This window comes from Lissotriton vulgaris, chromosome 10 (assembly GCF_964263255.1).
Source record: "Lissotriton vulgaris chromosome 10, aLisVul1.2, whole genome shotgun sequence".
NCBI lineage: Eukaryota > Metazoa > Chordata > Amphibia > Caudata > Salamandridae > Lissotriton > Lissotriton vulgaris.
Window position 1 is genome coordinate 29,788,501 of NC_141698.1, and position 144,179 is coordinate 29,932,679.

A 144,179-nucleotide genomic window follows, 5' to 3' on the forward strand; every position below is an offset into this window, starting at 1 on the left:
TTTCACTCTGCCGCTCACGGTAGCCTTTCCAGGATCGATTACGTCCTTACTTTGGCGGCTCACGCACTGGCGATCTCCGAGGCCCGTTTTTTGGCGAGGGGCATCTCAGACCATTCCCCGCTGTGGGTCTCCTTTGACTTTAATATTGTCATATCGGAGCGACCTGTGGTGGTCAATCCGTGGTACTTTCGGAACCCTAAGACTCGTGGTCTCCTGGCTAAGGCTATCGACCTTTACTTCACGGAGAATGTGGGGTCGGTTGCATCGGCTGTTACTTTGTGGGAGGCCTATAAAACTGTCTTGCGGGGTGAGGCCTTTACTATTATAGCGGAAGCCCGTAGAATCAGAGATGCCGACATGGTACGTATCGAGGCTGAGATCATGGAGCTAGACTCCCGATTAGAGGCGGGTCCCGAGCCAGTCCTGCTACACAGCCTCTCCCTTAAACAATCCGAGTACCGTGACCTTGCTGCTCTCGTCCTGGGCAGGGAACAGCAGGGTCGGATTTACGACGTTGGCGACAAGGCCGGGAAGTTGCTGGCCTGGCTTGATAAGAAAGAGAGGGCCAGCCGCGTCGTCCCTGAGATACTGGGAGAAGATGGAGTGTTAGTCACTGACCCGAGCGCCATTGCTGAGTCCTTTTCAGATTACTTTCAGGGCGTTTATGCCTCTGTCTCGGACCGGTCCGAGGCCGATTTGGTTGGTTTCCTTTCTGACATCGATCTCCCGTGTTTATCTGACGCGGATCGGGACGACCTGGACAGGGACATATCCGTGGATGAGGTGGCACTTGCATTCCGCTCATTGAGGTCTGGCAAGGCACCGGGTCCCAACGGCATTCCGGTAGAACTGTATAATATTAAACCGGATGTGGTTTCCCCACATTTGCGCAATATGTTCCTGGAGGCGCGGGAGAAGGGCCTACTTCCCCTTGACCAGAGGTTGGCCACCATTGTGGTCATCCACAAGGAAGGGAAGCCGAGAGACTTGTGCCGATCATATCGTCCTATCTCTCTTTTGAACGCGGAGCCTAAGATTCTTGCCAAAATGCTCGCCAACCGTTTGATTGGCGTCATCGGCGACTTAGTGCACCCGGACCAGTCGGGCTTTATTCCACACCGCAACACTGCTCTTAACTTGCGTCGACTTCACGGTGCCCTGGCTAGGGCCCATACGCTTGAGGAGCCGGCTGTCCTGGCATCTTTGGATGCCACAATGGCTTTCGATTCCCTCGAGTGTAGTTACCTGTGGGCAGTGTTGGCGAAGCTCAGTTTTGGCCCGGAATTTGTGGGGTGGGTCAAACTCTTATATGCCGAGCCGCTGGCTAACGTGGCTGTCAATGGCCGAGTTTCTGCGACTTTTGCTCTTCAGAGGGGCACCAGGCAAGGCTGCCCTTTGTCGCCCCTCCTGTTTGCACTCGCGCTTGAACCACTTGCGGCCCTGTTGCGGACCCATCCCGACCTACATGGTATTAGATGGGCCCCTGATTTCGAGGACAGAGTCTCACTATACGCGGACGATATTCTTCTGTACCTCACCTCCCCCTGCAAATCCCTTATTGTGGCCTGTGACGTGCTGCGACTTTTCGGTCGGTACTCCGGCCTAGTCATTAACTGGACCAAGTCGCTCTTATACGTCCTGAAAGGGGGAACGCCACGCCTTCCAAGGGGTTGCGGCATACAGGTGGCGAGCCAGGGCTTCAAGTACTGGGGATTTATATCTCCACTAATTCAAAAGCGCGCTATGAGCACAATTTGCTTCCCCCTCTATTCCGCCTCCGGCGTGACGTGGAGGGATGGCGCAAACTCCCGCTTTCCCTGCTTGGGCGCGCGGCGTTGTTTAAAATGATGTCCTTGCCCAGGTTCCTCTACGCCCTGCAAAACACACAGGATCCAGTCCCAGCCCGATACTTCGGCGAGATCGAGAGCCTGCAACGCGCCCTACTCTGGGATGGCAGCCCTCGCATCGCTATCACGAAACTTATGTTACCGTGGTACGATGGGGGGATAGCGCTACCCGATGTCCGAAGGTATTACTGGGCCTCCCAGTTGGCGGCTATCAACCCCGGCCTATATGGCCCGGAGAACAACCCAGGTTACGCCATGGATCGGTGGCTACTGGGCGGCGGGAACTATTACAGGGCGCTCTACTCGAGGTCTCTCGATAGGCGGATGTCTGGTCCAACGAAAACCGCGGTCCATATTTGGAGGGCAATCACCAAGGCTCAGGGGTGGAAGGATAGACTGACTAAGTCGACCCCATTGTACGACTAGGACATCCTGGGCAAACTATGGCATACCAAGGGCTTTGATAAGTGGGATCTGATTGGCATTTCCAGGGTGGAAGATATGTTGCTGCGTGGCGAGGTTAAGACTTTTGCCCAGTTACAAGCAGAATTCCAGCTGGGTGAGGCGGAGTTCTTCCGGTAGGCTCAGTTAAGACATGCATTGATGTCCGCCAAACCGGAGGAAGGGGCGATTCCTGACAGCTCCCCTTTGGAAGACAGGGTGCTGGACGGCCATATGCCGGACAGCGCCATTTCACTGTCTTATAAAAAACTCATCAATGTCCGTACCGACCTCCTCCTGGGTGTGAGGGACCAATGGACACGGGATGGGATTGAAATTGATGATGAAGATTGGCAGAGTGCAGTGTCCTCCCCTAAGGAGGTTGCTATCTCTTCCCGTCTCCGATTGGTGCAGCTTAAAATCCTGCACAGAGTTTATGTTACCGGTCCCAGACTCGTGCACATGGGATACTCTGTCGATGGACTTTGTAGGCGTGACTTTCATGCACATCCTGTGGGAATGTCCTGCAGTAGCCTCCTACTGGCAACGCGTGCACTCGATCATGAGTGAGGTGACCGGGGTAGAGATGCATGCGGAAGCCAGGAGATGCCTCCTCAACATCTGGGGCCCGACAGATCACAACGTGGCCCAGACCCAATGGGTGACCCTTGGCAACATGGTAGCTAAACGAGACATTGCGCAGAAGTGGGGAGCTATAGCGGCTCCGAAGGTTGTACAGTGGAAGGCCAATATGGATTGGTGTATGTTCCGGGAAAAGACCGTGTATGTTGCCAGGGGTAAGCCTAAAAAGTGGCAGAAACTGTGGGGGGCTTGGAATGCATATAGAGGGGATATCTGCGTACCCCCAGACCCCGCCCCGCGGGAGGAACATCTGTTGCCGTAGCTTGAGACACCGACTGTAAAACCTTACGTTGTTATCCTGGGGTTTCCTCCCTTCCCATTCATAGTACTTTCTTTCGTTAGTCTTCACTGTGCTCACTATGCCCTCCTGACCCCCTCACAATGCCTCACTGTTTCTCACATTCCATTGCCTCTGTCTATGTGCTAGGTTTGGCGCTCTTCTTCTCGTTTCTTTATCTTCTCTATGTTACTCTTATAAAATTTAAAATCAACCTCGTTCTGCTGTACCAATTCTTGCACTTTTGTTTCCCTGATTTGAAATGCTGCCTTGCCTCCGGGATGTCAGGCTGAATAAGCTGTGTGCACTGTTTCTGAATAAAGGTTTTTAAAAAAAAAAAAAGAGTGATATTTCAGAAACTCGTCTCTGGCCTAACACGATCAGAGCCACATTTCAGAATCTCTTCCTCTGCAGCTTCCTCTGCAGCTCATTAGAGCAAATGACACAGCAGAAGCCACTATCTAAGATTCCTAGATTACACTCCGAGTTCTTCAACAAGATAAAAACTCAGCAACCTGGGAAAGCCCCGCTTGCTATGTTTTGATTAGTAATAGAACTCTAATGAGCACTGAGAGACGATCACTTCCTAGTGACATCTTTATTGACGTCTTATGTCCAAAAACTTACGTCAAACAAGGCACCTTTCAGGTATAAATATTACCAACGTTGCCTTAAGCAAACGCTGCCTCAATGACATCGATGATAGCGATGGTGTGGTGAACATAGGAGCAGAACAGCTGTCCCCTGCAGAGCCCAGCAGATACAAGCTGCCCACGGACGCTGCCCCTCCTCCTCCTCGACGCGCTGAGAGAGACGCTGTCTTTTCCCCTGCCGAGAAAATCCAGCTCCGGCGTTTCCAGCCCACTCTTGCGAGTGACTGGGATATCGAGTCCTGGAAGGAGATACAAGACCTCCACCATTCTATTCCAGAGGTATGGTGTTGTCTAAACCCTTAGAGAGAATTCTTGAAGCAAACCTTGGCAAAACCAACTTAACTAAAACTGCTACTTACTTACTCCCTCCCAAGTATTAGGCTTAGGTCAGGTACACTGGGGTAGGCGTAGTTAGAAGCACCAGTTGAGTACGTTAGCTAAATGTATATATGAATGTATATATTTTATTCATTTTAAACCATTGTATGGCTAAGAAACCATATCAATGCTTTTACAGTATTATTTCGCTATCCTCATTTTACTGTACGCACTTTTTATAATAACAAGTCTTGCAATTGTGGCAATTCATTTCTCTTGTATGAGAAGAAAGACTGTTCAATAAATAATACCTTTTTATTGAAAACGCCCGTCTCTCTATTCTCTGCATATTGGTGAAAGTAATCTGCACGAAACTGACTGAGTAAAATAACTGTCTATTGTTTCACACGACTCTAGAGATTGACTCTTATTCTAAGGAGCAAAGTTGTCATGTTTATGCGGTTGTTGGAAAACTGAATCCCTTCTTGTCTGTACCAGGGAAGCTGATCACTTCCTATTCAGTCAAGAAAGTTTCCAGTGACCTCTGAGCTAGTTGGGAACAAACCCAATTCAGTTTAGCATAGTCAGTGGAGACCTGGAAGATCCGCACTTCTACGTCCATACTACTGTTTATGTTATTCCAATGTGCAGGGCCTATTGGGAAAATAGGAACTACACTACAAACTTGAGGGGCATTGACTGCAGGACTCCTCGGAGCAGAACTTAAAGATACGGCTACCGAGGGGGCGCTAGAGGGCGCACACACGGAATGGCTGCCTAAGCGTGCAGCTCCCGTTCCTTGGAGCACTATCCTGAATAAATCCTTTGCCACTGGGGACGGAATTCACATTACTGCTCGGCATCTGCTGCAGTGAGTGACCCCCTACACTCGACCAGAAGGTTGGACCCCTGGCGCCTACTGGGACGGAGCAATCACCGTCCTAACCTTTACCGCCGCGACCCTCGGAGACTGCCGAGCGCGGAGGCCAGCTGGCGGGAGCTACGTGAGGCCGCTGCTCGCCAAGAGGCTGCGGGACCCGCTTGCGCCCGCTGTCTATCTGGCGCCTGGGCAGGTTCCGATCCTGCATTCCCTGTTGCCGGCGGGAGCTATTGCGGACTGTGGGGGCGGGCCGCCCCCTGGAAGTGCCTGCCTGCAGTGCTTATCCCGCTACTGACGCATCCGTCCCTGGGGGCCTGCACCTTCCACCTCGGTGCGGTTCGGACATCTGCGGCGGAGAGGATTGCCTGAGACCCTGCTGCCCCTGTCGGAGGATTAACTGACCGCTCTGCCCCATGCCTCTGTACTCACGGTGCCTCCTGCTAGCCTGTCCCTTTCAGGGATACACACTGCTGGCCTTCCTATCATTGGCTTCTTGACTGGGCGGTGGAGTGTACCCCGCATGGCGTTTCCCTGATCTGTGGTTACTATGGAGTTCCATGTACCTACCCCTACCGCACATTTGATCCGTCTCTGCTAGCCTGCCAACTGACCGCGTTTCCTGCTCGCCGCTTTACTTTCCTCAACATGAGGGCCACTGTGTGGATTGAGGAGGCGCTAACTGTGGTGGGTGGCTGTTGCTGACGGCGCTATTCCTCCTCGCGACTGGTGCCTTGCGGAGCTACGAGAGCGGGGAGTGGACTATTGGGCGGAGGGTGACCGGAGGGCGAGATGGTACGCCCGAGAACCGCCAGACTAAAATCAGCTTCGATGGCGTGAGGAAGGATAATTAGCACGAACAGCACCGTGCATCACGACAGAGGACGCTGCTGCTTTCTGCCAGCTCGAGTAGACACCCTACTCGAGCCGCAGCTTCCTCAACGCAGATGGCAGATTTCTTAATGCGAGCAGTCGCGACTTGCAGCAACCGCCACTGATGAGAAATCGCCACGGGAAGAAGTCTAGAGCGTGATTTTTTCTCATTAGCACTGGCTAACTTACCGATGGCAAGCCGTTCTGGGAAAAAACTGTGCTCCGCGTCACTAAGCAGAGTTTTCTGAAACTCCACACTCGGAATGGAATGGGCGAAACCTCTGCGGCTTCCACCGGCGGAGAGTAATTCTTCACCCACCCCTACAAAATAGCACTCTCGAGGTCATAATTTAACAGGAGGGAGTACAATATCCTTATTCAAAATGTAAGAGAGCACAGAGTTGAGGAGCTTTAAAGCAACACTAAAGGTTCAACATCACCTTTGGTCCTCTGCTAAGCCATCAGCTTCAAACAATGCCTGCCATCTCTCACATCAATCCCACCCACCTTTTAAACATCTCACTCAGCATGAGAGTTGTGTCCAGCCGACTCAAGCATGCCGACATAGTTGTTATCCGATACAGACATCTTTTCAAACTATTCTCCAAACTCCAATCTCCCAATTCCAGCAGAATGTGCTATGGAGTACTGGCTACTTGACTAACAGCCTGGATTTAGACCCGTTAGTGGCCATGAATTAGCATTAGCCAACCTAAAAGAGCACCCTTGCCCTATGTGAAAAGAGAAGAAGTCAGCTGTTAAACTCTTCAGCCTCTCAGCAGCCTTCAGTGCTGTCAATGTTGCAGTACTTGTGAAAATGGCTGTACTACTGAATATTGACACCAATAATATTGTGCATGAATTTCAAATACAAAATGTTGACGGACAAAATATCAAAAGGTAAGTGCATATTGGGAAGTATACATTTACTATTCCTAACTCTACACATACATACCTTGAAAATATATGTACCATCATCATCATCAATGAGACTTTATTTCGATTATAAAACCATAAAAGACGTTACAATCAATAAAAATAAAATAGTTAAAAACACATCGTTATAAATAGTTAAGACAAGGCATTAATAAAACGGACACAAGATACAGTTAAGATAAGTATTAAAACACAATTCAAAGACTCTGATGTTGAAAAGTAATTATAATGCAGGGAATGATTAACATTTGGATAAGGTAAACATACAGCATCTACCACTTTATACAAACAAAAGGAGGTATAAAAAATCATGTTGCCCCAGCATTAATCAATTTGGACAGAACAAATCAATGTACCCTGAGTTTGTTGGCCCAAATCATCCACATCCAACTTAGGAATTTGGCAGTAGCAGTAACAATGGATTCCTGTTTACTTGTCTGTAGAATCCTCAAAGCTTCAATGGCAACTCTGGTGCCAAGCTTATTACAGATGGGTTTAAGCCATTTCCTCCTCGGTTGGCTGTAGGCCGGGCAAACAAAAAGCATGTGGGGAATAGATTCTTGGTGTGCCAAACACACGGGACATAGGTCTGTCGTGGGCTTATGCCATCTACTAGTGAAAGCTCTGGTCGGCAGAAAGCTTACCCTAAACTGATGATAGAGCATCCTATCCAGTGGTTTTGAAGTGAGGTCCCAGTAGGGATCAAGCAGAGGCTCATGCTTTATCGATAGGAAGTCTCTGGTTAGTGTAGGCCCAATTATGGAAGAAAAACGCTTCATTTTCACAAAATCCATATAGATAGCCTTAAGCTCCATTTTTTGTGGGAAAAGGAGTCGATTCAGGGTTAACCAACGAATTGCCCATCCCCATTGGTACTGAAGCCATCTGATCTTACTTGGGGTTCCAACCCCCCTAAAATCCAAGAGGGCTCTGGCATAAAGTAGAAGCTCAGGGGAGGCCCATAGCCTTCTCCGAAGGGCTATAGGCCTAAATCTAACTAGGTCCTCAATGTGGTGACATCCCAGATCCAGAAATAAGGGCACCAATGGGGTGGATTGCGTCAATCCTGTTAACGCCCTCATAAATTTATTTTGGGCGGTAACCATGGGTGTTATGTCCTCTTGGCTCCTGTAGTTCTGCGCCACTTAAAACAGCGCTTACCTCTTTGGTGTTATATATTTTAAGGGCAGTGGCAATAGGTTTAGTGTGTGAAAGCCTATTTTCTTTAAGGAGGGCCCCAGCAAGCTGCGCGTGCTTCAAATCAAGCATGTCAATTTGCGGCTTCCATTTCAGCTTCCTGTTTAAGGTTATCCCCAGTTAGGTAAACACATCAGTCTGCTCTAGGACAACATTGTTCATGTAGACTTTGGCCCTTATGGCTTTTGATTTGTGAAGAACCATAAATTTTGTCTTGCCCACATTTACCGCCAACTCATGATCGTGGCAAAACTCCTCAAAACGGGACAGAGTCACCTGTACCCCAGATTGGGTATTAGATAAAATCAGAGTGTCATCCGCAAACATGAGTAGGGGAAATTTCAATCCCCCCAGGGTTTGAGCATCTGTGGGGCATGTGGAATAATATTGCACTACCCTGTTTATAAATAAGGAAAACAAGGTATGTGCGAGAACGCATCCTTGGCGCAAGCCCTTTGTCACAGGAAATTTGTCTGTAATCTCTCCGTGTGTACCCCATCTAACCTGGGCGTGGTTGGAGTCATGACTAACATCCCCACTTGTAAGAAGACTCTCCACATTTTATTTCGTGGGACCAAGTCGAAAGCAGACTTTAAATCAATGAATGCCGCATATAGCGTTCCCCCACCTACGATAACAACCCTCCAATGGATCATCACAAACCTCAGCACCTGATCAATTGTACTGGTGTGGGGGTGGAAACCTGCCTGCAGGGGAGATACAATCTTGGCATCCTCTATCCATAATTGGATCCGGATTAAAACTAACCTTGCCACGATTTTCTGTATAGAATCTATCAGGCTAATAGGCCTGTAATTGCATGGCAGGGCTCAATCCCCCTTTTTGTAATCCGGTATAATGACCGCACCGGACCACTTGTCAATATCCGCCTGTGTGGTGCATCTTTGGAGACAAGAAATTGAATGGACAACCAGATCCTTCATTGCAACTAGGTCCCCTTCATTATCAACAAGCCTAGACCATCTTACTCTCCTCATGTCATTTGATAATGATACTACGGGGGGGGAGTTCATCTACCAACTTTTTGGAGGGGTCCTGTGGAGTCAGAGCCTTTATTGTCAGGATCAATGGGTCATGGTCACTTTCCAAACATTCCTGGACTCTCATATCAATTAGAGAATGCCATGATTCAACATTTAAAAGAATAAAATTGATGCAGCTACTCCTGGTGCCATTTTTAAAGGTGTGCGCACCCTTCGTATTAGAATGAGACCTCCCATTTACGGCTCGCACAGGCCTTTCCAGACACAGCCCCTTAAGTTGCAGGGCTGCTTCTGTCCATTTTTTAACAGGGCACAAGTCTAGGGTCAGAATGTTCCACTGCATATCCTCTTCTGCACTTAACTTACCATCCTCTGAATCCAACGGTTCAAAGGTGCAGTTAAAGTCTCCCATAATAATCAAGTTGCACCCTTCCCTCCGATTATCTAAAAAACTATCAAGGTGGTCAACAGTCTTGGATCGCCTCCCTCCCGGTTGGCCTCTGGTATACACAATAATTACCATAGTATCAGGGGCGTAGTTCGACCGAAGCCGGATTACCAAGATGTCTGGGCTGTCAATGGTGACCTCATCAACCTTTATTTCAATTTGCAGTTTCACCCAACAAGTAAGACCGCCAGAGGGTCAACCTTTCCGCCCCCCTACCGTGGGCTTAGAGAAGTTTAAAAACCCAAGGTGGTGGACCTGATCCAAAGACCAGGTCTCCTGGAATGCCAGGAGATCAAACTGTTCAACAAACCCAGCCCATTCCCCTGGTACGGTTTTAGATAAAAGTCCTGTAATGTTCCAGGAACATACTGTCATAACGGACTTATGATCACCTTGCAAAATACTACCTGAGGGACAGGGGAGCATGGGTGGCTCTTCCACCTGCGTGCCACAACTCTGTGGGCACTGATTTGAGATATGACCCAGTGGGTGTAAAATTACCATCCCCCGCCCTCGCCAGAATTTGCTGGATCATACCAGGTGAGCCAAAACTTAAGACCACACAATCACCCCTGAGAGACTTGTGTGTCTTCCCTATCCATGATACTCTACGTACCATTTTAAATTCTTTGAACAGTTGGTTTTTAAACCCCGTCCTTAAACTCAATAGGTGTAAAGCCTTATTTCTAAATGCTGGCCAGTCCTCAGTTACCAGCGACGCCAACCTTGGGACATTGCCCAGAACTATAGTATAAGCATCTAGTAGACACGATTGATTGGAAGGACATGTTCGAGATGCCCTCAGAGCAGGCTGCAACCCCAGTGAAAAAGGGCCCCCCTGTGACATAAAAGTCGGAAAGTCGGATTACTAGATTCGGGAGCTGGATCAATATGGTTTCGTACTTCGGGGGCAACCCCTCTTACTACCTGAACTCCACCACCCCCCTGTGGGACACCACATCCAACAACCGTCTGGGCTGGAGCCAGAGTCGAGGTAGGATGTAATATACCTGTTCAAGTTTGCTTAATCTACCCTCTATCTGGCTCAATTTGTGGGAGAGAGGTTCAAGAACATTGGCGATTCCCTGAATCATGTGCGTGTAGAGGGAATCCTCAATTGAAATGGAGGGGCTAATGTCTGCCACATTAGATGGAATAGGCTGACTACATCCTTCGTGCCCCCTCTGTGCTGCTTTTCGTTTAACTCCAACTGTGGGTTGAGAAATAGCCTTAGGTGGACCCCGACTTTTCCTTTTCTTCAAGGGGGTTCTCCTTTACCAGCCTGCATTGCCTTCTTACCCCTTATAGTAACCATTTGTGGGTATAAGTTGGTGACGGGGGAGGATATGGATTCAGATAGAATCTCAGAGCCCAGACTATGCTGACTTAGGACCATCGGGGAGGGTGCAGGTGGTGGACCTACGTGTGGTGTCACAGACTGGGGGCTCACCCTCATATTTGGAAGTAGTAATAAGGGTTCTAAAGGTAGCCTACATTCGGTTAATTGGATCTCGTGGATCAAAGTGGATTCCGCCCTGGTCAAAAATGCATTGAGCGTTCCTACAACTCCCCCTCCCACCCCTGACTTACGCTTGCAAGGGGGCCTTTTCCCCACAGAAGGCATAACCCTGGTTCAAATAAGGTTACAAAGACCCCTTGCTACAGAGAAGTATAAAGAAAGCAAGTGAACATAAGGTGGCCCAGCCCAGCCTCTACCAGTCTCAGACGGGCCCGCCCTTGGTCCGGACTGCGTCCCGCGCCGCAGGGGGAGAGGCTGCGCTTTAAGCGTGTTGGCCACGCCTCTCCCTCACTCGCGGCAGCTGGCAAAGGTGTCGGTGCACTCTGGGATGTAAAGTCCCCCACAGAGTGTGCGTGTCAGGGTGAGGAGCGTGACAATACTCCTGGAACCCTCGTCCCACCAGGAGTCCCCTTTTGTGTATAGGCGCTGCCCCTGGGACCCTCGTTTCACCAGGGGTTCCCCTTAAGCTGAAGAATACGGCTAAAGTGGCGGCAGGTACGTGACAGCAGCAGTTGCAAAGAAAGACAGTTCCCGCGGGGGAGAGGCTGCGCTTTAAGCGCGTTGGCAACGCCTCTCCCTCACTCGCGGCAGCTGGCAAAGGTGTTGGTGCACTCTGGGATGTAAAGTCCCCCACAGAGTGTGTGAGTCAGGTTGAGGAGCGCGACAATACTCCTGGGACCCTCGTCCCACCAGGAGTCCCCTTCGGTATATAGGCGCTGCCCCTGGGACCCACGTCCCGCCAGGGGTTCACCTTAAGTTGAAGAATACGGCTAATGTGGCGGCAGCTACGTGACAGCAGCAGTTGCAAAGAAAAACAGTTCCCATACAGGTAACTATATTTGGACTTAAATTTTGAAAATCCAGAGTGCACACTGTGAAAATGTTCATACAATGGACAGCAATATCAGGTTTTCTCCTTCCTGAATTTTATTTGGGGGGGGGGGGGTTTATATAGCACAAACATGGCCTGGAAGCATCAGAGCACTTTACAATAAAACCAGATAAAAAAATACACATGTTCATTCAAGTTAACATGATCGCCCGGTTGCCTGTCCCAGGAGGTAGAGGGCTTCAAACATATTCACCGCAAAAACATAGTAATGAAAAGCATGTGGTAGAGCATCACACGAGGATCAGCAATAGTTTGTGTAGATTGAGGCTGGTGTGCGATTCATGAAAGCGTGAGGGGGGAGGAGCAGGTTTAGGCTAGATGCCATTCGAAAAGGGGGAACCTTGAGGTCTTTATTGGAGGTGACATGACGTGGTCAGGCAGAGGCTCTGCAGGAGAAATTGTGGATTCTTGTGGGGCTTTTGAAGGATTGTTCCATGAATCACTAATACTTGATGTAGCGCAAAATCTGTTGTTCATTTGTTGTGGTGCATCATAATCACGAGTAGTCCACATCCACATATATTCTTTTGTGGTATTAACATGAGACATTAGAATGTGAATTCTAATAATGTGAATTGTGATGTATTTTAGGGTATTTCAATGTAAACGTGAAGAAATCAATGTAGAGCTCAAATGTAACCAGCTGAAATCATTAACGTGCAGGATTCCCGTATACTGCTGACAATTATGTATTCAATATGCTTATGTAACATGTTAACTTAGATGTACACAGTAACACTGAGAAAGAAAGTTTATTTTATATGCTATCTTTCTTATGTTAGCTGAATCATATAGGCTTGAAATGCATTTCCCTTGGAAGCTCTCGCATTAGAATTATTAGGTGAATTTCATGTGCACGTTGGATTCTGTTCTTTCTCATGTTTCTGTTGCAGGTGGAAGAATCGTCCTTGTTAGTTAGAATACTGTCTTTTTTAGGAGTTAGGCAAGGAAAGAAGGGGATACTTTGAGTGTTAATGCTGATAATGAAGAACTTTCTCACCGGAGAGACCCTGGAAAGCAAGGTTATCTCACCAAGCTCGGGAGCATCATTGCCCAATGGAAAAGTACCTATAAGGAGGCGGCCTGACCAGATGGCGTGATTTGTGAAGGATCCTGGAACGCCACCTGCCCTATTGATGTATCGTAACTAGGGAAAGAGCCCTGGATCTTCTTCCTTGCCTCAAGAGAGAGAGCATCTTCGAACGAGCTCTGTCTTAGTAGCTGTATGCTGCTTGACCCAACTAATGAGGGGAGGCTTCTAAGGAAGACTCCCATGCTGACACCTTAAGTGATCCTGACCCGAGAGTGCTTAATTAGGGATGTCACATTAGTGCTAGTGTAGGGACAGATTAATGCTTTATTCCCACGATTCCTCGATGCAGGGAAACTTGGAAGTTTGTTCACTAATCTTTTGCATCCTGATCCTTGAACTAATTATCTTGTGCATGTTGCACCGCCTTAATTTCATTCGTAGATTTGGCTTTGTATTAGTTCCAATGTATTCCTAAACCCTCATCTTGATGTGCCTGTACGTTCAGTTATTTTTGGCTTTGTAATAAACCAACTAACTTCATTTGGTATTCTGTGATTCTTAAGAGTTGTAGTGAATTGAAATTAAAAATATTAACGAGCTAACGAATCCTCTCCCCTCAATGCTTTCATGCGGAGAAAATATACAATCTACTCGAGGTTCTAGAGCCGATTTAGAATGTGGAAAACCCGACTCCTTCATGCTTGAAGGTGGGAGGTTCGAGGAAGAGCAATGGAGCATTTCATGAATCTCTGTCAGTGCCTGAAATTTTCAGTTTCTTAAGTAAGGTGGGGTGAAGAACTTTATAAGTGGTAAAGGCAGCTTTAAATTGAGCCCTCCCTCTATGGCAAACCACTGAATGGAACGAAAAATGGGTGGGATCTGTCCTGACATGAAGCATAGTGCTGCATGTAGGACTGCTCTGAGTGGACCTAAGTGGCCTTTAGGAATGCCAGAAAGGAGTGCAATCCAGAAGTTAAGTCTGGAGAGCATCAGTGCCTGGACAACAGATTTAAGGTCTTGTGCTGGGAAGAGGTTCCTGATTCCCCAAAGCAGCTTTAGCTGGAACCGGGCATTTTGAAGCATGGAGGAGAAGACTCTTTCAAGGTTAAGATACTTGTTGAGGGTGAATCCAAAAGATTTGGCATTCTATACGATGAAAGGGTGGCAGTTAATGTCCAAAAAGAGTTCCATCCAGTCTTGGATTTGAGTAGTACCTTTCTACTGTCATTTAAACCTGTGTAGGATACCCTAAGTTACAAGGACCAGCTAATCTCTTATAATGGACCTCAGGTTTTCTTGGAATTTCTCCCTGTCCCAGCAGAGAAGACACTGACAGAACTTATGAAATGTAAATCGGTCTCTCTAGAAGACCCTGGCCCAGAGAAATGGTTCAGTTCTCAGGCCTTACAGCTTAATCTTGTACTTAACGAAATTTGGTGGAATGTGTCTTTCGAGACAGGAATTTTTCAGCCGCATGGAAGGAAGCCTATTTGCTACCTTTGTTAAAAAAGCCCAATGCTGATCCCGAAGTTCTTAATAACTTTAGACTAATCTCTCTACTGGCAGCTCCGGACAAAATACTGGAGAAAGCATAAAAGCGAATGGACTTCTACATTACTCCTACTCTGGCTTCCGGTTTCGCTATAGAACAGAGAGAGTGCTGGTAGAAGTAGCTGATTCAGTGAGAATATCCGTGGACAGCTGCTCGGCTGCCATGTTAGTGCTGCTGGATCTTTCAGCTGCTTTCGATATGGTGTCCCACTCAATCCTGCTGGAAAGATTGGAACAGATGGGCATTAAGGGAGTGGCACATGGCTGGATCCGGTCTTTTCTTGAAGACCACATTCAAAGGGTTTTTCTGCACCCTTTCTCTTCTACTGTCAAACAACTCACCTGCGGAGTGCCCCAAGGCTCAGCTTTAAGCCTACTGCTTTTTAATATTTATCTTGCTCCGTTGGCGGCCTTCATCTCTTCGAGAGGGGTGAAAGTAGTCTCTTATGCAGATGACAGCTGGTGTTCTCTTTTAAGGAACATTCCGCTGCAGCCTTTGATAAATTTAAGGACTGCCTGAAGGACATTGCTGGCTGGATGAACAAAGATTGTTTGAAGTTAAATGCAGATAAAACCAAGGTCTTGTTTTTTAACCGTATATCTCCTCCGCCGCCGTGCCTCTGGTGGCCAGAGGGGTTGGGTCCCCTGCCCACCCCCATGGATTCGGTTAAAACCTCGGAATTAGATTGGAGACAGAGCTTACCTTTGCGGCACATTTCCGCTGTGTGCTTTGGAAAAATGAGAACTATTAGGACATTCCTACGCTTCCTGTCATAGGATCACAGTCCATGCTCTGGTTCCTTTCCAACTAGATTATGTCAACTGTCTCTAACCTGGGTTGCCAGTTTATTTGATCCACAGGTTACAGACAGTGCAGAATGCATCCAAGGCTAATCCGTAGGGTCCATTTTCTCCAGGACATTTCACCACATCTGAGACTACTACACTGGCTCCCTGTGACCAGGAGGATTGAGTTTAAGGCACTCACCCTGGCTTTACGAGCCTACCAAGCCAAAGGACCTGGCTATCTATGTCAAAGCTCATTCCATATTGTTAGGAGCGGACTTTGAGATCCAATCAGCAGCGCCTTCTCACTGTCCCCCGTTTCGCAATAATGCAACAAGGAGGTAGGTCCTTGAGAGTTAGGACTTCCAAACTGTGAAATTACAAATTCCTTGCCCAGCCACCTGCGTTGATTGGATACAGAACAGGATTTCAGAAAGGCTTTAAAAACCTGGCATTTCAGGAAGGGGCAGTAGTATCTGGAACCTCCCAGTTTGACCTGTCTGCTATCGCCGGGACACCTCTTCTGAGGTAGCTGTGCATAGGTGGCCATTCATTCATTCTGTTTGCTCTAGGTGTAGTTTGAGGTGATTGTTTGCCATCAAAGTTTCAATTCTGTTCAGGGGATGGGATAAGCAGGTGAGTCTTTCAGGCTCGATACCTTGAGGTAAATTTGGGTGTCGTCAGTGCAGAGGGATTCGAAGTAGAGGTTGAAAACGTTGGGGAGAGAATAGAAAATTGGGGTACCCCTTGTTTATAGGCTGACTGGATCTGAGACGGAGTTCCCAATTTTTACTAGTGGAGAGTTGTTTGTTAGGTATGAGGTGAACCCTTTAAGACCAACACCATCAATACCCATTTGATGCTTCATGGTGTCTAACTAAGCCTAGTGGTTGAGTGTGTCAATCTCAGCAGAGAGGTCGAAGGAGCACAATCAGACTTTCTTTCTGCCCATAACCAAAAAGTCATTATGTCATTTGAATCTTTCACTTGTCTTGTGCCCTACAGGATTCCAATGGTCATCCTTTTCCTCTTTGCTGAATAACATTTACATGTGTCCTTTTGCTATCCAGTGAATTTCCAAATGTATACAGCTAAACAGAAGTAACAATCACTCCTACACTTTTAAGTAACTTTACTACTTTGGGCTTTTCACAAAACCAAGTGTAATGCTGGTCAAAAGTGTAGACTTAAACGTTGTCACTCGCTGAAAATGGGGGTTTAGCCACATTTAAAAAGTGAAAGTTACTACTGCCAAAAAAGAAATAGTAGTAAATCAAGCACCACACATGGACAAATACTGGTACTGCTCTACCCTCCCATAAAAATGTATGAAGAAAGGGACTTAAAATAAAAACCGGTATGAAATAATTTTCAATTAATTTATTTAAAATTGTTTACATTAATATCATACATGCAAATAATGTAATATTTTAAAAATATATATATACTTATTAGTTGATTATTAACTATTTTAACCGTGTTTGAATTTATAAATGAAAGATAATTTTTTTTAAACTAATTAAATTATTTTGATTTAATTCTATGCATCCCTTTTAATATATGTGAATGCATAAAAAACATGTTTTCTTTTACTTTATGTGGGAATTGATTTTTGTTAGACTTCAGGAAAATTATGTTAATTTAATATATTTAAATTATTGTCAGTGAAGTTAATTGTGTTGAAGCATTTTGTCTTTTATTCTATATCTGCAATACATATATAAAATTAATAAACCTTATTCTTTAACTTAAACATATTTTCACTAATTTTTTTAAATGTTTAATAATTGTTTTAACTTTCCCTTGTACAGGGGGATCTCCATTCTGACTGTGGAGTCTCCCTACTGGAAAATAAAAAGTTTACTTGACTCAAAAACAATTAGTATAAAGTGTTCTTGTTAAACATGAATGTAAATTAAGTGTATGTATTTATTTCAAATTTAGAACAAAAAATGCTTCTGCACCATTAAATTACCTATTAATTAAATCGTTAATCAATTTAAATATATTAGGTTAAATAAAAATGTTTTTCTGAAGTTTAAATGTAAAAATAATTTCTCACCGAAAGTGAAAAACTAATATTTTAATTGTTATTTCGCGTTAATAATTATTAACAATGTTTGATAGAATTAACTAAGAATAATTAAATTTTATTTTAATAAACATGAATCTGATATTAAGTTATGAATTTAAAGACGTTTTTTAAAATATTTGATAATTAAGTAGGAAATATGTTTTATCATTGGATTTTTTTAAACATTAAATTATATTTATTTCTATTTTAAAATATTTGTAATTGTTTAATTTATTTTAACATTATTCATATGGGGTATTATTTTAACTCCCTGTCTCAACTCGTGTCTATGGGAGTGCGTTGCAGTACCAGTGGCGGCCCATGTGTGGTGCTAGACTTGCGAAAAGCTCTGAGCTGGAAAAATGTACTAATTTATTTTGGCTCCCTTTTTCATAGTACTGTTAGACTTGCCAATTTTAGGGTGTTCTCCCCTCCAACTTTTTGCCGCCTTCCATTTTTTCTGAGCTTGTTTTTGCTGGCATTAGAACTCTGTGCTTGTTACCATACATAGCCAGTACTAAAGTGCATGTGCTGTCTCCTTAAAACATGGTAATATATATGCTTGTCCCCAATTGGCATATTAATTGTAACAAATTGGGTTTCTGTTTGGCAAAGGGACGCACTCTGTCCGAACAGGATCTACAATCCTAGTCAGGGTAAGTGAGATACACACCACAAATTAACCTGTGCTCACCCTTTGGTCACTGGGCCCAGAGCAGTCAGGCTTAACTTTTTTTTTTTTTTAACTTTATTTAGCATTTTGGTAAAGACAAAGTAAAGCACTGGGTTCATATAAATAAAATGTGGGGTTCAGTCGCAATCTATTACTGAGAGCATTATTTGCAAAATGCAGCAGGTAGAACAGACGTAGAAGGTCACAGAAATTATACACACAAGATTTATCCCACAATTCCTCTCTGTTTACCAGGCCAAGCATACCTCTGCATCATCTCCCCCACTGTATATATAGCGGGCAGATTGATTCTCCCTAGCCCACCCCAGTTGGCTACAAACCCTGTTCTTGTTGAGTGGGAGAGTCTTGCTGCTGCGCCAAACGGAAAGCTCTCAGCGAACCCCAGATGTCTTTGGGTCTGGAGGACGGAGGGATAGTGCTGGCATATAAGTCACTTCTCGTGGAACAGGAAGCTAAGCTCTGGAGCCAGCCATGTATTGTCGGAGCCTTCCTGCCACCCCAGTGTATTGCAACTTCTCTTTTAGCCAGGAGTAGTGCAACAGAGACAAATCTGCGAGTCTTAGGGGGAACTGGACCACGTATCCCAAAAGGGGAATCTCGGGCAAGGGCTCTATCGGCATCTGTATCATTTTACTTAATGTTTTGTGTACTGCTACCCAGAACGTGTGTATGCGTGGACATGTCCAGGCAAGGTGTGCAATGTCAGCTTGGGGGGACTGGCACCGCTGGCATTGGTGTGACCTAGTAGAATCTATTTTGTGTGCTCGGGCAGGTGTAACATAAATTCTGCGTAAAAACTTGAAATGTATCAGTTTATGTCAGCTATTGAGGGACACCGTTTTTGTAACCCTGCAGCATGCCGTCCACTGCTCGTCCGTGATTGGGTTGCCCAAGTCTGCCTCCCAAGCACCAAGGGACCCTGTCGTCTTTGATTGGGACTAGGTCAGCACACGTCTTGTACAGTTGAGATATAAGATGTACTCCCTTGCTGCTGTCGATTACCAATGTGAGGGAAAGAACGATTGAGGTTCTAACGGATATTCTGGGAACTGAGCCCGCAGGGCTGAACGCAGTCTAGCTAACACAAATCTGTCCATAAATGTGATGTCTGGAAACGTGGCTACGTAGTCTTGATCGAATATGTGGCCCCCCGGAAACAGATACCCCATCGTGACAATATTAAATTTAACACAAGTCCTTTGCACCAATTGTTCGCCTGTTATTGGCAACCATTTGGCGTTAGGGAGTGGAAGGGCAGAGGAGTACAACGTCTGAGCGGTTAAGATACGACCCAACTTTGCCCATGCCCAGATTGTGGTGGAGACAGGCTGTATGTCTTTCGGATCCTTAGGGATGCCAGTGGGTAAAACGGAGGCCAGAGCGTTCGGCAAAACGAAGTCTGACTCTGGTCGCAAAAATGTAATCCTAGCATCTGGGTGGTACCATGTTTGTGCGAAACTACATTGTGCTGCCAGATAGTACAAATGCAGATCTGGAACCCCAAACCCTCCTCTATCGCAAGGGAGTGTCATTATCTGCCATCTCACCCTGGGTGCCCTGTTGCCCCACACTAGTCTGAGCAGGTGTGAACGGAGAGTGTAAAAGAATTTGTTTGTGAGTGGGATTGGAATTTTATTGAAGAGGTACAGAAACCTCAGGAGTACAACCATTTTGATAAGAGCTACTCGCCCCGCCATGGAGAGTTGGAGTTTAAGCCAATAGTCTATCTGTGCCTCAAGTTTAGAGATCACTACTCCGTAATTGCGACGTATAAACTGGTCCGGTTCCAGATGGATGTGTACCCCAAGATACTTAACCCCTTCGCTGCTGGCCCGTTTCCGCCGCTGTGCGGTAAACAAATGAACAGGGGCGGGCCATGACGAACCCCAGCCGTCATCAGCACACGAGCACCGTAGTGCATGGCGGCTGGGGTTCGTCACCAGCATACAAGGGGTTAACTGAATCCGTACCCCATTCCAGCGGACATTCCGGATCCCATTGAGTCATGCCCACCTTGAGGGGGAAGATAACTGATTTATTCCAGTTCATCCCCAGACCAGAGAAGGTGCAAAAACTGAGGATCTCTTGGATAAGTGGATCCAGGTTTGTTTGGGGATCACAAACATAGAGTATTGTGTCGTCTGCATACAAAGAAACCAGTAATGGACCCGTGTTGAACTGTAAGCCTCTGTGTAGGTGTTTTTCCTGGAAATGTCGTATCAAGGGGTCCATTGCTAATATAAATACTAACGGTGACAGTGGGCAGCCTTGCCTTGTGCCTTGCGATAAGGGAAAGGGAGCTGACAGGGTACCATAAAGCTGGAGCCTAGCCGTGAGTTGACTGTATAACAGAGCTGTGGTGTCAATGAATCCCGAGGCATTCCCATACGTTGTATTATGGACAGGAAAAAGGGCCATTCCAGAGATTCAAAGGCTTTCTCGGTGGCTAGAAGAATTGCTGCAGCAGGAGTTTCAGGGTTTATTCTGTGTAAAGTGTTAAATAAGGTGCGTAGATTGAAGGCAGTGGACTGATGTGGGATGAAACCTGATTGCGCTGGTGAAATGATGGACTCCATAAGCAGGGATAGACGACATGCCAATGCCTTAGCAAGAATTTTGTAATCTAAATTTGGGGAGACTGGATTCTTTTTTAAGCCTGGTAGGCAGAGAGTTCCACAGGCTAGCAGTTGTAGCCAAGAAACTCTTGCCTCCCCATCTAACCTTGTTGACTGCTAGGAACAATTAAAGTTCCCAGTTCGGCAGATCTAAGGGCTCTGGCTGGAGTGTATGGTTTTAGAAGTTTCTTCAGCTGTGTAGGACCCATGTTGTTAAGAGATTTAAAAGTAATACTTAGTGATTTAAAATGAATTCTCTTGGCCACAGGTAGCCAGTGGAGTTGGACAAAAGGCTGTGGAGACTGAATCAAATTTAGAAATGCCCAACAGTATTCTTACTGCTGCATTATGAGCCGTTTGACGTTTGTTAATGCTACGCCTTGGAGCACTGGAGAAGAGGACGTTGCAGTAGTCCAGTCTTGAGAATATCAGCACTGACGCCACAGGTATTGCAGGAAGAATTTTCCTCAACATTTTCATGATAGAGAAAGAAGTAGTAGTGACCAAGTTGATTTGTACCTCAGAGGACAGCTTGGTGTCAAAGATGACTCCTAGGTTTTTGGCTTTGTACACTGGATTGGGTAGGGAGCCAAGTTAGACCGGCCACCAGTTGTCTGTCCAAAAAGATGAAATGTTCCCCAGCAGCAAGTCCTAAGTCTTGGAAGAGTTCAATTTCAGACAGTTGTCTACCATCCATTTTGATATATGACTTATACAAGCGTGGAACCTGGATGCTGTCTGGCTGGCAGAACTGCTCACCGAGACGACAATCTGAGTGTCGTCCACTTACGACACTATGGCGAAGCCATAGCTTCTTACAAGGATGGCAAGAGGGGTGGCATAGAGGTTAAAAAGCGTTGGACTCAAAGAAGAGCCCTGGGGAACCCCGCAGGGCAGCATGAAGGGGGATGACACTATGTTCCCCAAGAACAATTCCCAACAGGTATCATGCAAAGGCAATTTTAACAATGTATGCAGTTTGCATTACAAGAATAAGGAACAAGGAGTCACTGAAAAAAGGCGGTATTATTCACCAATAGAAACAGGAATAGGTCTGTTCACTTTATCACTTGCACCTTCACAATCACCAACTGTATATATCACCACGCACCAAGTGCCACTGGGTTGTCACATGATCTGTTTTGTACAGTGCTGTTTAACTGTATTGCCATGTGAAAGACCTCTTCCTGTTTCCATTGGTGAATAATACCGCCTTTTTTCAAAAAACCCTAGTGACTCCTTGTTCCTTATTCTTGTAATGCAAACTGCATACATTGTTAAAATTGCCTTTGCATGATACCTGTTGGGAATTGTTCTTGTTTACACTACATACCCATCCCAACGTGGTCTATGGGTTCCCTCCTGTTGTTTTTATACACTATGTTCCCCAAAGCAACTTCCTGAGATCGCTCAGACAGAAAAGATTTTAGTAGGGATAGCTCCTTGCCCCTGATCCCGATGGAACTTAGCCGGTCCTGCAGCAGCCCATGATTAACAGTATCAAAGTCCGCTGACAGCTCCTGGAGGTTCAGAGCTGCATTCCCGCCACTGTCTAAGATCTGACTGAGCTCCGCCATGGCGGTTAAAAGAGCCAGCTCTGTGCTATGCTGAGCGGGGAATCCAAACTGGGGGGAATCCAAGATGGCGTTGTTATTAATAAAAACTGATCGTTCAGTATTTATCACCCTTTCAATTACTTTTGCAGTAAAAGGAAGTCTTGATATCGGTCTATAGTTGAGGGGCTCCCTAGCATCCAAGTTAGGTTTTCTTTCGCAAAGGAAGTATAGAGGCCTTCTTCCAGTCCGTTGGAAAATGCCCTGTCGTGAACATGGAGTTAAAAATCACTGTTAATGGAATGGTTATCATTTCTGATGCGATGTGCAAAATCTTAGGAGGACATGGGTCTGAAGGAGAGACAGATTTAGTAGCAGCAATAAGTTTGGCAGTTTGTTCGACGGTTAAAGTAGTGAAGGAAGAAAAGGTCTTGGGGGCTGATGCCGAAGGATCCTGACAGGGGAGGTTGACAGAAACCTTTTGAGTTCTGTTCTGTTGGAGTAATTAGGTTATGTTCAAGTAGCCACCTCCTCTCTAATTTGCAAAACAGTTGTTTCTGGGCTCTCAGGGTGCCATTGAACCATGGTTCTAATCGTGTTCTTCTGGATCGATGACACTGTTTAGGGGGGAGCTAATTGTATCATAGCTGAGTCAAGCCAAGAGTAGTATTGAGCAGCCGCTTGGTTGGAATCAGTGGACAGATTAAGAAGTGTTTTAGAAGATTTGAGTTTGAAGAACTAGTCTCAACTTTCTTCCAAGGGCTACTGAAACAGAGTTCTCAGGGTGCTTTAGGTTTTTATGCGGCAATTGAATATCGAATAGAACAGCCTTATGATTGGACCAGACAATAGGCAGAGCTCCGGTCCAGCTTAAAAGGGGATTGTCTGTAAAAATACCTTCTAAACAGTGTCTCGCAATGTGGGTTGAATCCAACACAAGTTGTCTCATGTCTGCGCTATCCATTTGATCTAAAAGTGCTTTTGTGTCTGGATCGGAAAATTTTTCCAGATGGAAATTAAAATCCGCCAGCATCATGAAATTGGGGTGATCGACTATGAGCTAAAAAGGTACCTAGATTATAAAAAAAAGTGACCTTGGATTTAGGTGGGTAATAGATTAAAATTCCATTAAAAGAGTGTTGGCCATACAGTTCGATTTTACAATCAAAGGCTTCACAGTCCTTATTGTCTGTATTCTCTTTAATATAGGACTTGAAGTTGGATTTGAGAATAAAGGCAATGGCCCCGCCTTTCTTCCCCGCCCGGTCTATTTTATGAATTTTGTACCCTATAGGTAAGGCCAACAATAGATTCGGGTCCGAGGAGGTGTCTGCCCAAGTCTCTGTAAGAAAGGCTATTTCTATCTGGTTACCCTCCATGAATTTTCAAAACGCAATATGGTTTTTGATTAGCGATCTCACATTAATAAGAGCGCAAAATATTCCTCTGGCGTGTGCCTTAATAGTGGTGTAGGTTTGTGTAGTTATTGAGGAATGCTGGATACTTAGGTTGCAGTTTATGCACCGAAATCCGCCTTGAGCTACGTTGGGGTCAATGCGTCGTCCAGAATATGTTTTACCTGCCTGTTGTAGTTGGATAAGAGCGTCTTGGCTGTATTGTATTCTAGGTTTCGGACTGGAGATAACTGGCCCAAAACCAGCAGCATGGCCGGCGCCGGTTGTATTAGCTTGTATTAGCTCCATTTGTTACGAATGAAATACATGATTTTACACAACTTATTTACATACACAGCTGAGACAACTAGATCTCACTTTTCTTCTTCCTTGAAGCTTTCCTGTTGTATCATTGTATATATGTTAAAATTAGTTGGTAATTATTCAACCTTATCTAAGGCTGTAATTCAGTCTACCTCTTCAAACATCCCATCTGTTCATTGAGCCTGTTCATTGACATTTTAGATGTTGGGCTTCATTCTGGCACCCACCTAGTCTGTAACCAGCCAGATCATTGTAACTGTGGGGCTCATTAGGATGGCGGTCGAACACCCTATCGGAGGTGGGATCCCCCGGCAGGATGTCAACCGACTCACCAATAAAATTACAACACAACTGCCTCCAAGGCAGTCACTATGTCTATGTTTTGTACTGCGGCAGGTGCTGCCTGCTGCAGCACACGCCGCAGTGCAAAACATAGACATAAATCATATCACTGCACTATGCAGCAGGTATCATGCAGTGCCTGCCACATGGTGCAGGGCTATGTAGGGGGAACCTCAATGTCCCTTTCTGCCAGCCTTTGCATGTTGTGTAAACCGCCATAAAACGGCTGGCAGGGAGGGACATCATAATCCCTACGGCGGTGCCTGACAGGCACTGCCACCATTGTTGGTATTATGGCTGCCTCTTACTCATCAGCAGTCTCAAGGAGCCTGCCGGATGCATGGCAGTTGGTCTTTCCGACCGCCCGTTGAGATCAGTGATTGTGGCGGAGACGGCGGTCTTCCCCCTGACCGCTGTGGGTTGTAATTCAGCAGTCTGACCTATGGGCTGTCAGCAGTTGGACCGCCTGTTGGTGTGCGGTCCGACCTTCATCAAAATCAGGCCCTATATTTTTTTAAATAGACGTTTAGATAAAAATACCTCATACACATTAGTACACAAATACATAAACAGTTTTCTTTTGAAAATGTAGTAAACTGCAAATATCTATTGTAATTAAACACAAACACTAGATTCTTAGAGATAGACATCTAATCGTTGAGCCAAGATGACACATGCAACTTACCCTTTTGCCCAATTGGCTACTGAGGACTAACAGTGGGCTGCTTTATTAATTGATTAATTGAATAGTCCTTGGACATTCAACGTTCCAAAACAAATGCCTTCAGATGTAATACAAATATCACTCAGACACACACACACACTCACTCACTCTCTTAAATTTGAATGTATATCCTTTATATGTGTATTCCTTTTGAAGAACGCTAAAGCAACAACCTCACCTTGTGCTGCTGGTGGGATTGTCTCCTCGTTGCCACTGTTTGCCGCTGCGACTTGCCGGACCCGCTTCGCGGGTCCCGCTGCGCGGCCGACAGCCTTGCCACTGCTATTCTCACCTTCCAGGGGATTTGGGCGTTGTTACTGACCGGCAGGGCTGCGAGCTGTTAGCGGGAGACTCCGAGGTCCAGGAGTCCCCGCGCGCCCGTCACCACCTGGGCTGCTCTCCCTGCCGGCTCCACCCCCATCCTGCCTTGAAAATCGGCGGCTCAACCACGGACAAGCGGATTCCTTTTGAAGAACGCTAAAGCAACAACCTCACCTTGTGCTGCTGGTGGGATTGTCTCCTCGTTGCCACTGTTTGCCGCTGCGACTTGCCGGACCCGCTTCGCGGGTCCCGCTGCGCGGCCGACAGCCTTGCCACTGCTATTCTCACCTTCCAGGGGATTTGGGCGTTGTTACTGACCGGCAGGGCTGCGAGCTGTTAGCGGGAGACTCCGAGGTCCAGGAGTCCCCGCGCGCCCGTCACCACCTGGGCTGCTCTCCCTGCCGGCTCCACCCCCATCCTGCCTTGAAAATCGGCGGCTCAACCACGGACAAGCGGATTCCTTTTGAAGAACGCTAAAGCAACAACCTCACCTTGTGCTGCTGGTGGGATTGTCTCCTCGTTGCCACTGTTTGCCGCTGCGACTTGCCGGACCCGCTTCGCGGGTCCCGCTGCGCGGCCGACAGCCTTGCCACTGCTATTCTCACCTTCCAGGGGATTTGGGCGTTGTTACTGACCGGCAGGGCTGCGAGCTGTTAGCGGGAGACTCCGAGGTCCAGGAGTCCCCGCGCGCCCGTCACCACCTGGGCTGCTCTCCCTGCCGGCTCCACCCCCATCCTGCCTTGAAAATCGGCGGCTCAACCACGGACAAGCGGATTCCTTTTGAAGAACGCTAAAGCAACAACCTCACCTTGTGCTGCTGGTGGGATTGTCTCCTCGTTGCCACTGTTTGCCGCTGCGACTTGCCGGACCCGCTTCGCGGGTCCCGCTGCGCGGCCGACAGCCTTGCCACTGCTATTCTCACCTTCCAGGGGATTTGGGCGTTGTTACTGACCGGCAGGGCTGCGAGCTGTTAGCGGGAGACTCCGAGGTCCAGGAGTCCCCGCGCGCCCGTCACCACCTGGGCTGCTCTCCCTGCCGGCTCCACCCCCATCCTGCCTTGAAAATCGGCGGCTCAACCACGGACAAGCGGATTCCTTTTGAAGAACGCTAAAGCAACAACCTCACCTTGTGCTGCTGGTGGGATTGTCTCCTCGTTGCCACTGTTTGCCGCTGCGACTTGCCGGACCCGCTTCGCGGGTCCCGCTGCGCGGCCGACAGCCTTGCCACTGCTATTCTCACCTTCCAGGGGATTTGGGCGTTGTTACTGACCGGCAGGGCTGCGAGCTGTTAGCGGGAGACTCCGAGGTCCAGGAGTCCCCGCGCGCCCGTCACCACCTGGGCTGCTCTCCCTGCCGGCTCCACCCCCATCCTGCCTTGAAAATCGGCGGCTCAACCACGGACAAGCGGATTCCTTTTGAAGAACGCTAAAGCAACAACCTCACCTTGTGCTGCTGGTGGGATTGTCTCCTCGTTGCCACTGTTTGCCGCTGCGACTTGCCGGACCCGCTTCGCGGGTCCCGCTGCGCGGCCGACAGCCTTGCCACTGCTATTCTCACCTTCCAGGGGATTTGGGCGTTGTTACTGACCGGCAGGGCTGCGAGCTGTTAGCGGGAGACTCCGAGGTCCAGGAGTCCCCGCGCGCCCGTCACCACCTGGGCTGCTCTCCCTGCCGGCTCCACCCCCATCCTGCCTTGAAAATCGGCGGCTCAACCACGGACAAGCGGATTCCTTTTGAAGAACGCTAAAGCAACAACCTCACCTTGTGCTGCTGGTGGGATTGTCTCCTCGTTGCCACTGTTTGCCGCTGCGACTTGCCGGACCCGCTTCGCGGGTCCCGCTGCGCGGCCGACAGCCTTGCCACTGCTATTCTCACCTTCCAGGGGATTTGGGCGTTGTTACTGACCGGCAGGGCTGCGAGCTGTTAGCGGGAGACTCCGAGGTCCAGGAGTCCCCGCGCGCCCGTCACCACCTGGGCTGCTCTCCCTGCCGGCTCCACCCCCATCCTGCCTTGAAAATCGGCGGCTCAACCACGGACAAGCGGATTCCTTTTGAAGAACGCTAAAGCAACAACCTCACCTTGTGCTGCTGGTGGGATTGTCTCCTCGTTGCCACTGTTTGCCGCTGCGACTTGCCGGACCCGCTTCGCGGGTCCCGCTGCGCGGCCGACAGCCTTGCCACTGCTATTCTCACCTTCCAGGGGATTTGGGCGTTGTTACTGACCGGCAGGGCTGCGAGCTGTTAGCGGGAGACTCCGAGGTCCAGGAGTCCCCGCGCGCCCGTCACCACCTGGGCTGCTCTCCCTGCCGGCTCCACCCCCATCCTGCCTTGAAAATCGGCGGCTCAACCACGGACAAGCGGATTCCTTTTGAAGAACGCTAAAGCAACAACCTCACCTTGTGCTGCTGGTGGGATTGTCTCCTCGTTGCCACTGTTTGCCGCTGCGACTTGCCGGACCCGCTTCGCGGGTCCCGCTGCGCGGCCGACAGCCTTGCCACTGCTATTCTCACCTTCCAGGGGATTTGGGCGTTGTTACTGACCGGCAGGGCTGCGAGCTGTTAGCGGGAGACTCCGAGGTCCAGGAGTCCCCGCGCGCCCGTCACCACCTGGGCTGCTCTCCCTGCCGGCTCCACCCCCATCCTGCCTTGAAAATCGGCGGCTCAACCACGGACAAGCGGATTCCTTTTGAAGAACGCTAAAGCAACAACCTCACCTTGTGCTGCTGGTGGGATTGTCTCCTCGTTGCCACTGTTTGCCGCTGCGACTTGCCGGACCCGCTTCGCGGGTCCCGCTGCGCGGCCGACAGCCTTGCCACTGCTATTCTCACCTTCCAGGGGATTTGGGCGTTGTTACTGACCGGCAGGGCTGCGAGCTGTTAGCGGGAGACTCCGAGGTCCAGGAGTCCCCGCGCGCCCGTCACCACCTGGGCTGCTCTCCCTGCCGGCTCCACCCCCATCCTGCCTTGAAAATCGGCGGCTCAACCACGGACAAGCGGATTCCTTTTGAAGAACGCTAAAGCAACAACCTCACCTTGTGCTGCTGGTGGGATTGTCTCCTCGTTGCCACTGTTTGCCGCTGCGACTTGCCGGACCCGCTTCGCGGGTCCCGCTGCGCGGCCGACAGCCTTGCCACTGCTATTCTCACCTTCCAGGGGATTTGGGCGTTGTTACTGACCGGCAGGGCTGCGAGCTGTTAGCGGGAGACTCCGAGGTCCAGGAGTCCCCGCGCGCCCGTCACCACCTGGGCTGCTCTCCCTGCCGGCTCCACCCCCTTATCCACCAGTCTTACAGGCATAAAAGCACAGTATCGCCCCCGCACCGCGGGAGCGCGCGGGAGGGCGCCGGGAGAAGCCCGGGACAAGGGCGGGACCGTTTGAGGCCGTTCGAGGTCTGAGAGGACTGGACTGGGCCAGCCCTCTAAGCCCCCATAAACGGTCTCTTCCCTGCAATCACAAGGAACTATGTCATCTCGTGAGTATAAGGAAAGGGCGGCCAAATCCAAATTAAAAAACGGAACCCTAGATGACTTCATTACTAAAACACACTCTGCAATAGACAATGAGATCGCCAAAATGCAGCGTCGAGTTTCATCCGAACTGGACGCTGCAAGGAGGCTGTCACAGGAGATAGCTGCGGCAAAAAAATCCTCCCTAGGTGCTTTTGCCTTTGCCAAAACCCCTGACCGTTCTATTGCCCAACCTTTAAAATTAATTGAAACAACTGTAGACATCCATCATCAAACGGTGCCTATCACACACACCTCAAAAGAAACTTTACAATCACCCTCATTATTATCCGATGACCCTTTACAAACACCTAAACTTGGGGTAATGGAGGAGATAAATGAGTGTAACAGAGATGTGCCAGTATTGGGCTTAAAATCAATTTCTGTAAATCAGGTTGTGGGAGTTCCTAAAAATAAACAGCAGGGGACATACACCAAAAGGAAACGTGCTAATCAAACATCATACGCTAGGAAAAAAGTAAAGGTTGCAAAGTCACAACTATCTACCAAGTTGCCATCCCCGTCTCCAGCAATTAATACTCAACCTGCTGACCCCACAGCAGAGGCAGTTGTGGATTCGCTAGAGATAATCCAAGATAGGGATAGATTGACAATAGTGAAGGAGAATAATGAAGTACCACTATGTGTTATAAATGGGGGAGATGTTGAATTTCTTACCGTAGTTTGGGAAACTCTTAAAAAGCTTTTAAACCCCTTTGAGGACAGATTATTGCAGATAGTATCCCAACTCTCTAATATTGATAAAAAGTTTTCACATTCAGGGAAACACCCCGGTAAGGAAGACAAAAATTTATTGGTCGGTGTTGAGAAACTTATAAAAAATTTACTGAACCCCTTGATGGAGAAAACTCAAATAATAAATTCAAAATTAGATCAATTGGAGTTTTTAACATCTAAGAACACCACTTTACTGGAAAGTCTGGTAGGAAGTAAAAAACAACCCCCCACTACTGTTGGTAAGACTAGTGATAACACCAGTTCAGGGAAAAAGGGCTTTAAGCCTAACTTGATATCGCAACCTCTATCTAGCGGTACCACTTCCAGCACTACCCCCTCCTTAGTACCAATACCATTAATAAAAATCAAACAGGTGAATACAGCGGGCCAAAAGCCAAATAATCCCCTGGTGGTAACTACACCAGTCAATACATCTGCACCGGCCCAAATTAATAAGGAAGTGAAAGAAACACCGTCAAGTAAACCTCAGGCACCCAGTAAAACCCCATTACAGGGTAGGGAGATCTACATAAATATACCCCCAGAGTCCGCGCCTTACATGGCCATCCTGACAGGCGTTCAACCCATCCGAGAGAATAAATATGAGAAAAATGAGGACCTCCTAAATAAAACAAAATTTTGGCTAAACACAAATAGGCCATTGACCGAGGACACTGTCACAAAAATCCTCAGTGTTCGTAGGGTTCCCTGGGTTGGACCAAGCAAAAAAGACCTGGAGGGTGATTGCATTCTGATAAACTTTAGAGATAGTTGGGTTAAGGATATCATCTGTAGTAAGGCCAGGTTTGGGAGGATGGGGGATATCCAGTGTATTGGTCTCGAATACTTTTATCCCAAACTCTGTCAGTCTAACCCTGAGCAAAACCCTTTTCATCAAGGACAGTGTACAAAGGGTGGATACCAAACGGGTTGGACACGCAATTTAAATATGAATCAAGACCCGTTCCACCATTATACTCCTTGGCAAGAGACAGTTCCCTTTATGGGGCCGCCTATCATGGGTGATTTTACACAAGTTCCTTACAACCCACGACGATCTAGGTTTAGGGGCCCAGAATACCCTGGCTGGTTTCCAAATATTAACAACTATAACAACAACATCCCATTGAGGAATCGCTTTGACCCTTTTATGAACTTGGATGAGGTTGATTGACCACCACTTAGGATTAAAGGGACAATATCTACAATACCAGGTGGGGGAACGAAAGAAGATCAAGGTATATGCACTAATGATGTTGAGCCTGTGAAAGTAACATGTGAGGGTAATAACATGAGCGTTGGATACCTACAGATGGGCTCCGCTGCTATGCCAATGGTCACCTTAGATAATGGCCACGAACAGAATATGTCACCACTGCTCAACCCCAATACCACTGTCGTAACAGATGCTTTGGGAAATAGTCACGGACTGCAAGGGTCCTCATCATCATCATCATCAGCACTAATATCTCTATTATCCTGGAATATCTCTGGAATAGTGAACAAATTAGATGATGAGATATGGTTAGATTTTGTGGAAACCCATGGAATCTTGTGTCTTCAAGAGACTTGGTCTAGGACTACCTGCAATATAGAGGGCTTTCAATCATTTGCTGTCTCGGCTGTCCCATCTACATCGGGGAGGGCAAAAGGTGGTATATTGACAGCATTGTCAACAACACTACAGAACCTGCGTACTACGACACTGGTAGAGACAAATTGGTACCAAGTATTGTTATTGGAACACCTATTCCCTGAAGCAGTGTTACTCATTAATTGGTACTACAATATCTTCAATGTATATGACACTTCGGTAATTGAAGACTTGGAGTATGCTCTAGGTAAAATCCGCTGCAGGCATCCTTCCTCGCCGATTATATGGGTTGGAGATTTCAATTGTACACTCTGCAGTCATGGGGGTTCAAATGTATGCGGTTTGGAGGATTTGAATGCCCAGCCCCTAAACCACTTTAGGCACACTCCGCAGGGGGATGCCTTGAATAATATCATCGTAACCAATGATCTATGTGTGGTAGACCCCTGGTCCCCCCCAGATACCCCGCATATACCAAGTTTCCAGGGCTTGAGGGGAGAAATGAGTACAATTGATTTTGTTCTGGTATCAAGTACCTTTCTTAAGTATGTGGAAAAGCTGGAGGTGGTGGCAAATCCCACTAGTGACCACAACCCTTTATTATTATCTATATGGGTTCCTACACAAGAACCACCAAGGAAAAGGGAACAACCCATTGAGTACAACAAAAATAAGGGTGTAACCCTGAAATGGGGGAAGATAAATGTGCACAAGCTGGAAGAGGATATTGTTGTAAACTGTAAAAATGATATAGAATTGTGTTTAGCAGGTTCCGATTCACAAAATGTTATTGAAAGTTTTGAGAAGTTGTGCTCCTATATAGGACAGTGCCTAAAAAAGCCTACAAGAAAGGGAGGCCAAAAGGCCTTTAGATGGTTTGATTCTGTATGTTCTGCCACACACCGATCACTGAAATTAGCATTGTGTGAAAAGCCTAGAAATAAAGAGCTTGTCAGGACCAGTAGGAAGGCGTATAGAGACGCCATTACAAAAAGAAAACAGGATTTGAAAACCAGGGCTTGGGATGACCTCGAAAAGGCAGCAGAACTGAAAGATAATAGGCTATTTTGGGAGGTAATTAATCGTCCCCTTTTTAAGAGCAATAATAATGAAGCTATAGCCATCCAGGTTACCGCTGAACAATGGGTCCAACATTTTAGTAAGATTTTTAATCCTAATTCGTATTCATTAATGTTAGACAATGAGGGGACAGGGGATGTGGTGTCTTCATCTCCCTCGGCCCTGACCCTCAGCTCTTCATTCACTTTGACTGAGATTGAGGAGGCCCTAGGGAAAGGAGCACCATTAAAAGCTCCAGGCCCAGATGCTGTCCCTCTGGATCTTTTTAAATCCAAGGTTAGTTTGTGGGCACCTATTCTATTGAATGTTTTTAATGCTGTAGTGGTTGGCCGTATCCCTGGCACATGGAAAGAGGCAACGGTAGTGCCAATTTTTAAGAAAGGCAACAGATCCGATCCTTGTTGTTACCGCCCGATTTCTTTAATAGATGCCGCATGTAAAATCCTAGGTAGAGTAATCTTGGCGAGATTGGAAAGTTGGGCAGATTCTGTTGGATTGATAGTTGACTCTCAATATGGATTCAGACACGGAAAGGGGACAAATGAGCAGTGTCTTAATTTGGCACTAATCATGGGAAAGTACGTGAAGGCCAAAAAATCTTCTATTCATCTGGCCTTCATGGACTTGACAAGCGCTTTCGATACTGTATGCAGGAACAAGTTGTGGAGGATGATGATTGACATGGGCTTTGAAGAACCTCTAGTGTCCTTGCTTCGCAGGTTGCATGAAGCAACCAATGTGTCCATCAGGTTTGGCACTGGGGGGGAAATAACGGAACCAATTCCTTCTACTGAAGGAGTGCGTCAAGGATGCATCTTGGCGCCTTTCCTCTTCTTAGTTTATACAAACGGACTTGAACAGTACCTACTAAATCAGGGCTGCGATTTCCCAAAAATTAATGGTAAAAGCGTCCCTATGCTTTCATATGCGGACGATACTGTCCTAATGACATTAACAGGAAACGGCATGCAAGTGTGTTTAGACGCATTTAATAAATTCATGCTTGATCTAGATCTAAAGATAAACTCTGGAAAATCCTTTATAATGTCCTGTGGCCCCAAGGGGTCGTCTGTTAGGAAGTTCGTGGTAAACAACCGCACAATTGGGAAAGTGGATAATTTCAACTATCTTGGTAATCTGTTTGATAGTAAACTAAGATGGTCACCGGTAATAAAGGTTCGAGCCCAGAGTATGACAAGGGCGATAGAGGGCATTTTCCGCTTCTGTAGCAAATTGGGGCAGAAACACATAACGCATCTTAGAACTCTCTACACTTCAAAATGCCTATCTGTAGCTACCTACGGGGCAGGGGTGTGGGGGACTGAAATGCCTGCCGCAATACAGGTGGTGGAAAACAACTTTATAAAAAGAGTCTTGTCAGTCCCAAAAAGTACCTCAAACATTTTCTGTCATAATGAACTTGGTATGGTTAGTGTCTCTGATACAATCTGCTTGTCACCTTTACTGTTATGGGGCAAAATCTGGCAGTCAGAAGACCTGCAATTAACCAAAGAAATTATTACTGACTGCATGGCTTTAGATAACTCAAAGCAGATACCCTGGTTGTCCTATGTTTGTAACATGTTGAACAAAATCGATCTTGGTTCCTATTTTTATAGTCCCGGGAAAATCGAGGGAAATTACAAAATGGACATAAAGGCAAAGTATTTGATGTCTGTGAACCAGCTTTGCAGGGACAACATAATTGATAATGATACTATCCGTATCTGTAAACCCCAACCCCAGTATTATTTAATATTTACCCATAATGTGCAATGGCGATTCCTTTTAACAAGGTTTAGACTGGAGACCCTACACTACCAATTTGCCTTTCCTAAACAAGGGGGTTGGGGTGAGAGACTGCCCCCTTGTCCCTGTAATAACAGGGACAGACAAAGTACCTTACATTTGGTTCTTTTTTGTTCATTGTATAAAGAGCCAAGACTCCGGTTTATTAAACCAATTCTGAAGGGCAGGCAACCTTGCACCTATAGGGAAGGCTATGAATTTTTGTTATCACTAACTTCTGTGGAAATCTGTTGTGCAATGTTAAACTTCATCAGAATCTCACTAAAGATTAGGAAGATCTATGGGTAGCACAATCTGTATTGAAATTTTACAAAATTTGAGAATGTAGATGTTCTTGTTATTACTATTGTCATTTTTTAGGTCTTTTCCTAAATTCTTGTGTAAGTCTTTGTTTTAATTTAGCTTTTTAAGGAAAGATGAATTACATGTATGTTAGTTCAATACTTTTATGATTCATTTTATGTTTCGAATAAAGTTTTTGAATACGAATACGTGTATTTTTTAGATCCTTTGTGTATTTCCTTGGGAACGTCAGAGGTGTTTGTTGACCAAATTTAATTGCTGCTAAATTATCAAAAGACTCTCAAAAGAAGTGCTCACGAGATTATAACGTGGAAAATGGTGATGCAGAGATAAATCAGCCAGACAGCTTGGTAATGCTTTTTATTGTGAAAGAGGTAGACATAAAGAAACAAAAAATACATAGAAACATTCAAAGAACTGAGGAATTTACATTTTGCAAATTTCAGTTTCTTTGCTTGTTGAGGGAAGCATGATCACTCTTCACTCTCTGTTTTCTAGGGGAAAATAAATGTAGTTTATTAAAAGAGTTATGTGAAAGTCACATAGAAAGAGTATTGCAATCTGCAGGATACATGATTACATTATTAAACCTATTGATACTAGGAAACAAGTCAAACACCTCAAGTAGGAATACATTGAGAAGCTTCAAACAATATGGTGGTGCTGATTTATCTTCATTTTAATGAATAAAACTCACTGTATTCAGTTTGATGCTCTTTTATGATTCAAATGTTTTTTATCAGAAATGATCAAAGATAGATATTATCATGTTCTCAGTCGCTAATGCACCAACATCTCACATGTATAGCAAGGAAAACCGACACTTTGGGCACATGGGTTCCTATATTTTAATTAAGGTTTGCTTTTTTGCTGTAGTGGAATTTGATTGTTGATGGTATAACCCTTTCGTGTAACTTTTTGACTACTCCTTGTATAACCCTTTTATGAACCCCCACCCCTTTATTACTGAAGGCTTTCAGTGTTACATTTGATGTCAGAAAAAAGTGTTGCTAATTCTGGAGCTTTGCAGTTAGGGATTGGCAACATTTAAGTTTAGGTAAAATGATAGAGTAACCCTTGCAATGAAGACAGATTTGAGATCAGAACAACATGCCTTATGCTTCATATATATTACCTTGCTCCCAGCATCACGACTCTTGGTCCTGAGTTTATTGACTTGGGATTCTGCAATGTCAGCCCTTTCCTCAGCTTCTTCAAGCTCGTGCTGTACCTTTCGGAATCTGCTTAGATGGGCATTGGCTTGTTCCTCCTAATTGAAAAAAATCAACAATTTACTTGCATATAGTATGGAATATTTCATAGAAATTACAAAGTTAAATATTTAATGGAGCCACACAACAGCCACATGTTTAAATTTGTTAAAATGGAGATAATGGACATTGGCACATACCTAATCCTTCACAGTTCTGCGTTTGGTTTGGGTAAGAAAGAACTTCTGTACATTTGCTATGGTTTCAACATTCGATTAGGACTCTCTCTATGCAGCTTTTCTCCTTTTCTCAATACTATAAATATAGGTGGCTTATGTTCGACATTCTTCATTACAAAGAGGCAAATTTTATTTTATTTTTATTTAAGAAGCTTATAAAGCGCACAGCTACCCCCAGGAGGGGGTGTCCCGGCGCTGCAGATTACACGCAGGAAGAGAAGAGATAGCTGCTTTATGAGGTGGTAAACAGCCAAGTTTTGAGTTTGCGTCGGAACACAAGCTCCGACTCAATGAACCTAAGATCCAGTGGGAGGCTGTTCCAAAGTTTAGCAGTAACTACTCCGAACGCTCTGCCCCTGCTCCTGGCACGGCGAAATCTGGGTACCACCAGGAGACGTAGGCTGTTCGATCTCAACGATCTGACAGATAGAGATAGTTTGAGTCTCTTGCTCAAGTAAACCGGGCCTAACCCGTTGAGAGCACGGAAGGCCAGAATCAAAGCTTTGAACTGGATGCGGCGGGAGATGGGAAGCCAGTGTAATTTTTTCCGGTAGGATGCTACCGAATGGCGGAAAGGAATATTTCCAATCAGTCTCGCAGCTGCGTTTTGCACAACCTGTAACCGTTCAATAAGGTAAAGGGGAGCGCCGGCATAGAGACTGTTGGCATAATCTAAATGCGACGTGATCAGGGCATGGACAATGTCAAAAGGGAGGTAGGGAAAGATCTTCCTGATCATGCGTAGTTTGCCGAAGCAAGCTGAAGTGACCTTATTGATCTGGGCTTTACAAGACAGGGCATTATCAAATTGGAAGCCCAGGTTGCGAGCTGTCTGGACTGGAATCGGAGGGGGATTCAATACTGTTGGCCACCACAGAGTAGCGGGAAGTGCCATTTTTTGGTTAAAAAACAAAACCTCAGTTTTGTCAGTGTTCAATACTAGGTGGTTAGAGGCCATCCAGGAATAAATGTTACTAAGGCAGTTGCGGAAATTGGTAAAATTGGTGTCAGAGTGATCTCTAAATGAAAACACAAGCTGCGTATCATCCTCATAAGAGATCACTCTGACCCCCCAAGACTCAACCACCCTAGCCAGCGGGCCTAAGTAGATGTTAAAAAAAAGAGGGCTCAGGGCAGAGCCCTGAGGCACTCCACATAAAAGAGGTTTACCCTCTGATTCAAAGGGCCGAAGAAATACCTTCTGCGTCCGCCCTGTAAGGAACGATCTGATCCAGGTCAGTACAGTGCCTCCAATTCCCAACTGCCGTAAGCGGTCCAGTAGTATTTCGTGGGACACTGTATCGAAAGCGGCGGACAGGTCGAGGAGGACCAACATGGCCTCCTCGCCCCTGTCCACACACTCACGAATAGTCTCTGATACCTCTAAAAGAGCGGTCTCAGTGCTATAGCCGGTTCTAAATCCCGACTGGGAATCATGTAGCAACTGGTTGGCTTCTAAATAGTGAGCCAGTTGCAACTGAGCCGCCTTTTCCAGGATCTTAGCTGGCTTGGGAAGAAGGGAAATCGGGCAGTAATTACAAAATTGTGAAGGATCCGCATCCGATTTTTTCAGGATAGGGACCAGCATAGCCTGTTTCCAAGCCAAGGGAAATTGACCCGAGCTTAGCGAGGAGTTCCAGATGGAGAGAAGTGGGCTAATTAAAACCGGGGCAAGATTGTCCATCACCTTGGCGGGAACTGGATCCAGCTGTGACCCTGATTTACCTTGAATAAGTAAATTAGTCTCAGGAGTAAGCTCTTTAAAGGAATTCAGCAAACATTTCTGAGAGTCAATATCAGTGGACAGAGAGGGGGCCAGAACTGGTTCAAATGAGGAGGATAACTTAATACCAGGTCAGTGTGCAGCATTTATCACGAATAAAATGTTGTTTAATCATCTGAATAGACTTTTAAATCAGCCTTCTTGGACTTAAAGGATGTAGTAGGATGGCTCAGTATATACTGTCCACCTATGGTTTGGCACTGTGCACTGAGTTCAGGCAACCCTTAGTGAAAGTGTTTAGGTCCCTGAAAACCAAAGCTCTCAAGGTGTAGCTGTGGAGAGCAGCTGAGGCTTATCCTGGAGGGTGTAAAGCAGTTGCATGTACCACTATAGTCGGCGAGCAAGCATTTCACACAAGTAATAACCACACCAGGTGAGTAGAAAAATTCTTTATATTCATTACTACACACTATACATTAACTTGATATATCTCATTCTCGTATATATCAATTCCAGATAAGGAATACTTAGAAAAGAGGTAAGTAGCATAGAAAATCGCATTGGGCCTAACCGGGGGTACCCAAACCATATAATAAAACAGTTGGATACGATGTGAGTACCAAAATGGGACTAATACTCAAGGTTTGAGGACCCCAGGGGAAGCAGAGAACCGCCCAAGATCTGTAGCCAGGGACCCCAAGAACCCAGGTACAGAGTGGTTGCACCAGGTCAGCTGTCCATAGGACATCACAGGATAAGTCAGGGTTTGAAAATTAGAGTTCTAGAACCCTTCCCAAAGCACCCCAAAGGCACCACTTGGATCAAGAAAGGTTGGAGAGTCACCCCACCTCGAGATACCCAAAATATATGAATATCTGCACCAGGGAGCACAGGTGCATGGGGTAAAGTGGTGTTGGAAACCACCAAATGAGCCAGTGGAGAATTGTGTAAGTACAGACGCTACATCGTGTTGTGGACCAGGCTGGTGGAACCAGGACAAAGAATCCAGATGAGAAGAACCACAAAGTAGAGAGGACAGAGATGAAACCACCCGAAGGCACAGCAGCACAATACCAGCCCTGATAGAAGACTTTTGGTGTAGCATGAAATAGAAGAAACAGCAACTGTGGGGACCAGGCGACATTGCAGTAGCTGTCCCACTTCAGTTGACAAGTGCAGAAAGGTCAGTGGCCGGTAGGACCAACAAGAGGCCTTGGCAAACGCAAACAACGGTTCATGGAAGGAGATGCTTGGTTGCAGACCAGCAAGGTCTGAGGGACTAACCCAGCAAGGGTAAGTCAGGACTGCCCCTCGGCACGATGAAGAGCCAGCAGGAGTTGGTGGATCCCTCTTGAGGACCCTCTGGCAGCAGGCACAGGAGGTTGCAAGGAAGCCTCACCAGTACACAGGCGATGAAGACCCACGATGCAGAGAATGCAGGCAGGATGACGTGCTTAGAGCTGTGCAGTGCTGGAGGCAGGGGCTACTTGGAGCTTGAAGATCTTCAATGAAGAGGGCCAACAGGCCTTGGTAACTCCAAACAGACACGGTGCACCAGTGATGGTCCACGTAGGCTAAGAAGGGATTACAGTCTCCCAACTTGCAGGGAAGACTGCTCAGGGCTCTAGAGAACCAACACACCACCACCTGTGTTGCAGAGCCGGACGATGTCCATGGGACAACAGGATCCGCAAACCAGTTGTCGATGTTGAGGTGCTTGCAGATGCAGGGAAATTACTCCTTCACATCAAGGGAGATTCCTTCAGGCTTGGATGCAGGCTGAGTCCTTGGTGATTCAGAAGATGCACTGCCACGGAATTGCAGAGATTCAGAAAAGCACATGGATGAACATGCAGCAGAATTCTTCCTACCAGGAGCAGTATTGGCTTGAAGAGAAGCAGAGTTCCAGTGTCCACCAGCAGAAGTCTTTAAAAGATCTTAAGCGACAGGCAGTCGGTTCCAGAAGTTGTTGTCGGGACGAATCTCAGGACTCGCCCTCAGGGTGGCCCTTAAGTAACCCTAAAAAGGTGAAGGACCTCTTCTCTCGTGACCCACCCATTAGAGGGGGTCAGGGACGATATTCAGCTGTCCTAGCCAGTGAGATTCCCTTAGGGGCCAAGATTGAACATGGCAGAATCAAGAGGCCACATAAAGAAGCTCTGCGGCACCTCCCTTGGAAGGAGCTCGGTAGGTTGGTGGACACTCCCTTGTTTTTTGTGTAGTTTCACACCAGAGCAGGAGCCATAGGCTCCTGAACTGGGCAAAACTGGTTTATTCAAGGAGGGCACCAAATATGCCCTTCAATGCAGTCTGGTGGCACTAGGAAGCACCCCACCCTAACTAACTCTAAAGGAGAGGTGGTCACATCCTTTGTTCAGCTTCCCCTGCATGTGTGAACTCACCTCCTGTAGGGGTACCCACACACTTAGAACCAAGCACCCTGCCCTTGGACTGAAAGGCCTACCTTAGGGCTGACTTATAGGTTACAAGTGCAGTGACCAGGATTTAAGGGAAACCTTATTTCCAAAGTGAAAAGGTGCAAACCCCATTTCACACAGACTGCAATGACAGCTCTGCAGGCACAGTTTGTATGGGCTTCCATGGGTGGCATAATACATGCTGCAGCCCATGGGAGATCCCTGGTGTACCAATGCCCTGGGTACATCAGTATCATATACTAAGGGCTTACAATTGTACCCTAGTTGGCCAATTGTGGGGTGTACAAGGTGCTTACCAAAGACTTTAGAGGTGCTGGCAGAACACTGTGGTACTGGTTAGCAGGATCCCAGTGAACTGCAGTCAAAACACAGTGACACCAAGCAAAAAGTGAGGGTATCTAGCCAGAAAGATGCTACTTTCCTTCAAATGGGAACTACATTTCTGAATAGACATACTATAGCAGACGCCAATCAATTGATTTAGACTTTGACTGGCAGGTTACTTCATCGCAAATGCAATGAAGTACCTTACCTGGCAAACACTCGGGCTGCCAACCTCATTCGGAAACAGGGGGATCTTTGAATTTTGTTGACCGATCCTCCATTAGCTCTGTCTACGGAATACTTCCTCCAACAGCCCAGGAATAGGGGTCATCGGAGGAAAGATGTTACACTGCCTCACCTATTTAGGGTGGGCGGTGTCATATCTTTTCTTCCTGTCTGTCACCCCAGGAAAAAACCTTACAGGGATGCGACAGGAAAAGTCTATAGTAACCCTCTCACTGAGAGAAAACACCCAGGGTGTGGGGTCATTAATGTTTTGATTTTATAAAAGAAACTCTCACTTTGGGAGTACGTTTTTGAAAACTAAAAAAGGTTTGGTGGACGACTCTCAAGGCCCCCTGACGAATTTTACTACATTGAAAGCAACTGCTTTGATGGCAGTTCTCTGCATGTACAGAGATGACCCATGGACCTGCTTTGGCACGCAGAGTACCACCAAAATGGAGAAGGTAATGTCCTCTTCTATCCCAATGAACAATACTGTCTGCCATGAGGCTCTTATTCCAAGTGGCTTGTGTTAAGTGTGATATTTATCGTACCCGCTAAATAACAACACTACAAGGCGTAATCTTTATGGGGTGCAAAGAGTAGCACCAGTTACTAGCTTTCCCCCTGAAATAGAGCATCACATGCAGATTGTGTTGGTTACCTCAGCAATCTCTGCAGGTTCCAGATTTACAAGGGGGCTTTTGCCCTTTCAAATTCTGTCAGGTTTAGCCTGCCAAAATATAACAGAGCATGCATATTTTATCACACCCCTTATAAGAAATGCACAACTCATAATTCCAGTAGATGCGGTGACAGGAGCTACCAAACATGTCGGAAATGTCATGTCAGCTCATAATGAGAGCCTTAATTGAGTTATGTGTATGCACTTTAGTTACCAAGATTATCGCTTAATTTTCTGCTGGTAATTTCTGTGTCTCAGCTTTATTTGATTCACTTATGAATTCATAAACATGACCCTGGGTGACCATTTGTGATTCAAACAGTTTAGACAGATGGCAGCAGCTCCAATTTCACTGAGGGAAACCTAGAGATTTACCTGCTGTAAGCATAGACGTTGTTTAAAGGCCACCAGGGGTCACCGCTGCGACCCCTGGCTTGCCCTCTGCTACCCCTAGGGCTGCCTTTGCACCCCGGGCCTCAGAGGTGGCAAATTCAGTACCGGGAACCCTTGGCCAGCTGGGGCTCCACTCTCTTTATTTTCTGTCAATTATTTATTAGTCTAATCGTGAATTAAATAACATGAATTATTGACTAATGTATTAAAAAATGGGGTACAATAAGCTGGAATATCCCCTTCCATGGCAGCTGAGATAAGTAAAAAATGCTTTTAAAATTGTGTGTGTGCTTGCGGGTGAGAATGTGTTTATATGTGAGAGAGTGTATATGTGTGAATTTGTGTGCATGTGTAGGCATGTGTGTTTGACTGAAAGTGGAGGTGAAAGAGCGTGGGATGCCACTTCCGCTAACCCTGGCATTTCGGTGGGTTCACGTCCTTGACTGTAAAGTGATTTTTAGCCACTAGTCTGCCAAAATCATATCTAAAACGTGGGCCTTCTGTAGGCTACCAACAAAGCATCAAAGAGTTCACCAGTGTGTCCGTTAGTGGCCCTTCCAACTTCTGGTTTGTCCTATCATTCAAGAGACTGCACCAATATCCCCACCGAGACCAGGAAGACGGTCACCCAGGCACTCGTCACCAGCCGACTGGACTACGGCAACTCCCTCTACGCCGGAACCACCGCCAAACTCCAGAAGAGACTCCAGCGGATCCAGAACACCTCAGCACGACTCATCCTGGACATCCCCCGCCGCAGCCACATCTCCGAACACCTGAGAGACCTGCACTGGCTCCCGGTCAACAAGCGAATCACCTTATGTCTCCTCACCCACGCACACAAAGTGCTGCACAACCAAGGCCCAGGATACCTCAACAGCCGCCTCAACTTCTACGCTCCCAAACGCCAGCTTCGATCGACCTGCCACGCCCTCGCCGCCGTCCCACGCATCCAAAGAGCCACCACAGGGGGAAGGTCCTTCTCCTTCCTCGCCGCCAAGACCTGGAACTCCCTCCCGACCCACATCCGCCTGACCCAGGACCACCTCGCCTTCAGGAAGCAGCTCAAGACCTGGCTATTCGAGCAGTAGCGGACCCCCCCCTCCCCTAGCGCCTTGAGACCCCCCGGGTGAGTAGTGCGCTATACAAATGCTATGATTGACTGATTGAGCAGTGGGGTCAATCTTTCAATGCTAACATGTTGTCATTGGAAACCAGTGACACTCGTATCTCCTGTTCATGGCTTGTCAGGTGCATTAGATTGTCATCACAATGAGTGATGTGTAGAATAATAAAAGCCGAGTACATTTCTGGCTATGGCACCATTCTCCAAAGAATTGAAATGTATGATTGGAAATATCTGTATAAAAGAGTAAGAGACAAATACTGCAAACCCTTACCGTTTCCTCAGCCTGTCTCTTGTAGGCTTTAACCTTTAACTGCAGCTTGTCTGCCAGGTCCTGCAGTCTCAGGACATTCTTCTTATCTTCCTCAGACTATAAACACAAAATGTGTTGGATTCATTAGTAGGATCCATTCTTATCATCGTCTGCATTGGTGAAATGGAAAACACTTTACATTTGTAAGTCATTTTATTTTTCATAATAAAAGGATGCTGATTCTGTTTTGATCACAGAGAAATACATTGTTCGGAGTTCTATTTATACATGAATAAGGTTTAACTCCATCGTGATTAATTATACATACCTGGTATGTCAGTTCCTTAACTCGCCTCTCGTACTTGCGGACACCTTTGATGGCTTCCACTCCACGTTTCTGTTCAGCTTCCAGCTCGTTCTCCAATTCATGGACCTGAAAAGGGATTTGATATGATTATAGTGTTCTGTCACTGATCTCCACATTCAATGTTTAATCTCTGCTGTGCAACTCACTCTGCTCTCCAGTTTCTGGAGCTGCTTCTTTCCTCCTTTCATTGCGAGCTGCTCGGCCTCGTCCAGGCGATGCTGCAGGTCCTTCACGGTCTGCTCCAGATTCTTCTTCATCCTCTCAAGATGGGAGCTTGTGTCCTGCTCCTTCTTGAGCTCCTCCGCCATCAAAGCAGCCTACATAGAAGCATAAGGTTGTGCTTAGTGTTAAAGTGGACATGTTTTTCTTCCAAGCACATTTTGTTTTTTAGTTAAAACACTTTTTAGTCCATTAACACCCACACTATTGTGGCAGGATTATGCATTTATCAAATTACTGAAGATAAAACCAGGTCTTGGGAGCTTTGCTGATTGAATTGTAAGTGTGTTCTTTCACTCCAAAAGATCTTGGTATAGATTTCATCAATGGTGTCACAAGAGGCAGCCAGTTGCACCAATACTAGAAACTTCCATAATGACTTGTCTACTTGAGTCGTTCATCTGCTACCTACACCACCATTACTTTCATATTCCTGCCTGGATCCAAACACACCTATAATGGATATTACAGGAATCTGCTTAAAGCTGTATCTCATGTGACAGAATGCTAAGAAGACTTAAACAGAAATGGCAACTGGAAAGCTGGACTGAATTTAGAAAGTTGGATAAAGAAAGGCCTTTTTCAGCAATAGTGTTAATCCTATAAGTTTCCTTTCCTTGTGATCTCGCTTGATAACTAGAACACAGCAGATTCATAAAAATAACATTTGGTAGATGTTAAAGTCTGAAAAAGGGGAATGATAAGAAATGGTCTCTGAGATTCTGGCTATAAGATGAATGAGGGGCAACCTCTACTTCCTTATTGCTGTGGAGTTTTGTACACTGAAGCAAAACAAGTTGAGTTACTCGACACACAAGACATCAGAAAAAGTGTCATTACTCCTACACAAGGCAGGATACAAAAAATTCCAATATACTTTTTGGGCCATAAGTAGTCCATAGTCTGGTGTGCTTTCAAGTTTATCATTCCAACTAAACTCAAGTATAAGGGTTTAGATTCTCTATGGTGAATGATGAATCATGCCAGCTACATTGGATTGTGAAATATAATAAAGGTGCTGTGGTAATAAAGCTTGATTGTACTGTCACACTAATGCTAGTATTTGTGTTTTAAAAACCAACATATTAGACATCTATGCCCTGATTGTGAGTGGATCAGTGTATTCCGGCCCGTAGATAAACCCATATTTAAGCAGGGGCTGGAATTGAGAGTTGGCATTTATTTCACACACCAAATACCTCAACCTTCATTAATTTTCAGCAGGTCAAGTCTGCTGAAATTTATTTGAGAAAAAGCATGTGGAATTTGCTGTATCATGCACATTATGCTGTGTTAACCACCAGAATCCACGTTATTCCCCACCAACCCGTAATAGGTGGTATTTATTGAAATCAAAAAATAATATGCCTTGTGGTATCGTTAATTATCATATACGATAAATGCCACCTACGCTCGTAATCAGAACCCTGTTGTTTTTAGGTTATTTGAAACCAATAATAAAACATACTCAAAGCTTTATTTATCAAGAACTTTAAGAAGAAACCTACATCAGTGATGGCCTTCTTGGCTTTTTCCTCAGCATTCCTGGCCTCCTGGATGGCTTCCTCTACTTCACTTTGGAGCTGAGAACTGTCACTCTCAAGCTTTTTCTTGCTGTTGATGAGACTTGTGTTCTAAAAATAGATTCAGCCATTAACTTTACAAGCAACACCTTACGTTGGTATATCATGTAGCTAATGTAAAAAATAGGTTGTACCTGAGAATGGAGGAGCTGCAAACGTTCACTTGCATCAAGAAGTTCTTGTTCAGCGACTTTGCGAGATCTTTCTGTCTGTTCCAGAGCAGCCCTCATCTCTTCAATTTCCGCCTGCTGCAGGTTGTTTCTGCGTTCAATGACAGCCACCTGTTCCTTGAGGTCCTCCTGTCCTCTAACAGCATCATCAAGATGAAGTTGGGCATCCTACCAGAAAATAAACACACTTCAAATAAATTACAATTATTCTTGAGTGAAAGATTGATATGGCAAATAATAATTTGAAGTATAAGGAACTCAAAGCAATGGTAGCAATTAATATATTGGCTTCGTGAGGTGAACAACTGTGTGGTAATAGAAAGGATTTTACACTGAAGCACATCCCAAATGTAACTTCAATAGTGTGGGAAATACTGGATTGACCTCTGTGGCATGAACGATCTAATAACCTATAGAACAATCTACATAACATTTACATAATTTTCCAATTACTCCAGTTCTGACATCACTGACCACATCTAGTAAAATAAATGGCATATCTTTTTCGAATTAACATATAACAGTTAAGTTTTAATTTCACAATACCTTTTGCTAGACCACCACCCAGAAACCTCTCCTGAAAGCCTTCTTTTTAATATTCGTTATTATAAAAAGTCTGTCTCTAAGTCCACACCCATTAGCAGATACCAAAACATGTATGGTCCTTTGTTGATTAAAGTGTATTGTTGGAAGTCAGTGCAGAAGAGAATACATTTATCAACCAGTGACTATAAATGTTAACTCAGAAAAATAGCCTTCTTTGTAAGTGTCATGCGTGAAACCATGATGTTTTTTAAACATTTGTCACAAATTGGACTGTGTGATTGTTAATATAATTTCTACAGAATGGATTTCAATATTCCTTCTATCTGCCTACTGGCAAAACTATTCTTGTATCAATGTTAACAATAAATGTTGAATGAGTGAATGAATTTATGAAGTGTCTTGTTCCTTGTCCGAGGTTCACTCTTTCTTATAAGAAATATAATATACTCTAAAATACCTACAAAGAATATTGCAAGACATCTTGGACTTCAATTGAATTTTCCCTGAGGTCGTGCATCTATATATGGGGAAATAACTTTTGAGTGAGTAGCATTATCTTATCATTATAATATGGGGATATTATTATCCTGCGCATGTTACAAATGTACACTTCTAAGTGATGCAATAGCAAGTTCCTGCGTAATGAACATTCCCAGGCTGTATTCATGCCTCTGCCTGCATGGTATGTATTCCTTATGTTTGATGTATAGTTCTTGGCTGACTGCAGCAAACATGCACACAGAGTTCCTATGAAATAGTAAATTAAATAACAGCAGGAGTAAAATGTTAGTAGAAACATATGGCCCTGCTCAAACAACCATTTTTTATCAGGATGTTTAACTTAACAGAAATTAGGGAGTAAGTGACATATGTAAGGAGTAAACCACATCTATTTACAGAAGTACTTGGCAAGTCGAGCCCCCCCTTTAATAAAATATAATGTGATTAATATTGAAGACCACTCTGTAGTTGAAAGTCTGATTAGTAATACATGTATTTTGCTGAAAATGTGTATAGTACAATAATGAAAAGCTAAAGATGCCGAAATACAACGTGAGCGAGTTTACCTTAAGTTGTCCCTGTACATTCCTCAGCTGCTTCTGCGATTCAGCGGCTTGGCGGTTGGCATGGCTGAGCTGAATCTCTATTTCATTCAGATCTCCTTCCATTTTCTTCTTCAGCCTCAGGGCATCATTCCTGCTTCTGATCTCAGAGTCCAATGTACCCTGCAGAGAATCTACAGCCCTCTGGTTGTTCCTCTTCAGCTGTTCAATCTCCTCATCTTTCTCTGCCACCTTCCTGTCGACCTCACCCTTAATCTGATTCAGCTCAAGCTGAATTCGCAGAATCTTGGCCTCTTCGTGCTCCAATGATCCCTTTTAGAACATGAAAATAAAAATTAGTGAAGTAAAGAACATTAACATTTTTATATTTGTATTGAACAATAGGTCCCTAGAGTTGTTTGGTTACTGCCAAAATGATAGCCTTCACTCACTTCCGCTTCTTCTAGGGCAGCCTGGAATTCACTCTTTTCTTGTTCAACTTGCTTCTTGGATTTTTCCAATTCATGGATGCACTTTCCGGTTTCCCCAATTTGTTCAGTAAGATCTGAGATCTCCTCTATAAGAGAAATAGATTTAGCAAGCATAGAGTGCTGATGCTTTAGTGTGTGCATTGTGCTTCATTGGCGAGAACGTTTTTTATGCAACCTATAAATGACAGCATTCTATGTACAACATGAGAAATCATTACTGGTTGGAAAGGTTAATGGTTTCTGTCTTAATGCCTGAAAGACATAGAAACATTTATTGATATAATGGGCCTGATTAACAGCTCCTTATTTTCAGTATGATTTCATTGTATTGTCTAATCTTTATAATCATCAGAATTAGAATAATTTAAACTGCCTTATACAGAATGAAGAATCTTACGTTGCAGGTTCTTGTTTTCACGTTTCAGGGTTTCAAGGTGATCCAGAGACTCTTCATAGGCGTTCTTCATTTTAAACACCTCAGTGCTCAAGGATCGGGTATCCTTTAGCGCTGCTTCTAATTCAGCCTGACCTTCCTCATACTTCTGTTTCCAGTCTGCTAGAACCTGGTAAAAGAAGTTTTATAGTGTATATTACAAATCTGAATTGCAAGGGAACCTTAAGGCTTTCTCTGAAGGTTTGTGTCAGATGTTACCTTATCAAAGTTCCTCTGTTTCTTGTCGAGAGCGGCGGCAGCACCGTTGGCTCTCTCAACATCCACCATGAGGTCCTCCACTTCAGCCTGCAGTCTCTGCTTGGTCTTTTCCAGAGAGGCGCACTTGGAGTTCACAGCTTCAACCTGCTCCTCTGCGTCCTGTAGTCTCTGAGCCAGCTTCTTTCTGCAGTTTTGGAGGAAAACAAGAATATTGTGGATCATAAAAAAAACAGTCAATCACATTCTTGCACCTTGTTACTGAATTGAACATACTTGGCCTCTTCCAGTTCTTCTGTGCGCTGAATGGCATCGGTTTCATACTTGGTCCTCCATTGGGCAACTTCCCCATTGGCTTTGGACAGAGCGCGCTGGAGCTCAGCCTTGGCTTCCTGCTCCTCCTCATATTGTTCACGGAGCAGATCACAGTCATGTCGAGCAGATTGCAAGGCGTGTGCCAGGGCATTCTTTGCCTTTAATCAAATAAAAAAGGTAAACACACATTCACACCCACCCCGGTTCAGTCAACATTGTCGAAAAGCCTCCCAATTTAATCTAGTGGTCTTCAAGAAGGTAACATGAATGCTTTGAGGATGGTTCTTGCCTGCAAATCTGCCTTTGCAAACCACAGGGTTTGCACACATAAACCTCTTCAGTACACCCCCAGATCTAGCCTCCAAAGCCAGACTGAGAAAGCAATGTGTCCAGATTCTATTTCTTCTTAGTGGGTATATTATGCTGGTTCTATTTAGAAATCAAGTCATTTTGAGATTCTTTAAGTTATCCTCAACACAAAAATACTACCCTTTATTTTGTAATAGGGAGTCTGGATAAGTAAGATACTAAGCAAAGATATGTTCCCTAGATATCATTTTTAAATGGTTGTCAGGGGCATTTGTCCCATTAGTACAGCCTAGCGGTAGTTTACGCTCCACTAGAGGAGGACCTCTCACATGATTTAAATATCCCTTCCGGAGAAGCACCGATCTTGTTATTCAGGGAAGCCACTAGAGTTGCAGCTCTACTGAAGCCACTGAACTTTGCCAAAAACAAATTGTGTTGGGGTCATTATTTGATTTAACGGCCCTGTCATGCACGGCTGTCGTAGACAGGGAAGTCTAAAGATGATTGCCCCACCCTAAATTGAGCAGGGTAACTGTCACTATGACCTGGCGGTCCGGGTTTAGATGTGCTGCCAAGTTAGAGGTTCATGCTAATTGAAACCGCTGGGGCTCTGCCGGTGTAAGCCTGCAGCTTCTCAAACCTCTAAATGAGGTTGGGAAACTACATGTTTTGCAATGCAGGAGATCTGCTGATTTACGGCGGGCCTCCTACACTTGTGATTGTGCAGAACCTCAAATAGTAATCCACAGTGAGGTGTTTCAAGAAAATTCCTAGGGAACCCTTGTTTGTGTATCAATGGTCGCTATCCTGTTTCCATGTACAAGGATATCAGAAAGCTTACCCACACTGAACTGCAAATGAGCCTCAACACCACGCTTAGCTCTGTTGTGATCCTGGACTTAAGCATCGATTCTGTGGAACAAATGTGATTTTGTAATCTATGGCATCCTCTAAGACTTACAGGGTAACGCTGCTCTCTTTCTGACAAGACCACAGACACCCAGATATGCAAACCTACTCCACAAGTAGTAGTTGTCCATCCCTAGCGTTCAATTTGGGCTGCTCTTCTTCTGGCACATCTGAAGGAAAGGGATTTCACTATTCGAACATTAAATATTCTTCCTGGATTGTTATTGTGAAAATGACCGGTTACAATTGTGTGCTGCATATGTTTTCAGCTGTTTTGAATGACGCACCAGTCAATCTGGGAGCTTGGAAATTGATGAACCAACTCTAACCTGGAACTCAGGTTTGAGGATGAAGGGAGAGTGATGCACCGTTTTTAAATATTAGCATATTGTACGTATATCCTATCTCAGACCTATAGACAGCAGTTCAAGATCAAATATTTGCTTTTACACTTGTGGAATGCTCCAAAGGTTGTAGGTTTAAGATTAATCTAAGAGTGTCTGCTGCTCTCTGTTTTTAGGTTTCCTATAGAAGCACCCTGCCAGAATGGAAGATTTGTAAGGATGTGCTGTGCTGTTTTTGACAGTTATGCCCAATTGTGCCTAAGTGGATGTTTTTGTGATGTGTAAGATGTTAACTATAGCAGTAATATTTCCATGGAACACAGTTAATGATAAAGTCGGAAAGAAAGATACCTTTGTCTCTTCTTCCAGCTGTCTCTTCAGTTCTTCTGTCTGCTGAGTAAAGGCTTGCTTGCCTCTTGTGAGCTGAGAGACCAAAGATTCTTTTTCTTCCACTTGGCGAGAGAGTTCACCTTTTATCAAAATGAGTTAACCATGTAAGTAACTTTATGGTGCATTTGAATATTTGACAGATTTTTGCGCAATTCTTTATTTTTTTAATCACTTCAGAGTATAAACTGTAAATTAATGTATATCTGTATATACATGTTTGTATATATATGTTTGAGAGACCTTTAGATAGGAAATATGTAGTGTGACAGAATATCAACGTTTGCCCAATTAGCTTCAGTACTGTTACACATACCTGAATTTCACGCCTTAGCCCATTACATTCTCTCATTCTTGAAATAGAACAATGATACCTTGTAGGTCATACTACTAAAAGCAAAAATATTGTCTGGCTTATAAAAAACATTTTTAAAAGTATTGCTCTGTTGAGTTACTATTATTACCTCCAGTGTGGTGCTATTTTTGCAGATAATATGTAGAATGCACTACTTTTCTAAGACAATAGTTATGCCTTGATATTCTGGTACTATACCCATTAATATGTATGAATTACTCATGTGTAAATCTGTAGTAGGTGCATGCCACTTAACTGGTGATTAATTAATTAAGGTATTATTTACACTGTGCATTATGCGGACCAAATCATCTCCTGGCATTGTGAGGTACTTGGGGGGTGTCAACCTTGCATGTCTTGTGCAAAGAATATTAGAAACCTATTGGGACTCTTCAGGATTTTAGATTAATTTCAGTATTAATTCAAAAACTGCACCTTAAGAGTGTACATGCTCTTGTGGCCATTTTCTGATGAGACTAATGTTGATTGCTAGTAGAGTGGCACATTTTGGTTTATATATGGAACCTCATACAAAGGTCGGGCATGTGTCCCTTATTTGATGCTAGTAAGACAATTCTTTACTTGACTGTGATCCAGTGGCTAGTCTTTAGTGTCACTTGTGGTTACAGACAGGGTTTTTACTCTAAACAAAGTGACTCTGCACAGCTCTGAATTGTTCTTAGTAAGTACAATCTTGGTGTAAATATGAACATGTGTGTGCTGTACTTGAACAAACTGGAATCTCCTACGCAAGTTATAACTGAAAATCCTACCGTTTTCTGTCTGAAAGCGTGCCTTCTGTGTACTCAGGTCATTAATAAGACGCTGATGCTCATCATTTTTGGCCTTAATCTCGCTGAGCTGATCCTCAAGTACACGGCTCACCTTCTCCAGGTTTGCCTTGAGAATAAGAGGAATTGAATTAGAAGTCTTTAGAGAACAGTATTTACTGATTAGAAGATTGCTTGTCATTGGCTTACCTTGGATTTGGAAACATTCTCCATGTTGCTGGCAAGGTCATCTATTTCCATTTTGTATTCACTCTTTTCTTTCTCCAGCTTTTGCTTGACCCGCTGCAGATTGTCGATCTGTTCCCCAAGTTCTGCAACACTGTCTGCATGCTTCTTACGAAGGGCAGCAGCAGTAGCTTCATGCTGTAGAGTGGACTCTTCCAGGTCTCGTCTCAGTTTCTGGAACTCTGCTTCACGTTTCTTGTTCATTTCAATCTGGGCTGAAGTTGCTCCACCAGCTTCTTCCAGTCTTTCACTGATTTCTTCAAGTTCCCTGGAGAGATCAGCCCTTTGTTTCTCAACCTTTGCTCGAGCTGCACGCTCAGCTTCAATTTCCTCCTCCAGCTCTTCAATGCGCGCCTGATGAATGAAATATCACATTCTGAGAATGACATTCTAATGATAACATTCCCCACTTCTGCTATACTAACTTCACTAACTAAGCTGATAATTGATACATTAAAGTCAGTACCTGGAGTTCTTTGATTTTTTTCTGCAGCTGGGCTGCCAGAGATTGTTCATCTTCAATCTTGCTCTGAACTTGGCTTAATTCAAAGTCTTTCCTGAATTTCACAAAAAAATGCATGTTAGTATATTTAAGGTTCTTATCTGCATGTTATGCTGACCTGCTTCAGAGTTGCTAGTTTATCCGTATTAAAACTTTAATACGAATCACACAATAAAAAGTTACAATAGACAAATTCATACATAAATCAAATGTGCCTGATTTTCTTTATAAATAACAAATTCTAATAAAAAATAATTTTATGCGAGAAAAGGTTGAAGACAGAGAAAAGGAAAAACAGAAATCGTTGTCAATATCAATCTTCACAATGTTACTACCCTTTGACAGTGGTGTCTATCTTTGAAATAAGCATTTTGCAGTAAAGGAATTTACCACAAATGTTATTTAGAAGCTATGGAAATTATGTAGTTCATTCTTGTTCTAATCCCCAGCCTTGCAAATTTCCTGCATTTGAATTGAAACATTGTAACTATATAGCTTTATATCCCCCTTACATGTACTTACTTCTTCAGTTTTTCATCGCTTTGCTGTTTATCATTCTCAAGATCCATCACAGTTTCCTGGGACAGCTTCAGATCACCTTCAAGCTTCCTCTTGGCCCTCTCAAGGTCCATGCGAAGTTTCTTCTCTTGTTCCAAAGATCCTTCAAGCTGAGTATTTAATTTAATATCTTAAATGCCATGATGATGAACAGGGTTCAGTTTTTTATGAACATCAATACGGTCATTATTGACAAAGTGATGGCATACTGCTATATTACCAAAAGTACATTGTGTACTATTTTGGCAGACGTGCTTTTGAAAAATTTACTTGTTTTCATCTTCATCGGTGCTTACAGAAAGAGTTTGCTTAATCCAATGTTTTGCGCTCCAGTTTTTAACATCTGCTTATAAATATCTGTGGTATCAGACTTATCTGGAATGAAGTAATCCCAGGTACACTGATTGAGCAGGCGTATTATTGTGTGAATGTGATAAGTTTAGCTCTTTTATGTGATGGCAGGATCCATAATGATACGAACCATGTCAGAAATAGACTATTATTGGTTAAAATGTTTCACCCAGGAGATTTTAAGGCATTGCTAAATCACATAAAATGAAAGAAACTATTTGTTAGATTTGTGGAAAGTGGTAGAGGTTTGTTTCTATGTGGGCGAGTGTGTGCATGTGTGTAAGTATGAACACAAATGATTTAGCTAAAACGCTGTAAACATGTTCGTTTTTGTCTCAAATATTCATTGTTGAGGTTTTGAGCATAGCGTAGGCCAAAATTAGACTGCATCATATGTAATGGTAAATTGAAATAATGGCTTCAGGTTACCCTGGTGTCAGACTTACTCTGCCTGTCATGGATTCAATAATACTTTGCTCATATGGAGTTATTTCATACTGGAGCATGACATTAGGTGGTAATAAGTTACCCAGAGGTATTGTACAACTGAAAGATATTTTTACCTAACTACAGAGAAAGGTGTTTTATTTTCATTATATATCAATAATTAATGCAAAGTCTGTTTAATACATACTTTATTTATTAGGCTTGTAAAGGATTACTTTTGATTCATTCTCATGACCAAATAAATAATTGAATACTTCTCACTGAATCTGTTTGACAACACAGCAGAACCTTCTTGTGTACAGAGTTGTATGGGTCCTGCTATATACCATACTAACAGACAATTGTTTCTTATCAGTTAGTACTAAGTCAGATGCTCTTTCAACCTCGAAAGAGGAGCCCACTCTGGGAGAAATCTGTCTTTTAGTACCTTACAGTTTTTTTAACCAATTCAACCTTGTGTGAGCACATGGTCTTCTGTTCACCACATTTTCAGCAATATGTACAGGTTTCACACACTATTTGATCCTCTATGCCATCAAGGATTTACCCACTTTTCAATACAATGCTCCTCAGCGCCTCCATTGAGTAGGTGTGGAAAGATCACAGAATTGAAGTCTCATAGAGCCTTCTTTGCCTTCATTTCATGCTGCTCCTTTCATGGCCAGTGAGACTAGGAGTAGCAAGGACAGTAGCAGGAGTACCAAAGGACAACACGGAAAAACTACAGCTGCTTCTTTTGGCTGCCTATAATTGGAATCCATATGTAAGAGTTTTAACTATATTTTACTCTAACACACAATGTCATAAAATCAGTTGTTTTGCGCTTAGCTATTTCTCCCTGAAATAATATGTGGGCTGCTGCACAAATAGACTCTCTCAATGTTGCTCAAGTGGTATAAAAGCATTTGTAGAATGATGTGTCTTTTATGTAACTTAAGGTAGTACATGTAACAATGTGACAGAATTGTATTGCAAATAGTGGTAAATAGTATTAGAGAAAGTCTTTGGAAAGGACTGTTTGCCATAAAATAATGTGAAACGTCAACCTAAGGTCTCCTTTCATGCTCTTTGAAACACTTTCCTTTTAAATGTATACTTACATCATCCACTTGCTGTTCAAGCTTGGTTTTGGCTTTGGTCAGAGTGCTGACTTTATCTTCCTCTGCCTGTAGGTCATCCAGGGTTTGCTGATGGGCCTCCTGGAGAGATTTCTTCTCTTTTGAAACTTTTGCAATGTTTTCATCAAGTACAGCCATTTCCTCTGTGAGGTTCTTCACCTAAAATATTCAGATGAATACAAATAATTTAGGATGCAGTTACTTTCTATATTTTTGTTAATCTAAACAATCTGTCTACATTTACCTTATTTTCTGTGGCATGCTTTTCCTTCTCTACTTTGGCAAGAGTTAGCTCAAGGTCATCAATATCTTTCTTGAGCTCAGAGCATTCATCCTCCAGTTTCCTCTTTTTTGCTGTCAACTCTGCATTACTTTCCTCCTCATCTTCAAGTCTTTCTGTCAGCTCTTTCACTTTAGCTTCCATTTGGATCTTATTTTTAATGAGACCTTCGCATCTTTCTTCTGCATCTGCCATGTTTTCACTTTCCTAATAGAATATTGAATACAGAATGTGTTTAATATTTGTTTTGTAAAAGTATAGTTAGTTGTCTTTGACTTATGAACTGTCACCTACCGCTTGAACCTGTAATGCAAGATCATTCTTCTCCTGAAGAAGGACTACCATTTTCTCCTCCAGTTCCTTCTTTCTTGCTTCAGATTTGACAAGAGCTTCCTTTGTCTTTTCAAACTCTTCTTTCATGTTTGCCATTTCCTTTTCTGTCTCAGCGCTCTGCAGAAGTGGCTTTATCTTAAAGTAAAGCTTCATCCATGGCCAGGTTTTAACATTCATGAATGATCTGATATTGTACTGGATGGTCATAATGGATTCTCTGTTCGGGGTAAAAACAACAAATATATTATGAAAGGTTCAGTTTGAGTCATTGTTATAGATTTTAGTGAACTGTGCATTTTAATAAATACCTTCTTTCCATCATCTTCCTGAATTCTACTCTCATGAGGAATCCCCTGCAGGCAGCCTGGGTTCGGGTGATAAGCTCTGCTAGCTTTTCATCTCTCATCTCTTCTAGGGTACCAAGGAGGCCGGCTTTGAAAAACACCTTCAATGAAGAAGTGGACGATAAACACTTACTGGCGTTCTTAATGTTCCTTATTTTAATAATTAAATATATATATAATTTCCTACCTTTGTGTGGCCAAACTTGTACTGAGTATGGTCAACATCAATGGAACCTAAAAGTTTCTCACTAGCCTTCTTGCTGTCAATGAAGGCACCATCAGGGATAGCACTTGCATTTAGCACTTTGTACCTTAAATAAATTATGATTAAACTTAGCTTTACGGTCAGTTCACAAATGAAAAATGTGTTGCTACATTGTTTTACTTAACATAGTTCTGGGATTAATGCTATTGTGTTATACTACAATTTTATATAACTGATGTATAGGGATAACGTTAATACATGATTTACAATCTAAAGAATATTATGAAAGTTAAAAAATTCACAACCAGTGAAACCTTGCTTTTTTTGCAGCTTTAGTGTAAAATCATGTTTTATCTATAAGACAGGGTATATTCAACTATATTTCACACAGGTGTTACTTGCAATCTTTTTACCTCTGCTTAAAGTCACCATAGAGGATCCTGCTTGGAAATCCCTTTCTACAAATTCTGATGCCTTCTAACACACCATTACATCTCAACTGATGGATCAGCAGATGATTGTCCATTACACCTACAGACAGAGAGTCGAGACCATATCAGTTCACGCAACACAGTGATACTCCAATACTGTATGAATGGGTAATCATCAAAATGACACTCTACCTGGAGTCTTTGTCTCATTGGGAATCAGGCAACGCACAAAGTGGGGATGAGTGCTCCTCAGGTTAGTCATCAGCTTGCCCAAGTTTTCCTGTAACAGGGGAAATACAAGTGTTTAATACACTAAACGCATAGAAGCCCACTTGTGAAATATCGGGTAAAACAAACACCTCTTGAGCAGTATTGTCTGATATATTGTGTCACAGGACTAATTGTACCACAGTGGCCTACAGTTATCTGTTACACTTACCCTGAACAAAGCAGACACTGTCTGGAAGGACCCGCCCTTCTTCTTCTTTCCTCCTTTTCCACCAGCAGCAGCTGCAGCTTCTAATATTTGAAAGTAACAAAATATTACATGCATCAGGAATTCTGTCAAGATGACTTTGTTTTATTCTTGTTGCATTTTGTACTATTTGCATACAATATAGCATGACATTTACCGATTTCTGCTGCAGTAGCGCTGTAAAGCATGGACAGAACTTTAAGGGATGACTTTTGGTACAGCTGGATGACAGATTCATTCAATGGATCCTTGTTCTTCTCCAGCCAGCCAGTGATGTTGTAATCCACAGTACCAGCATAATGCACCAGAGAGAAGTGAGCTTCAGCCTTTCCTTTGCCTGGCTTGGGTTTCTCAAAGTTCTTGCACTTGCCCAGATGCTGGTCGTACAGCTTGTTCTTAAAGGAAGTGTCTGTAGACTTGGGGAACATGCACTCCTCTTCAAGGATGGAGAAAATTCCCATGGGCTGAAAAGAATAGATGTTATGGGTGAGCACTTACATATTTGTAACCTTACTAAAACATTATTCACAATAAGCAAATTCACTAAGCAAATCTGAAGAACAATAGTACCCTTACTACCTTCTTAAGGGTCCATCTAATCTTCCTAGGCACGTTATCCTGCCCTGGACTTTAATCAATCGAGATACTCATGTTATGCTCTCTACGACTGTTCCTGTGCTTTTTTGTACTGTTATCCCATGCTTCTGTACTCCACGACTTTTACTGTGCATTCGTACTATTATTCCATGCTTGTTCTATCCTTCATATTATTACCTGTATAATGTGTCATGCTATTCTTTATGTATAATTCAACTCTGATCACTGGAAAGCGCTCTGATATCCGCAAGGATCTTGTTCGCGCTTTATAAAACCTTCAAAATAAATAAATAAATATGACCCACCTTCTCAATAAGTTCTATGCAGGCAGCGAGATCCATACCAAAGTCAATGAACTCCCAGTCAATGCCTTCCTTCTTGTATTCCTCTTGTTCCAAGACAAACATGTGGTGGTTGAAGAACTGTTGCAGTTTTTCATTGGTGAAGTTGATACAGAGCTGTTCCAAGGTGTTGAACTAAACCAGAACAGTCATTCAGTGAGTAGATATTCATTATGATTATAGTATCAAAATGCTTCTACAGCTAAATATGTTAAACTCACATCAAAAATCTCAAAGCCTGCAATATCCAGGACTCCAATGAAGTACTGCCTGGCTTGCTTGGTGTCTAGCTGCTGGTTGATACGGATCACCATCCACAAGAAGAGCTTCTCATAGACAGACTTAGAGAGTGCGCCAATGGAGTTATAGACCTGATGGAGGAAAGATTACCTATTAGACCTTGAAACAATGTACTCAATAACATTTTTGCTGATATTTTTCCTCATAAAAAGCAATCGTTTTTCTTGATAAACACATGCAAAAAAAACATATTTACCTGATTAACCGTCTGCCCCTTGGTGACAAATTCATTGCCGACCTTGACTCTTGGGTAGCACAGTGCTTTGAGCAAATCCGCTGAATTCAAACCCATCAGGTAAGCAATTTTGTCAGCAACTAAAGGTAGAACAGATGAGTATTATATTTCTGCTCTGTATATTTCAAATTTTCTATGTCACTTCTGCTACTTTTTTATGTTGACCTTTTAAACCGTTTCACATAATAATTTATATGATTTTCAGCTACACATGTTATCGCCCATTCCACTTAAATTTTTTTTTTTATTTGGTTCTTCACTTTCGGTACATTCCTGCTCGCTTATAGTCAATAGGATTCTGTGGGCCCGATTCACAGAATGAACTTAAGACTCAATCCTAAACGTACTACTATTTTGGTATTCACAGTATGCACCTACTACTTTTGGCATTCACAGAATAAACTTGCTACTTTTGGTATTCACAGAAGTTAGGATTTTGTCTTAAGTTTGTCTTAAGAAAAACTTAAAACAGACTTAAGACTGACTTAAGACAAAATCCTAACTTCTGTGAATACCAAAAGTGGTAAATTCATTCTGTGAATGCCAAAAGTAGCAAGTGCATTTTGTGAATACCAAAATGGTAGTAAGATTAGGATTGAGTCTTAAATTCATTCTGTGAATCGGGCCCAGTGACATTAATGTGTCTGTGGCCCTGTCTGTATAGTAACTGCATCGGTATTATTAGACTGGTTAAGTGTATATTTTCTTAATTAAATCATCTATAGGAGCCTTTTCGCACTTTTAATATGACATTTTCATTGGGTGGGTATGTTTAGTGAGTCAGGCAATCAAACTTTATTTGCATGTTAAACACACACATAGAAGTAAATATATAGTTAAAAGTCAATTCATTTGAATTTCAGAGAATGAAATTAATTAAAGATTAAAAATATAAAAACTATACAATTACCATAGCATACTTTTCCCCCAAAAAACTGCAGATTTAATATAAATATTATCTCTAAAACAAATCTCTGCATTACTTAATAATTGGACAAGGTGACAGGTTGCTCTGCATTGTACATAATTAAATTGTTTTAAATATAAAAACTTTTTAATAAAGACTACATAGAATTGTGAAACAAATTAAACGTAGGAGGAATTTAGTGCCTACCACATCACATTGACAAATTTGAGACGAGAGAGAATGTTGATAGCCAAAAGGAAAACAAAGTAGATAAACAATCGTCCCTGACCGGAATATAAACAGTAATGACCTATCCCATCTACCAAGCACCAAACACTGTTAAAAGCCATTTCCATGTCCACTGTCAGGGAAATTCATTCTTTCAAAGCTGGTTTCATGATTTCAGCCTTTTTCCTCCTGAGGTTATTACTCACTATATACCATGCTTTCACTGCCTTATTATCTTGTGCAAGTATTAAAGACGGATTTTCAAATAGATGGGAAAAGCCTATTCTACTCAAATGTTCTGATACATCAACCAATCAAAGAATACCAGAAGCTTTTTCTAGGCTTAGGCAGTTTTTTTGGATGATTTGATTAAGGGTTTTCTCTGGATTACTCTATACTGAAACCACAAAGCCAAAGGTGCCAATTTAATGTGATCTTCCATGTAGCTGAGACCTAATTCCCCATGGCCAATATCTGAAGAGGATATATAACACTTTCTTACAAAAATGGTTCTCCTCTATCAATAAATTGGTACAGTTTGCAAATCTCCACACCCCAGTGCCATGGGCTACCGTTGGAACTCACTGTCATTTATAGAACTCACAATTTGGGATTAGGCCCGTATGCCCAGAAAGGCGTGGTATACTTAGTGCCGAATTACGAGTTTGGCGGTCCATCGGACTGCTGAACCCGTGGTGGCCATCCCTGGACTGCCAGATTGGCGTTCCAACCGTCATATTACAACTACGGCTTTGGGACCACCACAGGACCGCTGCAACCGTCGGGGAATCCTAATCCCGCTGGGGTGGTGTGGTGAGAAATCTATTGGGGCCCTACAGGGCCCCCTGTTTTCTCTGTGCACTCGGGGTGCATGCAGGCGGGAACATGTTGTGTCCTCATGTATTTTTTCACCCCCTGTTCGTGCAAGGAGAGAAATGCACAACATTATGCATTTATACTGTGCAGGAACGGGCTGTGGCGCTCCTATGGCGGTGCCTTTCTAAGGCTCTCCTATGAGCCATAGAAAGGCATCGCTGCAGGACCGCCTGCCATGATAACAACTCTTAATCCGGCGGGTGGACTGACTAGTGGTTTGGAGTCTTGGAGCGGGGCGCTGGCGTGTCGGCCCACTCCAAGACTTCCAAACTCGTAATCAGGCCCTTAATTACTTGCATATGTGTCTGGTGGACTTTAGCCAGGTGATGGTGACGTGAGTAGCCCATGACTCTGATGAATCAGAACAAATGCCTAAATATGAAAAATTATTAACAAAAATTGATTGGCTGGAACCATGAATGATGGCTGAAATACTTTTTCGTTTGTAGCCACAGACCAAAATCTGTGACTTTCCAAAATTCATCAAGAGATCTAAACTTGACATGAATTCCACAGATTCGTCGACCAACGAATGTAAAGCATTAGGTGTTAATGCTTTGAACACAGCCTCTTCTGCATACAGCAGAGGCGGTGGTGGTATGTTCATCAATCTATGTACTAATAGGCCCACTTGTTACATTCCAAATCAGAGTGGGTTGGATGTTTTAATAAGGTAGGCTTATGTTTCAAATACTTTTCGCATAGGAAACTTTGAACAGCATTTAAAAAGAGTAGGGAATTATGGGCCAGATGAACCACCGGGGCATTTAGCAACTCGCAAATTGCGCTCAATTGTGAGTCGCTAAATGCCATGTACAATAGAGTCAGAGGCACTGTTTGCGATTCCCAATGGGGTCGCAAATTAAATGCCTCATCAATATTCATGAGGCACTCTCAATTTGCGACCCCATTAGGAATGGCTGGCCCTCCCATATATGGTGGCCTGCTGGGCTCAGCAGACACCCGTGCCTGGGACTGCTTTTCAATAAACTAGGAATTTTTTTTAAATGCTGCCCGTTTTCCTTAAGGGAAAACGGGATGCTTTTTTTTTTTCAAATGAAATGTTTTTGTTTCATTTTTTTAAGGATAGCTAGTGGTCCCTGGGACATCTGCCTGCTCCTAAAAAATATTTTGCCCTGCATTTGCGAAGGGGAAGGGGTCTCCTGGGGACCCCTTCCCATTTGCAAGTGCATTACCACCCTCTTGGACGGTAAATTGTGATTGTTTTGCGAAGGGAATTGTAATCACAAAACATTCTTACATAGGGTATTGAGTCGCAAATAGGAAGGGACACCCTTGGAACGCCCCTTCCTAATTGCAAGTTGCAATTCCTATGTAGCAAATACATTGTGACTCTGTAAATAGGGTTTATTCATGGCCCTATTAATTTTTGCATGCGCAAAGGAGTCACTAACCAGTTTGCACATGCAAAAATGGGTCGTATATCTGGCCCCCTGAGAATGTGAAGGGAAACGCTTGTCAAGGCCGAATTTACTATCCACAAGAGTCAGCCATTTTCTCATCTGCAGTGGCCCTGGGAGCAGATTTAGGGGCCTCCAGGAGATGTGTCCTGCTAAGTACACCTTCTGCTTCAGACACCGGCTGACTGGGTGCTAGAAAAAGCCTGTCCTTCAGTGCTTTCATGCAATATGTAGAATGCAGGAGACTAAATAAAAAGACTCCTTAAAGTCTGCTATTCAGCTATACCCCAGCAAAAATATTCTTCTTTTTGTGCTTTTACAATCTGGGCGGGGTGAGGAGAATCACAGTGCAAGAGGTTGGGAGGAATGAAGCAACACAAGAGGGAGAGATCTAGTAAATACATGCACTTTCATGGGGTGTTGAAAGAAAAAGGAAAAGGTAGCTCGTTATATGTGAGAAGTTGCAGGATACACGTCATCCAGTCCAAAGGATCACAAAGAGGCCATGCTCCACAGGGAGGAAAATACAAGAAGAAAAAGGAAAGCCATTGAGGAAGAAACAAGCAGATGAGAGTGACACTGAACAATGTTGTAGCAGGATACCCTTTCAGCCTAGGGTAAAATGTGTGTATTTCTGCAGCTCACACTGATCTTAAGGTATGCAGTTGTTTCTCCTTAACCCTCTAATATTGACCTTTCTTCAGTAAGGCCAGTTTCACTTTGAATATTGAGATTAATCCTCTTAAAATTAATGCATTTTAAAGTCTGATGCTATTATCTAAGATGAGGGTTATAGCATGCCCTACCTTCTGTGCCATCGGGCTCGGCCTGCTCCTCACGCTGTTTCTGCTTGAACTTCATGTTTCCGTGGTGCATGACTGCTCCTGTCAGCTTGTAGATGGCGATCTTCTCATCTTGGTTGAACCCCAGGATATCGATGGCACTCTGTCATGAAATAAGGGGGATCCTTTTATGAATGAGAGACTCTGCCTAATGGAATGACCATGTATGGTAACGTTTACACCCCTTTCTTGTAGCAGGTTTGGGTGAGTAGGCGAGGAAGCCTCAGTTCATTGTCACTTACATCTGTAGCCAGAAGTTCTTCTTCGTCATCAATGCTCTTCACGGCAATCTCACCCTGGCTGACGGTTGGGTAGTCATATGGGTTCGTGGTGATGAGCAGCATTTCTGTTGTAGACAAAAAAATAGAATGCATTAAATAATGCAGTAAGACACTAGGCAACCGCCTACATATTTATGAATTCCGTTTGTTTGCTGTACTTTTATAAAAAAAACTCTTGCAGGTAATCAATGTGTGCTGCATTTCCATTAAAAAAATGGAAAATATATCAATGATGACTGCAAGTGCTAAATGATCCGTTTACACTTTGATCTTGTTAGTGAAATCCACCAATGCAGAATTTAGATTTCTGGCCACATGTTTTATTTACTACAATTTAATATCAATTCTGCAATACTTTGCCTCCTAGACAATTTGATTGAATCATATTAATCATTCACTAAGTTACACATTTTTCTCTCTGAGACTGTTATTCTAGCAAACAGGACTCAGTGAGCCACAATGTTTTGGTTTTTTTTACGCTACAAAAATATAATCTTTTAACACATACTTCTATAGAGTGCATATAAAGGGAGATTTGAACCATGTTAGATACTAACCAACCAGCTCTGGCTTCTTATTGGTCATGATCTGGTAGAAGATGTGGTAGCTTCTTTCTGCTGACAGCTGGAATGTGACTCGGGACTTTTCCAGCAGGTCTGTAATGCAAACATAATTGATGACAAATTGCTAAATATATATCTTTTTCGTTTGGGATATGTGTCTGCGTGTATATATAAACGTAGATATATGTATGTCTTACATGTTTCAATATCTGCAGAAGCCAGCTTTCCTGTGGTTCCAAAGTGAATTCTGATAAATTTACCCTAAAAAGTAAATAGAGGGGAAATTAAATCAGGTGTTTATTAAGAGACAGCAAATAGTTTTTCAAACCTGTGAATTGGAAGAAATTGGAAGTCTTACAAAACGGGATGAGTTGTCGTTCCTCACGGTCTTGGCGTTACCAAAGGCTTCCAGCAGAGGGTTAGCCTGGATGATTTGATCTTCCAGCGTTCCCTATTAGAGAACCAAGGTTTCACCATCAATTAAGTTTTCTGACATACATATAGTGTGTGGTGTTAAAATGAGTTGAACAGAGGAACAAACCTGCATCTTGTTGCCTGTGCCGGCGGCTTCTTTTTTCTTGTCACCACCACCAACAGCAATTGTTGCAAAGTACTGGATGACACGCTTGGTGTTCACAGTCTTTCCTGCACCAGATTCTCCGCTGTAGAGAAATAGGAAATTCAGAACAATTCTTTTAAGTGCTTCAGCCCCATAAAGCTGGTGATGTAAATTAAGCACATCAACTTTCTACTAATGATGTATTACTTACGTGATCAGGACAGACTGATTTTCACGATCTGTTCAAGAAATGTCAGAAACGATTGTGTTAAGAAATGCTACATTTGAGTAACAATTATAACTGTTAAATCAAGTAAACCATCACCTGTCAACATGAACTGATAGGCGTTATCAGAGATGGAGAAGATGTGAGGCGGGGCTTCCTGGCGCTTCTTGCCTCTGTAAGCAGCCACTACCTCGGGATTGTACACTGGCAACCACTTGTAGGGGTTCACAGTGGCACAGAAAAGACCAGAGTACGTCTGAAATTAAAGAAAGGGATTTTAATTAAATGTAAAAATATATGACTGGCCAAAGCAAAATAATGAAATTAAAGAAAGGAATTTTAATCAAATGTAAAAATATATGACTGGCCAAAGCAAAATAATTTAAGGCATACATCTATTTTCAAATTTGTCAGTGAATTGTAAGTTTTTTTTTTAATAACACACTTTACAAACACCGGCTCCCACTGTGCATGGTCTTTAATAGTGTACAGCGGGCTTGGCCCACGGCCAGGCTCTCCACCTCACCAGTCCTGTGTGCCCTATCCCTCCTCTTTCCTTGTTCTCTCCCTCTCTGTCTCTCTTCGTCTCCCCGAGCCACCCGTTTTCTGTATTTTTTTAAAGTCTTAACAATTATTAACTGAATCCAGTTCGCAATTTATTCCCAAAATGAAAATCAAATTCACTTCTTAAAATTGCGACTTACTCTGTTCGCATCTTATTCTACTGCCTTCTGGTACTTGAGTTTTTCCACATCACTGGGTGCCCCTTAGCACACAACTGGGGTCTGCCCATTACTGTGTATTCCCCCCCCCCCCCCCCCCCCCCCCGAGCTCAAAAGTCCTGAATCAAACTTGACTTATGTATTCAAAATGGCAAAAAAAATATCTCCAGAGACCTTCACCAGCTAATGTGAAAAAATACCAAACGTGATTGACAAGGGGCTCAAATCACTGAATCATGACTTAAAAGAGTATAGAAATAAAATAGTGTTAAACTTTCGAGACTGCTCTGCACCATTTTTACAGGCTTATACCTCCAAAATACGAAAGGGAATGATACTACATCAAAGGAAGCACTTTCTGAGTAGGGTTGTAGGTTCAGGTGAAGTTTGACGTAAATCTGTTAAGCACTATTGACTATGCGCAAGCAGAATTTTCCCCCTGCAAGGATCTGCATGAAAATTGTCATGCAGGGACTCACCAGACTACGCATGCAATGGCCAAATTCGATGCACATATGTCTATGGGGTTAAAAGCTATCAGCTTTTCAAAAAATGCCTTTTCAATGGAAAACTGTCCTGAATCATAACTACAAAGTGATGACTGCCACGCTGTTATAACCACTGGTTTTAATCTACGTAAATTATTTTGGGTGCTTCTCTGCGTTGTGGAAATAGGTTATCTTTTGTATTGTGATAGACCCTAAGCGTGGCATCCATCACTGCCCAGATATGAGGATCTTTCCATTGTGGGCTGAGTTTGCTGGTGTGCTTTGGGAGCACAGGTTTACTCTCTAGAATTGGTGGAACAGAGTGGTGATGCACAAAGGGATGTCTGGCAGTGGTGGCTGATACAAGTAAAAAGTGGCGAGCGGGTGGAGGGAGCCCAGTTGGAGCACAGGAGGGGAACGCAGGGGTGGTGGTTAACATAAATAAATAAAAGACTTCCCTGATGCTGCCGGCCCCCTTGCATCTCTGCTCTCCTGCTCCCAGTAGTCCCTGGGAAACATCACAGGCTCCTCACCCACTCCACACACTGCTCTGATGCTACACCTAGCATGAGAGCAGCATGAGGATTGGCCTGAGCGGGCTGGTTTGATGCTCGCTCAGGCACAGGGAGTCTGTGCTCTTTCTCCACCCGGCTGCGGAATACAGCTGGGTTGGGGAAACCTAAGTGCGCATGTCTGTTTGGCCAGCCTAAGACCGCCGGCCAAACAGACAAGCGCACTTGTAGCAGTGCGCACCACTCCTCCTCCCAATCTCCCAGTGTCAATCAGGATGGCCCAGCCCTGCCCTTGAATCGGCATACCGAGCATAGCAAGGAAAACTTGAATGATAATAACATGCTTTATTATCATTTTATTATTCCTTAATTCACTGCTCAGAAAGCAGTGGGGTGGCGCTCCTCTGCCTTAACGGAGGAGACGCCGCTGTGTCTGGCCTTCTTAAGCTTCCACTGACCTGCTTGCCCTCTCAGTGCTTTCTCTCCTCCTACCATGTTTGCTGCATTCTCGTAGGGTTGTTAAACTGTAGCTTTGCACAAGCTATTGTATAGTGTCAATCAGTATATCATTCCCAGATAATCAATATTTGTATGTGTGTTGGTTAGTGTAAAGTAGGGCACTGATTTACTCATTGGGTGTGGACTAGGGACAGCTTTGTCTGTTTCTGCAGTGTATTATACACTCACCGATAAACGCATCATAGCCTTAGTGATACGAACTATAGAAAGTGGCTTTTTGGCATGTCTGTTACAGCCATTTGTTTATCCGAGTGTCATTCTCACTTTGCTTCAGTCCAAAAGACAGTATGTGTAGAGTTGGAGACTGGTCCTGAACCCTTCATCTACTAGGCAATGCCAGTCACATTTTGTATGAGTGCAACGAATAGCCATTCTGTGTTTGGCTTGTGAGACAGTGTCAGTTAAGGTATAATGTCTGTTTATATTTTCTGCACATAGGCAGGGGTAAGTATCAGTAGGGGAAGACGTACCTTCTCTGAAGACATCTCATCTCCCCATCCCCAGCACAAACACGCCCAGACAAAGAATAGGGCATTTCACGACATCGCCACACCCCTGGCCCAGCCTTCGTGAAGCGGTGAGATAGCGTTGATGAATAAATATCACAAACTACAGGAGCAGAATTTCCAGCACCTACTAGGTCATCCAATGCATTCCAAGTCCTTCATTTATCTCTGTGATGCGATGCACAAGTTGGAGACTAGTGATTGCAGCTGCTCTACTGATGGTGGCCCTGTTAAAGTCAGGCATCAATGAAAATCTGTTATTAGGCCAATCTCTTCCTCACAGCCCATGCCCAGGTCTGCTCTGACATTTCTAATGGCGCATTGTTAAAACAGTGCTTAAATAAATACTTGATAGTATACCTGCACGAGTGCTGACATGTAGACATGTGTGTCTTTATTTGTGTAGTTATAAATATATGTGTGCCTATATGAATGCACACTGTCTTGGGATTTGTGGATACCTGCATGTCTTTGCTATGCATCTGCACTTTAACTGGATGTGTGTGTGTGTGTGTGTATGTGTTTGTGTGTGCATGTGTATGTGTTTGTATGTGTGTGCATGTGTGACTGTGTGTACTCGTACCTGTGTGTGTTTTTGCATGAGTGCATTAACCGATGACTGCATAGTATAACTTTGTGTGTATGCACTAGACCAGTGCCAGGTCTGTTGATGTTATCAATGCTTATTTTTGCAATTATGCTGCTCTTTTATCATTACCAGACCATTATTTTGCACAGGCTCCTGTTTCAGGCAGGCATCATGCCTACAGGGAATCAGTGGTTGGTGGTTGGGATTGGTCAGAGGTCCACTCTCTGTATTTAGCTTCTGCTTGGGGCAGACATCATACCCCTGGGACTCAGTGGTTGGTGGTTGGGATTGGTCAGAGGTCCCCTCTCTGTATTAAGCTCCTGCTTGGGGCAGACATCATACCTACTGGGACTCAGTGGTTGGGGTTGGGATTGGTCAGAGGTCCACTCTCTGTATGTAGCTCCTGCTTGGGGCAGACATCATACCTACTGGGACTCAGTGGTTGGTGGTTGGGATTGGTCAGAGGTCCCCTCTCTGTATTTAGATCCTGCTTGGGGCAGACATCATACCTCTGGCACTCGGTGGTTGGTGGTTGGGATTGGTCAGAGGTCCACTCTGTGTTTAGCTTCTGCTTGGGGCAGGCATCATACCTCTGGGACTCGGTGGTTGGGATTGGTCAGAGGTCCACTCTCTGGGGCGGATTTACAAGCCCCTTGACCCACTTTTGCGTCACTTTTAACATGGGAAAAGTGACGCAAAAGTGGCGCAAGGGGCTTGTAAAACTGCCCCTCTGTATTTAGCCTCTGCTTCGTGCAGGCATCATGCCTATTGGGACTTAGTGGTTGGTGGTTGGGATTGGTTAGAGGTCCACTCTCTGAATTTAGTTTTTGCTACTGGTACTAATGGTGGGTACGTTCCCTCCAGTGAAGTCATGTACATGAGTAAGAGTGTGATATTCTGTGCTTGGTTCATGGAATGTATGATACATACTCTTTTACATAAAGCTTCCTTTGCCTATATGTCTTCTGTAAATACTAACAACGTGCTCTGCAATTGAATGCTATGTTGGGTGTTGCTACTGTTCAATAGGCTAATGTATGTAAACTGTTTAATGGGTGTAAACCCCCTTTGGTTAAACTCAACCTTAACCTATGACGAGCAAATGGCTGCTTCATTTAGTTTGTGGAGCTAAATGGACTGAATCAAGAAGGCCCCTCGGCACTCCTCAAGTCAGAATGTGAAAGTATTAAAGGTGTACATTTCAGACACAGTCGCTGCTCATAGGTTTGCTTTTCGGGTGGTAAAGCACAGGCTGCGCTCATTGGCTGGAAATTCTTTGGGGGTGTTCTGGGATATGTCTATTGACCTCTCAAACTTCTCTATTCTTACTTACATAGATCATCCAGGCTGCATACCGCTCAGCGAGGTTAAACAGCACGGAGGCTTCGTTCAGATGGGTCATTATGACCATGTCTTCAATCTTGTCATACTTGGGAGGATTCTGAGGGTAGACTTGGGTGTCTTTGACTGTTACAGTCTAGGAAGAAAGAAAGACAGGCAAAGATAAAGTTGGAGTTGAGCAGAGATGTCTGGCTGTATGATGATGCTAGGCTTGTGTACGCCGTTGTTGGTATAAGATTATTTTTACCCTTCCATCATCGGTCTTCACGGTGACTTTGCCACCCTCTCGGGCCGTGATGGTTCCTTTGACGAAGAGCTCTTTTTCGTCATCTACGAAGCAGGTGTTCTTGGCATCAAATGGCCTGTTTTGGGCTTCCAACCTTTCCTTTTCAGACTTACGCAAGTACTGCGCAGCCTCCCCAAACACCGCCATTTCTGAGTCCGACGACATGACTGCCGACAGTTACTAGGGTAAAAAAAACAAGTTGGTTATAAAGAATACATTTTACTCCTGCAAACATACCCCTGCGTATCTTTAAATTTGGTGAATGGGAAAAATGAATGGCCAGGGCTTTAAGTAGGATGAAATAACTGGGGTGTCACTCAAAGGGGCGTGGCTTAAAACACATAAGCTAAAAACCTGTGCTTAGCATAATGTGCCGCCCGACTGGTATTTTTCTGTTTCTGTCATAGCATCCAGATATATGATACAACAAGTCATCATCAATTAAGCTTTATTCAACAGTTTGTCATAAAAGCATAAACCATAACATCAGCTCCCAATAAAACAGATAAAATCAGGTAAAACGAGTAGCATCTCTCAGTTAAAAAACATCTATACTTTTTTTTTTTATAAAACAGTGCAACTAGAGCAATAAACACACATGGAAACCCAGCTCATAGTTAACAATAGAAAAGGAGCAGTACAATGTTGCTAGTTTGGGAGCCATGATCATCTATAAGTTCATATATGTACAAGTTTCTATAACAATTAAAGACATATACACTAAGCACATTAATCATGATGCCACAGTAGCTTTGGCTCTTATAGTCCATGCCCAGCCTAAATATTTGCCTGCAGCGATATTAAGTGGCAGCCATGTTTCCGAGCGAAGCAATCTTAGCACCTCATCGCATTTCCTTGTCCCCAGGACTCGAGAAATAGGGGCCAGCCATATTCGTCTTGGGCGAATATAGGTGGGGCAGGCAAATAGCAAATGAGCCAAAGACTCAGAGGTATCCTTGCAACTAGGACAAAGAGTGTCCATTAAGGCCTCCCACCTTGCGGTAAACAGTTTGACTGGGAGCGCACCTACTCTCAATTGAAACAGGAGCTTTCTATCTTGTTACTTTGTGATAGCATCCTAGTAAGGTTTTAAGTTTTGGACTGTTTTAACCATGAGGAATTGGCCCGTCAGAGTCAAGGGGTGACTTTTCCTATATGTATTGGTATCCACCCATCCCCAGTATATTTCCTTCATTTGTTCTCTGGACGGGAACCGGGCGTTCTCAGGGTTTTCCCACAGGGCCACCAAACCAATGTTTGGCATAAGTGATCTAACCTGCTGTAACCATGAGATCTTTTTTAAACGGTCACAGCGTATCAGATCTTTAAAGCCCTTAGCATAGTGAGCCAGTTCCGGGGTTGTCCAGATTCTCCACCAGTACATCAAGGGGCGTAGTCTAGCGCTATCCGTGAGTGCATTCCTTCCTAGATCGTAGAGCATGGGCTTTACCAGGGTGCTTTGCGGAAGATTCGCTAATTTTCGAAAGAAGCTATTCTCCGCTACAGCCAATTTAGACAGGTTATTAAAGCCCCAAAGTTCTGCCCCATAGAGGACTGCGCTAACGACTTTCATATTGTAAATAGTCAAAGGAGGACTTACTGGCTTGGTAAGGTATGCGTTAAATTCGGACAATATGGTACCCCCTAACTGGCAATGTTTTAATGTGACCATGTCCAGATGCTTATCCCACTTCATATTATCCTGGATAATAACTCCTAGGTATGTGAAGTCATTCACCTTCTCCAAGGGATGCTTATTCAATAGCATTACTCCCCCTGAGGATCTTTGAGGGTTGTATGTCATGTATTTAGTGTTTGAGACGTTTATCTCAAGACCCCGTATGTGACAAAATTCCTTAAAGAGAACTAATGCTCGCTGTAAACCACTTGGAGATTTTGCTATTAAGAGGGTGTCATTGGCGAATATAAGAATCGGAATTCTTACTCCCGCCAATTTAGGTGCGTCCTTTGGAGTGTCCTCCAAGAATTTTGCAACCCTGTTTATAAAGATGGAAAACAAAGTGGGGGCCATAACGCAACCTTGTCTCACCCCCCTGCCCACTCTAAATGCGGGAGTAACCTGGCCCTGACTTCCCCACCTAATCTTCGCATAGGTGTCCTCTTGGAGTCTAGCTACAAGAGATAATAGATCTTGGGGCATCTTTAAATCAGACAAAACTCTCCACAGTGTATTTCGAGGCACTAGGTCAAAAGCTGCCCTTAGGTCTACAAAGGCAGCAAACAGGCTGCATTTTTCCAGGACCACTGTTTTCCAACAAAGGAAAGTGAAGCGAAATGTCTGATCAATAGTGCTTACGCCTGAACGGAAGCCTGCTTGAAGGGGGGATAGGATGTCCTGCTCAATAAGCCACTCCTGGATTTTATCTAAAACAAGGCGACCCCTGGTCTTTTGGGATTAGTCAATTAGACTTATGAGTCTATAATTTCCCGGATTAGATTTATCACCATTTTTAAATATTGGGATGATCACAGCACCTTTCCAAGACTCAGGTATCGGTGCACCCATTGCAATTTCATTCATTGGAAGTAAGATGTAACGGCTCCATATAGTTTTATCATGGAGAAAAATATCGGCTGGAATGCCGTCAGGGCCTGGCGCTTTACCTCCCTGCAGGGTACCTAGTGCAATGTCGACATCCATTTTTAAGAAGGCAGGGTCGTCATAATAAACCCATGGGGGGCAGACTGTTCCTCGTCAACATCACTAGACTCATATTGTGATTCAAAGTGCTTGACCTATTGATCTTGGCTCACATAATTGACTGGTTCTGCATGGGTCCCACCTCTGCCCCATTTTACTTCATCCCAGAAGAGTTTCTGATTTTTATTTTCACAGGCTCTTTTAAGTTCCTGCCACCTTTTTTCATCCCAAGATTTTTTTGCCATCTCCTGGGCTTTCTTATATTTATGCCTAGAATATTCAACTGAGGGCATATTACCATCCTTAATTGCTTTCCCCAGGGAGCTACGGGCTTCTTTTCATTCCTTATTAAACCAGGCACTTCCCTTTTTCCGGATGGTACCATTATTTTTACCAGTCTTAAGAAAATAGGTGCAAAGCGTTCTAAAGAACTCCCTGTGGAATCTAATAACCTCCTCAGACGAGGCCTTATTAAACAAAAGTTCCTCCATGACTGAAGTTGCATTAACTGCATCTACTGCCAACATCTCTTGGACTTTCGGTTTTACTAGGAGAATCGCCCATTTCAAGCGCCTCATATTATTTGATGGAATTGGAACAAGGGTTAACAAATCCCCTTCAGAGGGAGATATAACTATGTCTGCTCTAATTTCAAAGACCACAACTAGCGGGTTATGATCGCTTTCTTTGCGAACAACAAAACTCATATCTCTTAGTTTGTGCCATAACTGAAAATGTATTAAAACATAATCAATTCGGCTTTGACTGGTGCCATTGTTAAATGTGGCAGCACCGTCTTTGTCTGACTGAGTTCTGCCATTTGTGGCCCTCAGGCCTTTCTCCATACAGAGTGAATTCATCTGAATTATGGCTTCTGTCCATTTTTTTACGGGAATTAGTTCTAATTTCGGGATATTCCACAATTCATCTTCGAGATCATAAAAATTAGAAGTCCTGTTTAAAATGGGTTCAAATGTCAGGTTAAAATCTCCTGCTAATATTACATCTCTGCCCCTAGAATGCTGGTCAAGCAGAGAGTCTAGGGAGGCCAGTACATCCGAGTTCTTTCCCTTAGTGCCCCTCGCAGAGATGTTATACACATAAAGCCTTTTGCCGTCACCCCATGTGAATCTAAATATTAATATGTCCTTACTGTGAGATTCTAAAAGCTTCACCACAAAGCCAACATCTTGGCCAACCCAGACTGATAGACCGCCCGATGGCCCGCCTTTACCACCTGCAATTGCTGAAACATAAAAATTCAAATAGCCTACACAATAGATCGTTTCCATTGCCCAAGTTTCCTGAAACAGGCACAAACCATGCCCAGAGATAAAAGATTGCCATTCAGGGGAGCTGGTTTTGGAACCCAAGCCCGCTATATTTCATGACAGGACAGACAAAGAGGTCATTGATGTCCTCCCTGAGGGAAATACAGACAGGGCATTAGGCGGGCCATTAAATGTATCACTTCCTCCCTTATCCAGTATTATCCTTGCCTCAAGGGGAGTGGGACTCGAGAAGATGACAGAATCAATTAACCCAAGGACTTCCGTTGTTGGCAATAAGCTGTTTGATGCCGGCATACAACAAGTAACATCATACCTACAGGTCTATTGGCTATGTCAATGGTTGTTAGTTGCATGAGATAAATAAGCAGCAACTATGGCTTGTATATAATATTGAAAAAGCTTCCACTTAAAGCCCTGGGGACACCACGACAATGTTGCTGCTCCTGACTTTCACAGAGAGAAGGGAAATCAGAGGAAAATGACTCTCTATAAAGGATTTCCCTTCAACTTTCACCTGGCATGACGTCATGCCGTAGCATCTCCACTAGCGAGAAGTGAGCAGTGTGCGCATGCACACATCCATGTGCCTGCTGTCACTGCAGTCTGGAAAAAAACGGCCGCCAGTGTCTGAGCACAAAACAGAGCCCGATAGAGACCCGTTTCGAGGCCTCCTTTAAAAAGCTGCCTGTACTCAGCACCGGTGGGACCCAGCCCACTTAAAGCCATGTGAATGGCCTTTCATCCTTTGCAAATTATGTATATTGGATGAAGCTCAAAATATCACCAATAACCTATCCCAGATCAATTGGTCAGCTTATTGCAGAGTGGTACTTCTGGGTTGGTGTTTGAGTCGGACTCTGATCAGGTAAAGATAAACGCTTGGTATCATTTCCAGTCTGTTCAGAGGCCTGTGTGGGATGAGCTCGTGGTTTCTGTCCACTTCTCTGTGGATAGAAGTCCAATTCACCAAAGCCACCCACAATTCCCTCTGATTGGACCCCTGTGGTAGTCACTGCAGAGAGGCCAGCATTGATGTAGCTGGAGCCTGGATGGGCCTCTGCAGAGCAATCATCACCTTTGCTGTGCTGCAGCATGCGTGAAGCCTGCTGCGCTTGAAATACCTGGTGCGTTTTCAGCGCTCTCCCCCCTGCACCTTGCAGCACACTGAGGGGCAGATTTACTACTTCTGGCGCATCTCTGCTTATCAGCAGGGAAGCGCCAGAAGAGTTGCGATGCATCTGCCCACCCGTGACCCACCACTGTTGCGCCGCATTTACAATGAGGCGCACCATGGCGCACGGATGGGCAGATGCGTGTTGCATCCCCGTCGGAAAGACGGCGCATTACTGGAGTTGCGTTGCAAGCGCAAGGCAGCTCCAGCAAGGCTCGGGGGTGCCCTATCCCTAACATGCTGCGTCAATCCTTACGCCTTGTTGATTTCACTCAGCCACTTTTAGGAGGCGTTCCTGTGCCAGAACGCCCCCCCTGCGCCGGAACGCCTCCATGTAGCGCAGGGCTTTCCAACGTGCCCCACGTTGGAAATACCTCGCAGCATGGCGCTGGTTTTGCGCCGCCGCTGCGTCACAAAACTGACGCAATGGTGGAGTAAAAGAGGCGCAAGGGGCTTGTCAATCTGCCCCTTAAAGCTCACACTGTCCCTGAAAGGGTTCAATCCTTACTGTGTGTTGACTCAGTGGCGGCTGGTGGACTTTGGGAAAGGTTGGCCTTATTGTAACTATCCAGAACACTAAGCAAACTAATCTTCCAAGGAAATCAGACTAAGATGTGCATTAGGTGCAAGAATCTTTAAATAAATGGACTAAAAACTATAGATTGTAGAGGGAGTTTAATTAATTTGGATATATGCTCTCAAAGTAACTTTTGTAAGTTTCTGAAACGTAAATACCATCTTCAGTCTTGTCAGCAACCTATATCTAACAAATTTCCTTTTCTCACCCTGCTTCTACCAGATGGAGTATCAAACGTGATTCTATACATTGAAAGGGGCTAAATTAGAAAAAAACACAAGTGTCAGAATCTCAGCTTTAGAAAGCAGACCTATCCCTCAGTTGAATGTTGCACAGTAAACATAAGTTCACGTAATTCCTTAATTTACGCATGCATTTTGAAGGGTAATGTACTGTGTCTGGTCTTTGACTGTAAAGTGCTGTCCTGCAACAAGGTGGAGTGTGCCATATCTTTTATGGTAAGTGCTTCTAGGCAGAGAAGTGCTGCTGGCGACCCTGCAGACACCATGTGATCTTGTAGACTATACATAAAATGCACCTGTCTACAATTTCCATCCCCTTTATTGATAACCTTCACAGTATCAAGTCAAATGCAGCTTTGCAGAATGGCACATTGAAGCTGGGTCTATGCCCCAGGAGGTGCCCGTCCCCCCATGGACTACAGAGGCTGATGCCCACCGTGCTGAGAAGTTCCATGAAGGGCTTGATTCGGTGTCCTTGGCAGCCCCTCCCAGAAGGTGTTCATCATCTGGGACCAGATGGTTCTAGAGGATCACGCGTCATGGACTGATAGATATTGCATTTTGATCTCCCAGGTAATGGAGCAGGGCCGCGCGTGCTGTTGGTGACAGTCACTCCCCATGCCTGGGTCCAGGCTGGAGTACTGAGTGCCTGGCGTATGAGCTCCAACTACAGGCGAGTGTCGGTGCAGCCTCCGCCCGGAGTACTGAGTGCCTGGGGAATGATCTCCCACTACAAGCGAGTGTCAGTGCCGCCTCCGCCCAGAGTACTGAGTGCCAGGGGAATGAGCTCCCACTACAGGCGAGTGTCAGGGCAGCTTCCGCCCGGAGCACTGAGTGCCTGGGGAATGATCTCCCACTACAAGCGAGTGTCAGTGCCGCCTCCGCCCAGAGTACTGAGTGCCAGGGGAATGAGCTCCCACTACAGGTGAGTGTCGGTGCAGCCTCCGCCCGGAGTACTGAGTGCCTGGGGAATGAGCTCCCACTACAGGCGAGTGTCAGTGCACCCTCCGCCCGGAGTACTGAGTGCCTGGGGAATGAGCTCCCACTACAGGTGAGTGTCGGTGCAGCCTCCGCCCGGAGTACTGAGTGCCTGGGGAATGATCTCCCACTACAAGCGAGTGTCAGTGCATCCTCCGCCCGGAGTACTGAGTGCCTGGGGAATGAGCTCCCACTACAGGCGAGTGTAAGTGCAGCCTCTGCCCAGAGTACTGAGTGCCTGGGGAATGAGCTCCCACTACAAGCGAGTGTCAATGCAGCCTCCGCCCAGAGTACTGAGTGCCTGGGGAATGAGCTCCCACTACAGGCGAGTGTCAGTGCAGCCTCCGCCCGGAGTACTGAGTGCCTGGGGAATGAGCTCCCACTACGGGCGAGTGTCAGTGCAGCCTCCGCCCGGAGTACTGAGAGCCTGAGGCATGAGCTCCCACTAGAGGCGAGTGTCAGTGCAGCCTCCGCCCGGAGTACTGAGTGCCTGGGGAATGAGCTCCCACTACAGACGAGTGTCAGTGCAGCTTCCCCCCGGAGCACTGAGTGCCTGGGGAATGAGCTCCCACTACAGGCGAGTGTCAGGGCAGCTTCCGCCCGGAGCACTGAGTGCCTGGGGAATGAGCTCCCACTACAGGCGAGTGTCAGTGCAGCCTCCGCCCAGAGTACTGAGTGCCTGGGGAATGAGCTCCCACTACAGGCGAGTGTAAGTGCAGCCTCCGCCCGGAGTACTGAGTGCCTGGGGAATGAGCTCCCACTACAGGCGAGTGTCAGTGCACCCTCCGCCCGGAGTACTGAGTGCCTGGGGAATGAGCTCCCACTACAGGTGAGTGTCGGTGCAGCCTCCGCCCGGAGTACTGAGTGCCTGGGGAATGATCTCCCACTACAAGCGAGTGTCAGTGCATCCTCCGCCCGGAGTACTGAGTGCCTGGGGAATGAGCTCCCACTACAGGCGAGTGTAAGTGCAGCCTCTGCCCAGAGTACTGAGTGCCTGGGGAATGAGCTCCCACTACAGGCGAGTGTAAGTGCAGCCTCCGCCCAGAGTACTGAGTGCCTGGGGAATGAGCTCCCACTACAGGCGAGTGTCAGTGCAGCCTCCGCCCGGAGTACTGAGTGCCTGGGGAATGAGCTCCCACTACAGGCGAGTGTAAGTGCAGCCTCCGCCCAGAGTACTGAGTGCCTGAGGAATGAGTTCCCACTACAGGTGAGTGTCAGTGCAGCCTCCGCCCGGAGTACTGAATGCCTGGGGAATGAGCTCCCACTACAGACGAGTGTAAGTGCAGCCTCCGCTCGGAGTACTGAGTGCCTGGGGAATGAGCTCCCACTACAGGCGAGTGTCAGTGCAGCCTCCGCCTGGATGGGGCTGAAGCCCCAGTGCAGAGCTACAATTCTAGGGGGTCCCCTCAGAGACGTTTTAAGGCATGGCCAAAGTGGGCCCTGGCCCACAGCCCAGTCTTCCACGGGCCCCCCTGGTAGAGCTAGCGCCAGTGTCTTGCCCTGATGACCGTGAATAATTCTTAAACATATTGTTTTAAGTACGATTTTCCTTTAATTTAGTTTTAATGTGGGTGATGTATGGGAGGCTATTACAGACATTTTGCAGAGAAAGATTTACATTTTTCCACACCATGCAACATCTGATTCTTTTCTTTTATATCATAAGAGGACCTCACATGTGAGAAATTGAAGGGGGGTCACAGAGATTATTTGCAATAGTATTATAATCTGATTATGTATTATAAAATTGAAAACACACGCCACTACCCATGAATATTAGATGTTAAACACAATTATAATTTGGACCAGTGTCCCACAGGGGCATAAAAGAGCTGAAATGGGATCATAAATTCACAGCTGATCCGAGCAAGGCCCCCAAAATACTTTGGCCCAGTGCTCCAAAATTCTGAAGATGTCCCTGCTTCCCCTCGATGTGTTTCACTGCTTGGGGAGGGGGGGGGGGTCTGAAAGCTGCAGAGAAGGCTCTTGAAGGAAGAGTTTCTTTAGCGCATTCCGTTAAATATGGGACAGCGGCACCGCAAAGACTGACCACCGCACAAGAGTTACACCAATCTACCTCACGATGTAGAGAATCCCAACTGAGCCCATTAAAGTCTCAAAGTTACGGCCCCATGAAAGTCAGCCAGGTCCCATAAATAAATAGTTAACGACCCCGAAGCAGCTATTTAACTAGCAGTGGCATCTAAGCGCTGTAATAAAACCCTCTTAATAAGGCGAGAGTCGCCTTCAGCCCCCTGGAGGGATGACTGCTGATCCAGCCTCAGAGACCTAACTGGGAAGCAAATGACAATTTATCTCACACTGGACAGGTGCCAGGGAGGGGGGAGGGGGTAACCTCAGCCCAGGCTCCTGGAAGGTGCACTACAGTAGCTTGTTAGATGGGACTGTGTGCCCCTCCCTGGTTTCACCGTATGATTCATACTTCATCTAAAGCTCTTGGGAAATGTGACATTCCAGTGGGAGGAAACAAGGAATAACCTTCAATTAAAATAAACACGGATTTTCTGATTCGTATCATACAGAGTTGTTGAATTTTTGAGATTCTGAGGTGTTCCAGATCGGTCTTAGAAGTTGGCCTCTTAATATGTGCTATTTGCGTTTCCTGGATATGGATTTGGTACATGCATAGCAGTTTAGTGACACCATTACTCTAAAGTAATGGTAGAGTATATTCTTCACTTTGTAGCTCTCCCACAAGTTCAAAAAGCCAAGAAAAGGTATCCACAGATCTCACAACTAGTCGTGGGGGTGTTCTGTTTTGTCCAAGAGTGCATTTTAAGGGGGACAGTGTGCTGCCCGGTTTTTCTCGATTAAACTTCTTTCCCAGCCCCATTTACCTTCTGCTGTTAAAGTCTAAACGTCAGAGGTTTGGAAATAGTGGAGTTCTGTGGGAGTGACTGCATCCCAGACCCATGGGAATGGCCTCTTGGCCCGAAGCGCAGCAAGTCTGGACTCGGAGTGCAAACGGTGTCCGAAACATTGGGGGTGCTTCTTTCAAATGAAGGAAGGCGAAGCTACGAAGATCTTTTCTTGGTGGGAACATTGGCAAGTTATCTGACGCTCCTCCTCGCACCATGGATGGGAGGCCTCACCTGAGTCTGAAGGCTCTGTGGGTGCTACCCTGTGCACCCGCACACAGGCTCTAGAGAGGCTTCTCTGCCCTCCAGCCTCGCTCACTTCTACGCGCTTTTGTTGGGTTAGGACGTATGCAGCTCAGCACTGAATACCCCGTGCACGGACTACAAGGGGAGTGTAAACCTGTTGATTCATGCGTTAACGTCCACCTCAGTGGACTCGAGACTTACCTCTCAATGCCTTTAGCTTCAGAAACCAAATCCTTCCCGGAGCCCCTGCAAAAAAGCAAGCACGGTACAGTAAGTCCTTCCGATCAAACTTCACATCACAGTTTGCTTTCGAGCAACTTGAGCTACGTGCATGCATTTCCACTTTAAGTTAGGAATGCTTCATTTTTGCCACAATGCTTAGTTTTGCTCGGACTCGGTGTGAGGGGAAAGGGTGCCTGGGGGTATGAAGGGAGCCTGGAGTGAGGGAGTTCTTGCGAGGTACCTTTGCTGCACCCCCTCAAACGAGCTGTAAAACGACTTAAATCAGCGCCCAGAGCTGCTGCACTTACCGTAAAGTCTGAAGCTGCAGCAGTGGGCCGCCATCCCTTCTTATATACAGGCCCATCTGCTGATTCAGCACGGGTGACCTTCTACTGGTGGAAATCAGAAACCGAATGCGACAAAATCAAATGTACACTTAACTCTATAAATAACAGCTGCAATTAAACATGATCGTGGATGCCAAGTGGCGGCGGCTATAATATAGATAGCAAAAAATCAAGAAAGACTAGCTAGGTTTATACAGGTTAGACTCAGTGGAGTACGTATGTCCAGGGAAACCAGTGGGTTTCTTTAAAAAGCCCTCACCCACCAACCTAGTTGGTGGCATGCTTCATCATCGGGCCCACCACAGTGGCACCTAGCGTGCCCCGGGTGTGCTTCGACGCCAGATTACTGCGGAGCTGGTATAATTGCTGAGAGTGCAATGTGGTGAGTGTGAAGGTGAAAGTTAAAAGACCATACAGAAATCCCAGCACCCGAGGGTAAAAATATTTTAATTAAACTGGGTATCTGTTGGTGCGTTAAAAAGGCAAATAGACACGTTGGAGTATGGATTATGACCTCCAGTGTCCTGTGTGGTCTACATGTTTCAGCCTGGCCTTTCTTAATTTAAAACAGGCTTTCCTCAGGACCAAGTGAGTATGTGTGGGGTTATTAAAACTAATTTATAGTGAGTGTGAAAGGATTTTATGTGTAGCACGCGATAAGGTGCTATATGGGGGAGAAGGGGGTTCCCTCTCGCTTTGCTACATATAACATAAAAGGGGGGACATACAGACGTACAGGGAAGAGTCATATTAGCATATTGTTGCAAAACCAATCGTCATTCCACCGTCTTGTAAGGTGAGTGAGCGAACTATATATGGCTAAAGTGTGGTCTTGTCAGTGGCAAGACTCATGTGATCGTTATCTAGACGCCGGTTGTAGTGGTGGGCTAGAAAACGGAAATGCCAATGTGAGGATCAGGTAAGTGAAAGAAAATTATTCTTGTTGTTATCCTCACACAGTGTTTTTCTGTTCAAAGCCTCCTTGGGTCGCCTGGCAGAGAAACAGACCCTAAAGGAAGGCAGTATGGTTTTTAGAAATATATCCGACCTGTAAGGGAAAAACCTCAACACCTTACCCCATTGTAGCTGTAGCGCGCAGCCTCTTTACTCACGCAACTGTCGATCTGGCTCCTCCTTGGACCTCTAATCCTTCTGCCGCGCCCGGTTTGTGAAAGCCAGGTTGGCCGAGCCTCTTATTTAAACCCTCCGTAATTATCTGCACCTGGATCGGAGTAGAAATAGAGGGAGGGGGGCCGCGCTGAAAGCGCCATGTCATGTGCGCTGTGCGCGTGCGGCCGCTAATGCGCATGCGTGCCGGAATAGCGGTCCTTCCTCGGCGCGCTGGTAGGCGCGTGCGTGCTGGAATAGTGGTTCTCCCTCTGGGCGCTGGTTAGCGCATGCGCGGAAGGAACTACCGCGCATGCGTGTAATGGGTTTATAGAAATGAGCATTATATCTCAGGGATGCATGTTAAATTATGAGCACAAGGCCAAATGCCCTTGTGAGAGGTGCTAAATCAAAGATTAGAAGATTAGAATAAAGTGAGACCGAATAGGCTATACACAGACTGAAGAAGAGAAGGAAAATCCATACATTAATTGTTAAGAGAATTCCATGGTATGGAATCATTTAGCCCATCAATGTGGGTTGACAGACGATAGATCCAGCGTTGCTCTTTTTGGAGCAGGAATCTTTCATTATTTTCAGTGATGGGAAATTGTTCAATCACAGTCCAGGAAAAATCATTTGGGGTGTGATTGTGGGATAGAAAGTGGTCTGTAAGTCTGCTTATGTTTTTGCCACATCGGATGGTGCTGCGATGTTCCGTCATTCTTGTCCTTACTTTCCGGGTGGTCATACCACCCGGAAAGTAAGGACAAGAATGACGGAACATCGCAGCACCATCCGATGTGGCAAAAACATAAGCAGACTTACAGACCACTTTCTATCCCACAATCACACCCCAAATGATTTTTCCTGGACTGTGATTGAACAATTTCCCATCACTGAAAATAATGAAAGATTCCTGCTCCAAAAAGAGCAACGCTGGATCTATCGTCTGTCAACCCACATTGATGGGCTAAATGATTCCATACCATGGAATTCTCTTAACAATTAATGTATGGATTTTCCTTCTCTTCTTCAGTCTGTGTATAGCCTATTCGGTCTCACTTTATTCTAATCTTCTAATCTTTGATTTAGCACCTCTCACAAGGGCATTTGGCCTTGTGCTCATAATTTAACATGCATCCCTGAGATATAATGCTCATTTCTATAAACCCATTACACGCATGCGCGGTAGTTCCTTCCGCGCATGCGCTAACCAGCGCCCAGAGGGAGAACCACTATTCCAGCACGCACGCGCCTACCAGCGCGCCGAGGAAGGACCGCTATTCCGGCACGCATGCGCATTAGCGGCCGCACGCGCACAGCGCACATGACATGGCGCTTTCAGCGCGGCCCCCCTCCCTCTATTTCTACTCCGATCCAGGTGCAGATAATTACGGAGGGTTTAAATAAGAGGCTCGGCCAACCTGGCTTTCACAAACCGGGCGCGGCAGAAGGATTAGAGGTCCAAGGAGGAGCCAGATCGACAGTTGCGTGAGTAAAGAGGCTGCGCGCTACAGCTACAATGGGGTAAGGTGTTGAGGTTTTTCCCTTACAGGTCGGATATATTTCTAAAAACCATACTGCCTTCCTTTAGGGTCTGTTTCTCTGCCAGGCGACCCAAGGAGGCTTTGAACAGAAAAACACTGTGTGAGGATAACAACAAGAATAATTTTCTTTCACTTACCTGATCCTCACATTGGCATTTCCGTTTTCTAGCCCACCACTACAACCGGCGTCTAGATAACGATCACATGAGTCTTGCCACTGACAAGACCACACTTTAGCCATATATAGTTCGCTCACTCACCTTACAAGACGGTGGAATGACGATTGGTTTTGCAACAATATGCTAATATGACTCTTCCCTGTACGTCTGTATGTCCCCCCTTTTATGTTATATGTAGCAAAGCGAGAGGGAACCCCCTTCTCCCCCATATAGCACCTTATCGCGTGCTACACATAAAATCCTTTCACACTCACTATAAATTAGTTTTAATAACCCCACACATACTCACTTGGTCCTGAGGAAAGCCTGTTTTAAATTAAGAAAGGCCAGGCTGAAACATGTAGACCACACAGGACACTGGAGGTCATAATCCATACTCCAACGTGTCTATTTGCCTTTTTAACGCACCAACAGATACCCAGTTTAATTAAAATATTTTTACCCTCGGGTGCTGGGATTTCTGTATGGTCTTTTAACTTTCACCTTCACACTCACCACATTGCACTCTCAGCAATTATACCAGCTCCGCAGTAATCTGGCGTCGAAGCACACCCGGGGCACGCTAGGTGCCACTGTGGTGGGCCCGATGATGAAGCATGCCACCAACTAGGTTGGTGGGTGAGGGCTTTTTAAAGAAACCCACTGGTTTCCCTGGACATACGTACTCCACTGAGTCTAACCTGTATAAACCTAGCTAGTCTTTCTTGATTTCTTGACATATAAAAGCGGGGATTCAGACTAGCTTACCTAGTCCTCCCTCTCTCTTTTGATTTAGTGATATAATATAGATAGAACATTAGTGATGCCGGAGCTATGTGTGCACGTATGGGGCTCAGGAGCCTGCCTATGCCAGGAATCTGAGGCGTTTACAGCATCCCTCCTAATGCAGCTGATGGAGGAGGCGAGCCACCCAGGACCGCTGGGACAAATCCACCCTGGCAATATTTAATGACCTCTTTTATAACGTGTTGATTCCTTCCTACCGAAAGCCAAACGCCTTAACCAGAAGCACAGGCTTCCGCTGTTTGAGTCTTCGGTCAGGGTGACTGTGGGGGAGCTGGGAAGCATTTCTCTAGGACCCCTCGTATGTTCTCATCCCAGACTTCCCTATCACCTCTCCTCGATCGTTGCAACATGCCTTTTAACAGTTCTTTTTCCCCTGTCCCAGGAAAAGAACCAAAGTAGCTGACTGCTTTTTGCTCCCGGTTAACTGCACTTTGCTCATAGCTAGCTGCACTTTGCTCATAGCTGGCTTCACTTTACTCCCAGCTAACTACACTTTGATCATAGCTAGCTGCACTTTGCTCCCAGCTGACTGCACTTTGCTCATATCTGTCTGTACGTTGCTCCCAGCTACCTGCACTTTGCTCATAGCTAGCTACACTTTGCTCATAGCTGGCTGCACTGTGCTCCCAGCTGACTGCACTTTGCTCATATCTGTCTGTACGTTGCTCCCAGCTACCTGCACTTTGCTCATAGCTAGCTACACTTTGCTCATAGCTGGCTGCACTGTGCTCCCAGCTGACTGCACTTTGCTCATATCTGTCTGTACGTTGCTCCCAGCTACCTGCACTTTGCTCATAGCTAGCTACACTTTGCTCATAGCTGGCTGCACTGTGCTCCCAGCTGACTGCACTTTGCTCATATCTGTCTGTACGTTGCTCCCAGCTACCTGCACTTTGCTCATAGCTAGCTACACTTTGCTCATAGCTAGCTGCACTGTGCTCCCAGCTGACTGCACTTTGCTCATAGCTAGCTGTACTTTGCTCCCAGCTGACTGCATTTTGCTCATAGCAAGCTGCACTTTTCTCATAACTGGCTGCACTTTGCTCCCAGCTAGCTGCACTTTGCTCACAGCTACCTGAGGTTTGTTCATAGCTGGCTGCACTTTGCTCCCAGCTAACTGAACTTTGCTCATATCTGTCTGTACGTTGCTCCCAGCTATCTGCACTTTGCTCATAGCTAGCTACACTTTGCTCATAGCTAGCTGCACGTTGCTCATAGCTGGCTGCACTGTGCTCCCAGCTGACTGCACTTTGCTCATAGCTAGCTGTACTTTGCTCCCAGCTGACTGCATTTTGCTCATAGCAAGCTGCACTTTTCTCATAACTGGCTGCACTTTGCTCCCAGCTAGCTGCACTTTGCTCACAGCTACCTGAGGTTTGTTCATAGCTGGCTGCACTTTGCTCCCAGCTAACTGAACTTTGCTCATAGCTAGCTGAACTTTGCTCATAGCTAGCTGCACTTTCCTCAAAGCCAACTGCACTTTTCTCATAGCATTTTGCTCATAGCTAGCTGCACTTTGCTCCTATTTAGCTGCACTTTGCTCCCAGCTGTTTCCACTTTGCTTATTGCTAGCTGCACTTTGCTCATAGCTAGCTGGGATCACTGACAGAATTTCGACCTCAGAAATATCGACCTACAAGAATATCGAGTCAACAATATCGAGGTCAAAAATATCGACATCCTATCTACAACATGGTAAGTACAAAAATATCGAAAAAATAATATCGATGTAAAAAATATCGATGTTAAAAATATCGTTTTTTTTTATATATATAAATGTAAAAGTAAGTATATAACACTAATAAATAAAATATACATATTTAAAAGTATCTAATAATGTTTAAAATTAATAAATAATACATATACATTAATAATACATTAATTAAATATATACATTAAATATATAATATATATGTACTGAACAATAAGTATTAATAATTAATTTACTAATTTATAAATTAATGAAATATATTCTAATTTACTAATACATTTACAAACATAAAACAATAACATAAATAAAATGTAAGTAATATAAAAAATAAAATAAACATGTGATATTTTAACAATTAATTATATAAAACGTTGGATAGCGTAAGGGTAAAAATTACTATTCCTACTGCAGAGAGTGGAACAGTAGGGAAAGCGTTTGATAGCGTAGGGATAAAATTACTATTCCCACTCCAGAGAGTGCAACAGTCGAGAAAAATGACCCTGAACCCAAAAAACACCCCTTTACCCACGAACTGAAAACTGACCCTGAACACTAAAAATATCCCTTTACCCAAAAACTGAAAACTGACCCTGAACCCTAAAAATACCCCTTTACCCAACAACTGAAAACTGACCCTGAACCCTAAAAATACCCCTATACCCAAAAACTGAAAACTAACCCTGAACCCTAAAAATACCCCTTTACCCAAAAACTGAAAACTGACCCTGAACCCTAAAAATACCCTTTACCCAAGAACTGAAAACTGACCCTGAACCCTAAAAATACCCCTTTACCCAAGAACTAAAAACTGACCCTGAACTCTAAAAATACCCCTTTAGCCATGAACTGAAAACTGACCCTTAACCCTAAAAATACCCCTTTACCCAAGAACTGAAAACTGACCCTGAACCCTAAAAATACCCCTTTACCCATGACCTGAAAACTGACCCTGAACCCTAAAAATACCCCTTTACCCATGAACTGAAAACTGACCCTGAACCCTAAAAATACTCCTTAACCCAAAGTTAAATAATATTATTTAATTAGCAATTAATAATTAATTAACAATAACAATAAAGTAAATATATTAGCACATAAGCTGTAATTAATATAATTTAATAATTAATATCATTTTTCCCCAAATAATTAATTAACAGTAACTAAAAATTATATATATAAATAAATTACTCTAATTAATGTAATTAACTAATTAATATGATTTAATTACCAATAAATTAATAATTTAAAATATGTTCAAAATTATATTAATTAATTAACTAATTAATATTAATTATTTGCCAATTAATTAGTTATAAATATTTAAAAACATATATTAATTAATTAATTAATATTAAATTACTCCCCACCCTATTCCCCTATAAACCCACATCCCGCTACAGAAAATATATATCAATTAATCAATTAATTATTTCCCAATTAATCAATATTAATTAGCAAATAATTATAATTAATTAATTAATCCTACTAACTATTAATCAACTTACCATAATTAAATTACTTCCCACCCTATTCCCCTATAAACCCACAACCCGCTCCGGTACTAAAACATCAAATTTCCTTATAAATTTATATATTATTATAGAAAATGTATACACATATAATAGTAATTATTTTAAATACTTAAATTAAACATATAACACATACATAATAAAAAACTATAAAATAATACAAATATCGATATTAGTGTCATCGAAATTATTAACATCGATATATATGCTATCGATATTACTAACTTCGATATTACTTACATCGATATTAAGTATATCGATATTACTTACCTTGGGTCGATATTCTGTGCTACGATATTCTTGCCTTCGATATTATGCTCCTTCGATATTTCAGACTCGATATTATGGTAGGTCGATATTTCCAACTCAATATTTTGACAGCTAGCTGCACTTTGCTCCTATTTAGCTGCACTTTGCTCCCAGCTATTTCCACTTTGCTTATTGCTAACTGCAGTTTGCTCATAGCTTGCTGCACTTTGCTCCCAGCTAATGGCACTTTGCTCATAGCTTGCTTCACTTTGCTCCCAGCTGTCTGCACTTTGCTCATAGCTAGCTGCACTTTGCTCATAGCTAGCTGTACTTTGCTCCAAAGTGACTGCATTTTGCTCATAGCTGGCTTCACTTTGCTCACAGCTGGCTGCACTTTGCTCACAGCTAACTGCGCTGTGCTCATAGCTATCTGCACCTTTCTTATAGCTAGCTGCACTTTGCTCACAAGTATTTCACTTGAAAATACCTTTGCCCTTTGACCTACTTTCTGGATCAATTAGAGCTTTTAGTGCTGGTATGCTCGTCAGTTAGGAAATGGGTTTTCCTAGATGGTTTTTTCATATGAAAGTATCACTGTGTGAACCTGGTAGAACGAAATATTTGTAGTTTTGTACATTTTGTTTATCAGGATTTGAACACACAAGTTAGCATTACAAAATATTAATTATGATAAAGTGGGAATAAGTCTCATGTATGTGCATTGTGCAGGGTTAGAGTATTGTACTATGTTGTAATAAAGCATTTATATAGGGCTTAATAACCCATTGGGGGTGGCTGAAGCATATTTTAGGCTGCACTACACCACACTGTGGTGTAGTGCGTGTTAGGTAAACTATTGTTACTCATTATGAATTTATGTGGTAAGCATTTTGGTGTTGTGTGTAAGTGACGAAAGAGGTTAGCTTATCTTGTGTTGGTATCCAGCACCTACGAGTGTGATAGGGAGAAGGTGTGGGAAACAGGCACTCAAAATACATATGATGGAAATATGTGGAGGCTATAATTCACTCTGCAGGTCCGGGCTTATGTTTCATGGTTTCTTGTGCTAGAATCAACAGGAAGATGCAAAGATTAAAGCAGATGGTCTGTGTTATAGGCAGCCCAGTTCCTATATGCAACAACACAGCACCATCCCACTCAGAGAGGTGTATTGTGTGCATGTAAACCAAAAAGGTGGGGGCTTGTAATCAGAGAAGGCCCAGTAATCCTTATTAAAAAGTCACATTAGTGAAATCATGCCGAATGTCCAAGTTTGGGAGTTGGTGACATGCGCAGTAGCAGAGCCACTTTAAAGCCAGGATACCTTCTGCTACAACTACACCTCATGAGTGAAGAAAGACATGAAAGTGAGGCCAAGCATGGCAGCTAGAGCAGAAACTGCATCATCTATTAAAAGGCCCAGCTTCCAGCTACTCCTCCTAGACCAAAGGAACGCAACATTTTGAGCAGGTGTTCGCCCAAACCCCCTCATTCTCATAAAAACTTCCAAAGGCAAGCGAGCACCAGCTGTATGAGCCCAATTCAGGTCATGGATCATACAGATAGCGGAAGACAAAGTGATTGTTACGTTGCTGCTCTGAAAACACAACAAATCCGCCTCCACTTATTAATATTTTTTTCTCATTCCTCCATACAAGCCCAACACTTTTCCTAAATTCCAGACACCTTTGCTATTTCTAATTTACATGAGGAGACAGCCTCCTTTCCTCCTAGAATTTCTCCCATGACAACTTCCATCGTCATTATTAGTAGTGAATGAGACTTCAGAGTAAAAAAGTCAATGCAGCCGAAGGAGACTCACGCTGCTTCCATTGGTTGACTAGGACAGCAGCATGGCATAGACTTAGTAGTTCTGTTCACTTAGTCCAGCTTTTCTCTGACCCGTGAGCCTTGCAAACAAACTGTGTAGATTGCACATGTAAAAAGGCAGGAGGCCTCTTTGTGTTCCTTAAGTCATCCTGGCCCCGAACCCTACATAAGCAAGTAACACTCTTACTTCTGTTTCATCCAGGCAGAACATGGACTTAATTGATTAATTCTCAGGTCAACAAAAATTAGCAGTGGGTCACGGGACTAACTAAATTATGTATCCTACAAATATAAACAAATGTGTTATGAAACAAATGTGAAGTCTTGTCAGAGGGAACCACTCAACGTGAAAGAGTTCCCATCAGTCCACCATCGAGACCGCCCTTCATCATCTGGGTACTCTCAAACATCCAGAGTACTGATACCCACAACAGACCGGCAGATGAATAAACCTAATCTGGGGTGTATCAGTAAGACAAGGCTCAGAAGTGAAGAAACTGTGTCTATGAGGGAACTGAATAGCAGTGCTGACTAAAGGTTTTCCCCCATAATTATCCAATTTTAGAGCATTTCTTTTCTTTCACTTAATCACTTACACTTTAGTCAGCACTGCTATTCAGAATCCCTGCCACACAATAGGTAAGGTCCATTTTCTTCTAGAAGATTCAATGATACCCATAGAGAGTATTATCTCACTTTCTTTTTTTCAGATTTTTGCTGAGCGTCTGGAAATAGGTAAAACGTTTCTTTGATTCAAGTCCATGCTGCAGTTCTATCTTATGTTCAACCATGGAAGTGCATCCAGGCAAGGTGGAAGACACATCACAAAACCATTTTATCATCCTGTATATGATTTTTCTTTCTGTCTCAGGCGCCTGCTTCTTTATCATATTCTAGATGCTGGAACTTCATACTCGGAACATGTCATTGTTAGTGTATGGCTATTGTACCACTATACCCATGATCTGTGCTGGGTTCGGAAGCTTTTGTTAAAAGATTGACATGCTATTATTGGAAGGCTGTTTTTTGGATTGTGCTAGTCTATAGGTCACATCCTTTGCTTTCTCAATGATTTGATGAAGTTCATGTCATTTAACAAGCAGTTTATTCTCACAGATTGGTAAAAGGACTAGTCTTTATCCCCCACATTCAGTTGATGAAGGTGGGTTCCTTTGTTTTAGAGCTCCTCTTGTATTTTCTTTTTTTTTATTCAGAGTTTGTGCAAATTACAAAACTACATAACCGTCAAGTAATATGCATCTTACAGAATGATCAGAGTACTTTAGAATACATTATTTCATACACAGATAAATACCTTATAAAGTGCCATGTGCTTTATAAGTGCCATTTTTATTTCATTTCATTTCATTTCAGAGTGCTAACCATTTGAGAAATGAACATATCTCCTTCAACTATCTCATCACTCTATTTCAAGAGATAATTGCTATCTAAAAAGTGCAAAGTGCTAGATGGGTAATAATCATAAGGGGACTTTGCTTTAGGCCCGGGGTTCACCAGCTGACATCCTGGACACTGTTTACAATTTTTTACCAGTTGCTTCATACTCTCCCAGCCAAGGGAACTATGTGTGTTTCCCAGCCTTCGTGTGACCTTTCTGTCTCTCACCCTCAGAAGGCAATGAGACAAATTCAGAAGTGCTTCTCCCTGTGTTTTTTTTTAACCAATGTCTGTTGCGTTACGGGCCCTGTCCTCTGGGGAACTATCCTATACACCAACCACTTTTCCCACTGGAAATATGTATATTTTGGAGAATGGTAATGTACTACTCTTTTCTGGACCTTTCAAAAACATTTGCCAAGGTTGAGACCTGATGTTTTTCTTGTCTGAAGCGGCCACTATCAGACCTCTAGGTATTGTGTTATTCGTGTGTGAGCTCAGGCACCAAGAGACTTCACCTCAGGCACTGCCATTCCAATTTGGATGGGGACTGCTGGTCACTCTCCCTCAGAGTCACAGTGAAGCCTCTACCACCTTGAGGTAGATGGTTTCTCCATAACCCTTCTCAAGGAAAATGGTGATTCTTTCTCCTCTCAGGAGAAAGGGCGAGATTAAGAATCTCCAATTTTTGCGACTGTATGGCAAATTTCCCCTCTTACTGAATGGTTAATAGCCAGGATTTAAGGTTATGACAGCAGTATGCACAAGAGGTAGACACAAGGAGAGTGAAGGATATTTAGCAGCAATTCCCATATAATTCAAAATAGGATGCTCATTTCCTTGTGCTGTGGACTACAAAGTTGGGAGGTGTATGCTTTATATCTTATATTAACCAAAGTGGGGAAAAAAGCTCATGTGCCTAAACGGTACTTTTCAAATACTGCTTACACAAGAACCGTTTTCTTGACTTTTAATGTGAGGCAAGAAGAAAGGTATTTCTACTGCGTGCAATCTTCTACCATCTGCAAGGGGATAGATCAGAAAAGCTGGGAGGAAGAGTGAAGATAAGGCAGTGCAAGGCAACATTGCAAGGAGTAACCTTCCTGCGGTGGGGGAGTGGTGAAAGTGAGGAGTGAAGAAGGTGCTTTGCCCTTTTTGACACAAACGAGGCCCAGCACAGCATGACTAGTGGTGGGATAGTCTGTTGAACCATGTTCCAGAGCTGATGGAAGGGGGAAGAGTGAGCAGTTTCCACAACAAGACAGAAGCTAAAGATCGAGACAATTTTAGTTCAATGTGTACATTTCAGAAATGTAAAACATACAGTGATATATAATACAGTCGTGTTTGAAATATGATATAAAATATGATATCAAATCATTATAAAGCACAAGAAAAAACTAAAGTCTCATGCTCAACTCAGTCTTCCTTTGAGATGTATTGGAGACAAAAATGAACGTGTACTTATCGTTTTTCTTTGAGACTTCCCTCTTTTCTTCTTGGAGTTCACTGTTTCTACCTCATAAATGAAGAATGGAGGTTCTGGTCAGGGTAGGGTGACAAGAATATATCTGTTCCCAATACCAGTGACTTGAGAAGGTTTTGCAGAAGTGTTTCAGTGAGAAAGATGATGTGTTCTTCTTTTATTAATGCCACATATGCAGTTGGATATGTTCTGGTGTTACCAGAAATACATTTGATAGGGGCAGTTCCAGTAACGGTACCAAATGTTAACTCTGGGCTTAATGGTTTGCAAACACTTGTTATTTACTATCCTCTACTGTTTGTCTGTTATAGTCACATCTCTAATAAAGGACTGACTTTAAGGAATGGTATTCCCATAATTGACTCCAGCTAGACTGATTTCCATAGGCTTTGAATAGGTCATAGTGGGACACATCCTGACAATGTGGCCCTCTTCGACATTAAAGAAGCATGCCAAGTTCTAGTAAACTATAAATCCATAACCAAGGGAATTGTTTGCGAGTTTGCACCCTTAGTTGTTAGACTGATCCCAGATGGGAAAAATACACCCTTGTTCCCATTATTCGGGCTTCCTGAGGAACCAGAATGAAGAGATTGGGTCTGATTGACCGTATCGAGAAGAAAAGCCCTACTGACTCACGACGTCTTGACCCTTCTGGCTCCTTCCAGTATGTTCTGCCTTTTCTGGAATGTTCTGTCTGTTCCGGAATGTCCTGGATGTTACCAACTTGATCCAGAAGTACTGATCTGTGTTGCTGTGACTCCACCTTCCTTCGCCTTCCGAGCCACCACTGGGCCATCTGCCACAGTCTTCAAGGCTGGCCCATAGCAAGTTTGTATTATGGAGTCTGAGTAATGTGACCTCATCCCTGTGACACTGTCCAGAGTCCCTAGAGAGCACCATGCATCACGCACATCGTCCATCTCATGTTGTGTCTTCATAGGGACATTATACAAAAAAACAAGCCTTGGCAAGCAGGCAAGCATGGAAAGCAGACTTTGTCTGGAGAGCCGAGGTTGTATTCTGAATAACATTGGTATGGATAAGCAGCCTATATTTTCATGATGAGAGGAGTTTAACAAGGTGGCATGGATAGTCTGCATTTCTTTCAGCAGATCATGAGGCAGTTATTTAATTAAGTTGAACATACAATGTGTGTCATTTTTTTGTAGTGTTCTTTCTTTTAGCATTTTCCCTTGTCAATGCCCTAATAATTCTCAGAATGGCTCTCTGTTTTCTTATCCTATGTATCCACAAGTCAGTCAAATTCTTTTATTCGGTTAGACAATTAGTTAACCATAAAAAGTACATCATAATTTAAAAATACATGTTTACATAAAACCAGAACAAGTAATGTTATTACAATATTACAGTACAATTTTTTTTTTTTTTTTTTTTTTTAAAAAGCCTATAACGTTACAGAAAAAATAACAGAAAGGAAAAATACACTTTCAGTCAACTACAAGCACAATGTTTCAAGGTGTTAGATCCTCGTTCCTTATTGTTTTACGTATTATTATACATGATTTCAAATACATTGCCAGGCTTTTAGCCTCGTGTTGTGAATTTGGCTGTTGCAATGCAAGAAGCGCTGGTCGACAGGTTCTCAACCCCATCTGACGCAACACGGGCAAAACCCAGCGTTTGCGGGGTATGGCATAGTAGTAACAGAAAAAAGCTACATGCATGGTGGATTGGGGTGAGACCTTATCGCAAGGGCATTTCTCTAAGTTGTGAGACCAATTTGATGGGTTTGGGAAGGTTATCAATCGGAAAAACAAATTAAAACGAAACCTGGTTATAAGGTATTTTTCGTAGTTAGTCAAATAATAAGTGAGGTAAGGCTGTAAGCCTGGAGAAACTTGTACCATCATAACATGGGCATTTGATTGCTTGGGTAATTCGCCGCTCAAACGAAGTTCCCTAAGATGGTTAAGACAATGGCACTTAAAGGTTTTCCTACTTAGCTCACTGATTAATGACGGCTCTGTTACGTATTGATTAAGATCCAGATCTTCCAAGAAGTTGACAACGTAAGCCAACCATGGGATCTTTTTCCAAGAGGACAGCCCCAGGCAATCCGAGATCAGGGCCCGAGTAAGGTGACATTCAGGCTTAGACCAGATACGATGCCATAGGAGCATTGGTTGACATTTGATGTAATCAGCTAGGTAGTCAATCCCAAGCTCGGTATGGCATCCGTATGTGGGGGCACTCTGGGGAAGGGCCAACAGGTATTTTGCAAAGCCATTATGAATTTTTTGGAGTTCGGCCGTGTTTACATAACCCCATACGCCAGCCCCATATGTAGCAATGCTCTGGCACTTAGCTTGATGGATTTTAAGTAGTGCGGGGGGAGATGGCTTACCCAGTTTTCTAGAAAATGAAATTAGGGCAGATGTAGCACGCTGGTATAGCAGTTTTCTAGTTACCAGTGCCCTTTTCCACGTTAGCTGGTCATCTATTAATATACCCAAATAAGGGTATTCCCTGACTCGTTCTAATTTTGAATGCTCGATAGTGAGATACTTCGAGCTTGTCACCTTGGGCCCCGTTTTCATAACAAAGGTCTTGGTCTTATTTACCTTTAACCCCAGGGAAAGCATATAGTTGCAGTATTTGTCTAGTTGCTTCTGTAATTGAACCAGGGATCTAGCAAAGATAACTGAATCATCAGCGTAGAGCAATGCTGGGATAGGGCGTTGGTTAATGGTAGGTAGGTCCTGGCTCCCTTCAAGCATGGCTGCTTCCAAACCATTCGTATATAAGTTAAACAAGAAGGGAGCCAGGACGCAACCCTGCCTAACTCCACGTGTTATTTGAAAGGAAGATGTTAATTCTCCACCTGTTCCAAACCTTACGCGAGCCGAAGCTTCAGAATAAAGCTCGCGCAAGAATTTGATTAGCGGCGGGTCAACCCCCAATTTCTCCAGGATGGGCCATAGCTTGGCATGAATTACACAGTCAAACGCCGCGCTAAGGTCGACGTAAACCATGTATAGGTTTCCCCGTTTGGCTCCCACATACTTTCCTATTAGAAGTGCTAAATTTAAAGCCTGTTCAACAGTGCCCAGTCCCTCCCGGAATCCATACTGGAGGTCGGTAATGATGTTATTCTCCGCCGCCCAATCCTGCAATCGATCAAGGATTAGGCGACCCGCGACTTTTCCCAATGAATCCAGGAGGGAGATGGGCCTGTAGCAGGCAGGGTCATTTCTATCCCCTTTTTTAAAAATAGGAAGAAGTATGGAGGAAGACCAAGAGTCCAGAAGGCCAGTGCTAAGGACTGCTGTCATTAGCTGGGTGATAATTGGAGACCATAGGTCGATGTTAGAGACAAATATATCTAGAGGGACGCCGTCCGGGCCAGGAGCCTTTCCAGTTTTTGAGGAGGATAGTGCGCTTATAACCTCCCCCAGGGTAAAGGATAGATCAATTGGGTACACTCCTTTTCTTGGGGATCTAGGTTCTTGATTGAATTGCGCCGCACTGTCCGGGGGGAGATCACTAAAGATCTTAGAAAAGTGAGTCACCCACTCGTCCGCGGACACTACTACGTCTAGGTATTGATGGGATTTGGCCTCAAGCAAGAAAGGAGATTTTACAACTTGCCAGAACTGAGAGCTGTCCTTTGTTTGGCAGCTCTCATGTAGCTGCGCCCATAGTTTTTCCTTCATCTCTTTTTTACAGCTGATTTGGGCCTGCTTATATTCAGATCTTAGCTTAGCTATTTTGGCGTTGTCTCTCACTGTATTATGGAGTTCTTTCTTTAGGGCATTTAGTGCTTTTCGACATGCCGTGTTGAACCATTTTGGACCTGGATGGGTACCTGATTTGTGGGTTCGGACTAGTTCACTCTGGATAGTTTTGAGGATTTCCCCAAAACTGGAAATGATTAGCTCGGGGGTAGAATCCTCATCAAGGCAAGAATTTATCCAGGGGAGCGCTTTGGTTACAATTTTGGTTGTTGTTATTTGGGGGTCTACCCGGGACCATTTCACCGAATAACCATTTGTTCTGTCCATAATTAATGCATTTTGAGTCAGTAAACTCTTCAGTGAAGGCTGATGATTATTAGTAAATAACTTCAGTACAATGCTATTGGAAAAATGATCGCCAGATACTTCTGTACCTGTAGTAAACTGAAAAAGCGTACCCTTTAAAGAATATGAACACAGAATAAAATCTATAATACTGAAACAGCCCCTTCCGTGGAAAGTGGGTTTGAATTCCACTTGGGGGTAGACAAGTTCATTGGCATACAACAATTCTAAAAACATTAGACTTTCGTTAATGGAATCTCCTACCGGGGAGTGACTAAAATGTGTCAGTGGGCAGTCGTTTTCGTCTGAAAGGCCACAATCAGTTGTCCTATATTTTGGGCACAGTTGTACATTGAAATCGCCACCCCATATTACTTTGCACAGTGTGGGTGAATGCTTAGCGCGTTGTTCGCTTATAGACGTGGTAATTTCTGACACAGTTTTCATACAGTCTATCGGAGATAGATTATTATAAAAATTAATTATGCAGTATGATGTACCGTTTTTAAAAATAATCAAAAGAATTTGGTAATTCGGTGTAGCACATTTTATAAAAGTTTTTCTTACTTCAAGTTTATTTGAAATATATATAACAAGGCCCCCCATCGGTCTACCATGAGTTGACGGGCAGGCCGGTGTATGAAACGTTAGGTAACCCTGTAAGTGCAGTGGGTCAATTGTCCAAGTCTCTTGCAAGCAGATTATCTGGTGTGTAGTAACAAAGTCCAACCAAGGGGTAGATAAGATCTTAGTTCGGAGACCTGCCACGTTCCAGAACAATATTGATACTAGCTGGAACGACTCTGCTTCATTAATAGGTACAGGGCTTCTTATCTGTGCAGGTGAATCCAAGGATGCACGATTGACGTTATTGGGGGGGGAAAATAAAGAAACTCCATTGTTGGGGTTAGTAGCGTTGGTTGCATTAATAGTACACCGGGACGGAACTGGTTGGTGAGAACCTTCCGCCTCAGTATTATTTGGATCTATTGCGGTTGCGTCTACTGTGGGAGGTAAGAGCATCATTCTGGCCTGCGGACTTCGAGATTGAGAGAAATTTGCTAGAGTTGAGGATGGTGGATCAGATAAAGGTGTGATCACATTTTCCAGTCCCTGGACTGTTGGTGGTCAGTCCACCATCTCCAGGCAGTCAAACCTGTTGTAGGTGGAGACACCCCTCCAGTCCGGGAATGACATAGTTTCCCTGCCTCCTTGTCCCTGCCATGTTGACCAGTTCGTTTTGTTATTCCAGTTGCCAACCTGAGTCCAGTTCCATTCGTGTCCTGGTGGTAAGGACTTGGCTGGTGGGTAGAAGAAAGCTAATCTTTTTGTTGAAATTCCTTCAGGGGAAGTTTGAGGCCCCCATGAGGAAATAAGTTCCACGGTTTGAGGGTCTTCAATGTTTATTACTATACAGTCCCCTGGGATCAATTTTGGCTCCTTCCCTACCCACGGGACTCTACGGACTGATACAACTCTGTTGTTTGCGTAGGGTGGAAGTGGACGATTCAGTGACAACCAGTGAAGCACCTTGTTTTTTAGGGACCAGCCGGGCTCATCGGAGTTAGTATGTAACTCTGGGACCCCAGTCATAATAATGACGTAGGGCGTTGCTTCTGGTGGAAGATAAGCTGGGCGTGCACCATTGCGTCTGGTATTATATGCTGCGTTCTTTGTAGCAGGTGTCTTGTTGGGTACAGTCGTCTTTTTAGGGGCTGGTGTCTTTGCTGGAATTGGGGTGAGTGGATGGTTAGTGGATTGGCCCTCTGATACAGATGGAACAGGAAGGGAAGAAGAAGCAGAGGTAGTAGGCTTGTTTGCAGGTGGTTTGACTAATAATTGGTGCGAATTAGCATGTGTTGTGTTAACTGATTTCTGTTGGGTCACTATTTTTTGTTGGACCACCGTTGAAGCGTTAACCGCTTTGGGTGCTTTGTGTGCTTGTGGAAGATTTATTCCCCCAGCAGCTTTTAGTTTTGGATTACAGGTTGGAGCTGCAGGAAGGGGGTGCGTAGGAGGTAAATTCTTCTTGGGTTTAAGATCGGAAGTTAGTGTGGCTAAAGATTTTTCGATTTTAGCTAGTGATACCATAAAAGGTTGAAGGTGTTGCTTTATTAGGGCCTCAATTGAAATTAGCAGATTGGTATCATGGGTGATTACGTCCTGCCTAGTGCACGTAATGCCACTCGGAATCAGGTTATGGGTGTCAGGAGAAAGGTTTATGATTTCTGGGGCAGGAATATCAATCCGCTGTTGAGGCGTGGCCGAGTGGGTTAAAGCTGCCGAAGGGGAAGAATTTTTGTCTGTTTGTGTCAGAGGATCCTGTCGTGTATTGCTAGTGTTTTGAGGGGAGTTCTTATTTCCTTTTCTTTTTCCCTTGCTTTTTTTCGGGATAGCACCTTCTCTCTGGCCCCTCGTGGAGGGGGATGGAATGTCCTCATCTGGGGGATTTATAAACAGGATCGGGGTTCGCTCAAGTGATGGGGGGAGATGGGATACAGAGGTTTCAGATAGTTGAGTTGTGGATAAATCAATAGACACAGACAAGTCTACAGTCCCAGGGACCGTTGGGGTCTCTTGTAGTGTGCCAAAGACGAGAGCACGTTGAGGGGTTACGGCGGTTGCGAGTAGTCCCAGTGAGGAACGTCTTGCTGCCGCTAAGTCCTGCGAGACCCTTCTTTCTAAAAGGAGGACTCCTTGGTTGATAGCATTGTTCGCTTTGGCGATAAATTGGTCAATTGGCCCTTTGACCTGAGCAGCATGTGTGAGCTTGGTATTTCTAGTAATTCTGGGTGACATTATAGCAGATTCAAGAAGGGCACAATAAATCAATACAATGGAACAACACCTAGATGTTGATAATACTGTAGAGCCACTACGTTAGATAAAATAAAATGTCAGGGGGCTAGCCCAGTCCAGTCTTACCCGGGTTTGAACGGGATTAAACGGGCCCGCCCTTGGCCCGGGCTTCGCCCGGCGTCCCGCGAGAGGAAACGGGGATGCCCTTTAAGCGCCTCCTGGCGCGTCGTGAAGGGGGTGTGTCTGGAGACCTCGAGGGCTGCCGGGACTTGTAGGCAGCCCCTCGCCTCGCTCCACTCGGCGGCCCCGCTGTCAGGTGGAAACAGACTGCAGGACGGCGGGAGGGAGGCGGTGGGGGTCTCGACAGCACAGGGACCCGGTGAGCTGGCAAAATCTTCCTCTCTCGTTGCGTTGCGCAGGTCAGAGTTTACTGCGGGGCAGATGTGGCTTAACAGCGTGACACTACCTCCTGTAGCGGGGACGCCCTTTATGCGCCTCCTGGCGCGTCGTGAAGGGGGTGTGTCTGGAGACCTCGAGGGCTGCCGGGACTTGTAGGCAGCCCCTCGCCTCGCCCCACTCGGCGGCCCCGCTGTCAGGTGGAAACAGACTGCAGGACGGCGGGAGGGAGGCGGTGGGGGTCTCGACAGCACAGGGACCCGGTGAGCTGGCAAAATCTTCCTCTCAGGTGGCGTTGCGCAGGTCAGAGTTTACTGCGGGGCAGATGTGGCTTAACAGCGTGACACTACCTCCTGTAGCGGGGACGCCCTTTATGCGCCTCCTGGCGCGTCGTGAAGGGGGTGTGTCTGGAGACCTCGAGGGCTGCCGGGACTTGTAGGCAGCCCCTCGCCTCGCTCCACTCGGCGGCCCCGCTGTCAGGTGGAAACAGACTGCAGGACGGCGGGAGGGAGGCGGTGGGGGTCTCGACAGCACAGGGACCCGGTGAGCTGGCAAAATCTTCCTCTCTCGTGGCGTTGCGCAGGTCAGAGTTTACTGCGGGGCAGATGTGGCTTAACAGCGTGACACTACCTCCTGTAGCGGGGACGCCCTTTATGCGCCTCCTGGCGCGTCGTGAAGGGGGTGTGTCTGGAGACCTCGAGGGCTGCCGGGACTTGTAGGCAGCCCCTCGCCTCGCCCCACTCGGCGGCCCCGCTGTCAGGTGGAAACAGACTGCAGGACGGCGGGAGGGAGGCGGTGGGGGTCTCGACAGCACAGGGACCCGGTGAGCTGGCAAAATCTTCCTCTCTCGTGGCGTTGCGCAGGTCAGAGTTTACTGCGGGGCAGATGTGGCTTAACAGCGTGACACTACCTCCTGTAGCGGGGACGCCCTTTATGCGCCTCCTGGCGCGTCGTGAAGGGGGTGTGTCTGGAGACCTCGAGGGCTGCCGGGACTTGTAGGCAGCCCCTCGCCTCGCTCCACTCGGCGGCCCCGCTGTCAGGTGGAAACAGACTGCAGGACGGCGGGAGGGAGGCGGTGGGGGTCTCGACAGCACAGGGACCCGGTGAGCTGGCAAAATGGCAAAATCTTCCTCTTTCGTGGCGTTGCGCAGGTCAGAGTTTACTGCGGGCAGATGTGGCTTAACAGCGTGTATCCACAACTCCTAAGGGCACTGGAAGTCTATTGGTTGTGCATTAAGTACACAGCAGTGGTATCAAATGTGGGACTCCTAGGTCTGTGAGGGCCTTAACTCTCTTTTCTGTCACACATCATACCTTTGCAGAGACAACCATGAGCACAAAAAGAAATCCTTAATGGGTCTGGAAGAGATGCCTTCTTTTTTCGCTGAGGTTTATCAAGCTTAACATATAGAAAGTAAACCCAGAATATAAATTAATACCTGAATCTCGTGAAACCCTGGTGATGAGGTAGACATTTATGGGAATGTGTGCGCTGCGATAGAGATTCATTTTTGGATGATTCTAGCAGCAGCTGATTGTGACACCGAGGTGCCCCTTCCCCTGTAATTTCAGAATGATCACTTGTCTCCAAGTTTTGCCTAATTCAAACCTGTTATCTGATTTTTTTTCTGGTTTGCTGGATATTTGGCGGAGTTTGTTGAGTATCCTGAGGTTGAAATTTCCATTATGGTGATTCAGGCCAAGTTGTTTCCCAATTTGTGGAAGGTCTTTATTAGAGAGATGATGCATAATAAGCAGCTTACCTTGTGTCAAATCAGAACCATGGTTTAACTATGAATGTGAGCAATCTAAAAGAGCATTGCACCTGGCTGTCCAGCCGCATTCACCCTCCGAAATTACCAAAGCCAGAAGAAGCAGGTATACATTTTCACTCTAAAAGATGAGGAGAGCCTGGGAAGATAAGAATTGGCAGGATTTAGTTTCTGCCGCTAGGACTAATAATAACAAAGCATTCTGACATATATTGTGCCATGGAAGGGTTGATGGGAACTAATACCATCCCTCACTATATCCGACCTGATAAATATGTTTCATATCTTCGTATGCCAAGGCTGGTACTGCTCACCTGCTCTTGTCCTGCAGGTATTCCTGCTACCATTGCCGCTCTTCATAAAGCCACAGCGCAGTATCCTGCCTCGCGTGGGCAGGACGTACTGCGCGAGCCTGAGTGGCCGCGTGCGGTCGCGGCTCGTGCAGCTCCGCGTGGGCAGTGTCTCGAGCGCGCTGACAGTTGTATGACTCAGCTGCGATAACTGTCGAGAGCTAACGACGGGCGCCGGACGCCGTGTCATGCCTGCGTGATGACGTTCAAAAACAGTCATCCAGAAACCCTCGTGTTTATATCATAAAAAGTGTGGCGACGACCTGCTCGTCATTCCACACAGAACTCACGTGTAGCGTCTGGGCTGGACGACTGCCCACAGCATCAGCACAGCAAGACGGCGGGTCCTAAGGAGGCGAGTTTTCCTGACAGGAGAAACGGAATTGCTTGGACACCTCATGCTGCTGCTGCTTCCGCCTCTGTCCGCTCTCCAGCGATTTTCTGCTTGTTGTCGTCCTTCAGCACCGTCTAGGTAGATTTTTGATAGACGCCTGACTTCCGCTCAGCAACCAGGTCACAAGTTAGGCCTGCTTGGTTTGTAAAGTACTTTCTGTGATTTAGTCCTGAGGACAAGCGAGGAGCATGCTGACGTGTGGGATGCGGCCAGAACCAGCGTGCTTCCTGAACAGGCCTGGCTGGTAAGTACTCTCAGTCTTATACCCTGCGAAGAAGCCAAGGTCGTCCTAACTTTTGGGTGTGGTGGGCCATTATTCAAGCCCGCATTGACATTTGGGTGCCGCGGGTATTATAACAAGCTTTCTAGGCCAGCGCGGTGACGCACACACCAGTGAACAAGGCCGAGAGGGCAATGAGCACTCCAGTAAACAAACCAAATCCAGCCGGTGCGGTCAGAACGATATTATACTGCCTCAAATTTTAGGACGCAAACACCCAGTTCACAGGGAAAGAAGCACGCATATGGTTCAATTTACATTGGCAGTGCAATGGTAGATCTGGTAGATCACAAGTGTAGTGGCCAGATTTTATCCAAAATTCAGTCAACATTCTTTTGAGAGGTGTTTTTGTACTCATTCTAAGTTTCTCCTCAGCATTAGGAAGTGCACTTTAAGGATTTCTGTAGGGGTCTGTGTACATAATTCATATTGTACCAATATATTTTGGTGGCAAAGTAAAAAAAAAAACATTATTTATTTTTATATCATCCATTTTGGACCCAAATTTCTATTATGCAAGCAGTCAATCGTCCGCCACCATTTCTTGAGACACCTGGTGAACTCCCTATCCAATGGCGTCATTGCCTTGATGTTTTTGAGACCTATTTAGGGGCTATATGTGCATACATTCAGGCCTGAAAGAAAAAAAATCATTTTACTTCATTCCCTAGGATTTGGGGTAGATCTACTTTCAAGCACCTTCCTGAGCTTGTGTGAGGAGATGATGACGAACTAGATGAATTTCAAGAGACCATCAAGAAATTAGGCACTAGGTTTGATGTTCAAACAAGTTCTGTAGTATTACACCATACGTTTTTTTAAAAGAGTTCAGAGATCTGGAGATTATGTAGATAGCCACATAACTGCTTTGAAGAAATTGACAACAAGGGGTGGTGAGGGACAGAGTCTCTGAATTAAGCAGAAAGCTCTCACCCAGTCAAGAGATCAGGGCTAGATCCAACACCGTTTTTTAGCTCACTGCACCATCCCAGTTTCAGAACCTGGCTGTATGCAAATTAGTCTGTTCCTGTCCCAGTGCATGATGGGAACAGGGCAAACCAAACTACAAAAGCCAATTCTTACACTGGGAAGGAAACAAGCTCCCGGGGACCGGTTTCTGGCATTACAGCCGTCTTCGGCCCGGTTTGCTTGAATCCTGATGGTGCAATGAGCAAGGGTCTCACATCTGAGAATACCCTTCCACGCTTAGGGTGGACAAAAATATTTACAACAAGGGGTGGTGAGGGACAGAGTCTCTGAATTAAGCAGAAAGCTCTCACCCAGTCAAGAGATCAGGGCTAGATCCAACACCGTTTTTTAGCTCACTGCACCATCCCAGTTTCAGAACCTGGCTGTATGCAAATTAGTCCGTTCCTGTCCCAGTGCATGATGGGAGCAGGGCAAACCAAACTACAAAAGCCAATTCTTACACTGGGAAGGAAACAAGCTCCCGGGGACCGGTTTCTGGCATTACAGCCGTCTTCGGCCCGGTTTGCTTGAATCCTGATGGTGCAATGAGCAAGGGTCTCACATCTGAGAATACCCTTCCACGCTTAGGGTGGACAAAAATATTTACAACAAGGGGTGGTGAGGGACAGAGTCTCTGAATTAAGCAGAAAGCTCTCACCCAGTCAAGAGATCAGGGCTAGATCCAACACCGTTTTTTAGCTCACTGCACCATCCCAGTTTCAGAACCTGGCTGTATGCAAATTAGTCCGTTCCTGTCCCAGTGCATGATGGGAACAGGGCAAACCAAACTACAAAAGCCAATTCTTACACTGGGAAGGAAACAAGCTCCCGGGGACCGGTTTCTGGCATTACAGCCGTCTTCGGCCCGGTTTGCTTGAATCCTGATGGTGCAATGAGCAAGGGTCTCACATCTGAGAATACCCTTCCACGCTTAGGGTGGACAAAAATATTTACAACAAGGGGTGGTGAGGGACAGAGTCTCTGAATTAAGCAGAAAGCTCTCACCCAGTCAAGAGATCAGGGCTAGATCCAACACCGTTTTTTAGCTCACTGCACCATCCCAGTTTCAGAACCTGGCTGTATGCAAATTAGTCCGTCCCTGTCCCAGTGCATGATGGGAACAGGGCAAACCAAACTACAAAAGCCAATTCTTACACTGGGAAGGAAACAAGCTCCCGGGGACCGGTTTCTGGCATTACAGCCGTCTTCGGCCCGGTTTGCTTGAATCCTGATGGTGCAATGAGCAAGGGTCTCACATCTGAGAATACCCTTCCACGCTTAGGGTGGACAAAAATATTTACAACAAGGGGTGGTGAGGGACAGAGTCTCTGAATTAAGCAGAAAGCTCTCACCCAGTCAAGAGATCAGGGCTAGATCCCACACCGTTTTTTAGCTCACTGCACCATCTTTTGACTGATTTTCAACATTTTTGTGATCAATTAGTACACAACGAATTCATCAGTCAATGTTCTGACAAGTATATTCGTCAGAATTTGCTATATTTGGGGAATCGTAGTCTGGAAGAAAGTGTCAGAGTAGCCAAGAGCATCCAAACATCATAAAAGTCAGAGAAAGAATTCGAAGTTAAGGCCAGTGTAAGCACAAAGAAAAAAAAACTATCCTCAGAAAAATATTTTCAAACGCACTGACATATGTTTCAGATGTGGCAATGTGAGTCACGCTAGAGGTGTAAGAATGTTTCCGGCTAAAAATGTTGTATGTCGGTCATGTGGAAAGCTGGGACACTTTGCAAAGATTTGCCAGGGAGTAAAGAAGGCAGGACCTAGAACACTAGCTGGGACATAAAATTACTTTTGGCAGGACCAAAAGTTGGGTGCGTTACAGATAACAGTGGTAGCGAGACAGACGACTTGTGCACTGAAATTCGAGACATGGATTTGATTATTAGTGATGAAAAGTTAAGGACGGTTGATCCTTCTGATTGTGTCGACCCTTACGTCAATTTAATAGTAGGAAATAAAGAGTTACATCTTCTAGTAGATTACAGAGCACTCGTTACCATGATCACCCAAGAATTATTTTTGAGTAAATGGAAGAACAGGCAGTTACCACCGGATCATGCACCGGTTTCTTTTGAAGGCAGAATAGACTTAGTTGGATGTTTTGAAGATGTCTTAGAATTTAAATTAAAGTATATGTTGCTGCAAAAGGTATGAATATTCTTGGATGGTTTCACCTAGGTCTGTTTGTAAAATCAAAGGATTTAAACAAAAAAGCAAGATTAAAGTGGGGCAGTCCCGGTTAAGCACACAATGAGGGGTGTTCCTTTTAGTGTCAGGAATGATTTTGAAAAGGAACTCGCATCTTTATGTGATAGAGGGATTATACAACCTATAGAATCTTCTATTTGGCTTTCTCCATTGGTAGTAGCATGGAGAAGAAATGGAGAACTTAGGGTATGTATATATTTGCTCAGCCTCAACCGAGAGATCTGGGTGGATTCACACAAAAACAGAGCTCAATTTGGCTGCCACTTACCACCAGGTCAAATTGGATCCTGAATCCAGGCATCTCACGGCATTTTTATCCGCATCAGGGACATTTCAATATTGTTGCATGCTGTTTGGCCTGGCGTTGGCTATATCCGTATTTCATGGAAAACCTTAAAGATGTTAAAAATGTTGCCATCTCAAGGTTGACGTTTTATTTACACGTAGGACAGACACACATGATGGTATTTTGAACAGTGTTTTTTCCATATTCCAAAGTCAGGGTGTAGTCCTAAAATGCGAAAAATTTGAATTTTGTAAGCAATCTCAAGAGTACCTATGCCACATTATTTCAAGCACAGGACTTCAACCCAGACCATGTTTGGTCAATGCTAAATTACAGGCACCTCCCCAAGTAACAAAGCGGGTGTCAAGTCTTTCCTGGGGTTTAGCACATTTTACCCACGGTTTATACCTGACTATGCTACCAGAGTCAGGCCCGTAATCATGACACATAGACACAAGAGTTTCTTGATAACTTTATTCGAACATCATCCCACAGACATGAAACACCATTGGCGTCCTTAGCTCTCAACCGTTCTCGCAACTGACTCATGCAACTGGCAACTGTCAGAATGCTGAAGACACGAGCCACACAGAACTGCACGAGCTGTGACAACAAGCTGCCAGGCTCGCGCGGTACATACTGCCAATGAGAGACAGGATACTACATATCTCCTTTCCTTATATAAACTTGAAACATGCAAAAACAACAAACATACATAACATAACATAACATTTGAAAGATCATAGTTGAGAAACACTAAATGCAAGCTGGTAATGGTTTTTACCATACTCTTTTCCCTTCCTCACAAAATTTACCACTATAGAATAGAAACCATTATATGCATGGAGAAAACAAACAAAAACAATAAAAAAAAACTGAAAACAAAAAATGTCAGAGTTACATATCATTTAAAAAAAGATAAATGTGGTAAAATAATCTCCAATTAATTCAAGAAATGGTACATAGGATAAAGACCAACCTTGGAGATTCACCTGTACCTTAAGGGTAACTTTATGTGCCTAGTACTTTTCCGAATGCCCTGAGGAGAGTGAATGGAAACATCATCCTTGTCTATCAAACTTTTCTCAGCAGTATCTTTCTTAATCCCTACATTAAGTGTAATCTGAAGATCATTGGTAAATACCTTGAGATCTACTTTCACCACTTTAGCAACATTTCACCATCTACGCCCATTCACCAGTACAGCAGTGATCAATTCTCATAGGTTTTGAATACTTTGATTCACCTTTTTTTTACAAAAGACATTTTTTAATGCAGACTTCTCCCACTTCAAAATGTTTTACAGATACACTAATCTTTTTGTCATAACAATTTTTTTTGTTTTGCTTAAGCATTTTCCACATGGTTCCTTACAACCACAACCAACTGAGACAAAGATGAACTTTGTTTTCACCATTTAGACATCCAAATAGGTTTGAATTCAGTTGAATGTTTCCTTCCCCTTAGCAGTTCAAAGGGAGAAATACTAGTTGTGTAATGGGATATTGTTTGGTAAAACCAAAGCATGGTCCTCACAGCAACTGGAATGTCACACTTATAGATAAGTGCCCAACCTATTTCCCCTCACACTCTGTTGAAGCACTATACCATACCGTTGGTTTGAGGGATATAGAGCGAACTCTTTAAATGGTTTATTCCACCTTCCTGAAGAAACCTCTCCACTTCAGTTGATACGAATTGGACACTGGTACCATAGAGTAATGTCTTAGGGAACCCTTACCTCATAAAAACCTCTTTCAAAAAATCTTTTGGCACTGTATGCGCTATCGACTGACTTAAGTGGGCAAAGACTCCAGGTCCCGACCGATAAGATCTCGGGGACCTATATAAATCTGAGCCTATATGTTATGTCAGTCTTTTATCTAATATCATTGCAGCTGGTATTGAAATACCCAATACATGGGGTGGGGCAGGAATCATCCCAATCGACAAGGAGGTCGATGGTGGCGATCGTTTCAACTACAGCCTCATCAGCCTTATCGATAATTTAGAAAAGTTCTGTGGCACACAGGTTCTTGAAAACCTTTAGACTGGGTGACTCAACATCGCTTATTGTCCCCCTTCAAGCAAGTTTCCATGCAAAGATCAGTACTGTTGACCAGGTATTTAGATTTGCTGTCTACGACAGACCCCACCCCGAACACCACTTACACCAACCAGCTGACCTCCTGGGCCCACGTCAATGACGACGAGACACGAAAGATCATGAACTCCATCCACTCGGGATCACCAACAGACCCCTGCCCACACCACGTGTTCAACAAAGCAGACTCCACCATCGCACCCCAACTACGAAGGGTCATCAACATCTCCTTCGACTCAGCGACATTCCCAGAACGCTGGAAACACGCCAAAATCAACGCCCTCCTCAAGAAGGCCAAGGCGGACCCCAAGGACCTCAAGAACTTCCGCCCCATCTCCCTGCTCCTCTTCCCGGCGAAGGTCATTGAGAAAATCACCAACATACAGCTGACCCGCCACCTCGAGGACAACAACATCCTAGACCCGTCGCAATCCGGTTTCAGATGGAACCACAGCACAGAGACAGCCCTCATTGCCGCCACAGACGACATCCGGTGCCAACTAGACAACGTTGAAACCTCACCCCTCATCCTCCTGGACCTGTCAGCCGCCTTCGACACCGTCTGCCACCACACACTAAGAACACGCCTCCAAGAATCCGGAATACGGGAGAAAGCCCTGGACTGGACCACCTCCTTCCTCTCCGGCACAACCCAAAGCGTCTGCCTCCCACCCTACCGATCTAAAGCTACCAACCTCATCTGCGGCGTACCCCAGGGCTCATCCCTCAGCCCGACGCTGTTCAACATCTACATGGCTCCCCTCGCACAAGTGGCCCGCCAACACGACCTGAACATCATCTCCTACGCCGACGACACCCAGCTCATCCTCTCCCTTACCAAGGACCCGCATACCGCCAAAACCAACCTCCACGAGGGTATGAAGGCCGTCGCCGAGTGGATGAGGAGCAGCCCCCTGAAGCTGAACTCAGACAAGATGGAAGTCCTCATCCTCGGTCCTACCCCGTCTGCCTGGGACGACTCCTGGTGGCCGACAACAGTAGGAACAGCACCAATGCCAGCGGACCACGCACGCAACTTGGATTTCATCCTCAACTCCTCCCTCTCCATGTCCAAGCAGGTCAGCGCTGTCTCGTCCTCCTGATACAACTCCCTCCGCATGCTCTGCAGGATCTACAAGTGGATCCCGATCGAGACCAGAAGAACGGTGACCCAAGCCCTTGTCAGCAGCCGGTTGGACTACGGCAACGCACTCTACGCAGGAATTATTATTATTATTATTATTATTATTATTATTATTATTAGGGCGGTCTTGTATAGCGCATGGTTACCCTGGAGCATCCCAGCGCTTATCAGGACAGAGTAACGCTCATGTGAGTTGAGGGACAGCGGTTAACAGAAAAGAAATGTTTTCAGATGTTTGTGAAAACGAAGGAGGCATGGCTCAGAACGCAAACTTAAAGGGAGTGAGTTCCAAAGGTTCGCAACCTTCACGGAGAACCTCCCTCCTCCTGAGCGGGCCTTTTTTACCCTAGGGGTCTTAAGAAGATGTTTTTGGTCTGAGCGAAGTGTTCAAAAGCTTCCGAGATGGTAATGGAAGAAGAGGCAGCACTTTGCGCACGGATCAGAGAAGGCCAAAACAGACACCTGCCATCTTAGTAGCCTGGGTCCTAAAGGAGAGATCTTGCTCCAACCAAATTCCGAGGCTCTTTATCTCTGCCTTGGGTTTTGGCGGTGATCCCAGACAGCTAGGCCAAACGGTCGGGGGGAGTGAGGGACTTTTCTGCCCCATCAGCATGATTTCGGTCTTTGAACCGTTCAGCTTTAGTGCTGACTCCCCCATCCAAGTGTGGACTTTGGATAGGCAGGAGTGCAGCACCTGGGGATTTTCCGTGGCCTGGGATTGGGCGAACAACAGCTGGGTGTCATCGGCATAGCTCACGATTTTGATGTTAAATGGAGCCACCACGTCCTCCAAGAGGGCCATATACACATTAAATAATGTGGGGTTCAGGGAGGAGCCCTGCGGCACTCCACAATGGAGGTGGGCGGATGCCGATCGTGCGCTGCCTTCCCAGACCTGATAGGTCCGGTCGCTAAGAAATGACCGAAGCCATTTCAGCGCAGTCCCACGCACTCCGATGTCTGACAGCCGTTGAAGTAACACTTGATGGTTAACAGTGTCAAAGGCTGCACTAAGGTCCAGGAGGATCACTGCCACTGATCCTCCCGAATCCAAAATGCTTCTTGCTTCTTCAATGACTGCCAGCAGGGTGGTGTCGGTACCTTGACCAGGGCGAAAACTCGTTTGAGAACTTCTCAATAAACCGTTGGACTCTAGGAAATTTGATAGCTGGAGATTTACCAATTTTTCCGCGATTTTGCTGAGTCCCGGGAGTAGAGAAATGGGCCTGTAGTTCGCCATATCGAGGGGATCGAGGTTAGGCTTTTTTAGGAGAGCTTTTACTACTGCTCCCTTCCAATTAGGTGGCACCACACCGGATCCCAACGAGGCGTTAATAACCTCGGTTATCGGTTCAGCGATGGAAGGGGCAACTAGTTTGAGAATCCTCATGGGGACTGAATCACGGGGGGAGCCACTCTTAACGGTCACCAGGACCTTAAGAACCTCATCCACAGATACTGGTCCAAAAGACTCGAGGGTCTCCAGGGGTCTCTCTCCGTCCTCGTTGGACTCTACTCCTATGCTAATTTGAGGCAGGGTATTCAGAATTTTTTTCTATTTTTGTGTGGAAGTAATCTGCTAGGTCTTTGCATTTTTCTTCCAAGTTGTCTGTGGAGGCAGGCGGTACAGGGAACCTCAGGAGTTCCTTGACCACTAGAAAAGTTTCTCTGGAGGAGTTGGAAGCGTTGTTAATTCTCTTCTCGAGGAACTGGGTTTTAGCGCGTCGGATGGTAAGTTTGTAAGTCCTTATCGCCGCACGATATTCCATCTTACTAGCTACTTCCCAATTCCTCCTCCAAACACGCTCCAGTTTTTTGCAGCCCCTCCGCATAGCTCTCAACTCTGGCGTATACCAGGGGGCGGAACTCGTTCTTTTCTCCCTCCTTCCTGCCGATCTTATGGGTAGGACGGAATCGAGTGCATTGGACATCCATCTGCAAAAATCTGCTTCCATCAATACCGGGTCCGTCCCAGGGGGGGGGGCGCGAGCCCTCCAGTCTCAGCGTCAAGTTCTCCACAGACAGCCTAGACCACGGTCTTTCGGGCGCACATACACTGATGGTAGAAGTGCTATCCATCTCTGTTTGCCAGGTGAAGGGAATCATAAAATGGTCCGTCCACGGGATAGGAATCGGGGAGGAGGCTTTCATAGCAGTAACATTCGTAAAGATCGGATCAAGCAGATGACCCTTGTTGTGGGTGGCCTCTAGGTTTATAAGATTGACCTCGTAAGCTTTAAGGTCACATTGGAGGTCTACCGCCGACCGATCTTCCTGGTCGTCAAAATGGAGGTTAAAGTCTCCCAATGTGATAAAGTTTGTCGCTGAAGCGGCAAGAACCGTCACGGTTTCCATTAGGGAGCTCACAAAATTCCGAATGCCTCCTGGAGAACGGTAGACTAATATCCCGGACATCGCCACGATAGGTGAAATTTGTATGGAGAACTTACAGCTCTCACAGTCCTCCACCTCACCATTTTGGGCTCTGCATACCAGAGAGTCCCTATAGAGAATAGCAACACCCCCCCCGCCCCACTGACCTGTCCTGTGAATGAATTAAAAAGCCGGGAGGAAGGGCTTTCACAATATCTGCTTCTGAGCCTTGCATAAGCCAGGTTTCTGTTATGAACAGGATATCTAACTCATGTTCCTGTATGAGGAGATTAATTTCCAATGAGTGCCTCGGGAGGGATCTACAATTCAATAAGGCAGATCGTAAGGTGTTCCTTACCGCCACTTGGTTAGGGGAGTTACATAGTACACAGCGTGTAAAGGGTTCAGTACCTTTATGCGCATATGTGCAGAAAGAAGATTCCGAGCGGCGAAGCCGAAGTAAATCTGCGCGCGAGTAGATAATAGCAGAGCCTACCAGATTAAGCAGGGGGGCTGGCCCTAAGCCCGGACGGGCACAGACAGGCTGGACTCTGGCGTGACTCCGGCGGGAGTCCGGCGAGACCGCTGCGCGATACCGCTGCGCGTTGCCATGGCCGTATTAAATACCGCTCTAGCGTCCTTCTGAGGACTAGACCGATCTCCCCAATGGCGCCGTCAGGCGTCCTTCAGTTCCTCAAAGATGGCAGCCAGAAGCGAAGAATGACACGGGACCCGCCAAATGCGGTGATTCAACTATTACAGTGCAAGCAATGGGGCAGAGTTAAAAGCAGGGGAGAAGGCAAAGAAAAATTAAATAAAATCCAAAACAGGGAAGTTAAAAAATACGCTCAGAGAGCCTCGCTATAATTACGCTGTAAAGCGCTGAACACTCTCAGTCACTCTTACATTACCAGTCAGATCGAATCGACTGTGCACGTTTCACACTCGCCTCAAATACCGGTCTAGCGTCCTTCTGACGACTAGACCGATCTCCCCAATGGCGCCGTCAGGCGTCCTTCAGTTCCTCAAAGATGGCGGCCAGAGGCGAAGAATGACATGGGACCCGCCAAATGCGGTGATTCAACTATTACAGTGCAAGCAACGGGGCAGAGTTAAAAGCAGGGGAGAAGGCAAAGAAAAATTAAATAAAATCCAAAGCAGGGAAGTTAAAAAATACGCTCAGAGAGCCTCGCTGTAATTACGCTGTAAAGCGCTGAACACTCTCAGTCACTCTTACATTACCAGTCAGATCGAATCCCGACCAAACACCTACAGCGACTACAACGCATCCAGAACGCCTCGGCCCGTCTGATCCTCAAACTCCCCTGATGCAGCCACATCACCCCCCTCCTCAAAGACCTGCACTGGCTCCCCATCAACAAGAGGATCCCCTTCAAGCTCCTCACCCACGCTCACAAAGCACTCCACAACAGTGGACCAGCCTACCTGAACAACAGACTCAACTTCTACACCCCCGCCCGCCGGCCCTGCTCCGCCAGCCTCGTCCTCGCCGACTTCCCACAAATCCAGCGTACCACCTCCGGAGGCAGATCCTTCTCCTTCCTCGCTGCCAAGACCAGGAACACCCTCCCCACCCACCTGCGGCAGACCCAGGACCTGCTCACCTTCAGGAAGCTCCTCAAGACCTGGCTCTTCGAGCAGTAGCAGCAGCCATCCCCCCTCCACCCCCCACCCCCCTCAGCGCCTTGAGACCCTCACGGGTGAGTAGTGCGCTTAACAAATTCAGTGATTGATTGATTGATCTTGTTTTGAAAATATGTCTTACTTAATAAGCAAAATCTTTATGTGGTTTTCGTAGAATTACGTGCAGCCTTTGATCTGGGACAAACTTTGGAGTGTCCTTGGCGAATTGGATGTTCCATCTGTACTGGTTCATCTTATTGCTCGCCTCCATGTAGGTAACTTAGAATAGGTTTGTTAGGGTGAAAGAAGCGAACTTACAGAGTGCATTCCGATAAACAAATGTGTTCGCCAGCGGTGTGTTTTAACGCCCACTTTATTTTCTTTCTGTTAATTATGTGCCAACCCACCTATTAGATTGCTTGAATGACTCTCCCACTCTAGATGGCTCAAAGGTCCCAATTTTTGTTTTCGTTGATGACTCGCTACTGATGTCTAAGACACCTCTGGGTCTTCAAAATCTGAGAGATCAATTTGTTAAGTTTTATAATTTGAAAGGGTTAGATTTGATTATTTGGGGATAAAGCTGTCTGATAGATTTACTTGGGGTCCGCAACTCAATAACAGTTTTTACGCATCCAACATAGGTCCAAAGTAATGGCCCGCATGCACTTTAGGAGCAGCTCACGTTCACTTTCCAAGACTCTGGAAACATATAGAGCCCAGGCCCAGAACTCTGCTCTCTACAGAGCTGATTGTGGGGTTTTGAAGAAATGCAGAATTAATCTACTGCCAATACCAATTTTGTAAGATAACTCGTCTCAGTTGCAGTAAGTATGCCCATAGTTCCTTTACTCTTTGATGCTGGGCTTAAAGGACTATCTGATCTAGCAAAATTGAAGCCCCTGGTTTATTGGTTCAGGTTGTGGATTTTCCCTGAGCTAATGGCCTATAGGATTGTTTCATAGAATTCATGAGCCGAGCACACTCACATAAAGTTCCTTGGATAAAGTATGTATCTAGCAGGCTCACTAAACTGGGCCTCAAAGAGAAGTGGGATAACAACAACCATCAAAAAGACTGGTGTTGAACAACTTAAGTCTTGTTATTGGACCTTTATGTATGATAATTATATTTTAAATTTGGATAATGGACGTAAAACCAAACAATATTTTGATTTTAAAATTGTACCACAATTTGTCTCATTTTTAGGTCTCACCAGGACATCGCATCCGAAGGATGCGTCCAGGCTGGAGACTTATAGCTGTCTGACACGGGGGAATGAGGGACATGAAACTATCACGAGCTTATCCTTGGCTGGATTGAGCTGCGTGCACGAGCTTTCTGCCTTCAGCCTTCAGTTTCTTTTACAATGTTTCTTTTTTTCTTTGTGTGAGCTTGCCTTAACCGACAATGTTTCTTTCTTGGTGTGATCGTTGTTTCACTTTCGTTTCCCGTGTTAGACCGTTTTGTTTCTCGTCTCAGACTAGAGTGTGTTTGTTCTGAACACGAAATATGGGGCACAAGGCATACATTCACTTGACACGCAGCAATCAAGCCAGGCTCCTGAAACAGAAGCAAGCTCCACATGCACAAGTAGCGCATTAAAGCACTTTAGCACCATGTGAACCTGCCATCCCGGGGTGGCTTGTTGTACATGCAGATCTTGGAGGATTATTTATTTTAAAGTCCTTAAACTGTAAGTTGATTCCACCTGTCATTCATCGGATGCGAGACTTGCTACACACTCACAGAGCACATTTTAAATATAGAATATCATGTGTCTTTAACGCATGCCTGCCTGCCTCAGGGATCACGCCAGCAACTCCCCGGGCGGCGGCGCCACACCTCCAACTCCCGGCGCAGCCCAGGCAGCAAAGCAACAGAGGCTGTCCCGGTGTGTGCATGAATGGCGGTGGCAGTCTTCAGGGCGTCGGGGCAGCTCCTAGACCAAGCCTGCCTCAGCTCGAGCCGCCCGTCTCAGGGTTCCTGCCTCAGGGGAAGGTCCGGTCCGGGAAGGTGCTGTGTCGACGGGAGTCGCAGCACACGCGCCCCAGCGCCTGCTCGCACATCCGGCCATCGACACTCAAAACAGGGGGGGTGATCCTCCGCAATGTTCGACCACCCTAACCCACACACCAGGCGATCACTCCGCTACCCCAGCCAGGGCCATCCTCACCGCTATTTCGCCATCAGCCGGGATCCTGTCTCCGCAATCTCTCGGCGGGGCAGGGCGCCCCCGGGTGCGCAGCCCTCACGCCGCGAGTCCGCTCACCAGCGCAGGCAGGATTGTAGGAACACCCAGGTCTGACCGGCGACTTCCGGTCTCGGCTTCCGGCACCAGTGATGATCTCGTGCTTGCCCTCTGCCTCCCGCTACTATCTCTGCTGCCACTGCTGATACCGTGATCCTCAGAGCCCCAGGGATTTTCTGCGATGCCTCTTGCAGTACGCGGTTAGTGGGTGAGCTCCGTACCTCAGGTTCCTTGGTAGCAGCTCGCGGCCGCCTCTCGCCTCTCACCGCTGCCGCATGCATGCACACGCATTTACACTTACACGCAGGCACCCTGACAGGCAACCCCCCACAGTCACACACACACACACACGCATACACACAGACTCCAAGACACAGACACACGCACGCTCACACACATGCACAGCCCGTCGCCGCACGCGCGCGCGCGCGCGCACACACACACGCCCCCCCCCAACAAGGCGAAGCCCAACTCACCGGCTTCCTCGGCTCTCACCGGCAGCAGGACTCTTCCTTCCTTCTTTGGCACCGGGGCGCAGGGTAGGCTCCTGCCTGCTCCGGTGCTCAAAACAATCGCGGGCTTCCTCGGCTCTCACCAGCAGCAGGACTCTTCCTTCCTTCTTCGGCACCGGGGCGCAGGGTAGGCTCCTGCCTGCTCCGGTGCTCAAAACAATCGCGGCTCTTCCGTGGGAGGCGTGGTAGGCTCCCGCCCTCCTACTTCCTGTTTCCGGTTGTCCCGCCCGGCCTGCCTGACTTCCTGGTCGCAGGCCGGCGGCGGACTGCAGCACGCGCCATGCTTGTTCCAAGGAGAGGCCGGCGGCTTGAGCAGGGGGATGGGCAGTTTGGTGTTTGCGTGGTATAGGGAGGTGAGAGCCCAGCAGGAGGACGACAACTTGGAGTTTGTTCTCATTTCATTATATTTAATTAGTGTTCTGTGTATTTGTCAGCCTTTTTAAGACTTTCCAGTGCGGACTTCCAGCGCTGTTACGATTCATTGGATGATGAACTTGAACGTTCTCCGCCTTAGTTCCTGAAAACGCCAGGGGCACGTTTTACTTTTCCTTTCACCTTGTTGAAGGTATTAGTTACAGAACGCATCCATCCATTCAGCAGGCAGGATGGTCTTTAGGGGAACCTCCAGCGCCCTTTATATAGAACAAAACTAGAAATTCCCGTTGGTGTATTTGGCTCATCTTTCGTCCCTCTTTTATCAGTGCCCGTCTCACTCGCCTTCTCTTTTCTAGCGCCAGCCAGACAGCAGATGTCCGCCTGCTCGAGGTTTTTTTTTGTTGCTGATTGTATCGCACGCTAATCTTTGAAAAGAAGTATGGTGACTCCTTGCAGCAGACAAATGCAGAGTGCAGAGTGACAGTAAGTGCAGAGTGCGTGCAGAGTGAGTGCAGAGTGCGTGCAGAGTGACAGTGAGTGCAGAGTGAGTGCAGCGTGACAGTGAGTGCAGAGTGACAGTGAGTGCGGAGTGACAGTGAGTGCGGAGTGACAGTGAGTGCGGAGTGACAGTGAGTGCGGAGTGACAGTGAGTGCGGAGTGACAGTGAGTGCGGAGTGACAGTGAGTGCAGAGTGACAGTGAGTGCAGAGTGACAGTGAGTGCAGAGTGCGTGCAGAAACAGTGAGTGCAGAGTGACAGTGCGTGCAGGGTGAGTGCAGAGTGCAGGGTGAGTGCAGAGTGCAGAGTGACAGTGAGTGCAGAGTGACAGTGAGTGCGGAGTGACAGTGAGTGCGGAGTGACAGTGAGTGCGGAGTGACAGTGAGTGCAGAGTGACAGTGAGTGCAGAGTGACAGTGAGTGCAGAGTGACAGTGAGTGCGGAGTGACAGTGAGTGCAGAGTGACAGTGAGTGCAGAGTGAGTGCAGAGTGCAGGGTGAGTGCAGAGTGACAGTGAGTGCAGAGTGACAGTGAGTGCAGAGTGACAGTGAGTGCAGAGTGACAGTGAGTGCGGAGTGACAGTGAGTGCGGAGTGACAGTGAGTGCGGAGTGACAGTGAGTGCAGAGTGACAGTGAGTGCAGAGTGACAGTGAGTGCAGAGTGCGTGCAGAAACAGTGAGTGCAGAGTGCGTGCAGAGTGACAGTGAGTGCAGAGTGCGTGCAGAGTGACAGTGCGTGCAGGGTGAGTGCAGAGTGCAAGGTGAGTGCAGAGTGCAGAGTGACAGTGAGTGCAGAGTGACAGTGAGTGCGGAGTGACAGTGAGTGCGGAGTGACAGTGAGTGCGGAGTGACAGTGAGTGCAGAGTGACAGTGAGTGCAGAGTGACAGTGAGTGCAGAGTGACAGTGAGTGCAGAGTGTGTGCAGAGTGACAGTGAGTGCACAGTGCGTGCAGAGTGACAGTGCGTGCAGAGTGACAGTGAGTGCAGAGTGTGTGCAGAGTGACAGTGAGTGCAGAGTGTGTGCAGAGTGACAGTGAGTGCAGAGTGACAGTGAGTGCAGAGTGACAGTGAGTGCAGAGTGTGTGCAGAGTGACAGTGAGTGCACAGTGCGTGCAGAGTGACAGCGAGTGCAGAGTGACAGTGAGTGCAGAGTGTGTGCAGAGTGACAGTGAGTGCACAGTGCGTGCAGAGTGACAGTGCGTGCAGAGTGACAGTGAGTGCAGAGTGTGTGCAGAGTGACAGTGAGTGCAGAGTGTGTGCAGAGTGACAGTGAGTGCAGAGTGCGTGCAGAGTGACAGTGCGTGCAGAGTGACAGTGAGTGCAGAGTGACTGCAGAGTGACAGTGAGTGCAGAGTGACCAGAGTGCGTGCAGAGTGACAGTGAGTGCAGAGTGCGTGCAGAGTGACAGTGAGTGCAGAGTGACAGTGCGTGCAGAGTGACAGTGAGTGCAGAGTGACAGTGAGTGCAGAGTGACAGTGAGTGCAGAGTGACAGTGAGTGCAGAGTGCGTGCAGAGTGATAGTGAGTGCAGAGTGACAGTGAGTGCAGAGTGACAGTGAGTGCAGAGTGAGTGCAGAGTGACAGTGAGTGCAGAGTGACAGTGAGTGCAGAGTGAGTGCAGAGTGACAGTGAGTGCAGAGTGACAGTGAGTGCAGAGTGACAGTGAGTGCAGAGTGACAGTGAGTGCAGAGTGACAGTGAGTGCAGAGTGTGTGCAGAGTGACAGTGAGTGCAGAGTGTGTGCAGAGTGACAGTGAGTGCAGAGTGACAGTGAGTGCAGAGTGACAGTGCGTGCAGAGTGACAGTGAGTGCAGAGTGACAGTGAGTGCAGAGTGACAGTGAGTGCAGAGTGACAGTGAGTGCAGAGTGCGTGCAGAGTGACAGTGAGTGCAGAGTGACAGTGAGTACAGTCACTCAGCACCACCACATTATCACTCAGAACCACCACAGCACCACTCAGAACCACCACAGCACCACTCAGCACCACCACAGCATCACTCAGCATCACTCAGCATCACTCAGCACCACCACAGCACCACCACAGCACCACCATAGCACCACTCAGCACCACCACAGCATCACTCAGCATCACCACAGCCCCATTCAGCACCACCACAGCATCACTCAGCACCACCACAGCACAAATATGTTCTCTCAATGTTTCGAGCTTTATTACAAATGTCACAAAAAGATGTTAATATTTCACTTCTGTTCTTGGATTTCGTTACAATAAAATACACTGAACATAATCTTCACAAAAGTTATTTACAAAAGTTTAAGCTATTGCCATTATAAATTACAATCACTTTTATTAAGTATTAAAAAAAATTAAAAGCCATTGTTATTTGTAATATCAATACATCTAAGTCACGTAAATACAAATGTTGCATTACAAATGCTATAGGTGTCACATTTGCGAAAGTTATAACTATTGGCATTGTAAATGACAAAGCTATTAATTTAGCTATTTTCAAAACCAACACATAAATGAACATTTGGTGAATTACCATTAACATATTTGACTTTTTTACTAAGATATTATTGTACTCTTTTATGCAAACAAAATTTAGAAACTGCATAAATAAGTTTAATAAAACATATTTTATATGTAGCTTTTTATGTAAAAAAAAACTATAGCACAAAGCAAAAAACAATTGCCATTTACAATGCTAATAGCTCAAATTTAAATAATGCGAGACCTATTGCATTGCAAATGCTTGTTAGATAATGTTACACTCCTCTTTGCTAAAAGTTTGTATGTAAGATCTAGGATCATGAATTTACCACTAAAAGCTTTTACAATGAAATGATGGAATGAGTTATCTTCCAGTATCTGCCCAGCTTGTGGTATAGGTTTCACAACCTAGGAGCATGTATTGTTCTGTTGCCCTGTGTATCAAAATACTCGATGCAATGGATTCTCCCTTTGTGCTTGAATGTAGAGACCAGGAGATAATCTGTAGCCCCCATAGCATTGAAAACTGATACTTCTAATCATAGTCTTAGCTGTAAGCTGTTTTCTGTTATGTGTCTGGTATAATAGGGGAAAGATTTTAGCTTGATTTCTTGTCCTCTATTTCGGCACCAAGCTGGACGTAAATTGTACCCAAATTATTAGTGGATTTGTTTTGTCTTAAGATCTTTTTTATTTAAACTGTAATCCGAGGTTTTGCTAACTGGTTCTTTGTTTTAAGATTTTGCATACACAAATAATGTGCTCTGTGACTAATTGTGCATTTTAGCAACCTTGTTTAAATATCCCTAAGAACACTATCTACAGTTAGTACGTTTAAATACTCATAATTATAGTAATGTACCCAAGTGTCTGGGGAGTCCCAATTGGATTGTTGATTCATTTTATAACATTGCACTTTTATTCACTTCGCACTTTATATCTAGTATGTGGTATAACACACTGGTGTTTTTTTATACGCATAATCATCGAATATCGCCTAATTTTGCTTTTGTGTTTTAAATGTATGCATATATGTATATATTGTTATTTATTTCTTGCCAATGAACTTTGCTATATTTTACATTGCTACTTTTTGTTATTATATTAAGATAGTTTTATGACTGAATAAAGTAAACTTGACATGGAGCACTTCACAATATACGCCACCAGCTGCATCACCTGCCCAAAATGTTCTCTAGCAACACATAGAGCTACTTTGAAAAAATGAAATGATTCCAGGAAAACCTACCACATAAAGCAGCAGCTGCATTGCCTTGTCTACTCATATTCCCAGAACAATTGTGCACCGCATTAGCAAGGTGCATCCATCACTCGAATATGAATATGCAAACCATTCAGATTCTTGGGGCAGCTTCAAGAAGTGATAGAACTTAATAGGCAGGTAAGAGAATATGCTCTACCTACCAGGGGAACAGCAACCTAGGTCCAACTCCCCCAGCTGCACCTATGTGCTTTTTTACCTGAATATTTAAAACAAACATATGGTCTAACATAAATATTGTTAAACACATTTGCAAAAATATGAATTCATCGGATGCAGATATTATGTTATAAGGTCCAATAAGGCAACATGTTTGTGACCAATATTCTGATGGATCCCTCTTACTACAGATCCCTTATCTTTAAAATATCCCAGGTGCCAATCTTGATCCAGAAACTCTTTAACAGCTCTCCTACACTGATAGGATGTGCCGGTTCTATCTCATCACCACACACAATGCCCCATGATGTCACTGGAGCCCTAAAGCACCCCGTTGAAGTGATGACGTCAGTTTGCTTTTTTCCATGCCATCGGCACGTTCCAGTACCCTCAATTCTCGTCAGGAGTTGTCAACTTTGTTTGACAATTTCATGTCTTGAATGGTTTTGGTTACCATTTTTGTCCAAAATATCACTGCCCAAGCAGTGTTGGTTCAAGCCATGCCTGTGAGGATCCAAAGTCCATCACTGACCCACATGAAGTCTGTCTCTGGTGCCTAGGTTCAGACCACGTATTAATCATAGAGAGCCCCTCTGTTACAAGAAGGTTTTTTTCCTTTCCACTTTGATGTGTGTTTGGAAAACAATATGTGTTTTTTTACATAACCCTCACCCACCAGGGTTACCCCTTGGTGGCATGCTTCATCATGGAGTTCTTGACGTTCTGCTGTGGAACAGGCATGATGCGACCTACGGGAACATGGGAGTACTTATGGTTGGTACTATGTGTAGATGAAGTGTTGAGGTATTAGTGAGGGAAAAAGAAAATTAAAAATACCTGGCTAGTAGGAAATTCTATGTCAGGACCGGAGGCGAGGATTATGCTATTCTTTCTTCGCTTTATTGAATAGCAGCTATTTAAAGTCAAGTAAAACAAACTACTATTCCCATGAAACATAGGGAATAAACAGTTAAAACAATAGAGTGTCCACAGATAGAGTGTCTATTCATCTGCACCAATCAGAGGTCCCCAGGTGCTGTTAGTTCTCTGTCCCTGTCTACCTTTCCTCTTTCTTCGCTGCTTGCATATAGCCAGGTTCTGAGCTGGGATGGTGCAGTGAGATAAATAATGGTGATGGATCAAGCCCTGATCTTTGGACTGGGTAAGAGTGGTCTGCTTAATTCAGACACTCTGTTCATCACCACCCCCTTTTCTGAATCGTTTTTGGCCACTATAGGTGTGGCAGGGTATACTCAGACATGAGTCCCTTTCTCACTGCACCATCAGGATTCAAGCAAGCCGGGCCGAAGACGGCTGAAATGCCAGAAACCGGTCCCCGGTAGCTTGTCTCCTTTCTGGTGAAGAATTGGCTTGGTAGTTTAGTCTGCCCTGTTCCCATGATGCACTGGGCCAGGGACAGACTGATTTGCATATAGCCAGGTTCTGAGCTGGGATGGTGCAGTGAGATAAATAATGGTGATGGATCAAGCCCTGATCTTTGGACTGGGTAAGAGTGGTCTGCTTAATTCAGACACTCTGTTCATCACCACCCCCTTTTCTGAATCGTTTTTGGCCACTATAGGTGTGGCAGGGTATACTCAGACATGAGTCCCTTTCTCACGGCACCATCAGGATTCAAGCAAGCCGGGCCGAAGACGGCTGAAATGCCAGAAACCGGTCCCCGGTAGCTTGTCTCCTTTCTGGTGAAGAATTGGCTTGGTAGTTTAGTCTGCCCTGTTCCCATGATGCACTGGGCCAGGGACAGACTGATTTGCATATAGCCAGGTTCTGAGCTGGGATGGTGCAGTGAGATAAATAATGGTGATGGATCAAGCCCTGATCTTTGGACTGGGTAAGAGTGGTCTGCTTAATTCAGACACTCTGTTCATCACCACCCCCTTTTCTGAATCGTTTTTGGCCACTATAGGTGTGGCAGGGTATACTCAGACATGAGTCCCTTTCTCACTGCACCATCAGGATTCAAGCAAGCCGGGCCGAAGACGGCTGAAATGCCAGAAACCGGTCCCCGGTAGCTTGTCTCCTTTCTGGTGAAGAATTGGCTTGGTAGTTTAGTCTGCCCTGTTCCCATGATGCACTGGGCCAGGGACAGACTGATTTGCATATAGCCAGGTTCTGAGCTGGGATGGTGCAGTGAGATAAATAATGGTGATGGATCAAGCCCTGATCTTTGGACTGGGTAAGAGTGGTCTGCTTAATTCAGACACTCTGTTCATCACCACCCCCTTTTCTGAATCGTTTTTGGCCACTATAGGTGTGGCAGGGTATACTCAGACATGAGTCCCTTTCTCACTGCACCATCAGGATTCAAGCAAGCCGGGCCGAAGACGGCTGAAATGCCAGAAACCGGTCCCCAGTAGCTTGTCTCCTTTCTGGTGAAGAATTGGCTTGGTAGTTTAGTCTGCCCTGTTCCCATGATGCACTGGGCCAGGGACAGACTGATTTGCATATAGCCAGGTTCTGAGCTGGGATGGTGCAGTGAGATAAATAATGGTGATGGATCAAGCCCTTATCTTTGGACTGGGTAAGAGTGGTCTGCTTAATTCAGACACTCTGTTCATCACCACCCCCTTTTCTGAATCGTTTTTGGCCACTATAGGTGTGGCAGGGTATACTCAGACATGAGTCCCTTTCTCACTGCACCATCAGGATTCAAGCAAGCCGGGCCGAAGACGGCTGAAATGCCAGAAACCGGTCCCCGGTAGCTTGTCTCCTTTCTGGTGAAGAATTGGCTTGGTAGTTTAGTCTGCCCTGTTCCCATGATGCACTGGGCCAGGGACAGACTGATTTGCATATAGCCAGGTTCTGAGCTGGGATGGTGCAGTGAGATAAATAATGGTGATGGATCAAGCCCTGATCTTTGGACTGGGTAAGAGTGGTCTGCTTAATTCAGACACTCTGTTCATCACCACCCCCTTTTCTGAATTGCAGCCAAGATAAGTCCTACTCTTTTGTTCTCTTACTGCTTTTCAGTAATTGCTTAGTCTGTTAGTGCTTTGTACTCAATGGTGGTTCCACCTATGTTTTAATTCAACAGATTTATTTCAGTTTCTGAGCGAGTCCGTCACTACTCGGCAACTCTCATTTGGCCGCGGGAACGTCTGAACTCCCCATCGGCCGCATATTTGGTGCCGGCTCGCGGTGACCGCAGCTCACCGTAGAGGGCGCCTGACTACGCGCCAGCCCGTGGCATGCGAGCTGAGGATACCGCTAATTCTGAGCGCTTCAGAATCCGGAGCTGCATCGCTGCGGGAGCCTGGTCTTTTGCCTGCTCTACACCCCTGATCCGGGTCTGGAATTATTTGCCATTAGGCAATTCCCTGTTATTGACGCTCACGCTCCCTTGAGCGCCCGAGACTCGGGTCTGTACCTGCCATTAGGCAGTTGGTGGCAGTTCTCCCTGCCTGGGGGCCCGTATATTTTAGGCCAATCAACACTCTATAAATATATATAAGAGTCAGAGTGTCTGCTGGGACCAGTTTTTAGCAGGCCGCCCTTAGATATATTTGGCACCAAGGCTGTTTGGGTCCCGGGCTTTCTGCCCTTTACTTATTGCGAGCACTGCGTGCCCCTACTACAGGCTGACACCCAGCCCCCCCCTTTAACCTGAGGCATACCACCTCTCCATACTACTTACCTGGTAGACCCTACCTATACTTCATTACTTACCTGGTACAGCACTAACTTATGTCATGGAGACTTACCAGGATGATGTCTACCAAGAGGATCAGTGGGAGGAGGACCCACCTACTGCCCTTCAATGGGACGAAGACTTTTATGAGGTGGTAGACGCATCCACCCACAAAGCGGTGGAACAGGCCATGACACCCCTTGAGGAAAGGTTATACCGAAAAATCGATCAGGCCTGCAGCAAACTGGCCAAGGCCTCCCAGACCTTACTGATGACCCCTTCCCCCATCGGTTTTCTAGCGGACGAGCAGCCCCCACCAGCCAAATGCGCTAGGGATCCTGGGGTGGATCCAGATGCATTTGACCCCCTTAAACAGGCTTTCCTGGCCAGCACTACTCCCCCAGCTATTCCCGCTGCCACTGGGAACGGGGACCAAGGAGATGCGGATGACGCCGCTGGCCCTTCCCGTCCTTGGTGTTCTTCCCACCCGGCTCCTTCCTCTGACGGGCAGAATATATGTGCAGACATCTTGGACCCGGACGATATCCTCCACCCGAGGTCCTCCAACTGGGCCCCCTCGGACAAGGTTGCCTAATACGTTGCCAGTCAGATCCACCACCCACTTGAAGCCACGGCCCGCAACGGCATTAGGGCGGAGTGTCTGCGCCCCTCCCTCGATTAACCCCAGAATGGCCACTTTTCTCCAAACATTTGTCAAGGACCCTAAGAAGGGCATTGACAGGTCCTTATGCGCTTGCCAGGACAAGCTACTGACGCTTCGGGCCCAATCACCTAAATCTTGGACATGGCGGAGGAGGCCAAAGTGTTAGGATCACTAATATCCCCCGATCACCCCGCCCTTGGGCCCAGATTGCAGTTGTGTTTCTTGGAAATGCCAACTGGGCGATATCCACAGTGCGGCGCAGGTCCCTCCTGATCAAGGTCGACCCCAAACTGGGAGACCTAGCCAACTCAGAGGCGGGTCCCGTTGTGCAAGGCGGCCTCTTTGGCGAACCTTTTATTAAAGAGTTAGGGAGGTTTGTGTACACTTTTACCTCCCTGGATCAAGAGCAAGCCTCCATTAAGAAGGTGTTTTACCCTCGGGTTTTCCGAGGGACCGGACGAGGAAGGGGCCGTTGTCCGGCCATCCTAACCAACACTGGGGACAGGGCTCCAATCACGGGCAATATCAAAACACAAAATCAGTTTCCTGGGCAAAAAGTAGAATTCCTAAACATGAGTGCATGCAGTAGCATTCTCAGGTATTTTAGTCCATTGGTCTTTACTTTGTCACATGTATCTTCAGAAGACTCGAAAAGATTCAAAAACAAACTTCAATTCTTCGGTTATACAACCAACAGCCACAGTTCTTGCCAACACGTGTTTCGTCAAATGGTAATACCCAAAGACTTCATCAGGGCCTGGACTGTTATATTAGTACAGCAGGTATGGTCTACCTTTATTGTAGACTGCCTTCCGCTGATATAGTAGAAAATGTAAGTCCCAATTTGGTGCTATCAGCCAATAGAAAGAGAGTACTTCTCAGTTGGTTACGTTTTCAGTATGTTCAGGTAATATCCTCTAGATGGGCGTCAGAGCGTCATGGCGAGTAACGGCGATACAATTCCTGACGTGTAGCAATATCAAGACCAAGCCCGCTTTGGCAACTTTTACCCTACCTGTGGACGGCGAGGCAAGAACAGAGGAGGCAGAGGCGGTGGCACCTCCAGCTCTTCCGGTGAGTGTTCACCCTTCTTCCCTTCTAAAAGTGGGGCGCGTGTGACACATTTTTTCCCAACTTGGACTTCCATCACGGGGGACGCCTGGGTCTTACAAACAGTAAGGTTTTCAAATTGAGTTTCAGAGGGCACCTTCGCAGCCTGTGGCTCCCCATCAGCTCTGTTTTTCAAGGTAGACTTCGCCTTGGTCGATCAGGAGGTCCAGTCTCTTCTGGACAAGGGAGCAATCTCAGAAATCCTGCCACACCTCAGAGGTTTCCTCTGCAATCTCTTCCTAGTAGACAAGATGGGCGGGGGACAACGGCCTGTCATCAACTTACACGAGTTCAATGAGTGGCTGGTCTACCGCCCCTTCAAGATGGAGGGCATCCATCTGCTTCACGATATTCTTCGTCCCAACGTCTGGATGGCGCGCCTCAACCTCAAGGACGCCTACCTTGCGACCGCTATATTCACGCCCCATTGGCGGTTTCTGCAATTTCCCTGGCGGAACAGGACTTATGAATTCACCACTCTCCCTTTCGGCCTGTCCTCCGCTCCTTGGTGTTTCACCAAGGTACTCCGGCTGGTGATCAACAGCCATCGGGCATGAGGCTCATCGTCTATCTAGACAACATTCTTCTTATGACACAAGACCCCAGAACACTCTCTCGTCGCCTCCAGACAGCAGGTGGCCTCCCCTTCAGAGCCTCGGGTTTGTGATCAATGAGGCCAAATCCACTCTGACTCCATCTCAGAAAGTAGTTTTTCTCTGCTTTTCGATAGACTCTGTGGAGTTCACCCTCAGCCTTCCCTCTCACAAAATGACAAAAATCTGTCACGAGATTCGGAGCCCAGACTCAGATATTGCTCAGGCAACTAGCTTTCTCAGAGCCTCCATTCAAGCTATATTTCCTGGCCCGCTCCATTACAGAGCCCTCCAGCTCCTCAAGGCTATACACCTACGCAAGAGCCTCTCTTGTTCTCACAAAGTGAGTCTGTCAGCGGACGCCAGGGAGAAGCTCCAGTGTTGGCTCTCCCACATCGAGGCCTGGAATGGATGAGCCATTTTCGGTTCCACGCCGGATATCATTGAGTCTGACGCGAGCAGATGTGGTGATTTCACCATGGGAGGCATTTGGTCTCCGTCGGAGCAACAGTTACTCATCCCCCCCCCAGTGCTTTGAGACCCTCAAGGGTGAGTAGCGCGCTCTACAAACCATTGATTGATTGATTGATTGATTGAGTGCTGGACCAAGGACTCAATCCTGTCCTGCGTCTTTCTCAAGATGGACAATATCTCGGTGGTCCGATATATCAACCATCTGGCAGGCACACGCTCGAGGGCCCTCTAGGACTGCACGGCAAACTTTTGGCAGTACTGCCTAGATCATCAGATCTCTGTCACAGCGGAGTATCTCCATGGTCAGGACAACCAGGTGTCAGACTTCCAATATCACCATTTCCATGACGTGAGTCTCTGGAAACTACACCCGTGGGTGTTTGCGGATCTCCAAAGCATCTGGGGTCCCTTCTCTGTGGACCTCTTCGCCTCCCGCATGGATCACCAGCTTCCCAGGTTCTTCAGCTGGAAACCAGATCCCCTTGCGGAAAGAATGGATGCATTCCTGCAGAACTGGCAGGAGGAAACAAGCTATGCCTTTCCCTGTGTGCCATGATCACACAAGTTTCGGCCCAGTGCGGCTACAGAGAGCAGACGTGGTGCTCATTTCACCGATTTGGAGATTCTTGGGATTCTCCAATCCCACTCCCCCACTTACAAAGTCTTCACCTCAATCCAAACTGTGTTCCTCACCCATTGATCAAGCAGGGATCTCTGACCCTGATGGCTTGGCGGATTACAGGGCCGATGGGCAGACAGCACAGTCAAACGCTACCGTTCACCTGGAGAAGGTGGTATCGTTGGTGTCTGTGACAGAGTATCAATCCCGTGGCAGCAGATGTGACCTCCATCTTAAAATTTTTGGCCTCTCTGGTGGAAGGGGGTCTTGCTTATAGGACCATCATTACCTTCCATCACTCCATCTCTGCTGGGCACACCATGGTCAATGGTTTTCCTGTCAGGGAGCACCCTTAGGCTGTCGCCTGCTTCGAGGCATCCACCTCTCTTTGCCTCCAGAACCTTGATACCCACAGCTATGGGATGTCAATCGGGTTTTGAACTTGTTTCTGTCCTGGCAACCAAATAGATTCCTCTCTAGAAAGGAACTTTCTGCGAAATTAGCCATGCTGCTTTGTCTAGTCTCTTGCAGACGGGTTTCGGATGTCAGAACCCTAGATGTATCTGGTAGGATTTTCTCCCCAACAGGGGTTACCTTTACAACCCGTAGACGCAACAAATGCGGAACGAAATCCATCTCATTTACCGCTTTCCCGGAATCCCCCAAGTTATGTGCGGTATCTTGCCTAAAGGCATATGAGGAGATGTCAGAGGAGTTTAGACCTCCCGGGGAACGCCCGTTACTCATTGCGCTTAAAAAGCCTCAAGGGTGTGTCCTCCCACAAGATTGTCCGCTGGGTTCGGTGGGTAATGCAGGAAGTTGGTATCGACATACGTGCATTTGGAGCGCATTCTACTAGAGGGGCAATGGCCTCCAAAGCATTTACCCTGGGAGCTCATCTGGAAGACATTCTGAAAGCAGCAGACTGGTCTTCAGACTCCACCTTTAAGCGGTTTTACTTTAAACTTGTTATTGATATGGCTCACTTGGTTGTGAGCAAGCTTTAAATGAGCATAATTCTCGCCTCCGGTCCTGAATAGAATGAAAAATGTCCTAGGTAACGTAACAGAAAGTTTCAATACAAATATGACTCGGAGGAAAGGATTATCCCACCCAGGGTACAAGTTCCTTGACTGCCTTCTCTCCCTCGGTATTGGAGTAAGTAAACCTGTTCATTAATTTGTTGGAGCTCTTGTCCAGTTCTCATGTGACTGTCCTTGAGATGTTTTTCCCACAGGGTCAAACCTTTTTTTTTTTTTTTTTTTGAAAACCTTTATTATGACAAGTATAGGTTACACAGCTTTGTCGCCTACAACCTGTACAGTCAGGCCGGCAGCTTCAAATTTGCTTTGAAATATATTTCACACTGAGGGGGTACTAGTCTGACACAGCAAGCCTCCTACAACCCATCAGGGCCGGCCGCGTTTAGGGCTATCGGGAGCTGTATGAGAAAGCATTACGAAATACTGTAGAGAACGATGAATATAGGATATAGGATGCTTGAGGTTTCACAACTTTTTTTTCCTTTTTTATTTTGGTGTTATGTAAATCAACTTAAGCTTAACCATAACAAAAAAAACAAAAAAAAAATCTGACAAACTGATGGGTCTATCGCTGACTGCTCTTTCTCCTGTGTACCCCCCACATCTGTTGTATGAAAAAAGGAGAAGTGTGGGGCAATTCGAAGTACAAGGGGGAGGGGAGGAGTAAAGAAAAAAGGGGGGGAGGAGATGTGACTGTTGAGCGAGCGTGGAACCAGGGTAGATGCTACTATCATTGCTTCAGGCTACATGTAGATCAACTGTGTCATGGGGTACGCACTGAACCAGCTGGGCAGCAAGGGATATGAGTATTGCCCCATGTGTTCAACCTGTAGGTTGAAAGTGGAATGTGGGTCCCGAACCCAGTGAATGAACTTACGTGTGACCATAAGTATGCGACAGGAGTTTCCGCGTGCAATGGTGTAGGTAGAGTTTTACATGAGAGGCGTGGTTAGTGTATTGGGGATGACGGCAACGAGTGTGATTTCTCCAGTATTAGGAGTGTCTTTCATAGATTCACATGCTTGAATATTCCCCGTCGTCGAAGTGGGAGTCCCACGGTACATAAAGATAGCAATAATGCTAATTTATATATATATGTAATAACATAATACATAATAAAAATAGAGATAATACACACTGAAAAACCTCTACAATGGTTCCTCCATAGGAATGCATTATAAAGAGAAAAACTCATTTGTAACATATCAGTGTCATTATGTTAGTCCAAACTGCAGCCAATCAGGCTCAAGCACCCTCTAGAACCTTCTCCTCAGAAGCTCCAGTCCTCAGATTTTCTACCGCACGTCGTGTGAAGGGAGTCTCCCTGAGCTCTGCTCAGTTTTCTTCTTTCAACTCTTCTACTTCAGTTGTTTCTCAAGATGTCAAGTAAGAAGTCTTTGTTTAGGCCTTGCTCTTCCTGTGGGAAACTGCGTTTGTTTGAGAAGGACCCCCACCAAAAGTGTATTTACTGTTTATATCCAGAACACAAGGTGGCTGACTGCAAGTTCTGTAGAACTTTTCCTGCTAAAACTCTCAGAGATAGGGAGGGTCGTCTTCTTCTGTGGTTGAAGCGCCTTCAGGACAAAGACGCAGTTTTGTCAGACGCAGAGAGTTTCCAGTCAGGTCCTTCAACTGCTGCTTCCAAGCGTGGCAGTGTTCAGGAGTTACCATCTCCTTTTCTGAAGAAGAAAAAGCTGGCCTTAACTGTAGCCCAAGTAAAACCTACTGCTACTATAACTTCTGTGTCTACGCCCAAGAGACCTGGCTCTCAGGCGTCTTTTCCAGCCTCTATAAGTGTTGTTACACTTATGACGACGACCATTCCAACGACGAAATTGGCTGCTTTGGCTTCGTCGACGATTACAGTGATGACGACGTCTGCTTCTTCGTCGTCGACGATTGTCTCGTCGACGGCTTTCACGTCGACGAGAGCCTCAATTTCCTCAATCTCGTCGACGATCCCTATTATATCGTCGGCGAAGAAGCTTCCGTCGACGAAAAAATCATCGTCGACGCTACATGTCCCGTCGACGAGTTCGACGACGACGAAGGTCCCGTCGACAAAGAAAGTTCCGTCGACCAGCTCGTCGACGACGGCTTAGTCGACGAAAAAAATAACACCCAAGGATTCGTCGACGAAGCTCCCGTCGACGAAGGCTCCGTCGACGGCTGTGGCAAGACACTCGTCGTCGACGACTACATCTAAAAAATCACCGTCTCCGACAGCTGTGTCTACGTCATCATCATCGACGGCTGCTCCAGGTAAAACATCTACGTCGACTAAGTCAACGACGGCAACGGCTACGTCGACGGCAGCTCTGCCTTTACATTCTGGAGCGCAGCAGGAAGACGCAGTATCCACTTCAGGATCAATGTCTTTCGCCACTATGCCTCTAGTGCCTTTGGACACTTCAAGTACTCCAGTCATTACGGAGCCTTCCATGGGCAATTTCCAGGAATCTACACTCCAGTTGCCACCTCCTACTCTCCAGCCTCCCTCACCGATGTTGGCTAATGACCAGGAAACAGAGTCCATTGCGGAAGACAATGTTTTTGGTGATGCCCACAGTCCATCGGACTTGATTATTAAGTGTCAGGACACAAGTTCTGAAGACGACGTGGAGGAGGACGATGACCAGCAGGAAGAACAATATGTACAGGTTCCAATGGCAACATTTCCAGTATCTCTGTTTTCCAACCTCCAGCATATGCTGGATGATTACAATAGGAGATTTCCTCCAACACCTCAGGGTACTCCGAGCCATGCTACATCTGAGATAACGGAGCCTACTCAACATCAGCAGCAGCCTTCAAAGCAGACTGCTCTTCCAGAAAGGCCCCGTCAAGCTATCCCCACTAATTCTCAACAAGAGGTGGTGGATGAGGCAGAGCCGGAAAGAGAGGAAGGAGAAGTTCCCCAGGATACGGATGATGACCAAGACCCGGATATGGCAGAATTCGATGACTATCGAATGCAAACGCCCTCTCCTCAGCCGGGCGACTCCGGTGATTCACCTCCAGTTGACATCGCTAGCTTCCATATATTGATGGATAAGGCGGCAGACCGCTTCAAATTACCAGGAGCGCAGCGAGAGGAAGACTGCTTTCTCTATGACTTTAAGAGCCAGCCTTACAAACAGGTCCACACCATACCTATTATCGAATTTGTGTGGAAGGAGGGAATAAAAATCATGCAGGCTCCTAACTCCTTACCTGCTCAACTCCCTCGGCTGGAAAAGAAATATAGGGCCCCGACTGGTTCGCCCGCTTGCTTGATCTCGCATCCTAAGCCGGATTCAGTGGTGACCCAGGCAGCGCAACGACAAGCACGTAACCCTGCAACTCTAATCACTACTCCACCGGATAGAGGTGGTCGACGTTTGGATGCGATTGGCAAGAAGTTTTCAACCATGGCGTCTACATCAGTCCGTGTCGCAAATGCGTTGGCCATTTTAGGTCGTTTCGACCGACAAATGTGGTCAGACATTTCTGCGCTAGTCTCGTTGATTCCGGAGGCATCCAGAGTGGACGCGCACCAGATCCTTGAAGATGGCATGAGGGCATCAGAAGAGATAATTGACTGTGCTGTGGACGTTGCGGGTACTGGTTTTCGTATCCTTGCCAGTGCTGCGGCTCTCCGGCGTCAGGGTTGGCTAAAATCCACATCGTTTCGACAGGAGGTCCAGTCGAAGATACTTGACATGCCGTATGACGGTGAGTCTCTCTTCGGCTCTCACATCGATGAGGCAACAGAATCGATAAAGAAGGATACCGATACGGCAAAGTCGCTTGGATCCTTACAATTCAAAAAGCAGCCTTTTTCTGGTGCGCGTGGACGAGGCACATCTTCAAGCACTTTTCGAGGAGGGCAGTCCCAGTACCGGCAGTACAATCAAGGAAACCAGCGTTACTCCAACCAGCAGTCCAATCGTCAGCAGCAGTCAAAGCCCTATAGAGGAAAATCTTAACTATAGGGGTGCCAACAACAAATGTCAATGACTTTCTAGTTCCACAGAGAGTTGGAGGGCGAATCTCGCAGTTTTATTCCGGTCTATGATAACATCGGACCAATGGGTATTAGACATTGTACACAGGGGTCATGCCTTGGAGTTCACAGAGATTCCTCCAAATTCTCCACCATCAGGCCCGCCACCTCCCCATCTCGAGGAACTACAACATCAGGTTCATCTTCTGATAGAAAAGGGTGCAGTCGAAGTGGTTCCTGTATCTCAGCGAGGGAAAGGTTTCTACTCACGGTTTTTCCTCATTCTCAAAAAGACGGGAGAGTGGCGGCCCATTCTGGATTTGAGAGCTCTCAATTTGTTCCTAAAACAACAATCTTTCCGCATGCTGACGTTATCGGAAGTCTTGCGACTTCTCTGCAGCGGAGATTTTCTAACAACAATAGACCTGCAAGACGCCTATTTTCATGTGCCAATACTCCATCGGAATCGCCAGTTCTTGAGGTTCAAAGTAGGTCCAATACACTATCAGTTCAAGGTGCTACCTTTTGGCCTACGTTCAGCACCTCGTGTCTTCACGAACGTTTTGGCTCCGTTCATGGCTCATCTGCGTCTTCAGGGAGTTCAGATTTTTCCTTATCTGGACGATTGTCTTCTAAAATCCCAATCTCCTCAACAGCTGGTTCACGACACACGTCTGTGTCAGCAGACGTTCGAATCACTGGGGTTAACCATCAATATGGAGAAGGCACACTTTGCACCGCTGCAAAGAAGAAACTTCCTGGGAGCAATTCTAGACACGGACCTGTCAAAAACCTTCATCTCCCTCGAACGTCTTCAAAAGATAGTTCGTCTGGTCTCTCTCATCCGGTCAAAGCAGTCAGTTTCTGTGCGGACATTAAAGTCGTTTCTGGGGATGGCATCGTCCTGTATCGCACTGATCCCAAATTGCAGGTTGCGCACTCGTCCTATACAGGAAGAATTAGACCTGCAATGGCGCCAGGTGTCGGGGTCTTTCAACGACCTGGTGAGGGTAACGTCCCGCATGAAGAACAGTTTGCTTTGGTGGGAACAACCATCCAGTCTGGACGAAGGAACTTCGTTTCTAGCCCAGTCTCCGGATCTGACGTTGACTACAGATGCGTCCATGGAGGGTTGGGGCGCTCATCTCCAGGACCTTTCCATCAAAGGCAAATGGACGGCGACACAACGAACCTGGCATATCAACCGGCTGGAGTTGATGGCGATCTTCCTAGCGCTCAGATCATTCTTGCCCGTAGTGCAGGGGGAGTCGGTGCTGGTTCAGACAGACAACACCACCAGCATGCACTACATGAACAAACTGGGCGGCTCAAGATCTCAGCCACTGTCTCGACTGGCTCAAAGGATTTGGGATTGGGCTCTAGTCATCAAATTTCTTTACTGGCGGTCCATCTGCCGGGGGTATCCAACATCCTGGCGGATTCTCTGAGCAGGTCCACGTCATCCACTCACGAGTGGGAGATACATCAGCCGACTCTAGACCTAGTGTTCCGCCGTTGGGGTCGTCCCATGATAGACCTCTTTGCAAGCCCAGTAAATCGAAGTGCTGATCCTTCGCAAGCTGGCATCCCCACCCAGAGTCCAGCGGAAATGCCCTCCTCATGGATTGGCACGGGCTGTTTGCTTATGCATTTCCACCGATCCCGTTGGTTCCGAGGACTTTGTGGAAAATGCACAGGCAACCCTGCCACTTAATACTGATCGCCCCTCGTTGGCCCAGACAGGCATGGTTCTCAGAACTGCTTCAGTTATCCCAATGCACACCCCTTCATCTGCATCCACGTCCAGACCTCCTGACGATGGACGAAGGTCGAATTTGCCATCCAGACCCATCAACGCTTCAATTATCGGCATGGAACCTGAATACGTTGAATTTGCAAATTTAGATATGCCCCAAGAATGCAGAGACATTCTAGCGTCTGCTAGAGCTCCATCAACCATCAAAACGTACAAGCTAAAATGGAAGCGTTTTTGTCATTGGTGCGCTGCATCCAATATCCATCCAATCAATTCCACTCCGGAACAGCTTTTGCCTTTCTTTCTGAGCCTCGCTCAGTCTGGTCTCTCTCATGCCACCTTGAGAGTTTTTCTAGCAGCTATTTCACGCTTTCGACACAATGGTTCAACGTCTCTCTGTTCATCCAGAATAATCCGACAGTTCTTTAAAGGTCTCTTCAGGAAGTTTCCTCCTGTTAGGCGCCCTCCTCCGGCATGGCACCTCAACGTGGTGTTGTCACAGCTTATGAAGCCTCCTTTTGAGCCAATTCACAGAGCAGACACCAAGTATCTTACCTGGAAGGTTGCATTACTTTTGGCCTTAACATCTTCTCGTCGTGTAAGTGATCTTCACGCTTTCACGATCAAGCCTCCGTATTTGCAATTTAAGCCCGATGGAGTGTCACTTCGTACCAATCCTTCTTTTTTGCCGAAAGTACCTACTGATTTCCATTTGAACGAACCTGTCTTCTTAAAGACTTTTTTCCCGGATCCAAGATCTCCTGCGGAACAACGATTACATTCTTTAGACATCAAACGTTGCCTAAAATTTTACATTTCAAGGACTACCCCTTTCCGTAAATCCGATCAACTGTTTGTAGCATATGGACGGATGGGGAGGGGACATTCAGTGACAAAACAAACAGTTGCAAGATGGCTTTCAGCAGCCATATCTTTTTGTCACCAGCAAGCTGGCAAGCCTTTACAGTGTTCACTGAAGGCACATTCGACGAGAGCGATGGCGTCTTCCACCGCTTTGTTTGCTGGGGTGCCTCTACACCAGATTTACCGAGCAGCAACATGGTCCAGCAGGCACACCTTTACCAGACATTACTGTTTGGAGGCTGTGAGATTTCGGCTGGGGTCGTTGTCTGCACTGCGGGGTTCTCGAAAAGATTCGCACACACGGGCTTTCTGGGTAGTGCAGGTTTTATTGCTTTATACAATCGACGTTTTTGAACAGGCACTCTATAAAATGGTAATGGCTGGTCCGCCTCCTCCGTCCTGGATCTTCCTGCCGCTGGTCGTCTGTCCCAAGGTCTCCTGGGGGTTGTAGGCCTTTTCCCCGCCGTCTCGCTGGTCTCGTTGCGCCGGTGCACCGAAGAAATCAAAGGAAAGAGAAAAATCCGTCTCAGTATTGGTGCTGGATAAAACGTCTCTCAGGGAAGGGAGTGAGGGGAAACACACGTGAAACCTTCTACCCTAACTTTGGGATGTGAACCCTGGTGAAAACCAACAGGGCGTGAAGGGGTGTTCTCGTTTTTATGAGGGTTTCCCTCGACTACTGCCTCCCCACGCTGTGTTTTTGGACCGTACCTGGGTGAGCCACACTTCCGTGTTAGTGTGGCTGGGCGATGCGCGTCCCGCAGAGCCCCCTGGCTTCCCGCGGTAGTCACCCTCAGGTTCGGTGTCTGGTCCTGCCGCCGCCTTCCCTTCTGGAGTCGTCCCGTAGCTCGGCCTCGCTTCAGGTTCCGTCCGGCTCCACCTTCGAGGTCTCACTCCTCTTTCCCCGCCGTGCCTGGGATGCTCTTGCTGCTTTTCCTCCACCTCCGTCCTACTCTCCCCGTCCTCCTCGTCCTCCGTCCTCCGATCTTCCTCCGTCCTCCGATCTTCCTCCGTCCTCCGCTCGTCGTCTTCCTCCTCCGTCCACTCCGCTCCGCTGTCTCTCCACTCGCTCCACCAACCTCCAACTCCGCCTCCGGGTGTCTCGCACACCTGGCTGGACTCCGGGATGGGCTTTACGTCGTCAGGGAGGGTGTGTCGCCAATCCGACTCCGCCCCCTTAAAGGTGTAGTCCCGTAGGTGCTCCGCTTCAGGGCGTCTCCGTATGACGTCAGGGGTGTTCCACGCCTCTGTATGCTGGAGAAAAAGGACAGATACATTAATAGGCATACCAGGGGGGCCCTCGTCCGGGTCCCCCGTGTCACAGAGGCCATCAACGAAGCGGATACCGCAGTGGGGCAAGCAGTGCTTCGTCATCTTTTTAAATAAGGTGAGCCTCTGTTCCCTCCTCCATTTCTTTCTGTGATTGCTATATGCTTTTAAGCTGTATGTTATTGTCTTCAAGTTTGGAGAATGTATTTAGCAATCCCAGCTCTAAGGAGGTTACTGCTATCTATTCTATTCAAGCATGTGAATCTATGAAAGACACCCCTAATACTGGAGAAGAACAATTGTTACTTACCTGTAAACAGGTGGTTCTCCAGTATTGGTGTCTTTCATAGATTCACATGCGACCCACCCGTCCTCCCCTCAGAGGCTCTCTTCTCCTCATCCACTCTACTTCATGGAGCTTCTGAGGAGAAGGTTCTAGAGGGTGCTTGAGCCTGATTGGCTGCAGTTTGGACTAACATAATGACACTGATATGTTACAAATGAGTTTTTCTCTTTATAATGCATTCCTATGGAGGAACCATTGTAGAGGTTTTTCAGTGTGTATTATCTCTATTTTTATTATGTATTATGTTATGACATATATATATATTAGCATTATTGCTATCTTTATGTACCGTGGGACTCCCACTTCGACGACTGGGAATATTCAAGCATGTGAATCTATGAAAGACACCAATTCTGGAGAACCACCTGTTTACAGGTAAGTAACAATTGTTCATATCACGCGTGAGGTGCTGTATCTAGAGTCGGAGGGGCGATCTCTTGCCGTGTCTCGTTTTCGTCAGACTGAGAGTCAGCTTGCAGTCGTAGAAGGTACGCGGCAAGCGGAACCCATATGTCCTTGGGTCTTGATTTGTGGGGAAGTAGCTCCGCGTAATTGTGCAATTGGTCTTGCCATGTGGCCATTGTGGTTAGCCAATCTTTGAACTTAGGTACTCGTCCTCGCCCCCATCGACATGCCACCTGTCATTTTGCCAGGAGAAGGCCTAGCGCAAAAAATTTACGGTGCGCGTTCAACTCGGGGCAAGCCTGGCCAAGCAGCGCAATCTTCGGGCAGGGTGACACAGTCACTCCAACCATGTCAGACATGGCTTTGAATACTTCTTCCCAAAAAGTTTCCACCGCTCGGCACGTCCATGCAAGGTGGAGGAAATCCGCGCCCTCTGCCTTGCAGCGCAGACACCGGTCATCATCCCGGAGTCAAAAATGATGCAGTTTGGCCGGAGTGTAATAAAGCCTGTGCAGAAATTTATAATGTACCAGCCTGAGGCGTGTGTTACCCGTCACTGCAGTAGTGTGCGCGCAACTGTCCTCCCATTGTTCATCGGACATGGGGACATCTAGGTCGTCGTCCCATTCCCGTCTTGCTCTAAGGGTAGGAGGGGATGGGGTTGCCTGCGTGTGTTTATAGAGCATGGAGACTACGTGCTTAGGGGTTTCAGCTTGGAGCAGAGAGTGGAGGGGCTGGACTATGTCCGGTTCATCCGGAAAGGCTGGGGTGACCGCCCTCACTCTTTGCCTCAGTCGTACATATAGGAATGTATCCATGACGGAGGGGGGTACATCACCGAAGAATTGCGCTGATGTGCGGAAGCTGCCCCGTAGGTATAGGTCCCCCCACGTATGGAGTGCCAGTCTTGTGAGCAGTTTACAACCGTTTCCTCACAAGTTATGCTAAGTCGTGGGTCGTGCGCCAGGGTCATAAGCAGCGAGTATAAGAATGGCGTCCCCATGGCTTCCGCCAACCGTCTCCAGGCCAGTATCGTGCAGTCGACTGTGGTTGGGTCTCAGTCAACGAGTTTGGCCTCGGAGTAGAGGTAGCCCGATGGTTGCATCGGCCTCATGTAGCCGTCCTCTACCGCCAGATGTGCCATAAAGGGGGGGGGTGAAGCCAGTAAGCGGCAAAGTGACCTTGTGCACAGTCGTAGTAGCATCGGAAGTTAGGTACATCGAATCCGCCCTGGTGGTAGGGAAGCATCAGTGTCTTCAGGCCTATCCGGGCCTGTTTCCCACCCCAAATGAGTAGCGACATTTGTGAGTTTATTGTGCGGAAAAAGTGCGCACCTGGATTGTATGGTATATTAGTGAAGAGATATAGTAGTTTTGGTAGCACAACCATTTTAATCAGTGAGATGCTTCCCGCCATGGAAAGTGGAAGGTGTATCCATCTGGTGACACTGTCCGTCAGTTTGTCCATAACCGTCCCGTAATTGGCCCTAATGAGCGCGTCTCGCTTTCTAGTCACAGTTATACCTAAATATTTAATCTCCTCTGCCTCCCAAACTAGGGGGTAATCCAGGGGAAATTGCATGGTTTTGTCTGTCAGTGGGAATAGGGCTGATTTCGACCAATTGATTTGTATGCCCGAGATCCCTCCGAATTTGGTAATTTCACGCAGCAGGGGTTTTAAGTTCTCCTGAGGTTTATGCACGTAGATGGTCATGTCATCAGCATACAATGCTATAAGCAACTGTCGTTCCGGGTAGATGAGAGAGCGTTGGTTGTGGTGTTGACGCAGTTTGGCTGCTAATGGTTCAATCGCAATGGCAAATAGAACTGGGGACAATGGGCATCCCTGTCGTGTGCCGCGGTGGATCTCAAAAGGAGCCGAGCGTGATCCATTCAGCACCACTGAGGCCTGGGATTGCCGGTACAATAAACGAATCCAGTCAAGGAAACTGAAGGGGAAACCCATTCTTTCTAGTAACGCCAGCAGGTAGTCCCATTCTAACAAATCGAAAGTCTTGGTGGCATCGAGAAAAATAGCGGCCGCCTCGCAGGTGGGAGTTATGTCTTGTATCACAGCTTGAAGGGTACGCAGATTATGGGACGTCGCACGATTCGGGACAAAGCCCGCCTGATCTGGCAACACCAACCTCTCCATCAGCAGGTAAAGACGTGACGCCAGGACTTTAGCCAGTATTTTAATATCAGAGTTTAATAGGGAGAGGGGTCGATATGAACCACAAGATTCCGGCGACTTGCCTGGTTTTAGCAAGGACCTTATTAGGGCCTCCCGCATAGTGGTTGGCAGAATATTTTCCTCCAGAGCCGTATAATACACTTGTTGCAGGATTGGGGCTAGGATATGCATGTATGTTTTATAAAAATCAATTGGCAACCCGTCTGATCCCGGCGATTTACCCAACTTCATGGACATTATGGCATCAGTTATTTCTTCCAGCTCAATAACATGATGAAGAAATTTTTGTTGGGACGGTCCTAACCATGCGAGCGCAGTATCCTCCAAATAAGTGTTTAGGTTTATAGGAGTGGATCTTTGAGAGGTGTATAGTGTAGAGTAGTGTTCTGTGAGGACCTTGAGCTGGTCTGGCAGGTTCCTTTGCGGAACATTGTGCTCATCTAGTAGGGTAGTGATGTAGTTTTGATATCTAGGGGGGTTAACAGTGGATGCTAGTGCTCTGCCCGGCCTATCCCCTTCCCCGTATATGCGTGCAGCATTCGGTTTCCCCCGGAACTGACATTCCTTTGCTGAAAGTTCTGCATAGTTATTAAGTTTCTCTTGAAGAGTAGCTTTAACCGAGTGGCCCTGTATAGGATCATCGACATCCCGTTCTAGACGTTTTAGTTCAAGTTCAAGTGTACGCAACTCGTCACGCAAGGACCTGAGGACTCCGCCCCCTTTGGCAATGCACCAGCCCCTTACTGTGACTTTAAAGGCCTCCCAAACCGTGGTCAAACTGGACACCGAGGATATGTTGCGGTCAAAAAAATCTTTTATGTCCTGTTCGAGTTCCGCTCTGAAGGCCGAGTCTGTTAAATGAGCCAGGTTAAGTCGCCAACTTAAGTAGGGGGAAGCATCTAGTGGAATGCGCAGAGTTACCAATACTGGGGAATGGTCAGAGAAGGTGCGTGCGAGGTGGGACGCCTTAACCAACCAAGGAGAAAGTCCGGTGGTGCAAAGTATGTAGTCTAAACGTGCCCAGGTGGAGTGCACTGCTGAGTGGTGTGTGCCCTGTGCGTGTGTGGGGTGTATATGCCTCCAGGTGTCTATTAAGCGATGTTCCTCTACGATGTCCGACAGGGTGCGTTGAGTACGTGTGTAATGCACAGCTTGGGGGTGAGATCTGTCCATAGTTGGCCGTAGTGCCGTGTTGAAGTCTCCACCCAGGATAATGTGCGCGACTCCCAGCGATTGGATCTTACCCCATAGCGTGAGGAGTGATGTAGGGTCATCCGTGTTCGGCCCATAATAGCATGCAAATAGGATTGTGTGGGAGTAGAGCCTGCCCCATACCATGCAATATCTGCCTCCCGCATCTGTCTCAGTACCAGCGGGGGTGAACTGTACACCACGTTTAACCAGAATTGTGACCACCCTAGCATAGTTGGAATATGACGAGAATACTCTGCTGGAAGCCCAGCGGGATGCAAACAATGGGGAACTACCTGACATTAAATGTGTTTCCTGAATCATTGCAATGGAAATTCCCTGCCTATCTAAGTAGCCTAATACCTGTCTCTTTTTCCTCGGGTTGTTGAGACCCCGTACATTCCACGAAATTTGTTGCAGCTGTTGGATTGATTGTGTGTCCACTACGTCACCCATCCCAGTCGATTCAGAAATGTGCGGCATAAAAGCAAAGCAGAGCAGTTTGTACTAGGAACAAAAAGCAACAGAGTACCCGGGGACCCAATATCGCAGTCCAGCCCTTTCGACCCAAACCCTCATCAGAGTCATTGTGATTGTGAGCGTTAAATGTCGGAACTTCCACCCACCCACGCCGGCTACCCCAACCTGCCGGGGAAATAGCACCCACCCACCCACCCTCGCCCAAAAGAACAGTAAAAAACAACATCTTGCAAGAGATAGAAACAGTTCGCATATCCCTACCCTCGGTGGGGAGGGAAAATGTAGGGGTTCGCCCATTGGGGGTCCGAACTAGGGGCACCAGACCTGCCAACCACCTCCCTTCTTTCACCCACCTGCGACCAGGCTTACCCCGGTCAGGTGCAGTGGGACGGAGGTGGGTGATCGAGCACTTATTGATACTTAAGACCAGTAAAGTTCAAAATAGTCCAAATATTCCAAATATTCCCAATAGCCCGGGAGTCACACCCTGAACATGTAGGAGGCATAGTGTACATACCCAGTACGCAGGGGCCTCACAACTTCGGGGCACAACAAATCAGTACAGGAGGCTAGTCTTTTTGTGACAAAGGTGACTGTGATCTGGAGCGTTGGTGAGCCGATTCCTCTCTGCGTTGGTCTTTCTTGCAGTGTTTTAGGAAGTCCTCCACCTGCTGCGGGTTTTGAAACATATGATGCTTGCCTTGATATGAGACTTTCAGTTTTGCAGGATATAGCATGGCATATGTGATTTCCTGTGTTTGTAGCTTCTTTTTTACTCCGGCGAATTTGCGCTTAGCTTCTTGGACTGAAGGAGTAAAGTCAGGGAAGAAGGACAGTATTGCGTTGCCATGATTTACAGTCCCCAGCTCCCTCGCACGCCGCAACACTGCGTCACGGTCTCTGTAGTTCAAGAAGCGTGCGATGATGGGTCTAGGTTGGGACCCGGGAGGGGGCCGGGCTGCTAGGGATCTATGGGCCCTCTCCACTATGAGGTGGGGGGAGAATGAGTCACTCCCGAATAGTTCCACGATAAGGTTTTCAACAAAGGGCTCCATCTTCCCGGTGTTGGTTGATTCTGCAAGGCCTAAAATGCGAACGTTATTGCGGCGAGACCGCGCCTCCAAATCTTCATTCTTGTCCGCTATTAGTTTTAGCAGCCTGTCCATTTGAGTGACCTGTTTGGAGGTAGATGTAGCTCCGTCTTCCAATGTTGAAATCCGGTCTTCGGCCTCTTTGATGCGTGTGTCATGATGTTCCAATTTGGCCACCACGCTGTCCATGCGCGTGTTGATGGTGTCAATCTTGGAGTCTATTGTTTAGAGGCTCTGCTTCATACCTAGCAAGAGGGTTTTCCAGTCTTCCTCTTGTGGGGCCGACGTGGTAGGGCTGCCCCCGTCCTCCGGCGTCGCTTCCAACGGTTTTCTGGCTTCAAACAGAATTTTCGACTGCCGCGCATCGTTATGGCCCATGTCTCTCCTTGGCGTCCGCGACGCAGCTCTCGGTAGGATCAGGCAGGCGGGGGTAGGTCGGCGTTGTCCAGGCAGGAGAGCAGGGCCCAGGTCTGATATCGTTGCGTGTGCCCAGCTTCAGTCGGGCAGGAGGGGGCGTAGGGCCAGGAGGGTACTGCTAGTGTGGCAATTAGATGCCTCTGCTGTCTGTTTACCGGTATCGAAACTTCAACAGTCAGCGCGGGCCCCTACCATGAGGGTCACATATGCAAAGAGATGAAGGCCGCAGAAGGGAAGGAGCCCTGAGGTCCAGTCGGTGTCTTGGGTAGGGCAGGGTGTAGGTCGTCAATGACCCGACCTCCAGCTGGGGCGGGGAAGGAAGGGCAAGCGATCCCCACACGGCCAAAATTATGTTCAGGCGTCCTGCATTCCCAAAGTCAGCACTATGTGGCAAAGGAGCAAAAGCGCGGGAAGCGGTTACACTGCGGACCGGTGTCCCACGCAATGGCCGCTAGCAGCGCAGGCTTCGTGCTGTTGTAGGCCGCGAGGGGGAACAGGAGTAACTAGACGTCTTAGCAGGAGTAATGGAGGGCCCAGACCCACCGCCACATCACACCAGTGGGGGGCAAGAGTCGCTCCGATGATCCGCCACTAGGAAGTAAGAGGGCCACGGCCGTCACCGGTTCCCTCCGAATGGTGCCAGCAGGGTTCCGAATATGTCAGTATAGAGCCCACGGGCCTCAATGCATGGGGAGGTGGTTCCCCTCCCGTACTCCGGGGTTCCAGTAGTGTATAGCGGGGGGGGCGGGATGCGGCACTCCTAGCAGACGTGCGGGCCCCCCAAGCCCAGCGTATGTTGGCAGAAGACACGGGTGTCCAGCCGGCACACCCTGCAGCTTAATCGTCTAGGCCCCCGGGGAGTGTACATGCAGCCAGGCCACCCCCGGTCCCAGGAGTCCTCTCCCCCCGCCACCGCTCACTGCCGGTAGGATCAAAGCTGGTCCAGCGCCGGTCCCATCACCGCCCCGACAGGGGCCTCCATGTCGCCAGAGGGGAAGCAGGCCGCACACGTCCGTCCCGGGTAGGCCTCCGATCCCCGGGCTCTCCCAGTGGGTTAGGCCGCCACAGGGCGTCAGGCGCGTCCAGGCAGCAGTGCGCCGAGGATTCTATGGCGGATATCTTCGCCTCTGGACGTGTGACCACGGCAAGTAAGCTGTCGCTACATGCAGCTCAGTGTCCCCGACACTCTGGGACGGTGTTTTCTCGAGTATCACTGGTCAGGATGGCTGAAGGAGGGAATAGTGTGCTCGAACTGGCAAGAGCCTCACGCTAGCGCGGCCATCTTGGTCTGGCGCCACCTAGCGCCCCTCCCACAGGGTCAAACCTTGACCACTCCTGTCACTTCTGCTCTACTTTGATCCTTGCTGGTGATTCCAATAAACAAGACTCTTGATGTGTCCATGATGGCTGACCGATCAACGAAAGAGGAAGAGTAGACAGGGACAGAGGACTAACAGCACCCGGGTACCTCTGCTTGGTGCAGATGAAGAGCCACTCTATGTGTGGACACTCTGGTGTTTTAACTGTTTACTCCCTATGTTTCATGGGAATAGTAGTTTGTTTTACTTGACTTTAAATGGCTGCTATTCAATAAAGCGAAGAAAGAATAATTAATCCTCGCCTCCGAGTCCTTAATAGAATTGAAACTTTCCTTTACGCTAACTAGGATATTTTTCATTATTCTTTACTATTACCTCTATCCGGTATGGTTAGAATATGGGGAAAATGGGAACTTAAAGTGGATCATGTTCCTTAGTTCCGCTGGCCGACATGTTTCTAGCCCCACCCCAAGGCTATTCTTCGGGAACACAGATTAGTAAGATTCCTGGTACCACTCGTATAACTCCTAATAGTCAGGAGGAAAAACAGATACATTAAAAAATAAGATCAAAGTCAAAACGAGCTTTATTCGATTTTAGGCATATAAAATCATAAAAGCAGTTAATACAAACATCTCATCTCAGTTCTAAAAATACAGTGATCTTACATAAAATATATACAAGTTCATAGAAACATTCATTTTGCTCCAGTTTTTCTTATTATATAAGCAATTTATAGCATATGACTTCTGTGCCGAAATAATGCATCACAATATTAAAACTACTCAAATGTGTCCCCTCAAATTCTAGGCATTTATAGGTTTCCTTGCTCTCAATTCACTTTTCAGGAAACCCACCATAGTTGTGATGCAATAGTAGCTGTCCAACATCTGTC

The 144,179-nt window shown here is 45.9% G+C and overlaps 1 protein-coding gene across 1 annotated transcript; it reads right to left on the reverse strand.

The window, feature by feature from the left end:
• Nucleotides 1-34,705: 34,705 nt before the first annotated feature.
• Nucleotides 34,706-79,403, reverse strand: LOC147684409 (myosin-4-like). The gene is made up of 40 exons (XM_086940334.1): nt 79,312-79,403; nt 69,025-69,243; nt 68,770-68,913; nt 64,200-64,356; nt 64,086-64,113; nt 63,857-63,977; nt 63,674-63,766; nt 63,513-63,576; nt 63,310-63,408; nt 62,714-62,817; nt 62,436-62,574; nt 58,159-58,277; nt 57,884-58,033; nt 57,627-57,797; nt 56,882-57,188; nt 56,689-56,768; nt 56,442-56,529; nt 56,232-56,349; nt 55,801-55,924; nt 55,578-55,714; nt 55,231-55,486; nt 54,901-55,143; nt 54,639-54,815; nt 52,705-52,850; nt 52,147-52,237; nt 51,645-52,034; nt 51,438-51,564; nt 50,274-50,392; nt 48,322-48,518; nt 48,049-48,232; nt 47,794-47,959; nt 47,358-47,482; nt 46,930-47,238; nt 45,281-45,484; nt 45,072-45,197; nt 43,491-43,661; nt 43,306-43,410; nt 42,999-43,094; nt 35,496-35,630; nt 34,706-34,854 (listed from the first exon to the last, which is right to left on the reverse strand). The coding sequence occupies exons 2-40, from the start codon at nt 69,226-69,228 to the stop codon at nt 34,834-34,836; spliced, it is 5,835 nt and encodes a 1,944-aa protein (XP_086796460.1). The 5' UTR covers nt 69,229-69,243; nt 79,312-79,403; the 3' UTR covers nt 34,706-34,833.
• Nucleotides 79,404-144,179: the final 64,776 nt, after the last annotated feature.

Bases quoted from the DNA above. Each gene is read 5' to 3' on its own strand.
- LOC147684409 (XM_086940334.1), bottom strand. From the start codon at position 69,228: ATGTCGTCGGACTCAGAAATGGCGGTGTTTGGGGAGGCTGCGCAGTAC. The intron at 56,769-56,881 runs GTAAATGTCATG...TTCAAATATTAG, and splicing joins CGCTACTGCAGCAGAAATCG to AAGCTGCAGCTGCTGCTGGT. The intron at 55,715-55,800 runs GTAGGAAATTAT...TCTTCATTGAAG, and splicing joins ACAAGTTTGGCCACACAAAG to GTGTTTTTCAAAGCCGGCCT.